Consider the following 142,687-nt stretch of genomic DNA (forward strand, 5'->3'; position numbering starts at 1 on the left):
CAAAGTTAGATATGCAAATGGTCTTATTTTTTGTTAAGTAAAATATTCATTACTGAGATGTTTGAAAATGAGGACACAAATGACTTCTTTCAGCTGTAATTTCCACACGCCCCCCACTCCCCTTTAAAGTTTTGAATCCATCCCTTAGGGGCCACACTTGAAGGTAGAACATTTTTTCCTATGTTATTAATATAGCCAGTATACGGTGGTGACCCATCGAACAGTGAAATAAATCCTAAACTCGTTTTATTTATTATTTTTTTTTCAACATTTATTTATTTTTGGGACAGAGAGAGACAGAGCATGAACGGGGGAGGGGCAGAGAGAGAGGGAGACACAGAATCGGAAACAGGCTCCAGGCTCTGAGCCATCAGCCCAGAGCCCGACGCGGGGCTCGAACTCACGGACCGCGAGATCGTGACCTGGCTGAAGTCGGAAGCCTAACCGACTCGTTTTAAAATAACAGAGAGTTTGGGTTTGAGTCACGCCTTTCCCACTACCCAGTTTTGTGATACTGGGCAAGTAACTTCTCAGAATGTCCCCTTTGCCGCCTTTAAGATTGTGATTTAGAAGCCCACCTCACGGGGTTTTGTGAGGATGATTTTAAATAACGCCTGTGAAAGCATTTGCTCCACTACATCTAGGGTGCGTTTGTTAACTTTGGGCTCTTTTCAGTCTCGCCATTTTGAGATCTGAGGCATCCCGATCCAAAGATCTTAAACATCACCACAAACGCCTGACCTCCTCACAGCCACCCATGTCCCTCACGGTCGGGTGCAGCTTCGCGCTGACTGCATCTGCGCGCGCGCACACACACACACACACACACACACACACACACACACACACACCACATACACACACACTTCTGACGGCCAGGAAGAAGGGACAGAAAACGCCGGTTTCGGCGCAAGGGGAAGCGAGGCGAGGGAGAGGAAGGCAAGAACCTCAAAACCGTTAAAAGCGCTGCCCTCCGCGCAGGCGCCCTGTCCACCTCGCACCTCCCTTTCCACGGGGAGGGGGGCGGACCGCGGCGTGCACACGTCAAGCGCACTGACGCTCGCTGGGCGTGTGCCGTGGGCTGGTGTCTGCAGTTTGCCGGGTTGACTCGCAGACCCCGCCTGGCAGGGAGGAGGCGGGGCTTTTGCCTGGCTAAGGTGGGCGCGCACACCCCGGGCCCAGGCATAACTTTACGTTACCGGTTTTCGCGCTCTGTTTAAGTCATTTGGAAGTGTAGCCAACGGGACCGTTTTCTCGTTCCGTTTAGTAAAACATCTTCACTTTGGTTATACAAGCTTAGGTTTCAGGGCGGTGACTCTGTCATGCCCAACTCTCGGCCCAGGCCCCGCCGGGGTGCCCGGAGTGGCGCCGGGGCAGTCGGGCGCGACCGGCTGGTGTCGCGGTCCTTGCAGAGCGCAGAGCACTGCCTGAGCGCCCAGGACTTTGGCACCGCCTATGCCCACTACCTCCTCGTACTCAGCCTGGCGCCGGAGCTGAAAGACGACGTGAAGGTGAGGATGTCCCTTCTTTCACTTGCTGGCAGATCCTGTGTTTTTCCATTGGGAGGGGTGGCTAAGGTTAATGGCTGGTGGTTGCTGTTAATATTTACTATTCATCCTTGACATGTCTTTTGTTCACACCCACAGCCAGCCCATCAAAAAAATCCTCTCGGCTCCATATTTGAAATGTATCCAAAATCTTAACCATTTCTCACCACCTTCTTCTTTACTACCCCTGTTCAAGCCTCAGTCATCTGTCGGCTGTTGGTGTAGGCTCATAACTAGGCTTCCTCCGGCAACCTGTCTCAACACAGCCTGGGTGAGCATTTCATAACAAGTCAGACGATGCCACTTATCTGTTTCAAAACTTCCACCTTACTCAGAATCTAAAGGCCATATTGCAAATGAGGCCGAGGGTGATCTCCTCCTCCTATATCTAATTCTAGCATGTCCCTGCCTCAGCACCTTTGCACTTGTATGCAGAAGGAATGTCGTGGGTATCTGTAATTGAATAAAGTTGGGAATAAGCTACTATAAAGTAGTCATTTGATGATGCATTATTTAAGCTTCAGTTACTGGATTGTGATCGTTCTATATGTAATAGATAAGTTTTTCCAAGTTATTTTAGAGTCTAAATTTATAAAAATTATTTAACTAAATTTTGTATTCCGTTTTCAGCCTCAAGCTACTTTGCTTTTTTTCACCTAGCGTTTCTCAACCTCAGCGCTGTTGACTTTTTGGATGGAATGCTTCTTTGTTGTGGAGGGCTGTCCTGCGCCATTGTAGAATGTTTACCCGCATTGTTGATATCTATCCACTAGATGTCAGTAACCTCTAGATGGTTGTAGTTAACATAAACTTAGTGTAAATTTCAGGAGCAGCTGGTCCTAAGGAGGAGAAAGTGCTATGTTAAGATACAGTTTGTTCTTATAGGTAGGCAGCAGTAGAATAATGATTGATCAACCCAAGTGCTGTTTCTTTAATTCTTTGTTCCTAAGGTTCCTCCTTTCTAAAATAGTGACAGTATCTTTTTAAATAGATATTCAATGTGTATTAAAAGTATATCTAAAGCCTGTATTTGAATGCCTCGTGTTCAGTAGGGTTCAGAAACTAGTTCTGTTTCCTGTAGAACAAAGTCCATATTCCTTCATGTGGGCGTTTGCGAAAGAGCCATTTCTTTAGTCTTATTTCCTACTACTCACTCTACTCCCTATGCCCACACTTCAGTCACACCAAGTTATAAATTCTCTTATCCATTTCATATCATCCGTACTTTTTTCTCCTGATACTTTAGGTCTTCCTCCATATCCTTTGCTCTTTAGTAAACTCCATCAAGATTCAGTTATAAGTCTCAACTCTTCTGTATAAATCTCTGAAGATGATGTGAACTGTGTTCATGATAAACCTGGAATGACTAAAGCCTTCCCTTTTTTCCACTGTGTTGTAGTATGGAGAATGGCTGGAGAGAAGTGAGATTGGAGCTAGGGTGACAGGGAATGCTGTTACTGTAGTCCAGAAAGTATTATAAGGGCCAGACTGTTGTAACAGTGGGTTGGAGAGGAGGTGACATAGTTAAAGATGTTGAGACAGAATTGACTGGGTTTGAAACTAATTGTATTGGAAGTTAAGGTAGCATTATAAGATGACTTAGTCATTTGAGGTTTGGTAGTACCTTAACCTTATATCCTGTGTGAGAGAAATATAATAGGTTCAGTTTAGAGTATTTTGAATTTTTAAAGAACTGTATGTTAAATTTCTTTCTACAGGGCTTCTGTGAGGATAGGAATAGGATTTATGTTCATTGCTGTATATTAGCCCCAGTTCTTTGCATACTGATTGCTCAGGAAATATTTGAGTTGTGCTGAATTTGAGGTGGCTGAGGGTGCAGTCCCTTGTTGAGATGACTAATAGGAAGTCGTGTCTGTGTGTCTGAGATTCAGAAGAGAGGGTCTTGATTGGAGATGTGGATGTAGAACAGGTGATAGAGATGGATGAACAAAGAGAAGAAGGCAAAAACAACTTCTAAAACATAGAAGCCCACAAAAGAGAGGTAGGTGGAGTATCTGATACGATAGCTAAGAATGGAGAGAGTTTAAAGTGCTCAGATTGTCTAATTCTGCATGTTATTGCCACATAAGTGGTAAAATTCATTCATGCGTGTGTTTATTTAGCAAACTGTCTACTAAAGCTAAACAAAATTTGAAGTGATCAGTCAATAGTAATTATGTTCTGTTCTCTGTGGAATTATCAACCAGTGTTGTATATTCTTCCATCATTTATATTATTGACTAAATTACTGTTTTCTCTTTTACACAGGAAACTTTTCAGTATACACTGTTCAGATGGGCTGAAGAGCTTGATGCTCTCAATCGAACACAAGACTTACTTGGTTGTTATGAGCAGGCTTTGGAACTGTTTCCTGATGATGAAGTGATTTGCAATAGTATGGGGGAACACCTCTTCAGGTTTGTAGTGATTTCAGTGTTATTAAGAATTATTCTGTATCAGTCTTGATCAGAGATAAATCACACAGTAATTTGAAAGGGAAAGTTTAATATAAAGAATTATTAACTGTGACAGGGGATCAGAGTAATGAAGGATTGGCTGGTAAAAAATAAAGAGAACTCAGAAGAATATAAGAATCACAAATATAACATGTAATAACAGAGCATTTTTTTATTACACTAACTTTTGTTTCATATAAGAAAACAATTGTGAATGTACCCATAAGAAATGACACAGATAAGGAAAAGTAATAAACATTATACAGAAAAAAGTCAAGATGCTCAGGAACATATGATTATCGAAAGTGATCCAGATTGAATATTCTGATGTATTCTCAGTCGATGAAAGTGTTTTTATTCCAGCGTATAAAGGCAATTGATCTGCAATCAAAATTTCTCTTATTTTAAATATAATTTATTGTCAAGTTAGCTAACATACAGTGTATACAGTGTGCTCTTGGTTTCGGGATTAGATTCCCATGATTCATCGCTTACATACAACACCCAGTGCTCATCCCAACAGGTGCCCTCCTTCCCCCCACCCCCGCCCCATCAATCCTCAGTTTGTTCTCTGTATTTAAGAGTCTCTTAGGGTTTTTCTCCCTCTTTGTTTGAAACTGTTTTTTCCCCTTTCCTTCCCCCATGGTCTTCTGTTAAATTTCTCAAATTCCACATATGACTGAAAACATGTGATATCTGTCTTTCTCTGTCCGACTTACTAACAGAACAGTTTTAACATTAAATCATATACTACACAGCCACTGCCCCTAGGGCTAGGATATAATATTCAAGGAAGAGTTCCCTCCACCTGGCTAAGATTCAGACCTTGTTGGAGAGGACACAGCCATGGGTTGCAGGGTGGCAGTGAAGTCACTCTGATGCCTTGCCAAGGAACTTGTAATTCTGTTTTCTGGATCTTGCTGAAAACTTGCCATTGGAATTTCTGTCTATTCTTCATAGAAACTGTGTAATTAGGAAAACTGATGAAAACCCAAAATTTTTGTATTGGATTTGTTTTAATAAATCTGGTGTCACTTCTTTGTAGAAAGTAAAAGACTTCTTATTTAGGAAATGCCATGATAATGTCCTACTGTATATAGTAAGATAATTTTACATGTTCCAGCAGTTTCCTCTAGTATTACTGCTTTGTTCATCTTGTCATGTTAAGTTTTAGTCAATGAAAAGTTATACATAAGAAATGCCTGTATCAAAGTGTGTTAGTCTCAGAGAGGTAGCTGCTATATGGTTTAATAGTCTTAATCAACATGGCCTGGGAAGTGAAATGAGTACTCCTTTAAGAGATAAATATTTGATAGTTTCTAATTGTAGAGTATGATAATAACCGGGAAAATAAGGCAGATTGTCAACTGACACTTGTTTGTTCACACTAACAGCTAACCTGATCCTGTTACATAGACTCCCATCTGTATTAATTAGCAACTACTTTTCCTTTAATTTTTTTTTAACGTTTATTCATTTTTGAAGGACAGAGACAAAGCATGAGCAGGGAAGGGGCAGAGAGAGGGAGACACAGAATCTGAAGCAGGTTCCAGGCTCTGAGCGGTCAGCACAGAGCCTGACACAGGGCTCAAACTCATGAACTGTGAGATCATGACCTGAGCCGAAGTCGGACACTCAGTCAGTCACCCAGGTGCCCCAACTACTTTTCCTTTAAATGAAATTTAGTTTAAAAGATTTTTTTAAGTTTATTATTTTTTTAAAATTTATTTTGAGACAGAGAGTCAGGAGGGGGATGGACAGAGACAGAGGGAGAGAGAGAATCCCAAGCAGGCTCTGTGCTGTCAGCACAGGGCTTGAGGTGGGGCTTGAACTCATAAACTGTGAGATCATGACCTGAGCTGAAACCAAGAGTCACTTGCTTAACCGACTGAACCACCCAGGTGCCCCATTAATTTCAAGGTTTTTTTAGTTCTTCAGTCCATGAAAGAGGAGTTACTTTATGGGATTCAATTTATTTCCAGGTAATGCACATGTTATTATCATAACATCCTAGAACTTATCTTTAAGGATAAACTCAATTTAACAGAAAATTGGAGCTCTATACACTTTTGACAGATTTTAACTTGGTGACCTGTTGTTGCAGGATATTAGTCTGAGCAGTTACCAATTCGTGAGACAAAAAAAAAAAAAAACAAAAAAACAAAAAACCAACCATGCTTGTTTGCTTTTGGGAGATATGCCAAATTTCTAATTTAGACATTGAGATTTCATCAGTTGTGATAGTGTGAACGCGGCTTTTGCTATATAGTTTATCTTTGTTCTCTACAACAGTAGCTCTTAGCTTTTGTCCTACTTTCCTCATCAAAGAGTGGATCACTCACTTCCCACTGAAAGAATCACTGCTCCGGGAGAAAAAGATTTCCAGAGTAAATGATAGCTTCCTTTCCTTTATTCCTTTTGTTTATTAAATGAAATTTGTGTCTGGAATGTCTCAACTTTACAACCTTATGTTAGTCCAGTAGCATCAGATTTAAACAAAACATTTAAGTTCCTAATTGGGAAGGTAATTTTTTTTTCTAGTTAAAAGAAAAGAGGTGGTTTCATAGTTTGTTGATACTGACACATTGTTGAGTCTATCAGTATGAGATATATTTTGAGTGTACCATACATTTTTCAGATTATCGTTACAGTTTAAGAAAACAATGATATATTAAGAATCAAACTTCAGGGAAGCATAAACCCCAAGAAATTATTAGGGGCAGGTGTGGCATTGATTCAATAGATTGTCGATATTTAAAAATTTAAAATATCCATTGCTAGTTTTGTCTCTCACCAAGCAGTGATTACATACAATGTATTTTGTATTGTACTATGTGCAATGTCAGTTGCAGATTAAGATAGCTCTGTCTAGCAGATACTAATCTTAAACATTTTTATTTTAACCTAAAACATGAATGCGTATCATTTGACATAGGGCCATTGCCCATGCAGTTTCCTGTTTGAAATTCCAGAATGTCTTTTTTTATGTAAATCATACATAGAATTAATAATCTGATTTGGTTTCTTTAAAATTGACAGAATGCCTAAAGGTTCTTCTGAAGAAGTATGAGTGTAAAAGGGTTTTACTAGCTCAGTTCTTTTCAGCACCACTTGTGCTGGTCCACAAATTATCAGTTAGTGACGGATAAGTATAGAAATTGAGAGGAAGTGTTTAGAAATGTATATAGCAGTTTGACATTGCTGTAATCCCAAGCATGTGATCATGAAACTCACTTGTTGAAAATAATGTGGACCAGTTTGGGTGAAATCTGATGTGTGAGTTGCATACTGATTACATGCAGTGCAACTGTATTGGTCTACAAATGTTAGATATTTAGAAAAGGGGAGATGAGTTCTTCACCACAGAATGTTTAAGAAGCACTTTTCTGGATAGTTTGGAAGTTTTCTCCCTTTTTATTGATGATTTGCTTACATAAACTTCAGTAGCAGTTTTTTGGGTGATTTGCCTCTGACGTTTTACAAAGCATTTATTTAGCTAAGTGTCCTCAGAAACAGTGGCTCTCTTTTTGCAGTCATAATTTATTTAGTTTCTGTAATATTTAATTGAAATATGTAATTATGTAATTATAATAACAAATACAACTGGTATAAACTGGTCTGACAGCAAATACAACCGACTCTTTTATTTTAAATTGTTCTTTAATGTTTATTTGCTTTTGAGAGAGAGAGAGAGAGAGAGAGCGCAAGGGAGCGAGGAGGGATAGAGAGAGAGGGAGACACAGAATCTGAAGCAACCCCCAGGCTCGGAGCCGTCAGCACAGAGCCCAACGTGGGGCTAGAACTGACGGAGTGCAAGATCATGACCTGAGCCGAAGTCAGACACTTAACTTACTGAGCCACCCAGGTACCCCACAAACACAACTGACTCTTGATAATTCATTCAGTTGCTGAGAGAAAAGGTATGCAGGCACACCAGCGAGGAGCCTACTAGCTATAGGCATTGATATGTTTTACACAGGGAATGGTTTTTAGAAAGCAATCGTGTTTTAGTGGGTTGGTTAAATTTGAAGAGGACTATGAGAGCTTCTACTATACTTTAGTTACAATAGTAATTTATAGTCTGTCTCCTAGAATGCATAAATACAATAAGGGTTCAGAGAGGAAAGAAGTGATCAAGGATTGCAGTCCTTACAAAAGGAGATGGTGCTTGGATTGAGTAGGATTTGGGGTACTGGAGAGGGATTCTTAGGCCAGATGAGTGCCATGGATAAAGGCACAGTAATTGCTATCATAATAATTGAATATTTTCTCTGTCATTTTTTACTATAGAATGGGCTTTAGAGATGAAGCAGCTGGGTATTTTCATAAAGCAGTGAAACTAAACCCAGATTTCAATGATGCAAAGGAGAATTTTTATCGTGTTGCAAACTGGTTGGTGGAACGCTGGCACTTTATCATGCTTAATGACACCAAACGGAATACAATTTATAATGCAGCAATCCAGGATGCAGTTTGTTTGGGGTCCAAGAGTGTTTTGGACATTGGAGCAGGAACTGGAATACTAAGGTTTGTCGTAACTGTGCTTTAATTATATACACATATACACCAAGGTAAATTAAAGCTTTTGCCAAATATGGAAAATTTAACAGTGGAATTGAAACAGAGTTTACTTTATTTCTAATAATCTTATGATTATTCATGCAACTACTATTATTGTATTTTTTACTGTAACTTTAATATATCAAGAACTGGACATAACTACTAAGGAGAATTTGAGGTTATGATTGAAATTTTGAATGCCTTTTTAGAGTACTTTTTGCATTAATATTTTGGTTGAATCTAGTTCTCTAAGTTAAAACCTATCGATATTTTTCATGCCAGTTGTATCTTCTTAAAAACATAAATGTCATGATTTATTGTATAGTTTGTTTCTATTTTGTTTTTTTAAAGATTTTATTTTTAAGTAATCTCTCCACCCAAGGTGGAACTCAAACTTACAACCCCGAGATCGAGGGTCACATGCTCCATTGACTGAGCCAGTCAGGTGCCCCTGTATGATTTGTTTCTTAATAAGAATATTGGTTCATTTTGTTTTTTTAATGTTTATTTATTTTTGAGAGACAGAGAGACAGAGTGTAAGCAAGGGAGGGCCAGAGAGAGAGGGAGACACAGAATCCAAAGCAGCTCTAGGCTCTGAGTGTCAACACAGAGCCTGATGTGGGGCTCTAACCCATAGACTGTGAGATCATGACCTGAGTCAAAGTCAGATGTTCAATCAACTGAGCCACCCAGGCACCCCTGGGTCATTTTTTAATGTGGAATGAATAATGGTTGTATTACAGAATAAAAGAAAAACCCCATGTTTAACATTATAATTCCATTAAATTTGAAAAACCATAGTGGATTATTTTTTCTTGATGGGGCACCTTTTTCCTTGCAGCATGTTTGCTAAAAAAGCTGGAGCACACTCAGTATATGCTTGTGAGTTATCCAAGACCATGTATGAACTTGCCTGTGATGTAGTAGCAGCGAACAAGATGGAAGCAGGAATCAAACTCTTACATATGAAGTCACTTGACATAGAGATTCCAAAACACATTCCTGAAAGGTACTATATAATATATATATAATTTTAGTTTTTATAATCCACTATTTTATTTTAAAAAATTAAGATATTCACATTTATAGCTTCTAGCCCAAATAAAAATGCTAAAACCCTTATATTGTAAAGATAGCGATATAAGATCATTTAGCATAAGATAAATTTTCATAATGTCATATTCTTGATAAAAAATATTTAAAGATCTTGAAAAAATTTTGCGCCAAGCGATTTAACAGATAAACTTGACCTTTAGCAAGTTACCTTACTTTTGTTAATTTCAATATTCTGTTTGTGAAAATGGATAATACTTCCTGTATGGTCAATAACTATTTAAAAGTTATAGTTAAAAATAATACATGAGTAGATCAAGCTTGATGGACTTCTCACATTTTGTGTTATCCTTGGCTAAAATGAAAGCTTTGGAAGTGTCAGCTGTCCATGTATTTTGGCCTGGGTTCTTCAGATGCTTTGAATATTGTCTCATAAGTCTTGGCTTTTTAGTATGTCATCTTGCTTTGATCTATATCACAAGGCTGATGGCATTTTAGAGCTAGAATGGATTTATACATCATCTGGTCCAACACTATTTTAGAGACAGAGCTTTCTTTATGTAGCACTTGCTTTACTACCTCTCTTGGGTGGTCTGTCTTCTTGTCTTAAGTTCAGCTTATATTGAAAGATGACTTTTTTATCATCTGTTGTCATTTGGACTATGATTTTTAAAAGTCTTCTTCGATATGTATAATAGTATTTTTGTATACATAATTCACTTTTTAATGGGCTCTACATTTGTTTGCATGAAAGAAGTCTTACTAGATTGTTGTGGCAGAAATCAACAGTCTCCTGAATTATCTTAGTCTGCTTGTTGCCCTAACAAGATACCAGAGACTAGGTGGCTTAAACAACAGACTTTTATTTTCTCACAGTTCTGGAGGCTAGAAGTCCGTGATCAAGGGTGCTGGCAAATTTGATTTCTGGTGAGAGCTCCCTTCCTAGCTTGCAGACAGCTGTATTCCTTTCCTTTCCTTCTGTGCATGTGAAGAGACAGAGAGAGTGCCTGTGTCTCTTCCGCTTTTATAAGAAAACCAGCCCTGTCACATTAGGGCCCCACCCTTATGACCTCATTTAACCTTAATTACCTCCTAAAGACCCTATCCTTAAATGTAGTCACATTGGGGGTTAGGGCTTCAGCTTATGAATTTTGGTGGTCCACAATTCAATCCATGGTATGAATAAGTTACTTTAATTTAATCTTCATTTCTCTCACAGATAGTGTGGTAGAAGGACCTACAGCTTTGAATTAGGAGATATGGATTCTAATACTGACTCTGTTATAATTTATTTTGGCCCTGAGCAAATCTAGAGACATCAAGATGTTGGACTAGATGATTGGGATACCTTCAACATTCTATATGTTTGCAGCCTTTAAATATTGAAAATTTTGTGGACTTGTATAATACTGGCTTTAGGCCCTGTAGAGGATACCAAAGTTATTTCAGTCCTCAAGGTGCCCACAATCAAAAGAGGAAGATAAGGAATATTCATGAAGTTTTTCTTTATCTTCTAGCTATATAAATAAATGATACTGGGAATAAGTGCTAAAGAAGTTCAGAGAAGGGAGAAATTATTTTGGTATGTCTTTGAGTGAAATTTTCTAGGAAGAAAGAACAGTCAAAAGATCAGAGCTCTGTGGCTCTTTTGTGATAACTCGCAGGTAGTAGGTGAAGCAAAAGAAGCAACAAGAGACCTATGAATATATAAGAGGTAAATATGGGTAATGAAGGAAGAGAAGGATTTTGAGAGGGAGGCCTTCTCATATACATTACATATTTGTAGATTAAGGAAAATGAGACCTGAGAAAGAATCATATTGATAAGTAAGGGAATTATTTATGACAATATTTTTATGGAGTGTTGACATCAAGGAGGGGACTGGCTATGAAGCACTCTTTTTTTTTAAATTTTTTTTTTTCGATGTTTATTTATTTTTGGGACAGAGAGAGACAGAGCATGAACGGGGGAGGGGCAGAGAGAGAGGGAGACACAGAATCGGAAACAGGCTCCAGGCTCTGAGCCATCAGCCCAGAGCCCGACGCGGGGCTCTTAAGGATTTAGGGAATGAAAGAAGAGCCTGAGGAGGTAGCAGGGTCAAGAGAAGGTTGTGCGTCTCTCCACCCCCAGAAGGTGTCAGTGGAGAACAGGAGCCTGAGGAACAGTGGAGTCAAGTTCCTTAAGATTTGTGGGTAGAAAATAAAAAATGAAATGTATTAGAAAATTTTATATATGGACTGTTTCTATAATATACTCTTCCTTTCTTCTCTCAGCTTTGAAATCTTTACATAAATAGCATGATATTTTACTTACATATATCTTTAAAAAATCATTCTATAGAGTGTCCCTAGTTGTAACAGAAACTGTCGATGCAGGTTTATTTGGAGAAGGAATTGTGGAGAGTTTAATTCATGCATGGGAGCATTTACTTTTGCAGCCAAAGGTAAGCAGCATGAAAACACTTAAATTTGATTAAGAATTCATTATTTCAATAGGTATTTATCGAACCCCTCGTGTATTTGCAAAGCAGTATGAAATACAGTAAAACCTTGGTTTGTGAGCATAATTCATTCCAGAAACATACTTGCAATCCAAAGCACTTATATATCAAAGTGAATTTCCCCATAAGAAATAGTGGAAACTCAGATGAGTTGTCCCACAACACAAAAATATTCATACAAAAATGATTACGTTACTGTAGCATAATACAAAATAATAAAGAAAATACAAAATATAAAGAAAAATAACCTGCACTTACCTTCAAAAACCTTCATGGCTGGTGTGGGGGAGACGAGAGAGGAGCGTTATTGTGTAGGGTGCCTTTCATTGTCAGTAATGGTATCACTGCTATCTGTTGGCTCAGTGGAATCTTTTTCTGCATGGGAGCCATTGTATACATGGGAGCCATTGTGTACATGGGAGCATTGTATATGCTCATATAGATGTTGACTACAGTATCAATAAACTCTTGTCGTATACTGTATTTAATGTAACTGGCAATAAGGCAACAGAGGAAAGGGTCTATATCTGTAGGCATCTTGACCTAGAATGAAGGAAAGCATTCCTAAGCTTACTCTTGTGTGGAAAAGCAAAGGACTATCCATAGGTGCTTTATAAAGTGACAAAAAATACACTAGTGCCAGTTGTGGACACCTTCCAACGTTCTGAAAAATTACTGATTTCTGCCAAATACTGCAGCCTGAGACGGAGCACCTGAGTATGGGAGACGATCACCCATAATCCCGCAGAGAGAGAGAGAGAGAGAGCAAGAAGAACCTTTGGCTTAGTTGTGATCATGTGATGTTCGGTGTCATGTACTACTTGTATTACAAGACATTGCTCATTTATCAGGTTAAAATTTATTAAAAATGTTTGCTCATCTTGTGGAACATTCACAGAACAACTTATATGCAATCCAAGGTTTTACTATACATCCTGTCAAGGTGTATTCTTTGTAGGTGGAAAGAAATCCATGCAAAAACCACATTTAATCATATAACGTACGCTTGTGTACCCAAATGGGGTATTCAGGCAAAAACACTCCAGGAAGGAATTCATGGTAATTAAGCTTACATTGTGGACTGGCATTGTGGAATTCTTGAGTAGGGTTGAGAAAGGGAAGTGCTTTCAGTCTCACAGCCCTCACTGATTAGAGTTTGGCAAATTATCAAAAGGGATATTGGTAACTGGCTTTGTATATGTTTTACGTACCAATTGATTGGACAGGACCAACTCTTAAAATTGCCAACTTATGTTTTGCATGAAATCCTCTAATGTGGCCCACAAATTGTCGATTTGATTTTTGTAATAGGTAATGTGAATGAAAGGCTTTTAACAAGAATTTACTATTTACAGAAAATGATTTGAATTTAAAATACCTAATTAAAGTTTAAAAAGAAGAAAGGTTGTTTTTCAACTAGGTAATAATGATTTAAAAACAAATTAGTGATTTTGGCTTCTCTGTTAGTCATACCCAGCAGTTTGTTGCTGTATACAGACTTCCTAGCTACCCTCCTTTTCCTATTTGTACTGATGAAAAAAATTTGTGTATACACACACATACATATAGCAATGAAAGTAAAATAAGCTTAAAAAAAATAAAGTTAGTGTTATCATGGGATCCCATTCATTGTTTTTGATTTTTTTAAATACTGTGTTTTTATTCAAATATAATTAACATACATACAGTGTTATATTAGTTTCAGGTGTACAATATAATGATTCAGCAATTCTATACATTATTCAGCACTCATCATAATAAGTGTAGTCTTAATCTCCTTCACCTGTTTCACCCATCCCCCCCCCCCCCATTTATCCTCTGGCAACCACCAGTTTATTTTTTGTATTTAAGAGTGTTTTTTTGTCTCTTTTTTTGTTCTTTTGTTTTTTAAATTCCACATATGAGTGAAATCATACGGTATTTCTCTGACTTATTTCACTTAGCATTATATCCTCTAGACCCATCCATGTTGTTGCTAATGGCAAGATTTCATTCTCTTTTATGGCTAATATTCCAATGTATGTGTACATATATATACACACATACATTATATATAAACACACACTGTATGTGTATATACATACATAAACTTCTTTATTTAGGTGTGATTGACATATAACATTACATTAATTTCAGGTGTAGAATTAATGATTCAAAACTTGTATATATTATGAAATGATCACCATGAGTCTAGTTAACAAAAGAAACTTTTAATTACATTCTTTAAAAAGATTTCATTTTTAAGCAATCTTCTGCACCCAACATGGGGCTTGAACTCACAACTCTTGAGATCAAGATTCACATGCTGTACTGACTGAGCTAGCCAGGTGCCCCACAAAAGAAACTTACTTTTTTTTAGAGAGAGAGTGCATAAGTGGGGGAGAGGGGCAGAGGGAGAGAGAGAGAGTCTTAAGAGAATCCCAGGACCCTGGGATCATGACCTGAGTCGAAATCAGGAGTTGGATGCTCAACCAACTGAATCATCCAGGCACCCCAAAAGAAGCTTTTTAAAGAAAAAGTTCCTTAACTTGTTTATCCTTACCCATTGCTTTTAAGGTTTTTTAAAAATTAATTTTCTTTCTCATAATTATGCACACATATTTTTGCATACATATAACTGAATATAATTTTTATTGTTAATTTTTAGACCAGAGGTGAAAATGGTAATTGTGAAAAGTATGGGAAAGTTATACCAGCAAGTGCTGTTCTATATGGGATGGCAGTAGAATGTGCAGAAATAAGAAGACATCATAGGTAAGTGATTATTTAAGTAGTAAATATTAGAAAACAGTAATTTTAAGGAGTAGACTGTACTTGAAAGGTTATTTAGGGAATATTTATTTGGATGAGAATTTGTAGTTTTGTGACCTTTAAATTCATGATGTTTATTCCAGTCTTAATTCCCTTTTTGCCTTTTTCTTTTATTTATTTAAATTTTTTTTAAAGTATTATTTTTTTAATTTGAGAGAGAGTGTGTGAATGTGGGAAGGGCAGAGGGAGAGAGAGAAAGAGAGAATTCCAAGTAGGCTCCACTCTCAGGATGGAGCACGAGTCGAGTTGGGGTTAACGCAGGGCTTGGTCCCATGACCCTGGGATTATGATCTGAGCTGAAATCAAGAGTCAGGCACTCAACCCACTGAGCCACCAGCTCCCCTTTCTTTCTTTTATTTTTTTTATTTTATTTATTTATTTTTTCAACGTTTATTTATTTTTGGGACAGAGAGAGACAGAGCATGAACGGGGGAGGGGCAGAGAGAGAGGGAGACACAGAATCGGAAACAGGCTCCAGGCTCTGAGCCATCAGCCCAGAGCCTGACACGGGGCTCGAACTCCCGGACCGCGAGATCGTGACCTGGCTGAAGTCGGACGCTTAACCGACTGCGCCACCCAGGCGCCCCCCCTTTCTTTCTTTTAAAGAATTAAAACCAGATTTAGATTTTTTAGTGGAAAATTAATTTTGATACAACTTAGTATCCTTTTTTTTTTAAATTTGTTTATATTTAGAGAGAGGCAGAGAGAGAGAAAGCATGCAAGTGTGTGAACAGGGGAGGGGCGGAGAAAGAGAGGGAGAGAGAGAATCCCAAGCTGAGCCACCCATGCACCCCAAATTTAGTATCTTTTTGATGTGTGATAGATTCATATAGAAAAATGTTAAGTTCAGACTGATTTCAGATGAAAGTGAAATAAAAATTTCCAGTGTGAAAATAATTTATTTTAATTTATTTCTCCTATTTCCCTCTTCTTAATAACTTTATTGATATTATAATGTTTTGTGGTTATGTAGAATGAAATTTTAGGAAGTTTCTGCTCTGGAAATTCTAAGATTTACTTATCAAATATGACACAAGTGAAAATGTGATATTAAATATTTTTAGTCATAGAAGCCTCTTGGTTATTTTTTTCTTAAGCATTAAAAAATATTTTATCTTGCTAAAATACTGATCCTTATTTTATTAGGACTTTTTAAGGAGGCCCCCTTCCTATAACTTAATAGTAGTAAATGTAACATATAATTATTTTAAGAAATAGTGATGAGTAAAAGAAGAAAATAAAAATTATCCTAAACTCCTCACCATTAGATAACTACTGTTCATCTTTATTGTATATTCTTCCTTATTCTCTATGCATGTTACGGGGTGATAAGTAAAAATGTTTAGTGGTTGGTAGGGCATAGAGCATCAGCCAAACAGTGGCGTTAATTAGCAGATTGGCTGAATTAGTGTGCCTGGTTGAATGTCAGCTCTGTAAGTAAATGTGTATGTGTGTATAAATTTAATTTTGTTTCAAAAATATCAATAACTATATATGCTTTTTCTTTGTGAGCCTCTTCATGTTAATAGATATGCTACATGATTTTTTAAAACCAATTTCTTATTGGGATGCTTGGGTGGTTCAATTGGTTAAGCATCCAGCTCTTGATTTCGGCTTGGCTCATGGTCTCACGGTTTGTGAGATCAAGCCCCACATTGGGCTCTGCACTGACAATGCCAAGCCAGCTTGGGATTCTCTCTTCCCTCTCTCTCTGCCCCTCCCCCCTCCCCCCCCCCCCCCCCCCCCAGGAATAAATGAGCGTTAGATCATGACCTGAGCCAAAATCACGAGTTAGATGCTTAACTGATTGAGCCACCCAGGCACCCTGTGGTATGGTTTTTTTTTTTTAAGTTTATTTATTTATTTTGAGAGAGAGAGGAAGAGAAAGAGGGAGCGAGCGAGAGAGAGAGAGAGTGCACACACACACACACCTGAGCAGGGGGGAGCAGAGAGAGAGAGAGAGAGAGAGAGAGGGAGAGAGAATCCAATCCGGCTCTGTGCTGTAAGCTCAGAGCCTGACAGCCTGACGCAGGGCTTGGACCCATCAACCATGTGATCATGAGTTTTTTGTTTTTTTTTTTTTTAATTTTTTTTTTCAACGTTTATTTATTTTTGGGACAGAGAGAGACAGAGCATGAACGGGGGAGGGGCAGAGAGAGAGGGAGACACAGAATCGGAAACAGGCTCCAGGCTCTGAGCCATCAGCCCAGAGCCTGACGCGGGGCTCGAACCCACGGACCGTGAGATCGTGACCTGGCTGAAGTCGGACGCTTAACCGACTGCGCCACCCAGGCGCCCCTGATCATGAGTTTTGATAAATTTATATTCATGTATTTTATAAGAAATTGAAAGGAAGTTGTCATATCCTTTTTGTTTCTGTAGCACTTCTGAGTTATTAAAATCATTAATAGTTTCATTCATCTTTTGAGAGTATAATAAAATATTTTCTAGAAGTACACAATTCAACCTCAACCCTGTAAGGGCAGATAGACCAATAAATGAATACCTCTGAGATGAGAGAAGATTGGAGTTTTGTTTTTGTTTTTTTGAGAGAGAGAAAGAGCAAGAGTGAGCCTGTGCAGGCAGGGGAGGGGTAGAGGGAGAGGAGAAAGGGAGAGAAACTCAAGCAGGCCCCATGCTCAGCTCAGAGCCTGATGCAGGGCTCAATCTCACGACCTTGACCTGAGCTGAAATCAAGAGTTGGATGCTTAACCAAGTGAGCCACTGGGCTCCTCTGGAGTCTTTCTTTTTCATAAAATTGTGCTGCTAAATGCTCATGAAGTGTTCTTTTCAGTGTAAACTTTTATCGACATCAGAACATTGTTATAGCAAGTGCAGAAACCATAAATTTATGGTGTGATGAATTTTCATGAAGTTGATGCACTTGTGTAACTAATGCTCAGATCAAGGTTCAGAACCTTACCACCACCCCACAAAGTCCCTAGGTAGAAACCCGCTATCCTGACTTCTGACACCATAGCTGCTATCCTGACTTCTGACATCATAGATTATTTTGCTTGTTTTGAATTTTGTACAAGTGGGGTCATATAGAATGGTTTTTTTGTGCCTGGCCTTTTTTCAGTATCCATATCCACTGGTGTGTAGCTTGTTCATTCTCATTGATGTATGGCATGCCACTGTACAAATATACCAAGACATTTGCCCATTTTACTGTTGATGGATATTTACATTATATCCAGTTCTTTGATTATTAGAAGTAGTACAATTATAAACATTCTTGGACAGTCTTTTTGTGATTGTATACATGAATTTCTGTTGGCTGTATTCCCAGAAGTAGAAAAGCCACATACCTTCAGGTTCCTATATTAAGAATGAATCTAGAATGGGTATGTTCAGCTTGAGTAGGTACTAAGAAAAGTCTTCCAAAGTGGTCTTACTAATTTTAAACCCCTACCAATAGTGTATTAGACTTCTAGTGTAGATCCTAGTGTGTCTTCACCAACACTTGGTACTGACATTTCCCTTTTCCCCATTCTGGTGGTTGTGTAGTATGTTAACTTCATTTCCCTGGTGACTAGTGAAACTGAGCAACTTTTTGTATGCTTTTTGGCCATTTAGATATGCTCTTTTGTGAACTAAGTCTTTTGCCCGTTTTTGTTTTTCTTTTATTTGTAGAAATTTAAAAATATATTTTGGATACGAGCCCTTTGTTGAATAGGTGTATTATAAATTGCTTCTACTCAGTGTGCCTTTTTACTTTCTTAAAGCTGAGTATTTTTTGATGAACAGAGTTCTTAATTGTAATGTGGATCTATTTTTCATTTGTTTTCCTTTATAGTTAGTGATTGTGTATGTATTGTGTTTAAGAAACCTTTGCCAATAAAGTTTTTATGTCATTTTTGTTTATTTTTTCTCGACTCAATTCTAAAAACAAACAAACAAACAAAAAAAAAAAACAAAAAAACCCACCCCATCTTTCTCCCTTCCACTTCTCATTTTCCCTCTTACCAGGGTATGTACTAAGGATGTTGCTGGGATCTGTTTACCAACAAATGTGAAATTTCAGAGTCCAGCTTGTTCTTCTGTGGATACTGAAGAGACAGTGGAACCATATACAACTGAAAAGATGAGTCGAGTTCCTGGGGGATATTTGGCTTTGACAGAGTGCTTTGAAATTATGACAGTAGATTTCAACAATCTTCAGGTAAAAAAAAAAAGTTACAATTTTGAGCATTAAATTTCATTCATTGTTTAAAGTACTACATAGAACAGTCTTATTTTATGAGTTTGCATGGGATTCTGTTTACTATATGTAAGGAAAATGATTAAATGGTAACCAGTATTTTCTCCTGAAATTATTTACTTTAAATACATAGGAAGAAAATCCCTTATGTTTGTTGGGAATGTATAATGTGCCGGGTGCTTTCACATGTGTTCTTAGATTGCTTTTACAACAGTGTTGAATATAGTTATACTTATCCTTGGGCTGTACAGATGAGAGAACTTTTGTTTACATTCATTTTCCTCAGATTATGCAGGTGTGAATGCAAGAGTTATAACCTAGAGCTTTCTGACTTTTCTCAATGTTGTACTGCCGTTTTAAGTTAACAGTATTCCTTGAAATGAACAGTAATCCAGATCTCTAGATTGTATGTGTATTAGGGCGAGCACCCATATCAGTCTGCCCCAAAATGAGAGATTCCCAAGGCACGGGACTTTCATTTTTAAAACTAGAACAGTCTTGGGGCACCTGGGTGGCTCAGTTGGTTGAGGGTCCAACTTCGGTTCGGGTCATGATCTCGCAGTCCCTGGGTTCGGGCCCCACTTCGGGCTCTGTGCTGACAGCTCAGAGCCTGGAGCCTGCTTCGGATTCTGTGCCTCCTTCTCTGCCCCTCCCCTGCTCGTGCTGTGTCTCACTCTGTCTGTCTCTCAAAAATAAATAAACATTAAGAAAAATTAAAAAAAAAAACTAAAACAGTCTTGAGCAAACCAGGACAAGTTGATGGCCCTAAGTGTCTGTGTGTGTGTATCCGTGGGTGGTGGGAGGCTGTGCTACACAAAGGAAGTGCCTAAGGAAATGAAAAAAGGTCACATCGAGTCCTTCTCTGAAGGTCTTTAAGTCAGATTAGATGAAACCTGCGTGAGCACAGAACACTTTGTGAAGGTCATTTTAGCCTAAGATCTTTATAATTTAATACATTTAATATAATTTAATCCCCTATTAGTTACTAGATTTTTCTTGAGGTGGTTTGGAGCTACATTAACACTTTGACATTGATTACTGAGGCTGAGCTTCAAGATCATTTCTTTTCTGATACAACTGTACAGTAGGGATCAACATGATTATAGTTGCTAAATACCCCAAAGCTGTCCTTATTTTGAGATTTTCTTACGTTAATTTTTCTTTGCCACAGTTAAATTTCAAGTAACATCTGCTTGTTTTAACACTTTCAAGTAATACAGAAGAATAGAAGAAAAAGTATATGTCTTCCTTTTAAATTTATTTTATTATTTTTTAAGCTTTATTTATTTATTTTTGAGAGAGAGTACACACATGCATGCTGCTGGGGGAGGGACAGAGAAAGAGAATCCCAAGCAGCTCAGAGCTCCAGGCTGAGCGTCCAAAATCAGGAGTGTGACACTTAACCAACTGAGCAACCCAGGCACCCCTTCCTTTTTTTAAATCTAGGTCCTACTTTCTCAGATCACCAATTTGAAGTATATCTTTTCAGACTTGCTTTTCTGTTTTTCTACACACACACACACACACACACACTCATGTGCTCATGTTTTCAAAAACAATCCCTATTTCTTTGCCATTCACTTCCTTCGTTCAACAGTATATCCTGGATTTGTCTCTACATCAGTATTATGTATGTGCCTCATTTTATTTTTAATGTTTATTTTTGAGGGAGAGAAAAAGCGCACACACACTTGTGCACAGCGGGGGAGGGACAGAGACAGAAGGGGACAAGGATCCAAAGCGGACTCTGTGCTGGCAGCACAGAGCCCTATGCGGAGCTCTAACTTGCGAACTGTGAGATCATGACCTGAGCTAAAGTCATATGCTCAACTGACTGAGCCACCCACTTACTCTGCCTCATTGTTTTTAACAGTTCCGTGGTATTCCACTGTGGTAGATTGAAGCTTCTCATTTAGTATGCCTGAAATGGCTATCGGTGTGTCAAGATACTGATTCCCCCAGTGATGCTGGGCAGATCTGAGAACTTACAGAAATGGAAAGAGATGTAATAGTAGGGCATGCATATATTGCATATATAAACTGCTTTCATTCCTTTTACGTTTTTGTCAGGAATTAAAAAGTCTTGCAACTAAGAAATCTGGTAAAATTGGTATTCCTGTGATTAAAGAAGGCATACTAGATGCTATTGTGGTTTGGTTTGTACTCCAGCTTGATGATGAACACAGTTTATCCACAAGTCCTAGTGAGGAAACATGTTGGGAACAGGCTGTCTACCCCGTACATGACCTTGCAGGTATATCTTGTCTAATTTTTGTTTGTTTGTTTGTGTTTGTTTAGTCTTGTTGCTTTAATCTTCTAAGCATTTCAATCAGTGTGAGAAAATTTACTTTGAATATGAAGTTTCCAGTTGAGGGAGATTGGTTAAGTTTTTCAGAACTTTCTTTTTTAAAAAGTAGTTTTAAATAGTTAATACATATAGTTAAGAAAGAGAATAAAACATAATTGCATACCATTCAAAAATGTCTACCGTTAAATCATTTCTTCAGCTCTAATTACTCTGGTTATCAGCAGATAATAGAATGCTAGTCCACTTTTTATAGAACATGGTAGAAAAGTACTAGTGCGGGAGTGCTTCCTGCTTGTAGGATCTGATGGCATTTGTGGAGCCACGAGTCATAGAAATGCACACACACACATATAAACAACATTTTACAGTTTTAGAGGGCTCATAAATTCATGGACTTCCTTAGAAAAGTTCTATGTTAAAGATATTTTTCTGTAGAAATTTTTTTGCCAGCAATTTGATGGGTTTTAGTGTAGTTCACGTAAGTTGTATTACATAGAAAAATTATACCTGTTTTAAACTGGGAGGTAATAAGTTTCTATTTCTGTTTAGTCTCCTAGTCAAGGATTTAATTTGGCAAGACCATTAAGTCATGGGATGAGTATAGTGTTGTGGCTAGTATGGTGTTTTTGGAGTCAGTCAGGTAGATTTGGGACTCAAGTCTTAGCACTGCTACTGACTCTCTGGCTAGCCTTAGCCTTGCTGGTTATGTCTCAGAGCTGTTATTATGTGATGTATAAAAATGGGATGCTGCTGCCTACTTGGTAGGATTGTTGTAGGGATTATCAGTGATAATGGATGTAAAATGCCTATCATAGCAACTGGCACTCAGTAAGAGGCATTTTTTCTTTATTTGTTTTATTTTTAAAACTATAATTCCAGTATAATTAACATATCGTGTTACATTAGTTTCAGATCATCAATGTGATAATTCAGCAATTCTCTATTCAAGCTCATCATAAATATACTCTTTTTTTAATGCTTATTTATTTTGAGAGAGATTATGTATGCATGTGCATGCATGTGAGTAGGGGAGGGGAGGAGAGAGAGGGAGAGGGAATCCCAAGCAGGCTCCACGATGTTAGTGCAGAGCCTGATGGAGGGCATGATCTTAGAAACCATGAGTTCATGACCTGAGCCAAGATCAAGAGTCAGATGCTCAATGCACCGAGCCATCCAGGCACCCCATCATAAATATATTCTTAATTCTCACCTCCTATTTCACCCATCCATCCACCTCCCTCCCCTCTGGTAACCATAAGTTTGTTCACTGTAGTTAAGAGTCTGTTTTTTGGTTTGTCTCTTTTTTTTTCTTTGTTTGTTTATTTTGTTTTTTAAATTCCACGTATGAATGAAATCGTGTGGTATTTGTCTGTCTCTGACTGACCTATTTCATTAAGCATTATACTCTGTAGATCCATCCATATTGTTGCAAATGGCAAGATTTCATTCCTTTTTATGGCCAAGTAATATTCTATTGTATATATATATCACATCTTTTTTTTCTAAGTTTTTATTTAAGTTCCAGTTAACATACAATGTAATTATAGTTTCAAATGTATGCTATAATGATTCAACACCTCTATACATCACCTGGTGCTCATCATACCAAGTGTATTCCTTAATCCCCATCACCTATTTAACCCATCCCCCAGCCCACCTCTCTTCTATACCACATTTCTTTATCCATTTATCTATCAGTGTTCTCTTGGGCTGCTTCCATACCTTGACTATTGTAAATAATGCTGCTATAAACATAAGGGTGTGTGTATCCCTTTGAATTAGTGTTTTCGTGTTCTTTGAATAAATACCCAGCAGGGGTAATTACATTTTTAATTTATTGAGGAACCTCCATGCTCTTTTCCACACTATTCCCACCCACAGTGCACATCTTTGCCAACACTTGTTTCTTGTGTTTTTGATTTTAGCCATTCTGACAGGTGTGAGGTTACATCTCACTGTGGTTTTGATTTGCATTTCCCTGATGATTAGTGATGTTGCACATCTTTTCATGTGTTATTTTGTTTATTCTAACTTTCTTATAGTAACTTAGATGGGCTTTAAAAATTTTAATCCTTCTTAGGGAAAGGACATTTTAAATGTGTAAACAAAAGAATAATTTGTATTTTCAACCATCTCTAAATGCTGATAAGAAGAAATTGTGATTATACGTGCACATTTTAAAGTTTTACCAAGTTTGAAAGTTTATGGATAAGACCATAACACTCTTTATTGTAGGACTTAGTCCTTCCTTATATTATCAAATTCCTAAATATGAAAGAATGTTTAAATATAAACAGAAATATTACTGACAAGGTTCTATTGAATGCTGCCTTGTTCTTTTTGGAAATTGCTGTTAGAGAAAAGAATGCCCCTTTAAGCTAAAGTGAGATTTGGTATTGATCCCTGACTTTTATTTATCTTTGTTATTCGCTTCACTACTGAAGAGGATTGGGAGTCTCCTGTACCCCTTTCCCCACTCCATAATATGGGGACATGATACCTAGTGATTGTAGTAAAGGCACTATAAAACTAATAGTTGGGGTCCAATAATGGAGCTCTTGAGTCTATTATGCCATTAGTTAATTGAATCTTCAAACTTAAGTTTTTCACTAAGTAAAGCTGTAGGGATTTTTCCTAGTTTTTTTGTAGGACATGAATAAATTAATTCACTTAATTCTGTTAAATCAATAGATGTAATCTTTCCTGTAGTGATTTCAAAATGAGGGGAGGGTGGAAGTATTTGTATGATTCTTAGACTTATAAATATATTAATTACAATTTTTCTTTCTCTCTTACTGTTTTATGGAGACTACTGGATAAAATCTGGGGACCAGGTGATGATGGAAGTGTCTTGTCAAGATTGTTACTTAAGAATCCAGAATATCGGTGTTTTCAGTTCAGAACATGAAATGGATGTTGGAAAAGATTTTAGCAAGGATAAAGACTTGTTCTCCTTAGGAAGTGAAGCTGAACTCTGTAGTGCCCTGGCTAACCTTCAGACCAGCAAACCAGATGCTATGGAGCAGACATGTATATTGGAATCCACAGAAATTGCTTTGCTTAATAACAACCTCTATCATGAAAGCTTTAAAATGGCAATGAGAAAAGTGTTGTCTTCATTGACTCCAGAGAAACTGTGTCAGGCCATGGATACTCACTGCCAGAATAATGAGATGAGCTGTGGAAGTGGACAGAGTAATTCAGAAGAGAGCATCCCTGAACCATTCTATGTGTTAGATGTTTCCGAAGGCTTCTCCATTCTGCCCATAATTGCTGGCACACTTGGGCAGGTTAAACCTTACAGTTCTGTGGAGAAAGACCAACATCGTATAACTCTGGACCTCATATCTGAAGCCAATCACTTTCCTAAAGAAACACTTGAGTTTTGGCTGAGACACGTGGAAGATGAATCTGCTGTGTTGCAAAGGCCAAAATCAGACAAGTTGTGGAGTATAATTATACTGGATGTCATTGAGCCATCTGGGCTCATTCAGCAGGAAATAATGGAAAAAGCTGCGATATCCAGGTAAAACACAAAATGCAACTTTTGTATTTTGAGCTTAAATTAATATAAATTGGTTTAGTTCTTCAGTGGCATAACTGTACAGATGAGTTATGATCATAGTATGTTCTAAGCATTGCTTTTCAGGACATGTGACTTTATGCCTTTCTCTTTGTGTGCATGTCATTACTCATTGTTTTTGGTCTAAAGGAATCCCTGCTCTGTAGGTGTGAAGAAGAGAGCCTGCTTTGAGATTGGACTGTCTATGTATGATATAGAGAATCAAGTAGAGATCTATAAGAACAGATAAGACATTCAGGGTAAATAAGGAAAAATCAAATCACATCTTAATAAGACGTATCTTTAAGAGATATATAATACACAGTTGATGATATGTTGGGAGAGCAGGGTGCTTCTTTAAAAAAAAATTTTTTTTAATGTTTATTTTGAGAGAGTGTGTGTGTGCATAAGTGGGGGAGAGGCAGAGAAAGAGGGAGAGGGAATCCCGAGCAGGCTTCACACTGTCAACACAGAACCTGACTCGGGATTCAGTCTCACAAACAGTGAGATCATGACCTGAGCAGGTATCAAGAATCAGATGCTCATCCAACTGAGCCACCCAGGTGCCCTGAGCAGAGTGCTTCTTATGAACAATCCCAGTCCTCTTAGGTCTTGAAGTCTTTATTTTATAGTACAGTTATCTCCCTAAGAGATTTTCCCTTCAGTGTTGTTGCTGGAGGCAAACTTGACCCTAATATTTAATACTGAAAGCAAATTTGGCTAAGCTTCAAAGTCCTTTGGTCATGCTGCTCAGATCTGAAAAGATGGCAATATTTAACATTTGGGGATCCAAATTTGAGTAAAATGAATGTTACAGATTTTGAATTTTGTGGTATATATATGGGTTGTTTTGTAGTATAGGAAAAGCGGTGGGAATACAGACCAGATTGCAATAGCAAAGGCAGATTATCTATTGAAGAAAAAAACATTTGACAAAACCAGGAAAAAGTGTTTGATTCTGTGGGTAATTATATTTTAGGTTCTATATACATTTTCTTTTGTTAACCAAACTCTTCTTATGGAGTAACAAATAAAAATCACCACTTTTTTTTTCTTCAAAACAGTTTTGTACGTATCACAAATTATGGGGATACAGAGATTTGACACAAATACATACATACACGCACATAAAATTTTAAGCAGATATACTCGATAGTTTAGAACGTGGTGCTTAACCGACTTTAAAAAATTTTTTTTTTATTTTTTAACATTTATTTATTTTTGAGACAGAGAGAGACAGAGCATGAAGTGGGGGAGGGTCAGAGAGAGGGAGACACAGAATCTGAAACAGGCTCCAGGCTCTGAGCTGTCAGCACAGAGCCCAACGCGGGGCTTGAACTCACTGACCGCAAGATCATGACCTGAGCCAAAGTCGGCCGCTTAACCGACTGAGCCACCGACGCGCCCCAGAACATGATGCTTAAAGGGTTCAGAGCTAGTCTCACATTTGTTAATGAATTCCTGAAGTAGTGAAATTTTTTTTTTAAAATTTTTTTTTTTTTAACGTTTTATTTATTTTTGAGACAGAGAGAGACAGAGCATGAACGGGGCAGGGGCAGAGAGAGAGGGAGACACAGAATCAGAAGCAGGCTCCAGGCTCCGAGCCATCAGCCCAGAGCCCGACGCGGGGCTCGAACTCACGGACCGTGAGATCGTGACCTGAGCTGAAGTCGGACACTTAACCGACTGAGCCACCCAGGCACCCCTAGTAAAATTTTCTATAAATCACAATATAGACTCTCATCCTCAGTTTTCCTCATCTGTAAAATGAGGGATATTGCATTAGCCACCTTGGAAGGAATTTCAGCTCTATGAATTTTTAACACAAATGAAGTTTGACTTATTTAGAAAGACACTTTACCTAATGGTTTATTTTATCTTCAGTTTTAATTCTTTTTCAAATTTTTTTTATTGTGGTAAAATGCACATAACATAAAATTTACCATCTTAACTATCTTTAAATGTACAGTTTGGTGGTATTAAATATTTTCATAATGTGCAACCATCATCACCTTCAATTATCCCCATAACTCTTTTCATCTTGTAAAACTGAAACCTTATGCACATTAAACAATAACTCCCCATTCCATCCTCTCCCCAGCAGCTAACAATCATGATTCTAGTCTCTGCTTCTATGAGTTTGACTACTCTTATGACCTCATATGACTGGAACTATACTATATTTATATTTTTGTTACTCTCTTTATTTCACTTGGAATAATGTCCTCCAAGGTTCATCCATGTTGTAGCATGTGTCAGAACTTCTTTTTTTTTTTAAGGCTGAATCATATTGCATTGTATGTATATATCACATTTTGCTTATTCATTCATTGATGGACACTTGAGTTACTTCCACCTTTTAGCTATTGTGAATAACAATAATAATGAACATGAGAATGCAAATATCTTTCAGACCCTGCTTGAAATTCTTTTGGGTATATATCCAGAAGTGGAATTGCTGGATCATATGGTAATTCTAGTTTTAATTTTTTGAGCAACTGCTATACTGCTTTCCACAGTTGATGTACAGTTTTATATTCCCATCAGCAGTACACAGGGTTTAAATCCTCACCAGCACTTGTTATTTTCTGTTTTTTTTTTGTTTTTTGTTTTTTGTTTTGTAGCTATCCTACTGGGTGGGAGATGATGTCTTAATGTTTTGATTTGCATTTCCCTATTAATTAGTGTTGTTGAGCTTTTTAAAATAAGTGCTTATTGGCTGTCTTTATATCTTCTTTGGAAAAATGTCTTTTCAAGTTCTTTGCCAATTTTTGAGTCAGACTTTTTTTTTTTTTGATTTTTAGGAATTCTCTATGTATTTGGATATTAATTCCTTATCAGATAATTTACAAATATTTTCTCCAATTCTGTGGGTTGGTTGCCTTTTTACTTTATTGAAAGTATCTTTTTGTTTTTTTAATGTTTATTTATTTTTGAGAGGAGCAGGGAGGGGCAGAGAGAGAGAGGGAGACAGAGAATCTGAAGCGACTCCAGGCTCCATGCTGTCAGCACAGAGCCTGAAGTGGGGCCGGAACCCACAAATCACAAGATCATGACCTGAGCTGAAGTCAGATGCTTAACTGAGTGCCCTGAAAGTTTCTTTTGATGTGCAGAAATTTAAATTTTTATACAGTCCACTTTTTTTTTTTTTTAATTTGTTGCCTGTGCTTTTGGTTTGATATCCAGGAAATTATTGTCAGATTCTGTGGCCTAAAACTATTCTCTCATGTTTTCTCTAAGAGTGTTTATAGTTTTAGGTCTTACATTTAGGTCTTTGATCCATTTTAACTTAATTTTTGTATATGGTATATAGTTAGGGCCCAGCTTCACTCTTATGAGTGTGGATATCCAGTTTTCCAAACACTGTTAATAGAAAAGACTGTCTTTTCCACATCGAATGCTCTTGATACCCTTGGCAAAAATCATTTCACCGTATATGTCAAGGTTTATTTCTGAGCTCTTGAATTCTGTTTCATTGATCTACATGTCTCCCTTTATGCCAGTACCATCCTGGTTTGATTACTGTAGCTTCATAATAAGTTTGTTTTTAAGTAACTAATTCTTTTTTTATGTGGGAAACATTCAATTTATCATCTAAACCATTTTTAAGTATACAGCTAAGTAGTACTAAGGTATTTTCACATTGTAACCAATAGGTCTCTAGAACTTTTTCATCTTGCAAAACTGAAACTTTATGACCATAAAACACTAATTCCCCTCACCCCGCAAGCCCTTGGCAACCACCTTTCTAATTTCTATTACTATTTTGTATTATTTTGAGTACTTTAGATACTTCATATATGGAATCATATGGTATTTGTCTTATGTGACTACTGATATATTTCACTTACAGGAAGGTCCTTGAGGTTCACCCACATTGTAACATGTAACAGGATTTCCTTCTTTTTAAACCGTAATATTCCACTATATAAATATGCCATTAGCCATTCATCTATTGATGGACACTTGAGTTATTCTACATTTTAGCTACTGTGAATAATCTCTGAGATTCTGCTTTCAGTTGATTTTTTTTAAGTTTATTTATTTATTTTTTTTGAGAGAGAGACGAAGAGTGCAAGTAGGGGAGGGACAGAGAGAGGGGGAGAGAGAGAGAGAATCCCAAGCAGGGATGCCGGGCTCAAACTCACAAACCATGAGATCATGACCTGAGCCGAAATCCAGAGTCTGATGCTCAACCAGCTGAACCACCCAGGCGCCCCTACTTTCAGTTCTTTTGATATATATCCAGAGGTGCAATTAACTGAGTCATATGGTAATTCTATTTTTAATTTTTTGAGGAATCTCCAGAATCTTTTTTATAATGGCTGTACCATTTTACATTTCTATCAGCAGTGCACAAGGATTCCAGTTTCTCCACATCTTTACCAACATTTGTTTATTTTCTGTTCTTTTGATAGTAGACATCCTAATGGGTGTAGGCTCATGTTTTATGGTTTGATTTGCATTTCTCTTGTGATTAGTGATATTGAGCATTTTTGCATATTGTTGTTGGTCATTTTTATATCTTCTTTCAAGAACTTCCTATTGAAGTCCATTGCCCATTTTTTAATCAGATTTTTGCTGTAGTTGAGTTATAGGAGTTTGTTATATATCCTGGATGTTAACCCCTTATGAGATACATGATTTACTGATATTTTCTCTCATTTCATAGGTTGCCTTTTCACTCTGTTGATTGTGTCCTTTAGGCCTTTGATGTGCAGAATTTTTTAAGTTTGATGTAGTCTCATTTGTCTGTTTTCGAATTTGATCATTATGTCTGGTCAAGTCTCTGTTGAATCCCACTAGTAAAATGTTCAATTCAGTTATTTTTCAGCTCACAATTTGTTTGGTTCTTTTTTATAGTTTCTATGTCTTTGTTGATATTCTCTATTTATTTATGCATAATTTTCTGCATTTCATTTATTTGAGCATCCTAATGATAGTTAATTTTAATTCTTGTATCTGTTTCATTAGGGTCAATTTCTGGATATTTAATGTCCTTTGATTACGCCATGTTTCCGTGTTTGTATGCCACATTAACTTTTGTTAGGACTTGAGCTTTTAGAAGAACGCCTCATCTCTCTCAGTTTTTGTACAGGGAGGCTTTGTACAGGGAGGACCTTTACCATTCAGCCTGACTAGAGATTCTGAAGACCTCGCAAGCCTTTTCTGGGCATGTAGCTTCTTTGGGGCTTTTGTGTGTCAGCTAGTTGAAGTCTTGCTGGTTTCTCCTCAGGAGCTCCCCTAGTATCGGTCTGAAGTACTGCAGCTCCCTTGGTGCTATAGCAAGTCATAATACCAGAGCTCACCCTGATGCCTGTCTGTGGAACTGCAGACTCTCTGGTCTTTAAGCCAAGTGATCGATCGCCTTTGTAATCTACCAGAGGGCCCCAGCCTGGCGCCCATTTTTTGTCACTTAGATTTCGTGTGAGACAGAAACCAGTTCCTTGGGCAGCACTCCCAAAAGTCATAGTGTTGGATGTACGTTCCATTCTTCTGTTTGTCTCCCCAACAAGAAGCTGGGAATTGGGGGTTGTCTCTTGATTGTACTGTGCTGTAGCTGGGGACTGTGGCAAGTAAATGCGATACACTTTCCTGTCATCTTCCATATAGTTCTTTCTGGCCGTGTACTGGCTTGGAGTACAGGAACCGCTTAACTAGTTTCTAGGTATCTCACAGAAACAGTTTAGTCTGTGTGTTTTTTAGGTTTTTTTTTTTTTTTTTCATGTTTATTTCTGAGAGAGACAGAGAGCTCAGGTGGGGGAGGGGCAGAGAGAAAGGGAGACAGAGAATCTCAAGCAGGCTCCACACTGCCAATGTAGAGCCCAAGGTGGGGCTCGAACTCAGAAGTTGTGGGATTGTGACCTGAGCTGAAACCAAGAGTCAGATGCTTAACTGACTGAGCCACCCAAGTGCCCCTAGTCTGTGCAGTTTTGGGTAAGTAAGTGTCTCTGTGGGAAGAGGTGAATCTGAGGCTTCCTTTTCCACCATTTTATTTATATGGTCATTTTCCCTGTACTTTGTAGTAAGTTTTGAAATCAGGAAGTGTAAAACTTCCAACTTTGTTCTTTTTCAAGATTGTTTTGGCTATTCTGGATCCCTTGAAATTCCATATAATTTTAGGATGGGGTTTTCTATTTTGGTAAACAATGCTGTTGGGATTTGAAAGGGACTACATTAAATCTGTATAGCTCACTTTGGGTAGCTCACTTTGGGTAGCAACAGTATTTTCTTCTAGTCCACGAATGTGGGATGTCTTTTGATTTATTTGTGTCTTCTTTAATTTCTTCCAGCAATGTTTATAGTTTTCAGTTTACAAGACTTTTCCACCTGCTTGGCTAAGTTTATTCCTAAGTACTTTATTACTTTGACGCTATAGAAAGTGAAATTGTTTCCTAAATTTCCTTTTTGGGTTGTTCATATTAATTGCAGAAATACCACTAATTTGTGTGTGTTGGTTTTATGTCCTGCAACTTTGCTGAATTAATTAGTTGTAATATTTTTATGTGGAATCTTCAGAGGCTTTTACATGTATGTTAATGTTGTTTATGCACAGAGATAGTTTTACTTCTTCATTTCCAACTTTGATGCCCTTTATTCTTCTTGCCTGATTGCTTCCCCTAGGACTTACAGTGACTACATTGAATGGAAGTAATGAAAGTGGGTGTCCTTTTCTTGTTCCTGATCTTTAGTGGAAAAGCGTTCAGTCAGTCACATTTTATTTAAATGTAACCTTTAAAGGATTTTTAAAAAGCATGTTTGGTTATAAAAGCAATTGAGCAGTGTGTTCTGTCTGAATGATTAGTTATATTAGTGGGAAACATCTTATATAAAGCTACCAACTCCTTTTCCTGGTGTTTCTTAGTTGGGGCAGGTGTCCTATTGGAAGTTTGGGTGGGACAGTTTTGGTTTAATTTTCTTATATAGGATTGTCCTATGGATTGCAGGATGTTTGGCACCTCTGGTCACTAAATGCTGGTAGTGCCCATGATTATTGTTTTAACCAGTGTTCCCTCCCCTCCAAATACCTACCTCCTGAGTAACAGTGAAGAACCAGTGCTTCTTTCCTTCAGCCCAAGCTATTGTTCAATCTCCTTACCTGAATGGGCGGGCTTATCTTGATTCTGGGGACAGAGGTATGCAGATACTTCTCACACAGGCCTCCTGTTATTAATGGTCAGTGTTTAACAGAGGGGAGGTCTCATGACTGGTGAAAGAGGGTGAAGTTATATCTGGGATAAGGGCATCTGTCTCACTAGAACTCCTCTGAGCACCCCCAAACAAGGCAAGGGAAAATGAGCCATTTCACAGACTTAAATATTTAGTTTCTAGCTACCTTTCTTTGTAGTCATTGTTTTAAAATCTTCATTCTTAGACTTTGCTCAGTCATACTAGATTAAAATACAGGAAGAAGTTTAAAAGCTTGGTACTTTTTTTTTTTTTTTAATTTAAAACGCATTTAAAAACATCTTGTGTTGGGTCACAAGGAAACTGAAGAGTTTCTTCAGAATTTTTGCCATTTATGGTTAGACTTTTGAGTTGGAACGTATTTTCTCACTGCTGAAGGCACAGATGGTTCAGAAGTATTATTTGGCTTTGCAGAGGATCCATCGAGGAGTCTGGCAGCTGCAGTGGTATAAGTGACAACAAACCAGTGTCAGTAAAGCTAAGCAGAGTTTCAAGGCAATTAACTCTTTTATCTAAACATAACTAAGGAGCATTCCTGTTAGTGACAGTAATATTGAGTTAAGGATTTGTGTGACATTTTATTTATTTATATTAAAAATGTTTTAATGTTTATTTACTTTTGAGAGAAAGAGAGAGAGAGAGAGAGAGAGGCAGAGAGAGGTAGAGAGAGAGGGAGACACAGAATCTGAAGTAGGTTCCAGGCTCAGAGCTGTCAGCACAGAGCCCGATGCGAGACTCGAACTCACAAACTGTGAGATCATGACCTGAGCCGAAGTTGGACGCTTAACCAACTGAGCCACCCGGGTGCCCCATTGTATAACATTTTAGATTAAAATAGTATGACCATGGTCTATTAAAATAATTATCATATACTGCCTTTGTGTATAGTATTTATCTCTAGCACAGTTGTTAGTACTCTAGTCAGCCTGTTCTGACTTTTTAGGGTTCAGAAGATAAAATTTTGATATTTTGTTTAGTCTAATTTTCTGAAATAATTTGATGTAATGCCCTCCCTTCCTTTTCCCTATAGATTTTTATGGTTAGAAGGTTGACTTATAACCCTATGTGCTTTTTCAGCTTGCAAATTTCATAGAACAGTATCCTCTTGTGGTTACTGGGGATGGAGGGAATTTAGTCAAGAGCATAAAGCTCTGTGGCTGGTCTGTCATTTGAGAAATTGTGATCTTAAGAGTGATTAGATCTGGCTCTATTTAAATGGATCACAATTAGAGATAACTTCATAATTTTTTCAGAAAAATTAGTGCCATGAATTATCAGGAATAAACCTGATCCATTTGAGCAAAATAGGTAGATTTCTCCAGTTTTTTAGGAAGACACATTTTTATCTGGTTTGGTAAAGACATAGACAGGAATTTTGTTAAGAGCTGTGTAGTTTTATTAATTATAGAGATTAATTTCTACTAGACTTTACCTAAAATACTAGAAGTTGATAGGAAAGCAATAACAAAAATGAGCAAAGTACTGTGAAGTCCTTTTTTAGGCTGATCTATATAATATGTAGGACTTACTACAATGTAAATGATGATGTACTTATATTTATTTACTGAAGAGAGATTGTCTTGGTTTAGGATCATGACTTGTCTCAGTCTAATGGCATTATACTTAGGAATCATCTCTAACTTCCCTTGCTGATTCCATGTTCATCAAATGACCCAGTTATGACTTGGCTTCCAATGACCTAATCTTTAGGGAGAGCTGTTACAAGAGCAGTCTGTTTACTTATCATAAAGTTTTCCATCAACTTTTTATTTTGAAATATTTCAAAATTTCAAACTTAAGAAAAATTGCAAGAATAGTAACAATGAACATAAGACTATTGTTTTGTCTTTATAACCTTCACGGTTTAACATTTAGCATGTATCTCCTTAGAACAAAGGCTTTTCCCTACATATCACAATAAAATCACATTCAGGAAACTTAACATTGATAAAAATACTATTATTTAACATATAGTCTATATTAAACATTTCCCTATCCCAGTAATCTCCTATATTCCTTTTTTTCTCCCCAGTCTTCCTCAGTTTTCCTCACAGAAGTTTTGTCACATTAGGAGGCATATAGTATTGCTTTATCCCATGATTGTTGATATTAATTTAGGTCAGTGTGTTTTAAGTTGTATTCACTGGGTTTTTCCATAGTAAGTTGCTGTTTTTCCCTTTGTAACTAGTAAGCCATTTGTGGAGACGATACTTGGAGATGATGTAAATATATTTTTCCAAATAAAACTTTCACCCACTAGTTTTAATATCCATTGATTACTCTTCCTGAATCTAAAGACTTACATCCATCAAGCCAACTGGTTGTTTTTCTCTTTCATGGATCAGCGGCCACTTTGACTTTTTGGGAAATTATTTCCGGTGGTTTATCACTCTGAACAACCAGCCAATAACATACAGTCCATTAGATTAGGTACAATCTGTAGTTTACCAATTCATTATGAATTAGTTATTGGTATTTATAAAATGTAGGGAATCAAGATGATTTTTAAAACATTTCTCCTTCTCTAGGTGTTTGCTGCAATCTGGAGGCAAGATCTTTCCTCAGTATGTGTTGATGTTTGGGTTGCTTGTGGAATCACAGACACTGGTAGAAGAGAGTGCTGTTCAAGGAACAGAACGCACTCTTGGATTGAATATAGCACCTTTTATTAATCAGTTTCAGGTAAGTGTTTAGAAGAGAAGTTCCATCAGGTGGCTGTTACCCACCATCTACCTTATCTTTCTCCATAGTTTAATCCAGTCACTGTGTTTAGCTGAATCAGGATGGTAATCAGTTTCCTAGAGCAAAGGAATTTATGAGTGAAAATCAACATAGGGATTAGAATCGCCAAGGAATTATGTTGTTCCTATTGACAAAAGTCTATAGATATTCTTCTGAACCACTAAGTGAAAATAGGGTACTAGGTTTAGTCTTATGAAAAAGGGTGCTTCTTGTCTAAAGCAGAAGCAGTCAGAAAAAGACCTGTGTTCCAAACTTGAACCCTTTATTACATTGAAACCTCAGGCTGGCAGGTGATAGATGTAAGCAGCTAGTGTCTAGATAGTCAGACTGCTGTGGGTAAGAATATAGGAGCCTAGGAAACTGGAGCGCAAGGCAAAGGGTTTAGTTGCTATTTGGGAAACAAGGAGTCAAGATCTAGTGCTGGCAAAGGTATTAGCAGAATACAGATTTGCAGATTAAAATTGTGTGAGTGGATAGAATGTCTAAGGGAAGAAGTTTGGGTTGAAGACAGGCAGGAAGTACCTGCTGATGCGATATTGATGTGTAAACCAAAGCAGAATTTTTGGGAAGTAGGATTTGGGTACAGAATTCAGGAAGTGATATCTAAAACTTTTATTTGAAGGCTATACATAGTAAACCCTTGAAGATGCAGTTAGATCTCATGTGAACAGTACTTAGCAAATATAAGTTTCTTGAGAAAATGCTTTTTTCAGGGCTGGCTAACAAGTTTTAGAGTTTGTTTAATCTCAGATTTTTTGCGAGTTTAATAAGGAGAATACACTTATCAGAAAACAGAAGTTTAGGGGCACCTGGTTATCTCAGTTGCAGGAGTGTGTGACTCATAATCTTGGGGTTGTGAGTTCAAGCCCCACATTGGGTGCACAGATTACTAAAAAAATAAATAAACTTAAAAAAAAAAGAAGACAGAAGTTTAAATTGTTTGTGTGGTTCAAAAATACCACCATCTCCTTTCTTTCTAGCTTGTTCCCTCTTGATCAGCAAGCAACTCTTTGGTCCCATCAGAATCTATTAAATTTTGACCTTGCCATCTTTTCACTGTACTTCCTGTCTTATATCCTCCCTTCCTTAATAGTTTGTATTCATGGTCTGTATACTTTTCATATCCCTTCTCTTCTGTTTTTTTACTGGCCTAGGAAAATAAGAGTTAAATTCCTGCATTCATGGAGCTAGCACTCAAATTGGCAAACAAGAAATAGATAATAAACAAGTAAAAAGATTAGTATGATAGATGGTTAGAAGTGCTATGGACATAAAGCAGGTTAAGAAATACAGGGAATGGGGGTATGTGATATATACTGTTTCATACAGGTAATGACTAAGGGAAGGACTCATGGGTAAGTGGTAGTTAAGCAGGGAGCTGAAGAAATAAGGAAGCAAATCATAAACAAGTCAAAGGATCAACAAATGCAATGGCCTGAGGCAAGAGCATGATTGGAGTGTTTAGAAACAGCAGGAAGATACCATGAGGTGAGTCAGATGAAAGATGCAGTCAGAAAAATATTAGGAACCAGATCTTATAGACCCTTTTGGTCATAGGAAGACTTTTACTATGAAAAGGGTGGAAAACACGTGGAGGAGTGACATGAGGTATCTTGTTTTGAAAGGGTTACTATGGTTAAGGGGTTAGAAGTAAGCCACTTGTGAGAGCAGGCAAAGGCATTATTGCAGTAATCCAGGTAAGAGGTAGTAGTGACTTAGGAGTGAGTCATAGCAGTGTGGAGACGGTGCAGAGTTCCCATTGTAGACATACTTGAAGGTGCATTGTGTGATAGATTGGATGTGGGTAATGTGAGCACCTGGAAGGATAGTTACCATCTACTGATTTGGGGAAAATAGCAGGAGGATTAGGTTGCATTTATGTGTTTGCAGGATCATTTATAAGAATTCAGAGAAAGATACAGGCTAGAGATAAAATGTGGTAGGTGATATTTAAAGCCCTAAGTCTGAGTGAAATCACCTTGGGCGTATATAGAAAGAACTGAACTCTAGAGAACTCATGAAATAATGAGCTCTAGATGGGAAATGTGAGAAGAATTAACACAGATGACAGGGATGGCCAGTGGGCTAGGTTGAGAAATAGAAGTGAGGACAGGCTATGAAGGAGTAGAGTGCATGTGATGAGAGGTAACAAAGGAATTTAGGGCTTCTTCTGGTGATTGATACAAATGAGGGTAAAGGGCATAATCAGTCTTGGAAATGGCATGGAATTGCTGTTTTTATGGTGAGGGAAACTTGGATGCCTTCAGGATGCCCAGGAAGAGGTTGGTATATCTGTGTCCATTGTTTCACCATGAACAGTTGCTAATATTTTACTCAAAGGAAAGAGGGCACTTTTAAAACAACAGTTTCCTTTCTGTTTCAAATTGAAGAGGCTAAAGTTACTGGTAGGAAGGTTCTATTGCTGCTAAAATTGATGGAACACATTATAGCAGTGGCTCTCAACCTTGACTGAACTTTCAGAACTATCGATACTTGGCTCCCAACTCCAGATTGATCTGAGGTATGGCCTGAGCAGTTGAAGCTTTTTTTTTTTTTTTTTTTTTTTTTATAATTTTTTTTTTTTTTTAATTTTTTTTTTTTCAACATTTATTTATTTTTGGGACAGAGAGAGACAGAGCATGAACGGGGGAGGGGCAGAGAGAGAGGGAGACACAGAATCAGAAACAGGCTCCAGGCTCCGAGCCATCAGCCCAGAGCCTGACGCGGGGCTCGAACTCTCGGACCGCGAGATCGTGACCTGGCTGAAGTCGGACGCTTAACCGACTGCGCCACCCAGGCGCCCCAGTTGAAGCTTTTAAAAAGCTCTTTAGGTGATTGTAACTTGCAGCCGAAGTTGGGAAACATTGCTTTCTAGAATTAAACTTTATTTTACAAATGAAATCCACTATTATTTGGTATTTTCTCAAACAGTACAATAATATTGTACTATTTGCTAATTAGTTCATCTTTCACACATAAGCACATCTGTGTTTAAAATTTTTGGAGCTATTTGGTTTACGTAAAAATTTAATCTGCTTTCATCTAAGAAAAGAATTCGTAGATAATTGAAACCATAACAAATTATGTAACCTGCCTAAGCCTTGGTTTGTTCATCCTTCTTATAAAACTGGAATCATGAAAGTCCTTATGCCTTAAGGTTGATATGGGAATTAAATAATTAGGTGTAAAAAGCATTGTATCATACTGATGTAAGTACAAAGTAAGCACTTCAGGGTCATTGGGCCACAGAAAGAATTGAGTAAAAGTGAAAAATTTGTACTTTTTCTAGGTACCTATACGTGTATTTTTGGATCTGTCCTCATTGCCCTGTATACCTTTAAGCAAGCCAGTGGAACTCTTAAGACTAGATTTAATGACTCCATATTTGAACACCTCTAACAGAGAAGTAAAGGTAATACAAAATGATTATTCTTGTCATAGTCAGAATTTTCTTAAGCTAGGTAATACTTTATATACACAAAATAGTATTAGTCACTTTCTTTGAAGATTTAAATGTTAGGTTTTTTTTCTAAACAATATTCAAAATGAGCTTGGTAAATACTAGTGAATAAAATAGGTTGATATTTGGATTGGGTGATTAAATCTTTATAAAACTTGGAGCTAAAATTGACTAAAAAGACAAGTCTTACTTATTCAACTCTGCTCTATTTACTCTGATGAAATTTTCATAATTTCTTAATTTTCATAGGTACACATTTGTAAATCTGGACAAGTGACTGCCATTCCCTTTTGGTATCATATGTACCTTGATGACGAGATTAGGTTGGATACTTCAAGTGAAGCCTCCCACTGGAAACAAGCTGCAGTTGTATTAGATAATCCCATCCAGGTGGAAATGGGAGAAGAATTAGTACTCAGTGTCCAGCATCACAAAAGCAATGTCAGCATCACAGTAAAACAATGAAGAGTAGTTTTCTAGTGAAAAACTGTTCAGGTAGAGCAGCAAGTATGCAGTTCTGGTCTGAATTAGTAGTGGAATTGTATTCATGAAATGGGGGTATAAAGATTTAATTCCTTGTAATGGTTAAATATTTTTTAAATTGATTAATAAAGTATATTTAAAAGATTTTAAAGAGGAGCGTTATTATAAAAATATTGCTGCAGACTTCTTTTTTCAAAAAGGCTGTCATTTTTCAAGTAAGCTTTGTTTTTATTGCTTGGTTGTACTTACAATGGGTTCAATTTTCCTAAACACTTTAGTCTACATTCTAAATCTATAAATATAAGGGATTTGAGTCCCGTCTTCATTGTCCTGTGTAAGCAAAGCAAAACTTTTAATTTTTTAGGCATCTTGAGTTTTTTAAGTCTAAACTTATAATTGGGATATATCAGAAAGTTGGCTTCAATTGAAGACAGGGTTATGGTTACTTATAAATTCCAAGCTTGCTTCTTTTAAATACTTAGTATGTTTCTGAAACTCCTTGGGTTTTGTGTTTGGAGAATGCAAACCTGAGTAAGAATTTAAGCTATAAGCTAAATCTAATTATGAGAGTTAAAGAGTTAAGGATGAAGTAAAGTTTTAAAGAGGCAGCCTTTTTCCTGGTCTACTTTGGCAAAGAAAATGAAAAAGCTGGTAAGTTCAAGAATGAGGTAAACCTAAATCAGTATTTTTTAAAGTTTTGATCCATATGTGCAGTAAGAAATATATAATAATTGGTCCAATTTTTAAAGACTTGCAACAGGAAGATTAATAAGATGTGCCTTGTAAATACTGTGTGCTCTTTGTAAGTAAGCCACAAAGAAAATAAGACATACCTTCTCTCTACATTGCCTGTTCTCGTTGCTCTAGTATTATACTACCCAGCTTTACTTTCAATAGAAATGTTTATAATAGTGGACAGAATAAAGACTCCAATTACAGTGAACCAGTGTATGTATGTGAATGTGTGTGTGCATAAATATATAAAGCAAAGATTTTGAGAAATAACATTTATTATTGCTATTTGTAACATACTACTCTGGCACTTTCTAGATTTTATTTGCAGTATATAACCCAGTTGGTTGTGATTAGCAATTTGAGAAACTCCATCTTAAGTAAGAAGTGTCTCCCAAATAGCACCTACATGTCTTCTGACTATGGTTTAATGAATAATTAAGACTACTCAGCCTAGATTTATTTGCTGACACCTGTGACAGCATTGAGGAAAAGTAGACTCCATTGCTATCATAAGTTTTTTTTTTTTTAATGTTTTATTTATTTTAGAGAGAGACAGAGTACAAATGGGGGAGGGGCAGAGAGAGAGGGAGACAGAATCCACGAAGCAGGCTCCAGTTTCTGGGCTGTCAGCACAGAGCCCGATGTGGGGCTCAAACCCGTGAACCATGAGATTATGACCTGAGCCGAAGTCGGATGCTTTAACTGACTGAGCCACCCAGATACCAATAAGCTTCTTATTTATCCTCCCAATCTTCTATCCAGTTTATTCTTTTCATCTGAAAATCATGGATAACTTACTAATCTATTAGTAGTGTTGCAAATAAGATTTTTAGATAGTAGTTGTTTTAAGATTTATATTAGGTCCTATTTCTTCTAAAAGGAATAGAAGATATAGGTATCCTTCATTGTAGGTGTGTAATCTTTAACCTTTAATTTTTTTGCACTTATTTCTTTTTTGCTGTGCCTCTAATCAAGAACTTTTTGAAAAAAACATTAAGAGTTTATGTTGAAGTAATGAGAGACAAAAAATTGCAGAAAATAAATGATAAATTCTTATTTATTGAAAGACATCCAGTTGAGAAATAGAGAAATAATTGTTAGGTAGGCATATATGGCACATGATTATGATTAAGTTCCACTAATTCGTATTTCCAAATTATACTTTCTGCTAAATTCCAGAGCGTTCTATTCATGCAGCAGTGGTAGAAGCATTGATTTTTTTTTTTTTTTAATGTCCATCCTCTTGATAAAGCAATGTAACACCAGGAACATTTAGTAGAGTCATTTTCTACCATTTGAGTATGTGATACTCTAATGTTAAGAAATCAAGTCTAAGTCTAGGATATTTAGACTGATTATTTGTGATATACAAAACTCAGTTATATAAATCCAGTAGTTGTACCTGGCTTTCTCACCTTCTTTGTGTTGAAAACTTTCCATCATTTATGGCTTGTCCCAAGCACAAAATCCTGAGCAATGGGATACCAAGTGATGAAATAACATGGTAGAAGGAGCACAGTTTGCTTCTGCACACTTGTTCAGGAGGCCACAGATTTATCTGAAAGTTCATTTTTCTCTCCTGTAGTGTCATTATACATTTCATCAGGTATGTTAGCCATAGTAGGCGTAGTCTGGGGAGTCACAGTGTGTCCAAACCCTTGGTAATGACCCATGGGTGAAGGTGGTACAGAAGAGGCAACAGAAATTGCATCTTGTGATGATGACGATAACAAGCTTGTATGTTCATTTTGATCTTGGTCCTCAGGAAAAAACTTCTTCCTAGGATGTCCCATGACTGTCCTTCCTTTAAAGTAATAGAAAGGTTTTCAAATTAGCCAAAAGTTATTTTTATCACTATAAACTTACCATGCTAAAAATAAGTTCCACCTCCCCACCCCCAATTTTACTGGTACTGCTTTAAACAGTCTTTTCATCTCTTAAAAATAGCTACTAAATTGCCCTAGTATGAGAACTCCAATAACCTGTTTGGATGAATGAAATGGCTGGTACTTACCAACATGCCTTACTTGCTCAGAAATATCATCCCTAATATCTGAAACATCCCACATGGCAAGAAAGGAATCAAAGCATGAGCCCTCTTCTGCTTCTTGGACATAGGGTTTATATGAGAAAGTGTAGTGATGAGCAATAGCAGCAAGGAACATCTCAATACAGATGATAAAGTCCTACAACAACAACAGCAACAAAAACATCAGCCATCTTTGAGCTTAAATCTACTTTTGTAAATAAAAGCACTATCTTTCTTTTCTTTTTTTTTTAATTTTTTTTTTTTCAACGTTTTATTTATTTTTGGGACAGAGAGAGACAGAGCATGAACGGGGGAGGGGCAGAGAGAGAGGGAGACACAGAATCGGAAACAGGCTCCAGGCTCTGAGCCATCAGCCCAGAGCCCGACGCGGGGCTCGAACTCACGGACCGCGAGATCTTGATCTGGCTGAAGTCGGACGCTTAACCGACTGCGCCACCCAGGCGCCCCCTATCTTTCTTTTCAAAAAGTATTTAAGTATTGACATCTGTTTTTCCCCATATTATACTCATTTTCCAAAATAACTGTCTTTGACCTCAAAAAAAAAAGGCAAAATGGCAAAAATCTAAACCTCCTTTATACTCCCCAATCAAGTATATCTTAAAGTACAGTGCATTCTCAATCCACTGCCCAAGGACTAAAGACAAATGCACAGAGAAAGAAGGAAAAACAAATTCTAGGTTCTATTCCTGGCTCTACCACGAGTGATGATGGCTAGTTTCCCTATACTTCCCCGTTTCCTCATTTGTGAAGTGAGAATAGTAGCCCCACAGCCTGCTTGTTGTCAGGTTTCAGAGATAATATGTAAAATGGGTAAATAGTAATACCGTATTAAATTCACAGATAGCACTAACCTGGAGTCCTGTAGCCACAGCTTCTACAGTCTGCCATTCCCATGTATGCTTTTCAGAAATAACGCCAACTTTAACCAACAAAGCAATAACTACTGCTTGCCTATATGTTAGGAAAAGGTAAACGCCAAATCTATATCAAGCATAAAATGAGCAGTTGTTTTACAAATATGCCATTTAAAAAAGTTAACCCTCACAACTTGTGGACCACCACCACCACCACCACCACCCTGTCTTCATAGCATATTATATTACAGCATATATCTATATTAAAAACATTTATTTGCTTTACAAATTTATTCTTCTTTTTTTTTTTAAATTTTTTTTTTTTTCAACGTTTATTTATTTTTGGGACAGAGAGAGACAGAGCACGAACGGGGGAGGGGCAGAGAGAGAGGGAGACACAGAATCAGAAACAGGCTCCAGGCTCTGAGCCATCAGCCCAGAGCCCGACGCGGGGCTCGAACTCACTGACCGCGAGATCGTGACCTGGCTGAAGTCGGACGCTTAACCGACTGCGCCACCCAGGCGCCCCGCAAATTTATTCTTCTAGTATAGTTTCATTGTATGAGTTTTCATTATGTATTTTTAAACACATGTAACTTCAGTATTTGGTTTCTATGTCTTTTTGTTTTGAAAGTGTGTACAAGCAAATGTTTCCTATACATAGACAATGCCTAACACCTTGTATAACAGGCATTTAAAATAAAATACAGGACAGATACTTCAATGTTATTTACACCTGTCTTAATTATCCAGATTACTCTTTGAAACATTAAAACCCGTCTTGTTTGAAGTGCTGGAACTAGAGACAAACTCAGAAGGTGTCAGACTCCCAAGATGGAGTCACACTGAACATTTCAAGCACATCTATGGATATAACCCTAGGTGAAATTTAGACAGCTAATAATAAGATAGTAAGATGAGTTTTCATATTTCTGCATATAAGAATTTTACTTCAATATTGCTTGTAATGGTGAACAAATCAGGAACATCATAAATGTCAATAGAAGATTAGTTAAAAAGTTAGATCCACAGAACAGAATACTTAGCAAAACCAAAAAACAAAACAAACCCAAACAACAAGAAAATTATATCCTCACTTTATAGACTAAGAACTATACACACAATATACTGAATGTATCATTGAATTCTACAAGTTTTTATAGTATGAAACCATTTCTGTGGAATTTTATATGTGACATTATGTGCACCACAATGTTAATCATTCTTTCTGGGTGGTAGGAGTTCAAGGATTATTCTTTTTCCCCTTTTCATATTTGTATGTTAGTGTATTTGTTTCTAGGTCCCCTATCACCCACTCTTTCACTAAATTGGGACCATGAACAGTTTTGTCTTCTGCTTTAAAGAATGTATTTTACTAATGAACATTATATCTCACATTATTAAATATTCTATATTTATCTTCCAAACTGCAGACTATTCTCTTATGTGAAAGGACCATGATATATTTTAATGATTCCTCTAGTGTTGAGACATTTAGATTGTCTCAAATTATTTTCTTGTAAATGTTATGCTAACTATCTGATTATTTCTTTATGAAAAACCAAGAAGGGCTAAAAGGATAAACTTTTTAAAAGGTAAGTAGAGACATTTTAATTCATCTTCTACATTAAGACCATTTTGAAAATCCTCCCTAATCAATAGTATTATTACCCTGTAGAGACTAAGAACATTTAAGAGAAAGCAACACTTACCAAAAGGAAACAAAAACCACCAGCTTTACACAAAGAAATTTGCCAACAGGTTGAATTGGACTCAGTTCTTCCTTCAGTACTTTATAAAATAGCAGCAGACAATACATGGCAAACTAGAAACAAGATTATCAGTTAAACTTCTTCAATAAGAATAATTAAATACGGTAACAGAAATCATACAGTTAGTTATAAACCAGAACCTGGTACACAGTCATGGTTCAGGCAATTTTTTTTAGGTATTCTATTCTGTTATTTTTAGATTAACAACAAGCTTTTATAGTTTACTGGGGATGAAAATAATGATATGAAATTTCTAATAAGAGATGCATAATGTCTTCCCTGAAAGTGGCTTTAAGTGTTCACTTACTGGAACCCATAAAGAAAACAATGAACAAGTGACTGTCATGAAAGGAAGAAAAAGCTGTCCCTCAGCCAAGATAAAAATATATCAATCTGCTTATTAATCGCTTTTATATACAAATTATCATTAATTTTATAAAAGTTAAGTTTGACTAGTTTATCTTACTCTATTATATATATGTTATTTATAAAACACAGTAAGTACTATTTGAATAAAATTTGCCCATGAAAAATGAAAGTAAGGAATCAATTTTTCTTGAGGGCAGTATGTTAATCTGGCTGAATTTAGTTTTTAAAAATAAACGCTCAAGACAGTATTAACTACTTTTTAAAAATCAATTGTAATAACGTAGTATAGTGTACATAGCAATAAACATTTCCCTAAAAGTTTATTTCTTCCCATTACAGTCATAGAAAATGTTCCTTTGAAATATTTTAGAATATAAAAGCAGTAAAGTAAAATATAAAGTTGTCTATAGTCCCATTGTCCAACCATTCCATTCTACATATAGGTGGTTTTTAACAGGTATCACCAACTGAAAATAAAATTTGGTTGCCTGATTTTCCCTCACTTAACGTACCTTACTTTTTCATATATTTCATAAGGATTATTATTATTACTTTTTAAAAGATTTTAAGTACTCTCTACACCCAACACGGGGCTCCAACTCACAACCCTGAGATCAAGAGTTGCAAGTTCCTCCGACTAAGCCAATTAGGTTGGCCCCTCATAAGGATTATTTTTAATTACTGCCTAGTATTTTGACCAGTGGAAGGACCATCATACATTTAACCAATCCTTATCACTGGGCTTTGAATGGTTTCCAGTCTTTTGCTATTACAAATAGTCTGTATATACAAAGATATTCAACAAACCAAAAACACAACTATTTCTTTTTTTTTTTTTTTAATGTTTATTTTGAGAGAGAGCATGTGCATGCATGTATGAGCAGGAGTGGGGGCAGAGAGAGAAACGGTGAGAGAGAATCCCAAGCAGGCTCCACGCTGTCATTGCAGAGCCCCATGAGGGGCTCTATCCCACAAACCATGAGATCATGACCTGAACTGAAACCAAGACAGATACTTAACTGACTGAGCCACCCAGGCACCCCCTTACAACTATTTCTTGAGGATTGCATTCCCAGTAATGGAATTACTGGTTTTAAAGAACATGAACATAAAGGAAAGCTTTAAATACATAGGCATATAATTTTGTTTAAATGTTTATTTTTGACAGAAAGCATGAGGTGGGGAGAAGCAGAGACAGAGGGAGACAGAGGATCCAAAGTGGGTTCCATGCTGAGAGTGGGGAGCTCAGAGTGGGGCTTGAATTCATGCACCATGAGATCATGACCTGACCTGAGCCAAAGTTGGATGCTTAACCGACCAAGCCACCCAGATGTCCCCACAGGCATATAATTTTTATTATAAACATCTAATAACACACATGCATGTCATTCCACCTATTATTTTGTTGAAAACATTAAAGATTTAAATGAAGTGCAAGTTCTTAAGTTGAAAGGATCGGACAATTATTTTTTTAGAGCATTTCAGTTTCTAGAACATTTAAAAAAAAATTTTTTTTTAAACCTCTATTTATTTTTGAGAGAGAGAGACAGAGCATGAGCAGGGGAGGGACAGAGAGAGAGAGAGGGAGACAGAGAATCTGAAGCAGGCTCCAGGCTCCAAGCTGTCAGCACAGAGCCCGAAGTGGGGCTCGAACTCACAGAGAGTGAGATCATGACCTGCGCCAAAGTCAGAGGCTCAACCGACTGAGCCATCCAGGTGCCCCTCTAGAACATTTTTTTTTAAAACTTGGCGTTCACAATTTTCCTTTAATTCCAAATACATAAGAGTATTTTATTCTCCCATTTTTATTCAAACCTTGTACTGTCATAATCCAATCAGATATATTCTCTTATTGAGTATGCCCTGGTTACGTGTATTTTAAGGAGAGCATTGTGCTTTTATTTATGACATATCCACACAACTATGTAGTGACTACCACAACCAAATGAACAAACATGATCAACAGGTCAAGGTAAAAGTCACCAAATAATTAACCCAAAGATATTATATCTTTATATATGTATAAGGACATGTTAAAGTTTCTTCAGGTTCTTTCCTATAAATCACATTTCAAGATTAAAAAATAACAAACTTCATTCTCAAAGAAACTTTTCCTAAGAAAATTTAGAGTCACAGATACTAATTTAATACAGTTAATATTTATTGGGATACCTGGCTGGCTTAGTCAGTAGAACTTGTGACCCTTGATCCTAGGATCTTAAGTTTGGGCCCCATGCTGGATATAGAGTCTACTTAAAATAATTTTAAAAAATAAATAAATAAAAAAAATATTTACTTACCAATTGTGACATGTTGTTTATTATAACCAAGTAAGTCCAAGCATTTGAAAAGCTAAAGTTTCCTTCATCATATATACCAAGCAGCTCACAGATTCTAAAATGGTAAAAATAAGATCTATGATTAAATCAAATATATATTTTAAAACATAGCATTGACAGAAATATTTAAATTTAGAAGTCAGTTTATTTAAAAGACCCTGTAGATAATCACTTGATTTTGGTCATAGAAGTGGTTCAAAATTAAACATTTTTAGTAACATTACCAAATGATTATTTCTGCATCTTAATTCCAAAATAAGATACATGCACTGAACTAGAAAGGATAATTACTAGATTAAAAAAAATTAGGTTGCCTAATTTTCAAAAGTTTGATAGTTATAGGCTTATAATCCAAGTCTATAACTACAAGTATAACTTTTCCTACAACTTGTCTTGGGAGGTAAATTTTATGAATACCCATATTTAAGTATTAGCTTATGTGATTACCCAGTTTCTAAACTGCAGACAAATAAAGCCTGCCATCATAAACAAGTTAATTAGTTTTAATTCTAAGGTAAATACTGCTAAAGAATTGCTAGGTCAAAGGTAGAATAAAGAACTGAATGCTTCTTTCACCTTTCTTCCCTTTCTTTCTCTGAATATGCACAATATTAGTTATGCTTAGCAGATAAAATATGCAATCTACTCACTTTAAATTATCTGATGTTCTTAAATTTTTAGGGAATAGTTTTACCAGATAGCTTAATGATATACCATCTTACCTCATCTCCTAAGCCTTGACAGAATTCTTAAAAAAGAAAATTATGATTTCATCCTTGGAATATAGTAGTCATATTCTAAGTTAACCATATAGAAAACAAAACCATATAATGAACCTAAAGTAGTATACTTTAACTTCATGTAATCGATGTTTCTGTAAAGCTGTGTGAACATTAATATTTGGGAAAAAAAGTACCTTAAAAATGTTTTCCAGAATGAACTAGAGAATGTTATTTAGAAGAATTCCATAGTGATTCTCTGCCTGTAAATGGTCACCTTATTTATTTTTAAAAGTAGGGTTTTGATACACGTTGCTTTTTATAAGAGTATATATATATATATCATAAACAAGTAAATTAATGCTCTTGGTATATCTACTCAATTGTTCTCAAGAGCATGAAAATGAAAAAAAAAAATAATGAGTTCTTTGTACTTACAGAGCAACAATGGTGGTGAATGGTCTGACGACTGTATACTGCAGTACACCCAGTTTGCACCTAAACAGCAATACTCTGCCAAAGAACAAAAACCTTAGCATTTCAACTACTCATTTAAATAGTATCAGATTTTCTCCAAAGCCTCCCATATTAAAATCCCTTTTGACAAACGATGCCATATTTATATTTAATTCTTTTATTAAAAAAGTTTTTTTTAGGTTTATTTATTGTGAGACAGAGACAGTGTGAATTGGGAAGGGACAGAGAGACCGAGAGAGAGAGAGAGGGAGAGAAAAGAGAGAATCCCAAGCAGGCTTCGTGTTGCTAGCACAGAGCCAGACATGTGGCTCGAACTCACATGTAAGTCATGACCTGAGCCGAAACCAAGAGTTGTACGCTTAACTGACTGAGCCACCCAGGTGCCTCTATATTTAATTCTTTTAATTTAGTCATTCTAAATGGCAACTGGGCAAGAATGTGGATGATAGCAAACAAACTGTTTAAATGCTGTTTTTTAAATTATTTGACAACTACATCTTCTGAAAGATCCCCTTCTGTGTTCAGTTTCAAATTCCTGAATAGCGCAGCAGAGAAAGAACAAAAACGTGTCCCTGTATGTTTCTAGAAGAAAGACTGAGTAACGGATGAATTGTGTGCATGTATATGTGAAAGCGTATTCAGAAAGTATTATTTAGGGGTGCCTGGGAGGCTCAGTCAGTTTAAGCATCCAACTTCAGCTCAGGTCATGATTTGCAGTTCGTGAGTTCGAGCCCTGCTTAGGGTGAGCTTGAGCCCTGCTTCAGGCTCCATACTTTCAGTGTGGAGCCTGCATGGGATTCTCCCTCTCTCCCTCTCTCTCATTTGCACCCTCTCTCTCTCAAAACTAAACTAAAAAAAAAAAAAAAAAAGTATTACTTATTTACATTTAGAATTCAGTTTTCTTTCAAGTTTGGAATTTAAATATCATTCCAGAGAGTATCACTAACTAGATTTATGAAAGGACAAAACAAAGATCCTGCATAAATGTAAGATTACTCAGTATAGGGGAAAATTTACAAGGGGAAAACAAAAACAAAACAAAAACGGCTCTACCTGACAGTGTTGTGCAAGCCTTCTTAAAAGACCAAGTTGCTCTGGAGTGCCTGGGTGACTCAGTGGTTAAGCGTCTGACTCTTGATCTTAGCTAAAGGGCTCAGGTCATGATCTTGGTTCACAAGATCAAGCCTTGCACTGGGCTTAGAGCCTGTTTGGGATTCTCAGTCTCCCTCTCTCTCTGCCTTCTCCCTAATTGTGCTCTCTTTCTCCCTCAAAATAAACTTAAAAACAAAACAAAAACAAAAATAAAAAAACCAAGTTGCTCTGAGGGCAAATGCTTTATTTAGCACAACTATCAGGAGAACTTATTATCAACGTAATGTATTATGAATCCCCTAATTTAAGAATTGCATCAAGACTGAGAAGATTTGGCATATAGGTCTTGAGGTGTTGTATCAGGACTAAATAAAGAAACTGTTGGGGTTCTATGTGCTGAGAGACTTCTCTGTGCTAAGGTGGTTCACTCCCACTTACAGCTAAGTGTGCCTCCCTGAGGGGGCCTAGGGAGTGCACTTGGGCTTGTTTCAAGACTTCTTGAGAGAATGCCTTGGCTGTACATGCTGTTCTTCCTGTCCCATACTCTTTACAAATGGATTAGCCAATTAGATAACTTTGAAAGCTGCAGAGAATAAGTGAACTGAAGATGAATTTGAAGAAACTGCCTAGAACGTAGCAAAGGCTGAGACAAAGAGACAAATGTGAAAAAGAGTTACAAAGAACTGAATAGAATCAGAAGGTCTGACATATATTCATAGTTAAGACAGAGTAAAGATAAAATCACAAGAAGTTATTGCTAGGAACTTTTCAGAACTGATGAAAGATATCAATCTGTAGGTTGAGGCACTCTGTAAATTAAGGAGGACTAAAAACAGAAACAACAACCTAGATACTTCATAGTGAATCTGCAAAACATCAAAGACAGGGTCTTAAATGCAGTTGGAGCTAGGTCATCTATAATGGAATAACAATTAGGTTGATAGGAGAGGCTTAATAGTAACAATGGAAGCCAGAATCAGGTAGAATAAAATCTTCAAAAGGCTTGGAGAAAATTCCTGTCAACACAGAATTATACATCCAGCAAAACTGTCTTTTAAGAATGAAGGCAAACCTTTTGGATAAGTACATCTGAGAAAAATTACCACTGATACATTGACACTAAAGGAATTTTTAAAGGTCATACTTCAGAAAGAAGTAATGGATCCTGAATTGCTCTGAGATACAAGGAGTGAGGACCTTCTAACACTTGTAGTTAAATCTATAAAAGACTTAAAAGTAGTCACGTTAAAATTAAAGATGATACACTGTTTTGCCACCATATAACCTGTGAAAAAGCTTTTGGTTTTCAAGGGTTTTAAAAAATATTTTATAATCACAAATAAGGAATGATGGACCTACAATATATTAGTATTTGTTAAATGTGGGTATTATAAAACAGATTTCTGTTTATATTTGTTTGTATTCCTTTAATGTTTGGAAAATCTTAAAATTATTTACTAAAATCTTTATTAAAACGTGGATTCTTGAATTGGATCCTGGAACAGAGAAAGGGTATTAGTGGAAAAACTTGAGAAATCTGAAGAGTCTGCAGTTAATAGTATTATACCAATGTTATTTCTTGGTTTTGACGAATATACCATGATTACATAAGATGTTATGTAACATTAGGGGAAGCTGGGTAAAGGGCGTATTAGAAATCTGTCATGTCTTTTGCAACTTTTCTATAAATTGAAAATTATTTTACAATAAAGGCTTACTCAAAAAAATGCAATCAATGAAAGAAGAAAGTGAGACAAAGAGGAAATAAACAGATGGCAAGATTTTAAATGAATATATCAATAACCACAAAAATGTAAATAGCCTATTATTAGATTAGAATTTAAAAAAATACTGGGGCGCCTGGGTGGCTCAGTTGGTTAAACGTCCGACTTCGGCTCAGGTCATGATCTCACAGTCTGTGAGTTCGACCCCCAGGTCGGGCTCTGTGCTGACAGCTCAGAGCCCGGAGCCTGCTTCGGATTCTGTCTCCCCCTCTCTCTCTGCCCCTCCCCCACTCATGCTCTGTTTCTCTGTCAAAAATAAATAAACATTAAAAAAAAAAGAATTAAAAAAAAATACTAAACTTAAAAAAAATGATACATCTAAAACATAAGGAGATGGAAAGGATGAAAGTAAAAGACAGCAAAAGATAAGCCAGGCAAATACTAAACAAAGGAAAGATGGGATACCTGGTAATATCAGATAAAACAGCTTTAAGATAATAAAAATTAGTTGGAGTAGAAAAAGCATCAAAATATATAAACGAGATGACCAAAGTACAGGAAGAAAGTGACAAATAATCAGTGGCAGAATTTAAACAATCTCTTTCAGTAAATGACAGACAAGTAGTCAAAATCAACAGAAATATAGAAAAGTTGAATAACATATTAGATTAACCCAATGGACATGAATATATAGCAAAGCCACTCATTAATATAGAATACACATTCTCTTCAAGCACACAGGGAACCTTTATAAAAACTGATCATGTACTAAAGGGCATGAAACAAATCTTAACCAATTCCAAAGACTGTCTCAGAGAGTCTATTCTCTCACTGCAATGCAAATAAATAAAATGAAATCCAAAACCCTCCCCAAAAAGTCCTGTTTGGAAATCTAAAAATACTCCAGAATAATTACAGTAAAGAAGAATCCCAATAGGAATTTAAAAACATTAAATGGGATGACAATAAAAATATAAAGTTTGGGATTTGTGTGGTGATGGATATTAACTAGATATATTGTAGTGATCATTTTGAAATATATAGAAATACCAAATAATTAGGTTGTACACTTGAAGCTAACATAATGTATGTCAATTATATGCCAATTAAAAAAAAATAAAAAATAAAACAACAAAAACTGGGATTCAGTGAATGTAAAACTTGGAGGGAAATGTACAGTTTCAAAGCAGTAGTAAAAAAAGAAGAAAGGCTGTGTAAATCAGTGAGCTAAGACTCTAACATATTAGGAAAAGATAGTAAACCAAAACAAATGGGAGGTAGGAAGTAAAAACAGAGCAGAAATTAATCAAAGAGAAAACCAGTATATTACAGAGCCAAAAGTCACTTCTTGAAAAGATTAGTAGATATAGGCAAACTTTTGGCAAGATTGTTCAAAGAAAAAATAAAGATATTAAATTTAACATCAGAAATGGAAAAGGAATCGTAACAGATCCAGAAGAGATTGAGAAGATATAAACTAATGTATGCCTGTACATTTAAAAACTGTTTATTCTGCCTAATTCCTAAAATTATATTAAAAAATTATTTCAGAAACAACAGGAAGCCTAAATAGTTCTGTAACTGTCCTCCCACAAAGTCCAGGTCTAATCTTTCAAGCTATAGTATATAATCTCTTCCTGTGGTACACAAGTAAAAGGCAATACCTATTCAGGCAGTATAACTTGGATATGAAAACCAGACAGGAACAGTGTAAAAAAGAAACTTATAGTCTAAACTTACTCATGAATATAGATGTAAAAATTCTAAACAAAGTATTAGCAAATCAAATCTCATGATGTAGAAAAACAGATAATACATCTTAATCACATCTCAAAATGCAAGGAAATTTTAACATTAAAAAAGTTATCAATCTAATTCACTAAATTAACAGGTTAAGGCAAAAACCAACCATCTCAATAGATACAGCATAAGCATTTGATGAAATTTAATCATTTATTCATGATTAAAAATTCAACAAGCTATGGGTAAAAGCTTATTTTATCTGATAAAGGATGCCTATAAAACACCTTTAAAAACATAAAATTCAATTATATTTTATAAGAATTCCCTTCAAGATCAGGAATAATGCAAGAATATCTTGAGATACCAGCACGGTAAGAAGAGTAATTTATAAGTATAAAGACTGAAAATCAAAGAAATCCTTTAATTGAAGAGGACATCTTCACAGGGAACTTAAAAAGTCTACAGACTAAGAAAATGTAACAAGATTTTTGGATATAAGGTTAATATCCAAACCCAGTGTGCTTTTATACACACTAGAAGCAGTCAAAATGATTTTTAAGAGATTCCACTTACAACAGCAATCAAATACATTTATGAAGTCAACAAAGATGTACAAGACTTCTATGAGAAAAACATACTTTTGAAAGATAAAGAGCTAAATATGCAGAAACCTAGACCATATTCATAGGTAATACTAAAAAAATCATAAAGATGTCAATAAAGATTAATTACAATAAAAAAACCCAAGAGGTTTTTCAAGCAACTTGACAAACTTGTTTCTACATTTTATATGTAAGAGCAAAGAATCAAAAATAGCAAGATAATAGGGTCGGAGCACTTGTCCCTCATTTTAAGGCTTATTAATAACCTGTAGTGCTTAATGTATGGAATTGGTCCAGGGATAGAAAAGTTAACCAATAAAACAGGAAAAAACAGAAACAAAAACAAACCCAAAAAACCAAAATCAAAAAGCCACAAACAGACCCATACACATGGAAACTTCACACATGACAGAGATGGCCAGAGAGGTGAGTGAGGTAGAAGGGAGAGAATGATGCTAGGGAAATTAGTCAATGGAATAAAATGAAACTGCATTCCTACCTCACGCAACATACACACAAAACATTAAGTGTTTCTATGTCTTAACAGGAAAATTTTGAAATGTTTAGAAGAAAAGCACAGGACAATGTTTTTATAATGCTGTAATTGGAGATAATTTTTTGAATGAGACAGAAAAAGTATTGACTATAAGATAAATTCATATATTTATGAATATTATGGATATATTATGGATATATTATATATATATAATATGGATATAAATGGATATATTATATATATATATAATATATTATGAATATATTATGGATATATTAAGATCCAAAACTTCCATTTATCAGAAGATTTAATAAAGGTGACACATATGCCAAAAACTGGAAAAGATATTTTCAATACACACTAAACAAAGAATTAATATCTAAATATATAAAGATCCCTTATGAAGCCACAAGACAGACAACCCATTAAAAAAATGAGAAACAGAAAACAAGTATTCCTCAGAAAAGGAAAACATAAATAGTTAATAAATACATGAAAAGTTGCTCAACTTCATTACTAATCAGGGAAATCCAAATTAAGACCACAGCAATATACCACTTTACACCCTCTTGATATGCAAACATAAAGAAGTCTAGGTAATTCCAAATGTAGGTGAGGATGTGGTTCAATTAGAAGTGTGTTTTTAAAGAGTTTTTTTTAAATGTTTATTTCTGAGAGAGAGAGAGAGCATGTGAGTGGGGAAAGGGCAGAGAGAGGGAGACAGAGAACCCAAAGCGGGCTCTGTGCTGACAGCAGAGAGCCTGACGCAGGGCTCTAACTCACAAATCCCAAGATCATGACCTGAGCCGAAGTCAGACCCTTAACTACTGAGCCACCCAGAGCCCCTAGAAGTGCATTATACTGTCAATGGGAGACTAATATGGTACTGCCACTTCAGAAACCAATTTACCATTGGGGCACCTGGGTGGCTCAGTCGGTTAAGCGTTGGACTCTTGATTTTGGCTCAGGCATGATCTTGTGGTTCATGAGTTCGAGCCCCAAGTCAGGCTCTGAGCACACAGTGTGAGCCTGCTTAGGATTCTCTCTCCCTCTCTGTCTCTCTCCCGCAGTCTCTCTCAAAATAAATACTTTAAAAAAAAAAAAAAAAGGAAATTTACTGCTAACAATGCCGAACAAAATCTAAAGACCTAGCACTCCACTACAAGGTACATACCTTAGAGCAATCTTAAACAAGAGGAAGAGAATATGTAATACGGATTAGTACCATTTCATGAAAACATTTGTTTCATAAGTGTACTAAATCATTAGATGTGGGAGATGCAGGAGAAGCATCAAAGGAAAAGACTTCAAAAGGGAAGGGCTGGAGAAGGTGCAAGGCCTTAGGACGCGTTTACACAGCTGAACACTAGAGCCATTAACATTGTCCAGGGCCAGATCCTCCTTCACACCTGACCCTTCCTAGTGCTATAGAAACCAATTAACTCGAAATTCAACCTTGAAAAGCTTAAACATTAGATTGATTAACACACTTGCTTAGCTGACTTTATGTATGTAGTCTTTAGCAATTATCCTAATAAAAAGAAGCTTCATTTTGGAGTCAGGACCTTCACTTAACTGCATTTTGTTTGCGGGCTCATCTTTTGCGACTCTGGCCATACTCCCTGCAACAATTAGGTAATCTATTTTCCCTCCTCTCATGAATATACACAAAATTTAATGTTCATTAAAAAAAAAACTCATTGTGCTGTTTATGTTACAGCAAACAGAGTATAAAAAGCAGACTTAGTTTTTATCAATTAACAACTGCAAACTTGCCATTGTATTTACATAACAAATGCATTATACTGAATTATCCTAAACAGCAATAGCCTGATTAACGATCAGATTTGTAACACTAGTTATCTACTACAGGGAGACTGGTAACCTACAATGTGGTTATACACAGCAGACGTTTTACTATTACTAAAACCATACCTCCAAACTGTATGACTTGGTAAATACTGAATATCCTCTGAAAGAAAAGAATACCTGAACTATGGATGCACTGCTGACATTATTCAGGAAGCAGTTGTCAGAATTCAAGGGTATCAGAAAAAAAGTGAAACCAACATGAAGAGATTTAACAAGAATAAATGTTAACTGTGTGATTAGGAACATATCAATTACACAAACACAGCACAGGGGAATTTTGGCCAGTAGCATGGTCTGAAAAAGGTTTGGGGTTTTAGTCAACAACTAGCTAATTGTGATGATACAGCTAGAGCCTCATTTTAGGTTCTGTAGTATTAGGAGGAGAGTCCTGATCAAAGCTGAACTATCATCATCATATTTACTGGACCACTGCAATCTCTTCCATCCTTGCCCACTTGCTCTACCAAGAGAAGTAATCTTTGAAAATGAAATTGGCATACCAGGGCCTCTATTTAACATCCTATAATGGCTTCTCATTTGACGACTCTCTCCTTGAATGAACTTTAACAGGACTCCTCTGAGCTCTCTTTTCAACTAGGTATCATTCTCAGGCCTTGGCCTTGATCTAAGTCAGTCTCAGCAAAAAATACTGCTAAGTCATCCTACCCTTGATATCTGATTACCTTTGATATTTAATCAAGCTCCTCATCTCCCATTCTTGATGTGTAAGTGCTTGGCCTGCCTTTAGTAAGAATTCGATTATGTCTATTGAGAGAGAACCCCTACTCTTGATGTCTCCTCTTAGTAATTTTCCATCCAGTGACCACCTCAATCTGCTCATTAGCTATAAATCTCTGTGTTGTATTTGTTGCTAAGCACAGTATCTCTCCCCAGATCCCCAAATTATAATACTTCTCCCTTACTATCCTCTTTCATACACTATTGTTCTTTTCCCTTCAAAGCATTTCTTGATATAAGTAACTCTATTATTTGTGTCTTCATTTAATTCCAAACCTCTGAGCCAAAATGTTGGTTCCACGAGTTCTACATCTGTTATGTGCATTAAGATATATCCATATACTGGCACACACTAGGTGCTCAATACATATCGAGTGTGTTAATGAACACATTAGGAGCTTATTACTTAAAATAGCTAGGTAGCTCCCTGTCATTTTAAATGTGTAAACTAGAGACCTATTTAGTCCCAATGTTGTACAAATGGTTCTGTATCTCATGGGAGGCAATGTAGGTACCCCTAGGTTGTATATCTACATTGATTACTATAACTCCAAATCTTTCCAGTTACCTTGACTTTCAACTTTCACCTTATTCTCCATTATCAGTGATCAACTCCTACCAGTCCTTCAGTTTCAGTCTCTTTCCTTTCTATTCCAATTTCATTCCTCCTTTTCAGCTTATCTCACAAATGGACCACTGTAATAACCTTCTAATTTATTTCCCCATCTCTGGAATCTTCCTCCCTCTAATGTATCCTGAATAGTATTGCAAAATTTATCTTTCTAAAATGGTATTGTCAAATGTTTCCTTGTTGAAAAATATCAAATGGCTCATTCACGTAAAAAATGCAATCTTAGCTTCAACTGAATTTTTCAGGCTTTATTTTCCTTTACTGTCCTCTATGGATATATAATAAGGCCAATTAACCCATTATTTAGTACTAGAATAAATACTATTTGTTGCTCCTATCTCATATACTGTTTCCCCACCTAGACTACCTTCTCCTTGGGTCTTACACCTGATTTTGCCATTAACTATCTATGTAATCTCAAGTAAATTAATCTCTGTAGATCCTGGGTTCCAATTGTAAAAGGATGTTGATTAAATGATTTCTAAGGTTTTTTTCCCCTGCAATGTTTTAAGTTTGCTATTTAGGATGAATAATGTATGAGAGTAATTTGTATGTGTGGATTATAAATATGTGTTTTATTATTCTTTAAACTTGATTATGAACTACTTGAGGGTAGGAACTCTTAACTTTTTGTCCTGCTCATAGTACTTAACACACTTTGCAGAGAACTGACTGATGCTTAAAAATTCTGTTTAAATACATAAAAAGACTAAAACCAAACATACTTACTCTCCCATAGTCCATGGTGGACAACAACACAAAGGAGGGAAATGTTTCTGCTGATCTTTGGCTTCAAGAATTAATACCAGATTTGGATACCGGTTAGTTAGATAATTGGTAAGGAATCCCATAAAGTTGTAAATGACATAAGCTTCATAACATTCTCTGCAGGTATCCACATATATTGCAATGCTGGGATATTTCAAAGCTATCCACTATGAAAAAGCAGAGAGGTTAAAAATAGTTGGAGCTAAGATAAAATGAATTGCCATTCCAATTCATAGTATTCACAATGCTAATTTTTAAACTTGAGATGTCTTGTCACATATTTCCATCTAACTTTCTAAAATTTATGAGGGCTACCAGACAATCTGTGAAATGAATTTTTAAAAGCAATAAACATATTGGATACTGGTAAACAAAAACACTCATGTAAATAGTGAATATGAAGAAAGAAGCCAAATTATTTTCTCATCGGGTTCTTTAATATAACATGCAATTTTTCTTGAGATGATCACTGAAAATGCAATTAGACATTTCCTTTATATTTAATTAAATTAAAGCAGTCATCTGTGACAACTGCATGTTGTTCCCCAGAATCCACTGGGGAAGGGTTTTTTTCTTTGTTTCCCCCCCCAAATAAAAAATTTAGTAAATAAAAAGGATGTAATGTAATTTTAAGTATTACATTCTTTAAAGGACTAAGAACACATAATCGGAAATTTTAAAAGATACAGCAAAGAAAACAGCTATAGATTTTTTTTTTAAAACACCCGTCTTTTCTACTGTCATACTTCATCTTTTTTATTAACATTAAAAACAAGTGAATCTTTTCACTTTTCTTATTAATCTAACCCCTACTGTCAAATAATACACTTTCATTACCTTAAGCATTCTGTAAATATTGTTGTATCATCAAACAAGTTCTTAACTAATGAGATAAAATGAAACATACTTACACTATCTAAACTGTATATGGGTACCATCCAAAGAATCCTATTTGGAAAGCAAAGCATAAATTAAAAACCTTTTACATCATATTTATGAAACAAGCGAACACAACAGTAAAAAAATCACAATATGTTAAGGTTTACCTTATTATTGGTTTCTGTAATTCAGGTTGTGTATAATGCACTAAATGTTGTAATATCACCCAGAGTGATATAGGTATAGTCAAAAGCAAAAAAATTCCAGCAATAAACCAAGCCTTTGTGTGTATTCCAACCTAAAATAAAAGAACATATTTAAAATAAATCCTCTGATATTAAAATGAAAGACCTAAATAAAATATTTTTTATTTCTAAAATTTAGATTTATGTAATTACTAATGAGGCCCAAAATTTTCCAAATAACTAGTTGCTTGTTTTCTTCTTCTTCAAAAAACAGCCTAGGGGCGCCTGGGTGCTCAGCCGGATAAGCACCAGACTCTTGATTTTGGCTCAGGTCATGACATCACAGTTCATGGGTTCAAGCCCCACATCGAGTTCCGTGCTGACAGTGTGGATCCTGCTTGAGATCCTCTCTCTCTCAAAAATGAATAAACCTAAAAAACAAAAAAACCCCAAAAAACCAAAAAAACACCCCAGTCTATCTGTGCTTTTATGGAGGGAGGAGGATGATTTTTCCTTATGGCGTTGAGCATTTTTCCTTGTGAGGCCTTTTGTAACAACGCTGTATACATTAAGAATATTAACATCAGATCATTTTCCCTTAGCTTGTTGTCTTTTATATTTGATTATTGTGCTTGGGGATGTACAGAAGTTTTAAAATTTTTCCACAAGTTCTAAAAATCTTTTTATGGTCTATTCCTTTGCTTTTATGTTTGGAAAGTAAAAATTCTACCTGCATTTTCTGTGAATTTTACTGTTACACAACATGTTACTGAGTATTGCCTAATACTTTGCTAAGTTTTTTTTTTTTTTTTTTTTTTTTGTATACATTATGTCTTTTAACCCTCCCATTTGGTAAGTATTGCCACAACCACTGTCCAAGCAAACAGTGTTAATACATGCTACCCCTCTTACATACAACAATATCAACTCAGGATACTACATTTTAAAAAGCTCTAATTTCTTTTTTTAGGTATCTGATCAATATTTTATCCTATAAAAACTCAATTTCTAAAAATACACTTTCAACTATCTCATCTTAAGGTAGAGTTGAAGTAATTCACTTACTTTCTGCAAAATAAATAAATAAATAAATAAATAAATAAAATAAAATAAAAAATCGAACCTCTGTTCTGTCCGTGGGGCCCTAGAGAATGAATTTTATGTTAACTTGTGAATTCACTCATCAAGGCAGGGGTACATTAATGCTAATGTTTTAAAGGAAAAAAGGTGCGCATTTAATTTTGGTACTTTTGGGATTTGAACAGCTAATTAAAATAGAGCTGAAGTCTACAACTTCTAGTTTTACTGTTTTGAACAAGATTTTTTTTCAACAGGGGTCAAAGATTAAAGAAGTAGAAAACAAAAGTATAGAGAACAAATGTCAAAAACCCATATATAATTTTTGACTTCCCCAAACTTAACCACTAATAGCCTAATGTTGACCTTACTGGTTAACATAAATAGTCCATTAACACATATTTTGTATGTTACATGTACTATATGCTGTATTCTTATAATAAAGTAAGCTAGAGAAAATGCTATTAAAAATCTTAAGAAAAAATACATTTATACTGTATTTATCGGCAAATCTGTGTATATGTGGACCTGCAGTTAATACTCATGCTGTTCAAGGGTCAACTATACAAAAAGTCTTAAACACTGGATATTAATCAAAATAGTAAGTGAAAAGTGAGTACGTGCAGAAGAAGATCCTAAAAGGAATGTCTTTATAATCATTTTCCAGGGATTTTTGCTTGGTTCAGTTTCATTTATTTTTTTAAATGTTTATTTATTTATTTTGAGTGTGCACAAGCAGACATGAGTGGGGGAAGGACACAGAGAGGGGGAGAGAGAGAATCCCAAGCAGGCTCCACACTGTCAGTGCAGAGCTGAACCCAGGACTAGATCCCACGAACCATGGGATTATGACCTGAGCTGAAATCAAGAGCTGGATGCTTAAACGACTTAGCCACCCAGGCACCCCTGTTCAATTTCATTTAAAATTGAGTATAGATGGTCCCAGACTTACACAGTTCAACTTTCAATTTTTTGACTTTACATTGGTACAAAAGTGATATGCGCTAAGTGGAGACTATACTTTGAATTTTGATTTTTTCCTGAGTTTTTCGCTGTGTGATATGATACTATTCTGATGCTGGGCAGGGGCAGGGAGCTATAGCTCCAGGTCAACCACACAATCATGAGGGTAAACAACTGATATAGCTTCAACTTGTGATGGGGTTACATTCTGATAAACCTATCATAGTTGAAAATACCCTAAGTCCGAAACTGCATTTAATGCACTTAACCTGCCAAACATCATAGCTTAGTCTAGCCTACCTTAAACATACTCAGAATATTTATATTGGTCTACAGTTGGGAAAAATCATCTAACATACAGCTTACTTATAATAAAGTGTTGGATATCTCATAGCTCATGTAATTTAATGAATGCTATACTGAAAGTGAAAAACAGAATGGCTGTATGGGTACAGAATGGCTTTAAATGTATCAGATGTTTACCCTCATGGTTGCATGGTTGACTGAAAACTATGGCGTGCTGCCCCTGCCCAGCGTCATGAGAAGAACATTATACTACACAGCACTAACCCAGGAAAAGATCACAATTCAAAATCTTAAGTACAGTCTCTACTGAATGTACACTGCTTTCACACCATTGTAAAGTCAAAAGTTAAAACATCATAGTTGAGGGGTGCCTGGGTGGCTCAGTCGGTTGAGCGTCCGACTTCGGCTCGGGTCATGATCTCACGGTCTGTGAGTTCGAGCCCTGCGTTGGGCTCTGTGCTGATGGCTCAGAGCCTGGAGCCTGTTTCGGATTCTGTGTCTCCCTCTCTCTCTGCCCCTCCCCTGCTCATGCTCGGTCTCTCTCTGTCCCAGAAATAAATAAAACATTAAAAAAAAATTTTTTTTAAACATCATAGTTGAGACCCTTCTGCACCCATATAGCTATTGTTTTTCACTTTTACTACAGTATCCAATTACATGAGATATTCAACACTTTACTATAAAATATGCTGTTAGAGGATTTTGCCTCTATAAGCTAATGTAAATGTTATGAGCAAGTTTAATGTAGGCTAGACTATGTCCCTATGATGCTTGGCAGGTTAAGTGCATTAAATGCATTTTTACTTATGATATTTTTAACATGATGGGTTTATCAGGATGTGATCCCACTGTAAACCAAGGAAGATCTGTATCCATTTTAATGATGACCTAAAATAGTAATAATAGCATATTCTAGATCTTCTCAATTATAAGGTGATAATGAAGAATAGTATTGCCAAGTAATTTTAATGCCCACATTTGTTTTTATAATCGCCTTAGTGCCAACTTGGTGGTAGACCTAAGAGAAAAATGATGTGCTTGTGACTAATAAAGGCCAAGCATCCTCAGTGTGCTGTAAAAAAGAAAGTTCTTTTCAAATGATCATAAAACGAGTGACTAGAGAACTGAGTCATTTCAGTATAGATACCAAATTAAAAAATACCTTGCATCATAGAGTTAGTACCATTTTTACATTGCAAGGGGTAGTTTCTTAAAACCATCATCTGTCCACATTAATGCCATTAATTTGAATCATTGGTTTTATAGCTGTTTTAATTTCTGAGGTACCTAAAAAGCTATATGCATAAGAAATTAAAGCTATTTTGGGTATCCACATATTTAAGTAATAAAATAAGTAAACATTAGGTATTTGTAGAAATCATTATTACCTTTATTTTAATTAACATTTATTTCTAAATAAATTATTCACAATTGAGACACATTGATATGAGGCTATCGTGAGGTTAAGTTTATTATTAAACTTATCAGCCATAAGCAGGGTTGTTTTGGTTCACAAGACAAGGAGGAGATAAGTAGCACAATTTTTCCCCCCTAAGGTAACTTGAAGTAGAAAACCATTAAAGACAAGCATCCAGGAGTGAGTTAACTGAACCTGAACCAATTGAAAACATTTGGTTCAGAGTGCAATAAGAGTATGCTCTGTGGGCCCAATCTTCCTGAGGGGAAGAGAGGAGAACTTACAGAAAGAGTAGCTACTCGGGGCATAAGTGCACATAAGGCAGGGTAAAATGACTGCAGAGTGAGTAGTGTGACATTATGTGTGCATTTCACTTACTTACCTTCCATTACACATGCTCAGCCAAGTAAGAAATATAAATAATTTAAGGAGGGCATATGGTCATCTTGCCATTCCAATAAATGAGAACATGCCCCACCATGGGCATGGGATGGGCTCTTACGAACTTCCTGTTTTCTACAATCTCAGTTCCCAATGACTTCTCAGTGTGAGCATTGATTCTAGTGTTTAAAAGACAAATGTTTTTCATATAAACCTGTCCCTAAACATGTAAACAGTTTACACATCTCATTTTTACAGTTTTGTTTCTTCACTGCCAAGGATACTTAAAAGTCAGTTTTCCATCTCTATTTCTGCTATCCTGATTTGGGCCATAGTCATTGTAACTCAGGCACCCATGACCACGTAACTACCATAAACAGCTTTCTAACTTTCCTTCACTTCCACTTTTCTATAGCTGGTAGTGGTCTTTTCAAGATGCCTGCTGGTTCATTTATTAGATCTTTTTTTAGTTTTTTCCATAGCCTTTTTTTTTTTTTTTTTTGGTTGTATTGATCTCTACCACTAAGTTCCATGAAGGTGAGTGCTAGATTTCTATCTCTCACCATATAGAACACAAGCCTGATTTATCACTGGGATGAAGGAAAGCTTGCAATTTTTAAACAGGGTAGCAAGGTGACATTCAAGTAAAAGACCTGAAGGACATAAAGGAATGAGAATACCATCTAGGGGAAGAGAATGCCATAAAGGGTGAGCATTTAATGTAAAGGTCCTAAGGCAATAACATACTCCCACATGTTAGAGCAAAGTCCCCGTGGTAGAAGCAAGGAATTGAGAAGAGAAAGTCAGAGGGGGATTGGGTGGGGTAGTGTCAGATTATGTTGGGCCGTAATGGCCAGAGTGAGGGATATTAGCTTTTAATCTGGACTCGGAGTGACTGGAAAACTTTGAGAAGAATATGACTTGTTTTAATTCGATACTTTGGCTGGTGAATTGAGAATAGTTCAGGCAAGACATGAAGAGAATTTGGCTCAGGGTGTTTGCAGTCGAGATTGCAGATTAAATTTTTCCTTAAAAGTTGGCACTTAAAAACTATAGTTAACCAACAACTAAGAGAAGTCTTAAAGTAGGTTGATACTACACATATTATTAGCCTTAAAAGTAGTTCCTATACCACACTCCAAAAAAATACTTCAAAGAAATACCTATTTGTAATAAAATGTCTGTACTTGAATTCTGGTTGATAAATCATGAGAATAACCTAAATATCTAACAAAGGGGAAATATTTAACGTAGTGGAATATTATATGAACATTAAAAATAACTACATGGGCTATGCTAATACGGGAAAGTCAACAAAATTTAGTGAACATACAGGGAACAAATGCATATTAAAATGCATTTTTGTTTAATTATGTAAAAATATTTCCATAACAAAAAGACTAAACTAGCTGTTGTCTCACCATTGCTCTTATAAAATAGGTGTTGCTAAATAAAAGTACTTGCTGGTTCTTATTAGAATTTAAAATTCATTATACAATTTTTATAAAGTACCTATCTTAGTTGAGTATTTACCTTGGGGTCTTCCAGTTTGTAGTACTTTACTGATGTCATAATAAGAATATGACATCAAAAAATATACAAGGGACTTTTGCAAAATCTTTATTGGTTAAGAGCTAATTTCTAAGTAAAAACAAACAACAAAGTTAAACCAACTAGAACCCTTTAATTCAGGAAGCTAGTTAAATGCTAACAAAATTCAATACATGGTTTTCAAGGTAGTCCAGTATCTGAACAGATCAGATTTCAGTAATAAAATTATCTTACTTTCAGGGAATTGATGGAATACTTGCAAAAGAGTGCTCTTCTAAGCAGCAATCTTAATATATTCTATTTTCTCGACTTGGCCCTCCTTCCACCTGCAGCACGCTTTGAAAACCAGTGAACAAGAAACCGGACAGGTTTATGAACTAAGACTGGGCTCATTTACATGCCCTGATTTTCAGGATATCAAGTTTGGGGCATCTAGGCTAAAAATGGGCAACCTTAGACGGGCAGGACGGTAGAAGAAAGGGTAGAGGCCAATGGTGAAACACCCTCTTACCTCCAGCTTCTGTAATTCCCACACGCATAGGGGAACCGCAACCACTATGGACACCAGGTAGATGACAACCGCTAAAGGTCGAATCCACTGTCTCCAATTCCTCCAGGTACAAGTGCAAGGCATGTTTCCGCATAAATCAGCTCCCAATGGCAAGGAAAAAGAGCTCGACAGAGATTGTAATGGGGAGCCCTGTTCTTTGGTTGTTTTGTCAACTCGCATGCTACAGAGAAACAGCTGTTGGGCGACTTTACCAGCAGCTCGAGCCGCCTCCTCGGCCCGCGTTGTGCTTTCTGCTGCTACTGCTGCCGCAACTGCGGCCGCTCAGGGTGCTACCAGGGAGCAGTGGGGGCAGCATCCTTTCTTCCCCACACCGTATCTACCCAGTTTTCGGTGGTGGAATACCCGGGCGGAGCCGCTGCCCTCACCTGGGTATCGCCCAGAGCACCGCCTGCACCATGGCCTCGAGGTGAGCGGCGCCGACCAGGACCGGCCCCTAAAGACCCTGTATACAGTTCGGTTCTGCCCCGCCGCTGCCTGCCCACTTGCTCTTTTCTTGGGCGGTCGAGCTTTCTCCCTCCCGCGTCTGCAGGCGTCTCTTCGCCCGATTTCGCTGGCAGATTGGAGGTGAGGACTCAAACCTGCCGGCCCCAGGATTTCCTCACTCACTCCCACGGGACATCCCCACAACGGAACCCAAAGCCAACCCAGGGCTTCCGTTTCCGCCCCCGCCGTCTGAGGTTGCTGATTCGTCGACAGCTCCAAACTGGGCCCGCCCCATCCGCCTCACTTTACACTCTCTGATTGGTCATTTGCGGGGGGAGGGGCTGTAGGGAGCCGTAGCAAGGGTAGGAGGTTAGTAGAAGAGGAGATGGTTAGGAATTGTTGGAGTTGGTACTGGTTGCCCCAAAGGCCCGTGAACAGGATTCTGGAAGCTGTAAGAATTGATGGAGAACACTTGAGGGACACCTGCTATGTTCTTCTGCTGATTGTATTCCAGCATTAAGAAAGCCTGGGTAAGACCTTATAACTGAGCCATTTATTTGCATAGAAATTTCCGGTTCTCTCTGTGAGTGGATAGGGGAGCGGGTGGAATAAGAGAAGAATGGAAAGCGTCCTCCTAGTTTTCTATCAGTTGTTAGAAACTACGGGAGGGCTACTTAATTATTTCTGGATTTTGCAGAAAATTCTAAAGGTAGCTGAATTTTAGAAGCAACTGCAAATACTGAATATCCTTTCCGCATTTAGAACTCGTGTGGAAAACTCATACATTTAAGTTTCAAAAGGTTTTGACGTTCCAACTGACAGCTTTTAGCTAAACCTATACAACAAATGGCAAATAGGATCTTAAAGCCTTTTAAAACCAACAAAGCAAACAAATATCTAACTTCTCAATTAGATATACAAATGTGTCCTCTATTATAATTCTCATGTTCTGAGGGGCAGGCATTGTACTAAATTCTTCACCTACATTATATCAGTTAATGTAAATCCAGAAAAGTAGGCAGTTCTCCATGTTACAGATGAAAAAAAAAAAAAGTTTCAAGTGGTTAAGTAATTTGCCTTTGTTCATTGAGCTAGTTAGTGGTAGAGCTGAAATTCCAACTTCGGTCTCTTGATTCCAAAGGCACTGCTAAGCATTTGACTTGTCAGACACACCTGCCACCTGAAAGTTTCTGACTCATGACTGTGGACAAGAAGGCCTCAGTCTGAGTACACTTAGCCTAGAATTCTAACAGAGGCATTGAGGGAATGTTATCTTCCCCAGTGTCATCTGCCCTGGCCAAAGTCTAGAGCTGCATTTCTGCATCCATACTCCAGTCTTTAACATCTCCATTTTCCAACCTGGACTCTTTTAATACAAACTGCTTTCTCAAAGGGAAATAGACCTTTTGTTTCTTCTTCCTAAGGGTAATCTACAAAATCAAAATAATTGTGTATTTCCTGATCATTAAATTTATGCATATTCCAGTGTTAAATTTCAGAAAATAGAAGAATATAGAAGAGAAAAGTAACCCTTGCTTTACAATCAAGTATAACCACTACTTACTTTTTTGATTCACAATGTATCTTCCTTGGATATACTGCATACGTAGATTGTCTCTATGCTTTCAGTCATAGTCATTGCCACCTTTAATAGTCTTCCTCATTCTTTCCCAGGGGCAAACCTTTTTCAACCTAATTTGTGAAAACTTTCTTGATTTTGTTCCCTGTATCCTTATGGCATTCATGTTGTGTTTTAATTACTTATTTGTCTGTCTTTCCTAGGAGCAAGCTAAAGTTGTAGAACTATCAGAATAAAGTAAGAGATGGAAGAGACCAGAATGTCAGATGGACAAGTAGTTTTGCACACCAGTTTGTGAACTGGGGTTCATCTATGGTGAAGTTGCTACAGATCAGCAGAGAAATAAGAAAAAAAATATAGTGAGTTTTTCATTTAGTTAAACTTACTCTTAAGGATTGTGCATTATATTGAAATTGTTCATTCTATTTCTTTTATCCAATGACAGTTATAGAGTAGTTATTTTCTAAATAATTTTCTTTGAAGAAATATTTGTTGCTAACTTTATTTGCTCCCATTTGGTTTATTTTATTTCTGAAATTTTTCTTGGTCCACGAGATCCTAAAGTCTAGCAATTACTGAGATAGAGAATGGCCACCAATTTCAGCAATCATAATGCTGGTGTGATTCTAGTCTACTTACTTTATCTGCTATATGTATTCTCTGTATTCTTTCTGGATATGACTTAGTCTAAGCCTGAGGGTGGATCTGAGCTTGATGGTGTTTGGAAGGTAAGAAGTGGTTGTAACTGGCAGATGGTACTAGGCCCCAAAGTAAGACATTATTAATTCTTGATGCAGTTTATATAGATGAAATGGAGTTTCTGTTTGTTACCGTATTACATGAAAATAGGTAGATGGAATTTTGCCATCCATGGAGAATATGTTTGTGTTAGTCTGACTTAAAATAATAAGTTAATAAAATTCACTTTGATGGAACGTGGGAGGTGGGCACTGCTGTCAACCTTTTGGTATGTGTCTTCACATCTCCCTATGCAAATATGCCCTTGGTGGTTTTAAAATATGGCTATGACTTCTTTGATGTCCTTCCCATGAAAAGATATACTTTGTGTCTTCTCCTTTTAAATCTGGATGGGCTTATGATTGATTTATACAAGAGAATATAGAGAAAGTGATCATAGTCACCATATGTGACTTCAGAGGCTAGGTCATAAAAGGCCATGCAGTCTGTTGAAACCCTTGCTTTTGCAGCTCTCAGCCATCATGTAAGAAGTCTGACTACCTGAGTCCCATGTGCTGTGAAAAGCCCAGGGCAATAGGGAGACCCCTTGAATGTACTCTGATTGACAGTCGCAGCTGAGCCCAGCCCTCCAGTTAGCCTAGGTGCCAGATATGAGAATGGAGAAGCAGATTCCAGCTCTTAGCCATTTAGTTACCCTTCAGCCTTTCCAGCCTTCCCAGCTGAGGACCTAGACTTGTGGACCAAAGTGAGCCTTTCCTGCTCTGTCTTGTCCTAATTCCTGACCTGAAGAATCCACGATTTTAAGAGAATGGAAAACAAGACACAGACTGGGAGAAATATTTGCAAAAAAAAAAAAAAAAAAAAAAAAAAAATACATCTGATAAAGGACTGTTATCCAAAAATGTTTAAAGAAGGGGCGGCTGGGTGGCGCAGTCGGTTAAGCGTCCGACTTCAGCCAGGTCACGATCTCGCGGTCCGAGAGTTCGAGCCCCGCGTCGGGCTCTGGGCTGATGGCTCAGAGCCTGGAGCCTGTTTCCGATTCTGTGTCTCCCTCTCTCTCTGCCCCTCCCCCGTTCATGCTCTGTCTCTCTCTGTCCCCCCCCCCCCAAAAAAATAAATAAACGTTGAAAAAAAAACAAAAATGTTTAAAGAACTGTTAAAACTCAACAATAAGAAAACAAAAGCTCGTTTAAAAAATGAGCCAATACCTTTACAGACCTCACTAAAGAAGATATACAGATGTAAAATAAGTATATGCCAAGATGCACCACATCATATGCCATCAGGGAAATGCAAAGTGAAAAAAAAAATGACTTACCACTACACATCTCTTAGAATGGCCTAAATCTAGAAATCGACAACACCAAATGCTAGTGAAGATGTGAAGCAAAAGGAATTCTCATACATTTCTAGTGGGAACACAAAATGGTGCAGCCACTTTGGAAGATAGTTTGGAAGTTTCTTATAAAATGAAGTATACTCTTACCATGTGATCCAGCAATTGAACTCTTTACTATTTACCCGAAGGAGGTGAAACCTTATGTCCACACAGAAACCTGCACATTGATGTTTATAGCACCTTTATGCATAATTGCCAAAACTTAGAAGCAACCAAGATGTTTTTCATTAAATAAATGGATTAATACACAATGGTACATTCAGACTACAGAATATTCTTTAGCACTAAAACGAATTGAGTTACCATGCTATGAAAAGATACGGAGGAACCTTAAATGAATACTACTAAGCTGAAAAGGCTATACACTGTGATTCCAAATATGTGACATTCTGGAAAAGACGAACTATGGAGACAGTAAAAAAAAAAAAAGTCAATGGCTCCCAGACGGGGACAAGGGAGAGATGAATAAACAGAGTATAGAGGATTTTTAGAGCAATGAAAATACTCTATAATGTTAATGAATGTATGTCATTATGCTTTTGTCCAAATCCATAGAATGTGTAACACCAAGAACGAACCCTAAGGTAAGCTGTGGATTTTGGGTGATTTTGATGTGTCAGTGTAGATTCATCCTTGATAAAAAATGTACAATGCTGGTGGACAAACTGGTAATGGGGAGGCTCTGCATGTGTGGAGGGGCTAGGGGTTATATAGGAAATATCTGTATCTTTCAATTTTGTTTTAAATCTAAAACTGCTCTGAAAAAACAATAAAGTTAAAGTCTTAAAAAGAATTCATAAGCATAATAAAAATGATTATTCTACTTCTCTGTTTAGGGTTGTTATGCATCTTTTCCAGTGAGTAGATAACTGAAACCATGTCTCTTGTCTCCATATTTATGTGCACTCTATCTATTGGAAAAAGGCTTCTTGCTTAGAGTGATTTTTTTTTTCTTTTTTTTTCTTCTTTTGCCTAGAGCTGACTTTGAGCCTTCATAAGGTGTCTAGGGTTTTCTTTTTTAGGAGTGTGTTGCCTTCAGAATTTGAGATTATGCTAACCAATGAAAGAGTGTTGTAAATTTAGGGAAGGGATATGAGCAGGTCTTTACATTATGCTTGATTTTGTAATGTACCATTTTCTCTTCTCCCCTAAATGGGAGGGAAAATGGTCTACTATGTACCAAATGAATGGGGAAGAAAATATAAGTGGAACTAGCTGTAATATCCAACTTAAAATCTGAACTTTGAGTAATTTTTGCCCATTAAGTTTCAGCTTTACCTACCACGTTGTTCAGGCTACATTTTAAGCTTTGTTAAAGACACCGTGGTTTGTTTGTTTGTTTGTTTGTTTATTTATTTATTTATTTATTTATTTATTTATTTATTTCTATCTCCTCTATACCTCCCTACATCTATAACAGGTAAAGCTGTACATATTACGTGTAATACCTGATTTCTATGTGTATGTCTGTATGTCCTTATATACATTTTGATCTCGTCTTTTTTTTTTTCCAATGCTTATTTATTTATTTAGAGAGAGAGAACAAAAGCAAGCATAAGTGGGGGAGAGGCAGAGAGAGAGGAGGAGAGAGAAAATCCCAAGCAGGCTCCAAGCTGTCAGCCAGAGCCCAACTCTGGGTTCCATCTCACTAACCGTGAGATCATGACCTGAGCTGAAATCAAGAGTTGGACACTTAACTGAGCCACTCAGGTGCCCCAATGTGGCGTCAGTTGACTTCATCTTAAAGAGACTTCTCTCAAACATTTACTGGCTACACTTACAAGTTACTGGGTACACTTATAATTTGTTAAGTGTAACAAATATATTAAATGTGAAAATCTGTTTAACATGTTCATGTTGAAATAAAAATGAATTACAATGACTTCAAAAAAACTTCTAAGTATTTCGTGTCATTTTGCTCATTTTGTTTAGTGGGTCTTATGATTCATAGCAAACTATGGCCTGCAACCCAATTATGGTCTCCAGTCTATTTCCATATGGTTCATGAAGCTAAGAAATGTTTTTACATTTTTTTTTATTGTGGTAAAATAACATAAAATTTACTATTTAACCATTTTAAGTGTACAGTTCAGGGCATTACGTACATTCATCTTATTGTGAAACTGTCACTGCTATCCATATCTAGAATTTTTTCATCATCCCAAACTGAAACTTTGTATCTGTTTAACACATTGCTCATTTCCCTTTTCCCCCAGTTCCTGGTAATCACTATCCTACTTTCTGTCTATATGAATTCATTCCAGGTACTCATGTAAGTGGATTCATACAATATTTGTCCTTTTTACTTCTGGTATATTTCTTTTTTTTTTTTTTTAAATTTTTTTAACGTTTATTTATTATTGAGAGACAGAGAGAGACAGAGCATGAGCGGGGGAGGGGCAGAGAGAGAGGGAGACACAGAATCGGAAACAGGCTCCAGGCTCTGAGCCATCAGCCCAGAGCCCGACGCGGGGCTCGAACTCACGGACCGCGAGATCGTGACCTGGCTGAAGTCGGACGCTTAACCGACTGCGCCACCCAGGCGCCCCACTTCTGGTATATTTCACTTAGCATAATGATTTTTAAAGTCCATTCATGTAGCAGGTATCAGAATTTCTTTCATGTTTAAGGCTGTATAGACTACATTTTGTTTATCCATTCATCTGTCAACGGACATTTGGGTTTCCACCTTTGCCTGTTGGGAATATTGCTGTTGTGAACATTGGTGTGTGTACTTTGACCTTTTGACTTTCTATCCCCTAATGGTGTCCAGTGCTGCGATGCACACGGGTATACAAGGGGAAATGGGGAATTATTATGTTAGTTCAGTGGATGGAGAATTTCAGTTTTGCAAAGTGTAATAGGTCTGGAGATTGGTTGACAACAATGTGAACATACCCACTGCTTTCAGTTAGCTCTTACATTTTTAGAGTTGTAAAAGAAAGAAAAAGAAAAAAGAAAAGAATATTTAAAAATACTGTCTGACTTTTTATGGAAAAAGTTTGCCAACCCCTAATTTAGAGTAAATTTTAAAACTTCTACAATGGACTATTATTGCTGAATGAATCTTAAAGTTCATTCATTTCTTCACTAGAGAAGTATTTAAATTTTAGTAGACTTTCTCATACTAAATATTTGGGGAACTTTAGTTGTTTGGTCCCCAACCAACAATGAAAAATCACGGTTTTGGTTTTGTTACTAAGAGTAAGATTCACTGATTTACAAGCTAGATTCATTGATTTTGAAGGGATGCTGCAGTAAATTCAGAGTAATAGGGTACAAGGTTCCTTTCTTTAAAGCTACAGTAGAGTGAAAGGCCCTACCATGTGTAAGGAGGCATGCAGAGGCTTGAGGTGCTGTCCTTTTTACTTTTGATCTACTTTTCTTTTCTTTTTTTAATGTTTATTTATTTTTGAGAGAGAGACAGAGACGGAGAGCGAACAGCGGAGGGGCAGAGAGAGAGGAAGACACAGAATCTGAAGCAGGCTCCAGGCTCTGAACTATCAGCACAGAGCCAGATGTGGGGCTTGAATTCACAGACCGCGAGAACATGACCTGAGCCTAAGACGGACACTTAATGGACTGAGCCACCCAGGCGCCCCTGATCTACCTTTCCGGTTCTACTCTAGGCAGGCTATGTCTTTTGAACCCTGGTATGTCCTTAAGGCAGAGATTCCCAAACTTTCTTGTTTCATAGCATTGTTGGACTTCTTTCATAGTGTCTTGAGCCTAAGAAATACTGTAGAGTTCCATTTATTAAGTAATTAAGTCCGAACAACCTAATCATAGACATTCATATGATGTCTCACAAACGTCTCTGTGTTTCTCTGAAACATTTAAAATATCTCATGGTGCCTTGTGAGTTCACTCCAGAGTCCTATGCCCCTGAGCACACAGTTTGGGAATTACAGTCCTAGGATCTTCTACCTGGGTTTCTGATATGGATTTGCCTTTGTCCTTGGCCTTGTTTCTTATTTTATCCCAATTACAATTTCCCACATTTCCAGGGCTTGCCTAACAATAATTTCTGATGGCTTTCTTTGGTTACAGATTTAATTTTTACATTCTTGATTCAGGATTCTTCCTTTAGTACATTAACTTTTATGTTGGGTTTTCCTTATAAAGGCTCTGTGTTTAAACTACAGAAATAAATACTTAAGTGAATAGAACATTTGCCCTCATCTTCAAAAGTGTGTTACTAGAATTACTGGATTAATGACTGTAGGGTTCTTTAGTTTTCTCACAAGAAAGGTGATAAAGTATCTTAAGCCACCTGATAATCCTTAGTTGTATATGTTGGCCTTTGTCACTCAAGTGAAGAAGGTGCTGTGAATGGTGCCAACAACTTGCACAGTAAATAATAAATTACCTTTTCTATAAATTATTACTCACTAGATTAACTTTCCAGTAGCTCTGTCTGGTAGGAAAGTTGTTTTTCTCTTACCTCCATGGATGTTTTCTTTTCAGGCTGATTTAAGTGACACTTCTGAAATATCAAGTTACAGTCTGAAAGAAATGTGAAAAACCTTAATGTTAAGTAACAGACTCAAGACTAGATAATTCAAAAGATTTGGGAGAGAAGGTATTTCTGGTTAGGAAGAATATTCTGTGCATTATAAAAATATGGGAAAAGAAAATGTTTTTATATTGAGAAATTCTTTTAGGATTTAAACAAGAATCAATATGTCATTCATTTGTACATTAAGATGCTAGACTATGGTGATCCCTATAGAAAGAAGGCTTTGACAAATTACATGAGGTAAAGAGAATACATGGGAGGATTTTAATCTACTGTGGAGGAATAGTTTTCTTCTTCAAATGTAAGGAGAGCTCTCTATGGAGTAAGGTAAAACTCTTACTTTTCTCATATATTTCAGGCTGTGAATTGCGCTTGTGTGAACTCATGTAAAGCACATGTCTATGTGCTTTTACATAGGTAGGATATGGGGGTGGGGTGAGAATTATACCTCTCCTGCACTGTTGAGCCAATCAATATTCTGTGTACGCATAGTTCTAAATGGAGTCCCACCAGGCTTGGGCCAGTGTCCTTATTTATGTATCATCTTTACTATTTAGAGGTAGAACTAGAATTTTTTGCTGCTATTGTGCAAATCCTATGATGTATGCTTTCCAGTTTTCTCGTTTTGATTTTTCCCTTCCTGCTTGATACTCTCCCTAGAACCTTTTCTCAGTCAGGATATAAGAGTCAGGCAGTTGTCCCGGAACTAACATTTTTCAACTCCCCCTAATCTCAGGGACTCTGGTTTTATAATAAGTGTCCCCAGGAAGGAAGACTTGTGTGGCAAAAGTACCTTGTTTGATTTATTATTGTTTTTATTAAAAAAATTTTTTTGTGATGTTTATTTTTGAGAGACAGAGCATGAGTGGGGGAGGGGCACAGAGAGAGGGAGACACAGAATCTGAAGCAGACTCCAGGCTCTAAGCTGACAGGACAGAGTTCATGACCTGAACTGAAGTCAGATGCTTAACTGACAGAGCCACCCAGGCACCCCATACCTTGTTTGATTTATTTTCTGTTGTTGCCATAACAAACAGCCACAAATTTAGTTGATGAAATAATGTATATTATCTTAACAGTTCTGGGGGCATGGACCTCAAAGAGCTAAAACCCAGGAGTTGGCAGGGTAACATTCCTTTCTGGAGGCTCTAGGGAAAATACCTTACCTTGCTCATTCAAGTCATTGGCTGAATTCAGTTCCTTGAAGTTGTAGGACTGGAGCTCCTTTCCTTGCTGGCCATCAACCGAGGGCTGTCCATAGCTTCTAGAGGATGTCCACATCCTTGGTTCATGGTCTTCTTCCTCTGCCTTCAAAGCCAGCAACAGTGGGTTGAGTTCCTTTCAAGAGTCCTCACTTTTTTCTTCATCTTACACTTTTAAGGACCATGTGACTAGATTGATACTACCCAGATAATTTAAAATAATCTCAAGGTCCTTAATTACATCTGCAAAATCCCTTTTGCCGTGCAAAGTAACATATTCAGAGTTTCTAGAATTAGGACATGGACATCATTGGGGCCCATTATTTTCCTATCACACCTGATGTTTTTAGTAAATGACCTGACACTGGAATCATCTTCAACTTTTAGTCACTTCACAGCTGTCAGTTTCATACATTGCAGATTGATATCTCGAGCTTCCTTTCCTATGCTGAATTCAGACTTTCTTACATCCACTGATAACTAAGTATTTGAGGACAATTCTTTCATAATACAGAACTATGTAGAATAAGGAGGTGGAAATACAGGGGGACATAGAGATGAGGGAAGGGTTTTGTTTTGTTTTTTAATCCAAAAATGAAATAAAACAACAGCGACTTGAGCATGTTTAAATGCTAATGGGAGGAAACCAGTAGAGGAGAGTGAAGCATGACAGCCTGGAGGTAATCCTCCCACATCTGCCTGGTCTTCCCTTCTGCCATAGGAGAAGACTTGTGATCAGGGACATAGCCACCCAGCTAGACAATACATTTCTCAAACCCTTTGGAGCTAAAGTTCTGTAGTGATTAGGTTCCTCCAATAATGCATTCTCTGTTACTCAGAAGGCAGAATGAGGTGTTCAGCATAGCTGTGGTCTTCTAGCAGCATTCTGGGGTTCTGTGAAGAAGCTGGAGGCAGTGGCAGCCTCTTGATTTGATTCTCCAAACCCACTATGCCCTCTGGGAAAGCCCAGAGGCCACTTCCTTCACCAAGCATTGGGTAAGGGAACAAGAGAGCATCTCTGTGGGACTCTGTCCTGAAACCCATAGAAGACAGTGGGAAGTGCTACAAAAATTGCATTTCCTGATTACAGTGGGAAAATGGAATTTCAGAGGGGTAGAGGCTAGGCGGTAGATCCCAGCAAAGATCTGTTTAGTGTGGTCAGTCCAATGAATCAACAGAAAATAGTAATAGGTGTGTTTTGAAACAACTGGGCAGCCTACCCAGGTTCTGCTTTACGTAGAAGGAATACTCTGAGCTCAGCTGGGGAGAAACTAACCAGACATCACTGTTTGGATTCATGTCTTCTTACCAGGTGCCCAGAACTAAGCCAGTGTGTAGATCTGAAGCCCCTCAACAGAGGTGGAGGCAAGAGAGCCTCTGAAAAAGAACACTGCAGTACAGCCATAGGTGTATACAGAGTGGAGAGCTTTCCACAGAGTGACCCGTAGCTATTTACCCAGGCGACTGTGCACTGAGGAAAGAGAAATATCCAGAACTTCTGGGAACTACTGCATACTGATGCTAATTTTACACTGATCCCCAGAGACCCAAAACGCTACAAAAGTCCACCAAAGTAGATGCTAATGGATGTCAGCCTTTAGATAAAGTCTTGGTTCAAATTCAGCTAACAGTGGGTCTAGTTGGAACTATAGAGCACTAGTGTTTTATTACAATTATAGAATATATGGTGTTTATTATTACAGTTGTAGAACATATGGTAAGAATACACACACACATATACTTGATAACTAACGAAATGCCATTCTCTGGTTCCCTTTCCTTTGGAATGAGGGCTCTGGAACTCTTCCCACACAGTACACCAGTTGGTAAGCAATACTTCTGAAGGGATTGTAGAAATTACCACTGCCATAAAAACCTTGAGAGAAGCTGGGATAGTGATTCCTATTACATCTGCATAAAATGTTTCTATGTGACCAGAGCAAAAGGCTAAAGGGCCTTGAAAAATAATAGATTATTGCAGACCTAATCAGATTATGATGTTAATTGCAGCTGTAGTTTTAGATGTATACTGACTGGAACAATAAACTGTGATAGTTAAGGGCCTTGGCCCCCCAACTTTTTAAAGTTTATTTATTTATTTTGAGAGAGCGAGTGAGAGCAGGGGAGGGGCAGAGAGACAGAGAGAGAGAGAGAGGGACAGAATCCCAAGCAGGCTCTGCACTGTCAGCACGAGTGGGGCTGAAACTCATGGACCAAGCGCCAAAATCAAGTGTTGGATGCTCAACCGTCCCAGCTACCAGGTGCTCCTAAGGGCCTTGCCACTTTGATGAAGTTTCAAGGGGTCCAGTGATTCGGAGCATATTATGCAATACCTTCTACAGAGAGATAAGTGGCAGTACCTTGCCCCAACCACCACAAAGAAAGAGGCACAGTGTATGATGCTTTCCGGATTGTGGTGACCACTTATACCGCATTTGGGCATGCTGCAGCATGCAGCAGATAACCCATAAGCTGCCAGTTTTCAGTGGGTCCTAGAACAAGAACTAGCTCCGTAACAGGTCCAGGCCGCTAAGCAAGCTCACATGCCTGTTGGGCCTTACAGCCTAGCAGATCTAATGGCAGTGAAGTGTGCCTGGCAGCAGAGATGCGGTCTGGAGACCATGGCAGGCCCCAGATTAGACAAGGTTTTGGAGGAAGTTCATGCTATAACTGTTCTTCATTTTGAAAAGCAGTTCATAACTCGTTATTGAGTCCTGTTGGAAACTGAGCATCTGACTTTGGGACTCTTAAGTGACTGGACAACCTAAATCACCCATCACAAATCAGCTATTATGTGATCACTGAACCATAACGCTGGGCATGCCCAGTAGCATTCCGTTATAAAACATAAGTAGCAACTATACAACCTGGCTCTACTAGGTCCAGAAGACACCAATGAACTGTACTAGCAAAAGGCTCCTGGGAGGGAGCAAAGAAATAACTAACATAAAACAAAGCTGCTGCAATCCTCCAAGTCGAGGATTTCGGGAACTGTGGTTCTGGTAGTGGTTCAGGAGAAATGAGAGAGGATGCATAGCCAAGTGGGCTGTCCGTCAGGGTGCATAAATAGTTTGTGATAGTGTAGCTCTTCATCACTTGTGGCAGCCCTGACTCACCTGGTATGGTGCTGACACATACCCAGTTTTCTTCTCTCTCTCCAGCACCCTGAAAGATTACACTTAGCTGTCCCCCTTACAGGAGGAGGCATGTGGTTCTGGCCAACAGCTTATAAGCAAAAGTCGTGTGTGTCATTTTCAGGGTGTGATATTTCATTGCTGGTATAAGACCCTCTGGCACTCTGTTCCCTTCAACAAATATTGCTAATTGGAGCAGCTAGAATAATTCTAGAGAACCAAAGCCTGGACTCAATGGGGCCACACTAGATGCAGTCAAGGTGCAAAAATTCCCTTGGCATAATGTAGAGGGAGGAATCTAGAGACCCTGGGACTAGGGGTGCTAAAGTGAATTTTTCATGTGCAGTCCATTCAGTCCCCTACCCTCTAACTTTGTCTCCCTCAGAAGGGGTGCAGGAAAAATACATTGGTAAAATAAATACCACCCTCTTTGGAAAATGCTTTCATGGCTATCATCTGTAATTGTAGCTGCTACTGAGGAATAGCACACTTAACATAGGTTTCCTAATTTCCCTGAGGGTAGGGGGGATCCAGACATGATATAAGCCAAGTAGCAGTACTTAATGATCAGAGGAAAAGTGATTACAGTTAGTATAAAAGGCAGCAGGGCTGATACAGAAATACGTGGCTTCAGGATGGTTGCTTACTGAGACGGTGTCACCAGCTAGACCCCAAGTCCTGCCTTTTACTGCTCACCTGCTTGTACCCACGACCTTTGTCCTGCATTTTTCCTTAAGCTCTTCTTTCCAGCTTATTTCTTAATTCAGGCAAAGACCTGAGGCACATAGCATCTTGTGATGGAACCGGAAACTACCCTCAAGCAATAACAACTGCCCACACAAAGTTCTACCCAAGTGGGCCCAGACCATCTAGACCAGTTTTTTTTTTTTTTTTTTTTTTTAATGTTTATTCATTTTTGAGAGAGAGAGACAGACAGACAGACAGAGGATCTGGAGCAGTTCCATGCTGACAGCAGGGGCTCAGACTCACAAACTGTGAGATCATGACCTGAGCTGAAGTTGGATACCTAACCAACTGAACCACACAGGAGCCCCCCATCTAGACCAGTTTTAACTTAACCTTGACTCACGCCTGCACAGATGGAGCATGGAGTGACCAATGGTTACCTTTACCTCATTATGAAACCAAAATCTCCATCGAAGGAGGAGCACAAACCTCCTTTACATAACATACAATATGAATGTATAGGCATGTTTCCTTAAGGAACATGTGCCACCCTATGCCCACCTTATGATGACATAGGCTCTTCTATGTAAATATTCATCCTAACCCTAAATAAAAGGAACCCATTCACCCTTGCTCAAGGAATCATGGCTTTGAAAGTTATTCCACATGATTTGCTGCAGATAAAGTTTACTTTGTGTGACAACTCCACCTGGTGTAGTTTCTGTGACTCATCAAGGAGTGAATTAAAGTTAGTTCGGTTACAGTGGGAGTCCTTGGACTGTTAAGAGCTGTGAAGGGTATAATGTTTTTACCCTGTTTGCAGACTAACAGATTAGCCTGCCATAGTTTTGTAGATGCCAGTAGAAGATATGAGGTATCTTGGTCAGAGACAAAGGAGACAGAGACAACTTTTCTACTCACAGCACAGTAGGCAGTGTGAGTTGCATATCTGCATTGGTTCCCTTGCCTTCCAAGTCCTACAAGTGAGGTGGAAAGGTGTGAGTGTATGCTGTGAACGAAGTGGGTTTGCATCACAGATGGGGAACTCCAAACTTAGAATCCCCCAATCTCTTATAAGGGCCTGCATGCAAACCTGCCTACCTTCGCCCTGGAGGGAGACCTTGTCTTTATTATCCTGGTCAGGAAACAAGTGTGCTCTTTTCCTGAAAGGAGATATTATCTCTACATTCCAAGGCTGTTTGACTTAGAAAGCCTTGCAAAGGTAGTTGAGAACAAAAGCTGATAGAAAGCAAGCAGAAATGTTATGAATGAATTGTCTCCTAGTAAAGATTAAACTAGATAGCCAGACATTTTTGATTTGTATCACCAAAAAATTGTACATTTGATGAATAGAGGCCTGGCTTAAGTCAACCTGACAGAATTACTTGCTTTCCATCCCCAAGACAGCTGTTAGACCTGGAGCCACATACCCTTGAGGCGAGGCCAACATGCCCTTGAGGAAGGTCTGAGATAATACTGAAGGTGTGTTCCATGAGTCTTGTCTCAGGTTTATCAAGGAAAGTATGCAAACGGTAGAGGGAAACTGCCATACCTGTTGTTATCATCAGACAATTATTTTGAATAATTGTCAAGGAGTGTGGAAACCAGTCGGGGTGGTTCAGTAGCAGGGCAAAAAGGAGGAAGTAGTTGCTGGAACCTGAAGACAGAGAGGCTGTGTGGAACAGGCCATCTAAAAAGAGTTATGACCTTCTGTGGAGGGATGACTTCATTAAGGGGAGCTGAAACAATGCTCAACCTCACTTTCCTCCCTTTCTTTGATCTTCCATTCATGCCCTCTATTGGCCAAACTGGAACCAGATGACAAGGAAGCCTGTTGATGTAGTCCAAACTAGCCTCCCAGGGCACAGACACAGTAGAGAAGGGCAGAGGATGGATATGGAATGACAAATGGAAGAAATCCAACCTAGCATAATGAAACAACATTAAAAATAATACTTCAGCTTAAAATATTCTACCTCCCCAATGCTTCCATAACTGGCTAACTTTTTTTTTTATGAGAGAATGAGCTGGAAATTAGATGTTTGGGACATAAATCTGCCTAAATTTATATGATAAACAGTGTTGTTTATTTTAATTCCATACCTATATAAATATTAATAATTTACATCATTTTAGTTGCTAGTGTCCTTCGGAAATTGGCTGATACTTCACCATCATCACTCCTATTTTACCCACAGAAAGTATGATCCGTTATGATTTGTGCATATGCCCTCATTTTTATGTGACCACTCAACTGGCCTGCTGTAGATTTGACCCAATTATTTCAGCCATTTTCATGATTGATTCTCATCACTATGGGGTGCATGCACTGTGTGGCCATCTACACTGATTATGAAGGGGCTTACAGTGATGGGATTCCAGGTGCCATAGCCTGGTCATTCTGCATAGGAACATTCTTTTCAAGAATCATTTTAAAAAATCAGCAGAAGGGAAGATGCTGAGACTTTCAAATTCTTTTCCACTTGACTTTTCAGCTACACTGTCACCAGAATTTTAATAAGCTAATACAGTAGGACAGGCGTCCTGAAGTAAGTGCCCTGCATCTTTCCAAAGAGCAAATGGGGGACAATATCCAGATCTGAAGTTTACAGCAACACTGAACTGACCATACGAGTTAACCTCAGGGAGCCCCAAATTGTGCAACATATATTTTCTGAAAGAGGTGAAGCAAGGCAGTGAGAGCAAATTTTGAAACTTGAAGACTAGTAAAATTTTATGCAAAATATACCAAAGTGAATCTTGGTGGTCCAGTTTTCTTTCTACTTATAGATAATCCTTAAAATTTCTAATAATGAAATTTCTAATAATATATCTCATTAGCTATACTTTTGTCATCTTCATTCATGGTCTTAAAAAATTTTAGCTTTAAGAGGGGACTGTGGTTTCTTAATTGGATTATTTTAAATTTGGGAGAGTGTGTGTGTGTGCAGTTACAAATTCTTACATCTAGCAGCGTTTTGTTTTTGTTTATTTTTCCCCTAAGATGGTTTAGAATGTTTATTTATTTTTGAGACAGAGAGAAACAGAGCATGAATAGGGGAGCGTCAAGAGTGAGAGGGAGACACAGAATCTGAAGCAGGCTCCGGGCTCTGAGCTATCAGCACAGAGCCTGACGCGGGGCTCAAACTCACAGATTGTGAGATCATGACCTGAGCCGAAGTCGGACGCTTAACCGACTGAGCCACACAGGCGCCCCATCCCCTAAGATGGTTTATAAAGGTAGACATTTTCTTATTGTGGAAGCCTGTTGATATAAACTAGTATTTCTATTTATAACATTTATTATATATAATACAATAACATTTATTTTATATGTATTTATATTTAAGTTAGTTGTATTATATGTAAAATTATATAATAATACATATTATAATGGTATATATTATATACATACATATAATAATAATTACTGTGGAGGCTACATAATCCAGTTTACCTCTGATTTAAAGAAAAAGTCTTAACTAACAACTCTTTCTTCCAGAAAAGGTTAGGAATCTTACAACTGACCTCTTTGCTGATATTTTCATCACATTTTTCTTTTACTTTTGCTTAACAGGAACCCATTACTCATGCTTCTCCAGCTTTTCCGTACAGTACCCCTAATAGTGTAGAAGAGTTAACATATGTTTCCCAGGGGTCTAAGATAGTACCTGAAGTTACCACAAGGAAGAAGTTTCTCTCATTTTATATTTTTAAGTTTTTATTTAAATTCCAGTTAGTTAATGCAGTGTAGTATTAGTTTCAGGTGTACAATAGAGTGATTCAACACTTGCATACAACACCTGGTGCTCATCACAACAAGTGCCCTCCTTAATCCCCATCACCTATTTCACCCATGTCCTTCCATCCACCTCCCCTCTGGTAACCATCAGTCTGTTCTCTTTAGATAAGTCTGTTTCTTGGTTTCTTCTCTCTCCCTTTCCCTTTGCTTGTTTGTTTTGTTTCTTAAGTTCAACATATGAGTGAAATAATATGGTATTTATCTTTCTCTGGATGACTTATTTTGTTTCGCATAATACTCTCTAGCTCCATCCATGTTGTTGAAATTGCAAGATTTCATTCTTTTTTTTATCTCATGTTTTGTTTGAAGAATTTATTGAAACTTTGCTATCTAGTTATATATGTGTATGTGTATATGTGTATATATGTATATATATATATATATGTACACACACACACACATACGCTCCTGTATAATGTAGAAAATTGAAACAAATATATCTACATGTGTGTTTTAATTTAAATTAATGTACCAGTAAATCTGGTAAAGTTGTTGCTATTTTTTTCTTGTGTCTTTGAATATATCCCAAGACTTTGCCACTTATTTTATGGACTAAGTTTGGGATGTGTTAGGCTTGCAGATTTCCTAAATATCTTTCAGTCAGCCAACAAATATTTACCTATTATTAATTGCCACTAAATTAAGCACTTGAATTACTATGGGGAACATGGCATCCTGCCTTCTGCCTCTGCACCTTCACCTGTGCTAGCCCCTTGTTTAGAATGCCATGCCCAATGCCCTTTCTTACCTATTCAAGTCCTATCTGTGGATCTATCTTCCCATCCCACCTTACTCTGATTTCCTACAGTGCTGAGAAGGTGGACTATTTCTCACCTGGATAAGGACGTTAACCCTGCCTAGCAATAAGTTGGCTGAGCAAGGAGGGATATAAATTTCAAGGTCTCTTTTGAAACTGGTGCTGATATGCAAATTAACATTCCAGGAAACGGTGTTTCTTGTACTAGCTAGACTGAATTTCCCAAATCAGTTGAATAATTCCTGCCCCTGTCATCGCTTCCATAAATACGCAAGGTGGCAGAGGATCCATGTATTTTTCCTGGAGCACAACCATGGGGTGACTGGCTGTGCCCCTCCCAAGTAGCTGAATGGTAAGAACTTGAGGTACCAGGTGCATACTGTTTTCCTTGTGCCATTTCTTTGAGCCTACTCTGTGCTACAGTCCTAGTTGTCCTCAACAAGGCCTATTTGGGCACTTATTCTTACAAAGGATTATCTTATTATTTAAATGTTTTCTGTATCTTTGTAGACAGTGATGGCCTATCTTTTACTTCATTTAAAGAGGGATCTAGCACAGCACTCAGAAGGCAAGGCATACTCAACAAGTGCCTGGTGGGTGAGAGAGTGAAGAGTACACATTTCAATTGTACTATTGATAGTGGAATAATGTCTCTTCTGATTCTCTCATACCTCTTTCCAGCCTATATACCATTGCCCATTTACTCTTACATGTATTAAGCATGATGCTCAACTCAATAAATATTGAATGAATGAATGAATGAATGAATGAATTGTAGGAATAAGTGTTAAAGTCCAAGCTTTCAACTCCTATCTCTCCTGAGGTACCTTTTCTGACTGTTCCAGGCTTTAGTGTTACTCCCTATTCCGTATCACTCATTAGTGGTTAGAAGGCTACCATAAATAGTTGATTATATTCCATGTTTGTGTTCTATCCACTCAACCAAATTTAAAAGGCTAGGACTTTTAGATCTTTAATCCATTTTGAATGTATTTTTGTGTATGCTGTAAGAATGTCGTTCAGTTTCATTCTCTTGCATGCTATTGTTCAGTTTTCCCAACACCATATGTTGAAGAGACTGTCTTTTTCCCGTTGGATATTCTTTCCTGCTTTCTTGAAGATTAATTGACCATATAATTGTGGGTTCATTTCTGGGTTTTCTATTCTGTTCCATTAATCTGTGTGTCAGTACCATACTGTTTTGATCACTATAGCTTTATAATACAACTTGAAGTCTGGAATTGTGATGCCTCCAGCTTCGATTTTCTTTTTCAAGGTTCCTTTGGCTATTCAGGGTATTCTGTGGTTCCATACAAATTTTAGGATTTGTTCTAGTTCTGTGAAAACTGCTCTTGGTATTTTGATAGAGAATGAAACCACAAAAATGCTAGAGGAGAACACTGGCAGTAACCGCTTTGACATTGACTGTAGCATCTTCTTTCTAGATATGTCTCCTGAGGTAAGGGAAACAAAAACAAAAATAAACTTTTGGGACTTCGTCAAAATAAAGAGCTTCTGCACAGTGAAGAAAAACAATCAACAAAGCTAAAAGGCAACCTACAGAATGGGAGAAGACATTTGCAAATGACATATCTAATAAAGGGTTAGTACCCAAAATATATAAAGAATTTATAAAACTCAACACCCTAAAAATGAATAATCAAAAAACAATGGGCGCAAGACATGAATAGATATTTTTCCAAAGGAAATGTACAGATGGCCAACAGACACATGAAAAGATGCTCAAATCACTCATCATCAGGTAAATATGAATCCAAACCACAATGAGGTATCACTTCACACCAGTCAGAATGGCTAAAATCAACAACACCAAGGAAACAACAGGTGTTGGCGAGGATGTGGAAAAAGGAGGACCCTCTTGCTCTGTTGGCAGAAATGCAAACTGGTGCAGCCATTCTGGAAGACAGTGTGGCGGTTCCTCAAAAAGTTAAAAATAGAATTACCCTATGATTCAGCAATTAACATTACCAGGTATTTACCCAAAGAATACAAAAGTACTAATTCAAGGGATACATGCACCCCGATGTTTGTAGTAGCATTATCTACAGTAGCCAAATTATGGAAATGAAAATTATGGAAATGGAAATAGCCCAAGTATCTATTAATTGATGAATGGATAAAGAAGATGTGATCTATCTATCTGTGTATCTATCTATCTATCTACACACACATACACAATAGAATATTACTCAGCCATTTGAATGAAGTCTTGCCATTTGCAACAATATGGATGGAGCTAAAGAGTATTATGCTAAGTGAAATAAGTCAATCAGAGAAGGACAAATACCATATGTGGAATTTAAGAAACAAAACAAACGGGCAAAAGGTAAAAAAGAGGGGGAGAGAGGCAAACCAAGAAACAGACTCTTCACTATAGAGAACAAATTAACAGTTACCAGAGGGGAGGTAGGTGGAGGGATGGGATTAAAGAGTGCACTTGTTGTGATGAGCATCAGCTATTGTATAGAAGTGATGAATCACTATATTGTACACCTGAAATTAATATTACACTGTGTTAACTAACTGGAATTTAAATAAAAAAAGGGCTAGGGCTGTGTTTTACACACTCAATTTTTTCTATTATGCCTGGTAAGTACTTTATAATAGCATGCTCAATATTTATTAGTTATTGTTGATAATGAAATTCTGGAAGGAAAACAAACAATGAACTTTCAAGCTATTGTTCCATTTTGCTTTGATATTTATCTGCATTAGAAGGTTCTTGAGTCTGAAGTAGTGTCAGTAGCAATTTATGTGATTATATCAAGTGTGGGTTTTATTTTGATTATGCTAAACTAAATGAACTTGAGAGTGAACACAACTTTTCTCTTGCTACAAGAAATTAAAAGTAGCTTTTATTGTATTTACTGCAGTGGATGATCAAGAGTGCAGAAGCTATGTGGAATAGGAAAAAGAACTCTGTACCAAGAGTCAGAACTTTTCTTTAGATGTGTGTTGTAGGTCCTCATTTTGTGTCTCTGCTACTTGTGAAATGGGAAAGGAAGGTAGTACAATATGGCATAGTGGTTTTTAAGAACGTTAAACAAATGGTAAGTTTTGTTGAAATGCAGTCTTGGGGGAAAGCCCATCACATAATGATATTCAAATAAAGCTACTGGGGCTCCTTGACACATTGGAAGCCACTGGTGTGGTATTTGGAGTGCAGACCAATCTTACAACTTACGAGTTCTAGGACTTTTCATAAGATATAATCTCTCTGAGCCTCAATTTCCTTATCTGTAAAATGGAAACAAGAAGGAAAACCTCAGAGGGTTGATGTAAGCATTAAATGAGATAACACGTGCAAAGCTCTTAGCATAGAGCCTGTTATATTATAAGTACTTGCCCATGCAGTGGATACCTGTGAGCTGTTTTGCTCAAAATACTCTACTTTCCTCTGGAAACTTCTTCCTTCTCCATCCACATGGTAAAGCAGGAGCAGCGATATTATAACATTACCCAGTCCACTGGCCAATGAGTCCTTTCCCAGCATGTCTTGGATGAGGCACCAAGAGATAGAGCTAGGAGAGTCTCTCCAGTTAATACCTTTGAAGAAACAGTAAGAAATAAAACTCAGGAGTTGTCAGCAGTTGGCACGGGTTTCCTGCAGGACAAGTCAGTCTGTGGAGAAGCAGATAAAGAAGCAGGGAAGGAGGTGCCACAAGGGAGACAAGACACTGAGAGAAGTGATGGTGTTTGAGTTCCTGTTTTCGAGTATTCCTGAGACCTAATCCCATTCCTGTCTTCAGTTCTTTGAGGAACCCTAGGTTCAATAAATGCCTCTTTTTTCCTAGCTAGTGTGCTGGATGATGCTGTGCCTTCTTGTTAAGCTAGGAATTACATTTCCCAGAGTCCTCATCTGTGTCCAGTTTTCAGTGAGAGTTGGTCAAAGAGGAACTTCCAAGAGATTTGGAAATTTGAAGAGAAGCAAAGACCATTATTTTCAGTAGGCCATCCTGGTGAGACAGACAGACACAGAGGTGCCCTGGGTCCCACCTGATTCTTGTTCTCCTCCATACTGTCTGGTTTCCAACTGCTGGACCTGCTCACCCAAAGCAGGCTGTTAGCTCTACAGAGGGAACATCTTCCCCCTTCACGATCCCTGAAGCAGCTGGGTGCAGTTGCCTCTCAGATTTCCCTGCAAGCTCCAACTTACCCACTCATGCCAGTGCTTTTCGAGAACTAGTTAGTGACTCTTTCTCAGGTCCTTTGACCTTCACTTTCTCAGCTGCTCCCACATTAGTGTGTGGTCTATTTCCTCTAATAAATCTCTTATTCCCATAATATGCTAGTGGCTCTGTTTCTCTTATTGAAGCCTGATTGCTACAGCCAGTTTATTTTTCTTTCTCTTGCATATAAACCAAAAGGATATCTTTTTTTTTTTTTTAGATTTTTCACATTCCTTAAACAAAAAACCCCCCACAGAATAAAGAGAAATATCAAAGTAACACTTTTGAAAAAATTATAGTTTTTGAAGCAAAAATCTTATAAGTTTTCTCACATCATTCTTTTTTATATATAAACAATGGGTTGATGATAAGTCATGGTGATTTTATTAAGATAGCCTGATATGTCCTGAACCTCTTGAGCCAAATTGAGGAATATAGGTAAGATTTTGCCTCTTCCAGAGATGTAGGTAATAACACTTTGAGGAAGGTAAACTAGGAGGACACTAGGACCTGGGGCAAAGAGAATATACCTTGAACATGGAATTAGTGACAATGACCTCTCCTTCATCACTATGGATTCAACCAGAGAAGCAGAAACACCAGGACACACACACACACACACACACACACACACACACACACACACACGCATGTAACAAAGATTTGACCTTATTCAATTGTGGGAGCTGGTTAAACAGTTTTTGTAAGGCTATTGTCTTTGTGTCTGAGGCTGCAGCTCAAAGTTCCAACCTCCTTCAGCCTCTAGACACCTCCTCTGCAGTATGCCAGGAAAGTTCTTCAAGCAGAGGGAAACTATAACCTCTTTAAGCAGAGTTGGAAGAACTGCTTCTCTTGGCAAAGAAGGCTCAACAGAATATATAGGTGTTCCTGGGGCACCTGGGTGACTCAATTGGTTAAGTGTCCAACTTCAGCTCAGGTCATGATCTCATGATTCCTGGGTTCAAGCCCCACATCGGGCTCTGTGCTGACAGCTCAGAGCCTGGAGCCTGTTTTGGATTCTGTGTCTCCCTTTCTCTCTCTACCTCTCCCCTGCTTATGCTCTCTGTCTCTCTCAAAAATAAATAAATACATAAACAAACAAACAAACAAACAAACAAACTTAAAACAAAAAAAGAATATAGGTGTTCCAGCTACCTAGCTTCATCGGAATCTGCCCATATGTCTCCATTTCAGTTTTCTAAGGTCCTAGTCATTTAGGACATTTTAAGTTACCTCTTCCAAGGTGAAGGAAAAGCTGTTGTGCCTGGCATATGTCAGTTTTCTATTGCAGGGTAACAAATTACCAGAAAGTTAGTGGTTTACCCTAACCCAGGTTGATTATCTCACACTTTTGATAGTTCAGATGGCTGGATTCTCTGCTCAGGTATTTGCTGGGCTGAAATCAAGGTGTTGGCTAGGGCTACAGTTGTTACCTGGGCTGAGCCATTGCTGCTTTCCTCTTTTTGGAAACTTTTCTGGAGATCCTCCTTTCTTAGTGGTCACATGTGGGAGGGTGTGCTGCTAGAACTTTTAAATGTTCTTCAAAGTAAATACAAATAACTAGGTGTGGGAGGCAGAGTTGAGAGGAAGAATAACACACCTAGGGTGGCCAATGAAGAAACTTCAATAAAATGATCTCTAAGATGATGTGGGCTGTTGGCACAGGCAGGACACATTTTAGTAAAAAGCTAGTAAGTAAAATTAACTAAAAACTTTTTTTTTATTAAAAAAATTTTTTTAACGTTTATTCATCTTTGAGAGACAGAGAGAGACAGAGCATGAATGGGGAAGGGGCAGAGAGAGGGAGACACAGAATCTGAAACACGCTCCAGGCTCTGAGCTGTCAGCACAGAGCCTGACGTAGGGCTCGAACTCACAAACCGGGAGATCATGACCTGAGCCGCAGTCGGAGGCTCAACTGACTGAGCCACCCAGGCACCCCAAACTTTTTTTTGGTAGTAAGTAATTGAAATCGAATTTCTTTTTCTTACAGCAAAAAAAGAGAATTTGTTGATGTAGTTGGAAAGTTCAGAAGTTCAGCTAACTTCGGATATGGCTGGACCCAGGGGTCCAAACAGTTTTGCTGAGACTCTGCTTCTCTTATCTCTTTCCTAGACCTTCTCTCATCCTTTGATCTTTAACCCTTAATTTTTAACCCTGAACTCCTACTATGGACCTTAATTGTAGCAGAAAGAAGTATTTTCTTTTCTTTTCTTTTCTTTTCTTTTCTCTTTCTTTCTCTTTCTTTCTTTCTTTCTTTCTTTCTTTCTTTCTTTCAGCAAGAGAGAGCAAAAGGGCACAGGGGAGGACAGAGAGAGAGAGAGAGAGGCAGACAGACAGACAGACAGAGAAAGAATCACAAGCAGTCTCTATGCCTTGCTCAATCTCACAACCCTGAGATCATGACCTGAACTGAAATTAAGAGTCGACCACTTAACAGAGCCACCCAGGTGCCCTAATTCCTTATTATTTCTTAATAACAATTATAATTAATGATTGGCTTGGCTCCAGCCACATGCCTGTTCCTGAACCTATGCTGTGGAGCGGGTACAGGGTGGTCTAATTGGCCAGGTCTGGGCTATGTGCTTGTTTTTGTAGCTGGGCTAGGGGTGGGTGGGGTTGGGTGAGATGGAGTGAGGTAGGGGTGGGGGTGGGGGGCGGCATTCAGGCCCTCCTGTACAGCATGGAATGAGTCTTTTAGTGGGAAGACAAATGCCATTACCAGATGAATGGGGAGGGGGGTGGAGTGATATTGGGCAAACAGAAACAACAGATGTCCTCTACAGTTAACAACTGACTGATTGTGGTCTTAGGTGCTAGGCAAGGTCATGGGTGGAATAGGGAGGATAGAGAAGAGATAAGTGCCTCACCCATAGGTTTGAGTTACTTTTATGTAGCTGGGGACATAGTCAAAATTCCAGATCATTCAGAAAATCTTAGAGTATAATTTTTAGAGAAATGATCATACCCTGAGTGAGCTGGTTTGCTTATTCTCTTATACCCAACTTCCCAGTTTCTTGTTCAGAAAGAACATTTCCCCTATACCCTGGTGCAGTAAAGGAATTTTCGTTATTCTTTTTCTCCCTGACCCTTCCATGACTCAGATTTGATAATTCCTTCCTTGTAGCGCTGTCTGTACCTTCCTGTTTATTATTCTTATTTAGGTCTTTATTATCATAGGCATGAACTGTCAGGGGTCTACTAGATAGTCTTTCTGTTTCAAGCTAGCCTGCCTGCTACTCCCAGATGACATGATAAAATCTTCTTTTGATCATGTCAATTTTCTTCTTTTAACGACCTTCATTTGCTCCATGTCGGCCTTTAGAAGAACTCCATATTTCTTACCTGGCATTCCCAGGCCTCTACAATAAGGCCTTGTCCCCTATATCCTATATCCTCAGGCCATCCGTGTGTTTACAGTCACAGCACACCTGCCCAGTGCTGCTTCTGCACTGAGCCCATCCACCCCAGAATGCTCTCCCTGCCCTTCCTCTCACAGCTGAAGCTAACCTATGTGCTAAGACGCAGCCCAGGTTCCATCTCCTGTGTGAAGATTTCCCTGCTGTTCACCCTCATCCGTCTTTGGACTCCGGTAGGACTTCCTCTCTGAGCTACCTGTCATAAACTTCCACCCACTGTCTTGTGTTTGCAGTTAGCTATTCAAATGTAGATCGTATGTATTCGCAACTCACTTAAGCAAAGGAAAAGACAGTCGCCATGGCCATGCGACTTCAGAAAATCTCTCTGAGCATCCACTTCCCCATTTGCAATTTGACAATAGGTAGCTACCATGCAGAGTAGTTGAAAGGATTAACTAAGCTACTGTAAAGGGACTCTACCAGGGCCTGGTACAGGACAGGACTTTAATGATTGGTACTTGAGGCAGTGCTAAATAAAGGAAAGAAGGCCCAGCATTATCCGTCCCCATGCTCGTCAACATCTGCTATCCTCCCCAAAGTTCTCATCTGAAAATGAGGATTTAGTTCAATAAGCATTTTGGTTGAGTTCTCTCAGAAGCAGATGCTGAGACAAAGATGTAAATATGAAGATTTCTTTGGGAGATGACTCCAGGAAGTGAAGAAGGGGAGTGGGAAGGTTTGAGAAGTGAGCCCACTGACCCAGTCAAAGGAGAGGCTCAGAGACTCAGAGCGCAGTGAAGCGCGAGAGCAGGTGTCTGATGGACAGGCACACTGGAGGCAGTTAGTCAGTTTATCTCCTCGTGTGAAAGTCCCTCCTCTGATTCCTCATTGGCTATAACTACAGAGGTTACAGCCTTTCCGGGATATCGTCGATGCCCATGTAAGGTAAAAAGTAGTCTGAGTGGAACAAATGTACATTTCTTGAGGTGACAGATTTTCAGTCTCTTTTTGTTCTTTGGCACATGCTCATTGCAAAGCCCAGGAAAATAAGCCTGGGAAAGTGATGGGGGAAAAACCAGGAAGTGAAGTGTCTAAGGGTTTGGGACTCCATTTTGTTTGTGTGTGTGTGTGTGTGTGTGTGTGTGTGTGTGTGTGTGTGTGTTGGGTGGGGGGGTGAGGGTTTGTACACATTTCCAATACGTTGTAAACCACTAGACAGCACAGCTTTTATTTGGTATTTCTGAAAATGAATCATCTCCCTTACTTCTCAGAGAAGGAGAGTTAGAGAAGGGAAGGAAGCCAGTGCAGTGTGTTAATGGGCAGCTGGGACGCTAACCTACTGAGAATCTCTGGGAGACTTTGTAGCTCAGAATTATCTCTGAGAAAGAGGGAGAGAGAGAGAGAGAGAGAGCGCGCGCGGAAGCTGGTGATTCCTGGCGGCTCACACTATGCTTAACTTCCCTACACTTCTGGCCTGTTTCTCCCCATGGTTGAGTTTCGGCAGTGGAGAGAGCTCTGAGGCAGAGAAATCCAGAGAATTACAAGGTAGGTTTGCCAGATTTAGCAAATAAAAATACAGGATGCCCAGTCAAATTTCAATTTCAGATAAATAATTGAGAATGTTTTAGTCTGTGTTATCGGCTAACTTATGTCCCCCCAAAATTTGTATGTTGGAGTCCTAACCCTTAGTAACTCAGATTGCAACAGTGTTTGGAGATAGAGCCTTTAAACAGGCAATTAAGAGAAAATGAGGTTACTAGGATGGGCCCCCTAATCTAATATGCTTGGTGTCTTATAAGAAGAGGAGATTAGGATACAGGCAGGTATAGAGGGAGACCCTGTGAGGACACCATCAGAAAACAGGCATCTGCAAGCCAAGGAGAGGATTCAGAAGAGACCCACTTTACTGACACTTTGATCTTGGACTTCTAGTCTCCAGAACTCTGAGAAAATAAATTTTTGTTGTTTAAGTCACCCAGTCTGTAGTACTTTGTTATGGTTGCCCCACTAAATGAATACAGTGTATGTGACAATATTGCATGGGACAAATTTATATTAAATAGCTTGTTGTTTATCTGAAATTCAAATTTAATTGAGTGTTCTAATTCAGGGGCTTAAGGAATAAGAACAGAGCACACAGTGTCTGCATTTATTGAGTATCCACCATATGTTTGGAGTAGCATTTATTGTGGAAATAAAGAATTAATGAATAAGTCTCCATACTTTGCTTACCTCTCTCTCAGTGTTGTAATTAAGCTTGAATGAAGGATGTATATAGACCTGCTTCGAAGATTATAAAGTGCTACACACATGATACAAAATTATTCATTTTTTTTTTTACTAATTTCCTAACACTTCCAGAAGAGTATGTGGTACATAGTAGCTGTTCAACAAATATTTGCTAAATCAAATGCAATTATTATTATCGTCAGTCAATAACTATTTACTGATTAATGTCATAAGATTAAGGCAAGGGTGTTTTAATACCTTCCCAGAACTCAGGCATGCTTATTTTTGGAGACTCGCCTCAGACCATTCATAGTAAAGTACATATCTCACATAGTAATCAAGAGAATATATATAAATGTAAATAAGTATATGTACTGAATTTTTCAAATTTAAGAATTGTTTTATAATTTAGTTTTTGAAAAGACTTGTCTACAGGTAATTCTTTTTTTAAATTTTTAAGTGTTTTTTTTTTTTTAATTTATTTTTGAGAGGGAGAGAGACGCACACAGAGTGAGTGGGGGAGGAGCAGGCAGAGGGGGAGACCCACAATCCAAAGCAGGCTCCAGGGACTTGAACCCATGAACCGGGGAATCATGACCTGAGCCACCCAGGCGAGGCACCCCTACAGGTAACTCTTAAGATTGGACTGATTTCAGGCACCCGGGTGGCTCTGTCGGTCTGACTCCTGATTTTGGCTCGGGTCATGATTCAGTCCTGGGTTTGTGAGTTTGCATCCTGTGTAGGACTCCCTGCTGTCAGTGTGGAGCCTGCTTGGGATTCTCTCTCTCTCTCTCTCTCTCTCTCTCTCTCCCCCTCTGTCTCTCCCCCTCTCTCTCTCTGCTCCTCCCCGACTCGTGCACACACACATGTTCTCTCTCAAAAATAAATAAGCTTTTTAAAATAATTTAAAAAGAGTCTCTCATGGTTTCTTTCCCTCCCCCCCAACATGTTCATCTATTTTTCTTTAAGTTTACCTATTTTTGAGAGAGACAGACAGTGTGAGCAGGGGAGGGGCAGAGAGAGAGAGAGGGAGAGAGAGAATACCAATGAGGTTCCACACTGTCAGCACAGAGCCCAATGCTGGGCTGGAACCCACAAAATTGTGAGATCATGACCTAAGCTGAAACCAAGAGTCAGAGGCTTAACCAACAGAGCCACCCAGTTGCCCTGTTTTGTTTCTTAAATTCCACATATTAGTGAAATCATATGGCATTTGTCTTTCTCTGACTATTTCACTTAGCATAATACACTCTAGCTCCATCCATGTCTTTGCAAATGTCAAGACTTCATTCTTTTTGTTTGCTGAGTAATACTCCATTGTATATATATATACTACAACTTCTTTATCCATTCATCAGTCAATGGACATTAGGGCTCTCTCCATAGCTTGGCTATAGTTGATAATGCTGTTATAAACATTGGGGTTCATGTAGTCCTTCGAATCTGTGTTTTTGTATCCTTTGGGTAAATACCTCATAGTACAACTGCTGGATCCTATGGTAGTTCTATTTTTAACTTTTTGAGGAACCTCCATACTCTTCTCCAGAGTGGCTGCACCAGTTTTCATTCCCACCAACAGTTCAAGAGGGTTCCTCTTTCTCCACATCCTCCCCAACACCTGTTGTTAAATTTAGCCATTCTGACATATGTGAGGTGGTATCTCATCATGGTTTTGATTCATATTTCCTGATGATGAGTGATGTTGAGCATCTTTTCATATGCCTGTTAGCCACCTGGATGCCTTCTTTGGAAAAGTATCTATTCATGTCTTCTGCCCATGTGTTAACTGGACTATTTGTTTTTTGGGTGTTGAGTTTGCAAGGTTCTCTATAGATTTTGGATACTAGCCCTTTATCAGATATCTTATTAATATAACAATATCTCTCTTACCAATAGAAGTCACAGATAATTAATTTATTACAGTAGTTACAGATATCTCAAAATACCATTTATATCAATAAGGTAGTTATTAAATCTGCCACTAGTGCTATTTTCATTACTGAATGGATTCATGAGTACATATATTACAAATTAGTTTTTAAAAAAATATTTGAAAACATTTTATTTTAATTTTTAAACTATTTATTTATTTTTGGGAGAGTGCAAGCGGGGGAGTGGCAGAGAGAGGGGGACAGAGTATCTGATCTCTGCACTGACAGGCTGTCAGAACAGAGCCTAATGTGGAGCTTGAACTCACGAACCATGAGATCATGACCTGAGCCGAAGTCAGATGCTCAACCGACTGAGCCACCCCTGTGCCCCTGAAAATATTATTTTAAACAGTTGATTTCTCTTTTAATATATTTATTAAGATTATTTTGGGACGGGTCCCAGGAGCCTCACTGGACTTCCAAAGGGATCTATGGCACAAAAATTATAAAGATGCTGTTAGTACTTCATGAATAAAACAGCTTAGATGTGAGACTCAGGTGACTCTGGCCTGGTATTGCTTCTTTGTGTTTTTCTGGAAAATAGAAGGCACTTTGCAGGCTCAGAAGAGTATAATTACATGTAGATGCAAGAGAAAAGTCGAAGTATGTCTAAACTTTACTGGAAAAATTACTGGATGGAGAGTCAAAAGACTGGATTTAGTCCAGGCTAACTTTTCCTATCCTGCAACAGGTACATATATTCACTGAGTCAATCAACATTTATTGAGGGCCTTCTATGTGCCAAAGCCTGAATATGGGCTTTGAAGAGTTCAGTCCCTTCTGTCACTCATTAGCTGAGTGACCTTGAATAAGTTATTTTATCTCCCTAAGCCTTAGTGTTAATACTCTGTAAGAGGGTGAGACTGATCTTAATTCGATAGAGTTGTTGAAAGGATTAGATAAGAGATTGGATGTAAAGTCCTAAGAACACATAATAAACTATTATAGTTACTGTGAATCACCATTTTGTCTACAAGGTTTTACATCAATGGTGTTGTTGGCTGTTAAAGAAAGGCATATAAAATTGTCTTTGCTTTTAGGGGAAAAATATAAAAAACACATTTCTTTTTTAAGAATGGAAATGAGCCTAATTAACTTGTTAGCTAAAATTTGACAGCTCGGGAAAAATCTTATGACAAGTGCATCTTTCTATTTTGGTCTTTTGATGGTGCTTATTGTACTTGTGGCACAAAGCAGAAAAGAATCCTCCCAGGGCTGGTAAAATATTAGTTTACTTTGCCACTTATTAAAGATATTTTTCCCCTTAAATGCATTTGAAACAGTGTTCAGAAAATTGGAAAAGTCATAAAAAGGGAGATTATTGTGAAAAATATGAATGTTAAAAATTGTGTCGGGGCGCCTGGGTGGCTCAGTCGGTTGAGTGACCGACTTTGGCTCAGGTCATGATCTCACAGTTTGTGAGTTCGAGCCCCGCGTCAGGCTCTGTGCTGACAGCTCGGAGTCTGGAGCCTGCTTCCGATTCTGGGTCTCCCTCTCTCTCTGCCCCTCCCCCTCTCATGCTCTGTCTCTCTCTGTCTCAGAAATAAATAAACATAAAAAAAAATTAAAACAAAATTGTGTCAATTTATGTCAATGACTCATCAGTAACCATTATTACGGTATATTATTTTAGAAACTATAAGGACATCTATCCACAATTATGATTTAAGAGAGCCATTCCACATTCTTTTCCCCAATACTTTATTTTCTAAAAGCTAAACACTAGGCATTCTCTATTTTGGTTTGTAATTTTGGCCATTTACAGACATACACCACCAGGTTGCGCTGTAGTTCCACAATGGAAACAAACAGGCCTAGGGTCTGTGAAGAATTCTCAGAGGTCTTAGTTAACTATAGTATTTCCGTTTTTTGAAGCACAGAGAGGTGGAGACAAATATTTAAAAGGAAAAAAAAAAGATCTTGCTGAAAATAAAGAATTTTAAATTCACTATGATTTAAAAATTCGTATTCAGCAGAAAAGATGTTCTCTGAGAACATTGTTATAGTTACTTTTAGAAAAATTGCATCGACCCAGTCCTGATAAACTATTTTCCTGATGGAAAAATAAATTTTAAAACGCTGTTAAAAATTTTGTTTCCTATGTTCTTTAGTTGTTGATGGATGAAACTATATTTTAAGATGTTAAGATGAGGTATTTTTAAAAATTATCTCAATATCTTTGATATTAATCAAGCTTTAGAAAATATATGAACATTTCAACTTGAAAACAACTTTTTTTGGGGGGGGAGGTAGAGCTCTTTTTTCTCTTCTGCGCTTGTTTTTCCCAAACGTCAATATTTATGAGTCAGGGTTGTGGGAAATGTTACCTAGGGCTACTGGGGCCAGAGTTTGCCCTCTTCCATCCCGGGGGAGTTGAGTGTGAGTGCCAGAGGGCAATGTTTGGCTGGAAGGACCCAACCCTTCTTTCTCTGTACCCTGTGGTATGTCCTTTGAAGTGAAAGAAAATTCTGTACTCAGCTCAGCTTCGTAAGATGTCAATTTAAGATGAGCAATGCACACAAGTTTCTGAATATCCTTTTAAGCATGAAGCCAGACAGAGGCTTATAGAAAACAAACCAAAAACACCAGCATTGGGCAAGTAATTTTGAGATTTTGAGAACTCAGATAAAATATTCACCAGTGTAAATTTCTGAATAAGACAATTTTTTTCTCTTTCTTTCTTTCTTTCTTTCTTTCTTTCTTTCTCTCTCTCTCTTCCTTCCTTCCTTCCTTCCTTCCTTCCTTCCTTCCTTCCTTCCTTCCTTCCTTCCTTTAACATATCACTGTCAAAACATCAGCCACTTCAGGTTTAACGCCTTCTAGGAGCTTGGTAGTTAGTGTTAGTTTGGGTGATGAATGGTAAAGACAGATGACAATGAGCATGAAACCCTGCAGAAATAAGGTAAGACCCTCACAAAATATTAGTAAATTATGGAGCTTACATTTATTTTGGAAATGGATTGTTATCCATCAGGGTAATTACAAAAATTTATTACTCAAACCAGGTGCTTTATTTTAGTTTCTTTCCTTTCAAATTGTCAGTCAATAGGGGTTGAACAAGAAAATAAAAGGCAAAAATGAACAAACTATGTGAGGCAAAATAAACTGGGAGATAAGCTAGAAAATCGAGGCCATTGACAATAACAACAACAAATCAGAAACACTCTTAAAAGAGTCACCAGTAAAATATGTCTCTAAGGTCAAATGAAACGTCCTGATGTTGATTCTCAATTTCCTTTTACATTTTATTTGAAGGATCTGCTCTTTATCCTTTTCATAAGTTAAATGTTTAACCTATTACCCCTATAGATGATTAAGGCTGCTAGTGTTTTTGAACTAAGGATCATGATTTTTTTTCCTTTGCTTTATTTGCTTCATTTGCTTCAACAATTCTTTATTTAGCTTGCTTTGTTTTTATATGTCCCACCCAAACACTTAACTGGTTCAAGCACTTAACTGGTTTCCAAAGGCTCCTTGTATAAATAACATGATAAAAATTCATAGAACATTTTATTTTCCCAGATTAGGAGGTAATTGCGCTATTTCAGTTTGCAGAAAAGTATGACAAAAGAATTATTGAGATTAGTGAAAAAAAGATGATGGGGAATGATAACATCAGTTTTTTTGGGGTGGGGGGAAATGGCTGTGACCTTTGACTTCTTTCTCTGACCATGGTCAGCTAATTCTGAGTGTGTTTTTCCCACTTGCCAGTGATGTGCCAGTGTTCTGCTGTTTAAATTCCCTAAGACTTGGTTTCTTTATCTATAAATCTGGATAAAAGTATTTAGCTCAGAGATGTGGAGAGGATTAAATTCGTAACATGTTCAATCCTTGTGTATAATAGGTGCCCGGTGTGCAGTAATTTCCCTCTTCCTTTCATCATCAATAAGAATACAAAAATAAAACACAGGTTTATTTATATTAAATATCTCTATGTGGGTGAAATACAAAACTTGTTTAAATCGATTTGTACAGTGCCTGACATTCTGGTATATGCTGTTCTTGCAACCCAGTCACAAACAAACATGCTTAATGAAATTAGCTTTGGAAACAAGGCTTTGAAACCAAAAGTATAAATTCTAGAGGGTAGAACTAACTTTTAATATTTTGTTAATATTCATATGTACATTCAATATATGTTTATTGGTTGCACAGAGTGTATCTATTGACTTCCAGATTGTATATCCATATGAACATTTTGGTTTGGAAGATATCACTAAAGCATGGTTCAATGAAGGTATTTCAGGTTTTGTACTTTGTTCACTCCAAAGATTGAATTGTTAAATTATATCCTGTAGTAAGCTGAAAAACAGACAACTCTCTTATCTAGTCACCAATAATATGGGGTTTCTGTGAAAATGAAACAAGGCTAGCCTATTTTTCTTAAAAATAAAAGCCTCCAGGGTGCCTGGGTGGCTTAGTCAGCTAAGCATCCGGCTTTGGCTTATGATCGTGATCTTGCTGTTTGTGAGTTCGAACTCCTCATTGGGCTGTCTGCTGTCAGTGTAGAGCCTGGTTCAGATCTTCTGTCTCTCTCTCTGTCTGCCCCTCCCGGTTTGCAATCTCTCTCTCTTAAAATAAATAAACATTAAAAGAATAATAATAAAACCCTCCAAATATTCAATTGAAAGTCCTCCTTTTCAGTGGAGTTGCTTTGGAGGTCTAGACACTTCTTTCACCATACTGCTATCATTCTATTGTTTGATGAACCCTTTTTCAAATTACTGTTGAAAATAATGTAAGGAATCATATTAAAGAAAAAGCTAGTCTTCTATTTTAGTCACTTTTTATTTAGGCTAAAGCAGTTTATTCGGTCAATTGCCATCTGCCTTACTGAGTGACTTGTTTTTTTCTGGAAATGAAACTTATACTGATGAGAAAAAGATTTTTTTTTTTTAACCATTGGGGACATTCAAAGTAATCCCCTCAGTGAGTGAAGGAAAGCAGTTCCTAACTGGAGTTCTAAAATCATTTTAAACAATAACAATATCCTTGGAATGTTGCTACCTATTTGAAGGGCACATATTTATTTTTCTGGATAAATTCAGATATATTTGTGAAAATCCAGTGACCTGGCCTTGTCACCATGTCTTTTGAATTGAAAAAATTTTTTAAGTATATTTATTTATTTTAAGAGTGGGGGAGGGGGGTGAAGGGCAGAGAGAGAGAGAGAGAGAGAGAGAGAGAGAGGAGAGAGAGAGAGAGGAGAGAGAGAGAGAGAGAGACAGACAGACAGACAGAGAGAGAGAATCCCAAGTAGGCTCCACACTATCAGCTCAGAGCCTGATACAGGACTCGAACTCACAACATCATGACCTGAACTGAAATCAAGAGTCAGACACTTAAGCAATTGAGCCACCCAGGTGCCCAGGTAGTCATATCTTTTTATTTATTTATTTTTTTAACTTTTTAAAAAATGTTTATTCATTTTTGAGAGAAAGAGAGAAAGACAGAGAGACAGATCATTATTGGAGGAGGGACAGAGAGAGAGGGAGACACTGAACTCTAACCAGGCTCTAGCTCCATGCTATCAGCACAAAGCCTGACACAGGGGCTTGAACGCATGAACTGCGAGATCACGACTTTAGCCGAAGTCAGATGCTTAACCGACTAAATATCTATGTTGTAACACAGGGATCATTTTGGGCGGACGGACCCCATAAAAAAAGAAATGATGTTATTTAAAAAGGAATTGTGAACTTTTAACCAGGGTTCAATCTGTTCAGTTACAAACCTCAGAAACTACTGAAAAGAAGGAGAAAAATATAAAAGCTTTCATGCTCAGACTAGGCCTACATCTTCCTTTATCCTCACATTGTTTAGTGAGCTACTGAAGCTTGTGTATATGATTAAATCTAAGCTAGACATCATGAAATAAGATTATAAAGACTATGTGGTCCATATTTTGAAATAGAAGCAGGAAAACAAGATGAACTGATTTGAAGATGAATCTAGACTTTGATCTTGGCAAAAATATAAGTAGTAACAGGGTAGAAATCAGCACTAAAAATATTGGTAGCCTCTTTGTGTCTGGTTATTAATAAAAATAGGAGATGAGTAAAAGGAAGAGCTGAGAAAGTAAAGATGCTGCTTAGGTACGTTGGTTAGGCCAAATAAAGCTGTGACAGCTCGCAGCACATAAAATCTGTGACACAGGCTGAAACCCGCAAGTGGGGCCTCCAGGGCTTAGGGTTTTAGAACAACTCCTGCGGCCCAGGCCCTTCTGGCATGCCATTCTCAGACCCTTTAGACTGGGGGGTTGCCAAACGGCTCGTTTCCCATCAAACTTAGCAGACTCGTAGTCTGGGCTGGCCATCTGCACAGCACATTCCCAGTAAAGCTGTGTATCCTTTCAAATCACCCACATTGTAGAAATCAGTATCTCAGCAAACCTGGGATCCTTTGATAGTTCAGTAGCTGTGCTGTGTGAACTGTGAATGCAGTCTCTTTCACTCACATTTGATTAAAAATGTTCTTTTTTTGGAAATGATTTTTGGAATTCAAGTGATGTCCATTTTTTTTCTATAAATGCTTTCTTTTTAAATAAAGCCCGTGAATAATTTACTTTGCAGCCAGAGATGTGATTGCTTTTATTTTCATCAAGACCTCAAGTGTCAGTGGGCAAACATCCTTTTATCCCCCAGGGCTGTATGACCTTCTGACTCCCATGGTTTTGCCAGGTCACTTGCAGAGAAGGAAGGCCTCTCTGATGGGGGTGAAATGAGCCCTCTGAGGTGTCCTCACATTCTGCACACTGGCCTGATGCTAGCTTGTGTTTGGCTGCTTCAAACCTCCATGGAAAGAAAGAATAACATAATGTCTGGGGCAATGTCTGGGGGAGATGGGTCATAGATGACTTCCCTAAACCTTGGTAAAATAATTAAATAGACAGTTGATGTGTTTTTAAAGATACCTCAAAATGTTTATATCACAAAATATATTCTATTTTCCAATTTCACCTTCTAACATTCTTCCTTAGCTAAGTGAAGGAAAGCCCGCAGAAAGCCACATGGTGTATAATTCCATGTATATGAAATACCCAAAAATAGGCAAGTGCGTAGAGACAGAGAGCAGATTAGTGGTTGCCTAGGGCTGGGGGGCTGGGGAGTAGGGAGTGACTATTTACTTATTGGGTATGGGGTTTACTTTTGGGGTGTTGCAAAAGTTCTGGAAATAGTGGTGATGGCTGTGAAACATTGGGAAAGTACTTAATCTCACTAAATTGTACATTTTAAGATGGTTAAAATGGTGGGGCGCCTGGGTGACTCAGTTAAGCATCTGACTTAGACTCAGGTCATGATCTCACGGTTTGTCAATTGGAGCCCGAGTCAGGCTCTGTACTGACAGCTTAGAGCCTGGAGCCTGCTTCAGATTCTGTGTCTCCCTCTCTCTCTGCCCCTCCTCGGCTCATGCTGTCTTTCTTCCTCTCAAAAATAAATAAACATGAAAAAAAATATTAAGATGGTTAAAATGGTAAATTTTATGCTATATGCATTTTACCACAATACAATAAGAATTTTTTTCTTCCTTAAGGAGAAGTTGAATGCAATAGACAGTATAATTGTTAAATCATTTGCACTCATCAATAGCTTAGTAGTAATTTTTAGGGCAATCAAGCAGTATCTTAGAAAGGCTCTGATTATTGGACAAAACCAGAATATTGTGATAAACAGGTAAAGCTAGAGTTAAACGTGTGAAGAAAAGACGAGAAAGCAGGTCAAGGTGGATTGACTTGGTGTGATGCTTAACTTTATGTGCCCACTTGACTGGGCCCCAAGAAGCCCAGATATTTGGTTTAACATTATACCCAGGCATGTCTGTGAGGATGTTTATGAATGAGGTTAACATTTGAATCAGTAGACTGAGTAAACAGATTGTCCTCCATTTTTTGAGTGAGCCTCATCCAATCTGTCAAAGGCCAGAATAGCATAAAAAGGCTGAGTAAGAAAGAATTCTCTTTCTCTGCTTCTCTTTTAGGTGGGACATCAGTCTTCTCTAGCCTTTGGACTTGGACTCAGAATGGAACTTATACGTTTGGTTCTCTTGGGTCTCCAACTTGCCAACAGTAGATCTTGGAACTTCTCAGCCTCCAAATAGCTAAAAACTTGGAAGATACTTTGACACTGGGTAGTGGGAAGAGGCTGGAAAAGTTTTGAGGTGCATGCTAGAAATATGGACATTAGGGGTGATTCTGGGAAGTCTCAGACTAAAATGAGGAACATGTTATTAGAATATGGAGGGAAGGTGATCTTTGTCATCAAGTGGCAAAGGATTTGGCTGACCTGTGTTCTAGTGTTTGTGGAAGGTAGAACTTGTTGAGTGATGAAATTAGATATTTAACTGAGGAGATTTCTAAGTGAAGTGTTGAAGGAGTGGCTTGATTCCCACGACTGAAGAATGAGAGAACAGAGAGAGGAAAGGAAAGTAAAATGAGAGAAGAGATGGATGAATTGCAGAAGGAATTGTTACATAGAAAGGAACTAGACTCGGGAATTTGGATAATTCTCACTTGTCCATATTGCAAAAAATGATAAAGCATGTTCTAAAGAGAACACCAAGCTCATAAATGCACTATCACTCAATAAAGTTATGGGATTGTAGAAGAAACACTGCCAGTTTGAACTGAAGGGTCAGAGATGGGACAAAATGAAGAAAGTCAGCCAGACTTCTTGGATTCTAGAAGACAAGACCATAGGCCTGTTTGGCTGTGAATGTGTGTTTTTGTTCAAGGAAAGAAAGGAATGACCCAGAAGGAGATCCGGAGATTGTGAGGACTACCATGTTCACCAGTGGTCCTGAGACAGGCTGTCTCTTCCTCAGTTTCAAAGGGTAAGGCTGCCTGTCTTGTGGACCAGGAAGATCCCACCCATGTCTCAGGAGTACAGCTGCCCTGTGGAACCTTAGGAGCCCCACAAAACCCCAAACATTGGGGGTACATTAGGGGTGCAACTCCTATCTAGCAAAGCCTTGGAAGTGTGGCTGCTGCCCCAGTTCTGAAGGCAGAGCATCAAAACAAAGAGGATTTCTCAAGTCTTAAGATCTGATGGAATTTGCCTTGTTAGGCTTTGGAGTTGCTTAGGACCCACCACCTTTCCTTCTTTCTTCTTTCTTCTTCTTGGAATAGGAGTGTCTATTTTATGCCTGTCCCACCATTGTACTTAGGAAGCATATCACTTGTCTGGTTTCACGGGTTCACAGCTAGAAAGGAATTTTGTCTCAAGATGAATCATCTCTCAAGTTTTACCCATATCTGATTGAGATGATTTTTTTTTTTTTGAGAGAGAGAGTACAAGTGAGGGAAGGGCAGAGGGAGAGGAAGGGACAGAATCCCAAGCAGGCTCCATTCTCAGCACTGAGCCCATTGCAGGGCTTGATCTCACAACCATGAGATCATGACCTGAGCTGAAATCAAGAGTTAGACGCTTAACTGATTGAGCCACCTAGGAGCCCCCAACTGAGATGATATTTATTTATGTATGTATGTGTATATGTATGTATGTATGTATGTATGTTTATTTATTTTAGAGAGACAGAGTGCAAGCAGGGGAGGGACAGAGAGAGAGGAAGACACAGAATCTGAAGCTGGCTCCAGGCTCTGAGCTGTCAGCATAGAGCCTGATGCCGGGCTCAAACTCACGAACCATGATATCATGATCTGAGCTGAAGTCAGATGCTCACCTGACTGAGCCTCGTAGGTGCCCTGATATAATATTTAAATGAGACTTTGGACCTTAGACTTTGGAGCTGATGCTAGAATGAGTTAAGACTTATGGGGCCATTGAGATGGAATGAATGTGTTTTGCATGCGAAAAGGACATGACTTTTGAGGGACTAGGGGTGGAATGTAATGCACTACATATTTGTGTGTCCCCTGATTCATATGTTGAAGCCTTAACCTCCAGTGTGATGGTATTTGGAGTTGTGGCCATTGAGAGGCATGTAGGTTAGATGAAGTCATAAGGGTGGGGAATTTATGATAAGATTAGTGCCTTTATAAAAAGGAGAAGATCTCTTTCTCTTTCTCTCTCTGATGAGCACAGTGGAAAGGCCATGTGAAGATGTAGCTCATGGCAGCTGTCTGCAGCTCAAGGAGAGAGGGCTCTCACCATGCATTTATCCCGCTGGCACCTTGATTGTGGTTGCCAGCCTCCAGACTGTGACATTAAGTTCCTGTTAAGCCATCTAGTCTATGTATTTTGTTATGGCAGCTTGAGCTGACTGAGATACCTGGTTGCCTCAGTGGGGAAGGAACAGAATGAGAACGAAGGTAGGTATGAGATGGGAGCATGTTGAAGGCAAAACTACTATCTTGAGTCTCTTCAGAGCTAGTTGTGTCTTGGAGTACGGAGATTTTAGAATCAGGAAACCGTGTGAGTTTATCAAGATGGCAGTCCCTCTTTCCAGGTCTCCTCATCATAAGTTGACCAGGCATGGGAGGCATGCCCTTGCAGAGAGTCTGGTGCTAGTCATTAAACATGGCAACTGAAGCATTACCTGTTCATGTTATCTCCCAGGAGACCAAAAATCAATCAAGTGCATATGTATTTGAAATTCCTTGACAGAAACCAATCATGTTCTTAGATCCAAATTCTTGGGTTGTTAGTGTACCATAAAGTATTTGGAGTTACTGCAACTATGCATGTTTACTTCTACTGACGATTGCTCCATTTGTTCTTGATGCTGGAGGGTGAGGTGTGGGGAGAGAAAGATGATCACACGTTTGCATAGAGAAAAACAAAAATTCCAACTACACATCTATTTTCCATAGACATACTTTCCAGCAAATGTTTAGGGTCGAATGTTGTATTTGTCTCTGGGAAATGCTATTGATTTGAATGAGTACCTCAAAGGGGAAGTTTCAGACATCACGTCACCCTGTTTTGTTGAATTATAAACTAACAAGGTAGCAGATCTGACAGAGATTTCCTTTTGTGAGCTCCCTGACAGTACAGGTGGCAGTTTGGCCCTTGTATTCTAGCTCTCCCTTATCTTTGCAGGCTTGCCCTCTCCTAATGCTCTCTGCCTCCCCCTCCTGACCCTCCACAGCCCCCTTACTGCAGCCACATCGAACGACTTACTCCCCATGCTTAGAACACTGGGGTCCTTTGAAGGGCCCATGCTTTGCACATGGATTTCCTTGGCCTAGAAGTTCTTCCTGCCTTTTTGTTTGGCACAATTCCTTCAACCTGCAAAAACCCGGTGACATTTTATGAGCCATAAGAAAGCTTAGAAATAACATCACACTGGCCAGAAGTTGCTGTTAGAAACAAATCTTTGGAGAATCTAATTTGGCTTTCTTCCTGGATCTTTTCTTTAGATAGAAAAGATACCATTTCAGTTTTTAAGTGAACTTGGCAGAAAAACACACATGAAAGCATTTTGTAAGAGCAGATTCCCTGAGGATGACTGACCTCAAGGACTCTTGGTCTGTTGTGTGAAGCACAGGCAAAGAGTCAGGAACTTCTGAGTTCTGCTGCGCAGACCTGAGCAGTTGTCTATGTAAGCTACAGTGTGATCCTCAGGATGTGCATTTCCTGCCCCAGCTGGGGAAGCCCGAGTGTGATGCTGGCAAGGGAAACAGAGAAGAGAAAAGAACGCCCATCACTTGTGCTATTATTATCTACCCCTGGGTGAAACTGAGTAGTGAGATCAAAGTGCTTTGTTTGTTCAACTAGTTTATTTTTTAGTGAAGTGCTTGTTTGTTTTGTTTTGAGGTAGTTCTTTTGGAGGGATTAATGGCAAAGCAGAGTGGAAATTCCTTGTTTCTTCCATGTAATCCTATAATAACTACAAGTTTGTTATTGTCTTTTGGTTCCCATAAAGAGGTTTGTATTCGTGTGTCTGTGTGTGTGTGTGTGTGTGTGTGTGTGTGTGTGTGTGTGTGTGTTTATCAGGATGTGGGGAGACAGGAAGCTGAATATCGAGGAATCGAACCTTGGGAAATTAAGAGAAGAAAAATAGGCCCTGCTGTGGCAGAGAGTGAAATAAAGGGAACCAAATACAGCAGGTCCTGGGGAAAAGGACAAAAAAACTCACAAAAGATAGTGGGGAGAACACCTAAGGGCATGTAACACAGTCAATCATAAGAAGTCAGAGCTGAGTTGGATCTTGAAGAATATTGAATTCATCCTCTTTATCTCAAAGATGAAGGACCTGAAGTCCAGGGAAGCTGTGTGAATTAACTCACTGGTTAAGGTGAGAGCTAAGACCAGCATCTGGGTCTCCAGTCTCATGAAGTGCATGCCTGTGTGTGGTTGGTGAAGGTCAGAGAGAGAGTGCTCCAAGCCAAAGACAGGACAGTGATGTGATTTTCCTATTCATTATTGTTAAAGAATATTTCCAAGTGGCAAAATCCTGCCTCTGATACAAATATAAAATGAACATGCATCATGGATTTTATTTAACTTATTGGTTTATTTTTTTATTTTTAAAATGTTTATTTATTTTTGAGAGAGAGATAGAGACAGAGTGCCTAGAGGGGGAGGGGCAGAGAGAGAGAAGGAGAAACAGAATCCTAAGCAGGCTCCAGGCTCTGGGCTGTCAGCACAGAGCCCGATGTGGGGCTTGAACTCACCAACAGCTAGATCATGACCTGAGCTGAAGCTGGATGCTTAACTGACTGAACCACTCAGGCCCCCGTAACTTAATAATTGTTAAGGGCACCAGTAAGATGTTACTGGGTGAAGAACTCTAAGGTACCATACACATATCGGCAGATAAAAAATAATGAAATGAACTGACAAATAAATATGATATGGCATAGATTTTCACTCATTAAGTACTGGGGGAACTTGATGAGAAGTTATAACTGGTTGAAAGGTGAATTCAAAGTACCACACAATTATATAAGAAAGTGGGAATACATTCTTTCTGACACAACTGATTTGTATTTGTATGAAGAAGAATCTTTGGTATTATTTCCAGCTTTCTACAAATTACTGAGTTGTAAAATAGCTCAAAAATGATAAAAGGCAGAGATAGCTGGGAAGAGTACATTAAAGAGGACACTCAAGGGGCACCTGGGTGGTTCGGTCAATTAAGTGTCAGACCCTTGATTTTGGCTCAGGTCATGATCTCACAATTCGTGAGCTCTGTGGTGATGGTGCAGAACCTGCTTGGGATTCTCTTCTCCCTCTCTCTCTCTCTCTCTCTCAAGATAAACAAACAAAGAAACAAACATTTTAAAGAGGACACTCAATCATCTTTTTTTTTTTCCATTCCAAAGTCTTGCAACAGTTTTTTTCCAACAAGAATACATCATTGGAGCTAAGGGAGATGTTCCCTCACCTCTTTTGTCTTGCAGCATCATTAGCAGCGATAAAACCAGGCTGAGAAAAGGGGAGGAATCAAGCAATACAACCAAGGTCCTGCTGTAGGCACCTCTGGTCAGAGTGCTACTCCTGCCACTGCCTCTGCTGGACACTGCCGCTTGTCTAGCATTGCTAGACACCCCATCTGGCTGTGTAACTCTGCCTTTTTGGACTACAGCCTCAAGGTTCAAAGTCTAGGTGTAGGCATCAAGTTGACCCAGGCCCCATGCTCTCCCTCCAGCTGCTGTGGGCTAGGGAGAAGGAACTGTCTGGACATTTGGTTTCATTATGGCAAGCCAAGATTCACACATTGGGGATTTCCCTCCGAGTAGGAAGGATATGTGATATGTTGGGTAGTAAAAAAAAAAAAGGCAAATATTTACTGAAAATACTATGCTAGGGATACACAAAACAATTGGAGAATATTGAAGCTTTTTCTGGAGAAACAATGCAATAAAGTGGAAAGAGTCAAAGCTTTTCACCCAGGTGGATATACCTAGGTCTATGACAGCCTCCATCATCTACTAGCTAAGTTGTGGGAAAGTTACAAACCACTCTGAGCCCCAGTTATCTCACTTAGACACTATTACTATCATGTCACTATTACTATCATTATTTTTACGACCTTCTCTTCTACTGTGTTTGCCTTGCTAAAAACTCAACCCCAGCCCCACTGATTTTCTTGCTGTTCTTTGAACACGCAAGCATCCATCTGCTTTAGGCCATTTGCATTTACTGATTCCAATGCCTGAAAAAATGTCCCCCATATGACTTGTTCCCTCACTTCCTTCATTCAGCTCTATCATCAAACGTTACCTTGGTTTTGGTAATGTCTTCTCTGACAACCCTACCAAAAATTATGGTCCCTTCCAGTTGTACTGCCTCTGTCTCCTCCCTGCTTTATTTTTCTCCATAACATTTGTTACTTGTCTATCTTCCTTATCTAAACTGTAAGATCCATAAGAGCAGGAAATCAAGTCTATTTTTACAAAGCTGTATCCCTAGCACCCTGAATAATATCTGACACATAAAAAGTTCTCGATAATATCTGTTGGATGAATAATTGATTGCCAAGTGTCTGGAGTACAGTAGGCACCAAATAAATGCTAGTTATTGCTATTTTTTTTTATCAGACTCTTCTTTCTCTTCCCATTTTCTGGCCAATCACTTCCAGCCTAACTTATTTTCCCAGAGAACTTCTGATCTAGTAATAAAATTTTACCACTCCAGGAACTTAATCTCCATATTTCTCAGATGATCAACATAAGACAACTGGAATAGTACAGTATTCATTTTAGCAATGACTTTTGGGAGTTCATGTTTATTCTACTCCTTTGTTCTTTAATGTATATGAACTATGGTGATGGCACCAAATGATTTATGTTGACATCTGGGCAAAAGCTCATAAAATTTCCTTGAATGTGCATTTTGAGATACCTGAGAAACACAACATCTGAACATTAGGAAAGGTCACTGTATTAGGATTCTTCAGGGGATTAGAACCAATAAGGTATTCATTTATTCATTGATTAATTTATTTATTATTGGAAATTGACTCACATGATCATAAAGACTGGAAAGTCCTAAGATTTGCAGGATAAACTGACAAGCTAGAGACTCAGGAAAGCCAATAGTTTAGTTCTAGTGTGAGTCTATATGCCAGAGAACCAGCAGATTCATTGGTATGGTTCTAATCTGAAAGCTAGCATATTGGAGACACAGGAAAGCTGATATTTCAGTTTGAGTTCAAAGGCAGGAAAAAAAATTGATATCTCAGTTTGAACTGTCAGGAAGGAATTCTTCTCTTACTTGGGTGAAGGTTAGTATTTCGTTTTTTTGAGATCTTCAACTAATTGGATGGGGCCCACCCACACTAGGGAGGATAATCTGCTTCTTTCAAGTATGTCAATTTAAATGTTAATCACACCTAAAACTCTCTCACGGAAATACCCAGAATAATGTTTAACCAAATAGCTGGGCACCCTGTGGCCCAGTCAAGCTGACATATAAAATTAACCATAGTTACTCTATCTTTTGTATATGTCATTAATTCTTTAATGTCATTGTATAGTGTTATAAAGAAACAGTGGGCAACAACAATATCTTGAGTAAAAACAGGTGTAGGTCAGCAACCTTGTATAGGTCAATCCCATTTAGTGTTTGTGTGAGCCTCTTAATGTTGAACTTGGCATAGAGAGACCATGAGCAAAATACAAGTAAGATTGCAGTAAGTTCCATGGGGGCCTGCATTCTAATCATTAACTAGGGAACCAATCTTTAGCAATTTATTTAACTTTTTGGAATTTGCTTTCCTCTTCTGAAAATGAGGGGGTTGGACTAGATGATTTTTAAAAAATCACGTTCAGCTCCAGGATCTTGGGTTTTAATGAAAGAATGTAAGGGAGGCCCTGTGTGTTAGCTACCAGCATTGTGCATACGGGCACATCTTTGGAGTTATGTACACAGTGTCATCTATGTTTGCAACTTAACGACAAAAATAATTTGGCCTGGCTTTTATTTGTTCTCTGTTGGCTAAAAATAAACAAAGTTTATTCTGGAAAACATCGTATCTTCATGAATTTCCTCATTTCAAGTCTCTTCTTGCCCAGGGTACCCTGCCCTCATACATATTCGAAAATGGCTTCCCATCTTACCTGATTACACTTTTATTAAAACATATTTATGCTGCAATATTACCTCAGCCACACTTTCGGAAATGAACCTCATTATTTCTATTTCCAAAGTGAAAGGCAGCCCTGGTTAAAAGAATTGGCAAACTGGTGAGAAAATGAGGCTCTGCAGGCCCCAGAAATTACATTTTATTTAACTCACTGGATCATGAAGACTTGAATACCAATTTTGCTTTGCAGAGTGAGAAGAAGGAAGGTCAGAAGGACTGGGGCATAGCTTTGCCTTTTCTTATCCCTACCCCACAGTGAGGATGGGGGTGAGGAGCTCCCTCACACGATTACAAGTGGAAGAGCCATCTGGAGGTCAGGAAATAGGACATGTGTCTGGGGCATGTGACCCTCTCCCTTCCTCTCTTACCCAACTCTGTCCTCTGCTGCCTCTCCCCAAGGTCCTCACATATGTTTTGACACAATTGTACTCCTTTTGAGTTTCAGATGGTAACTTTTCTAAGTGTCTTTTTTTAAAAGAGTGTCTTTTTAGAGATCCATGGTTCTATATATACATTTTAAAAGTTTATTTATTTATTCATTCTGAGAGAGAGAGAGAAGGGCAGAGAGAGAGAGGAGAGAGAGAATCCCAAGCAGGCTCCACGCTGTGCTGTTTGTGCAGAGCCCAATGCAGGGCCCTAACCCATGAGTAGTGAGATCATGACCTGAGCCAAAATCAAGAGCTGGACCTTAACTGACTGAACCACCCAGGTGCCCCAGATCTTCTATATTTTTTGAACTGTTGCTGTATGGTTGGATCGTTGGAACATATTCCTTTTATCAGGGAAGTTAGTTTTGCCCCTTATATAGAAAGTCACTATTGCTAAATCCCCTAAAGGGGAGTCTGCTTGCTAAAAGGAGTCAGAGTTCAAAAGAAAAGTATTGAATTTATTGGAATGTTTAAAAATCAGCTGAAAAGTTTATACAGCAAGTTGACATTGCTTATCTCTGGTATTTTAATTTTCATCTGCACTTCTCTTTATCCCCTCTATAATAAGCAGAGGTTATTTTTGTAAACAGGAGAAAATAATATTAAAAACTTATAAAACAAGCCATTTTATTTTAAGGGAATACACATCACAATGAAAACTTTGTGGAAAAAAATCAAGAACGAGTTTGCACTTGAGAAGATATTGCACATCCATTTTCACAGAGCTGCTGCCCCAGAATTGAGAAATTTTGACCCCTTGAATAAAGCTTATCTTACCTCAGTGTTGAATAAGAGATTTTCTTATCATAGATTATGAACTTTATTACTTTTTTCTTGCTTTACATAAGTTCTTAGAAATTGAATATTTTATTAAGTAAGTGGGATGTAGTTTGCAAATTATTTTCCTTACTAGGAAAGACCCAATTTCCTTAAATAATAAAGTAATTACCAGGAAAAATCAGAATAGCTCTGTGACAGAATATACTGTGACATAATTTTCCTTACTTTGGCTCATTTTTAAGGGAGTTGTCTAGGTGCCCAGGATTTTCAGTGATTTCAGAAGTTATTGTATACCAAATTTCTGATGATAGTAAGAACAACAGTGACATATGATTACAACAGCAGTAACATGTGCTAAGTGTTTTATAGTTTACAGGACACTTGTATGCATATTCTCAAATGATCCACAATATCATTATATCCAGATAAGGAATCTGATTTTGAATGGTCAAGAGGTCAACCCAGTGTCAGCAATACATGACGTACTAAAAAAAGATTGTGCACTTTAGAATTAGACAGACTTGGATTCAAAACCAAGGACAGTCATTTGCTAACTGGCAACAGCCCATTTATCCACTCCAACCCATTTTCTTTCTGTTTCCTAAGGGCATCTTAAGATAATGAATATAAAGTGCCTACGAGAGTACCAGGCACATAGTAGGTTCTCGGTAAATGTTCACTCTCTTCTCTCCCTCTTTTTACTGCATCCTGGGTTCAGGGCATCGTCTGGGAAATGGTAACTACAACCTTACTCCCCACACCCCAGGAATGGTAGCCTCTGATGCGCAGCGCCCTAGCCAAAGTGGTGGAGGTGAGATAATGAATAATCCTCATTCAGAGAGCTGCCAGCGGGAACTGTAAAAGGAGGGGTTTCTGAAGGTGTGTTCCTTCATCCATCCAGGCCCTGTGAGGACTGAGGAAAGGAGAACTTTTGAAATCAAAGAGAGGAATTTTCAATCTAGGGGCTGCGTATGCGGATGGGAAAAAAATTGCATTTTTATTTTGCACTTCCAACTGATAATTAGCATTTCCTTCAATTATGAATAAAGGCAACACCTCATAGTAGTGTTAGCTGTACCTATGGCCTTATCACCAATAGAAAATCCCAGATATTTTCACATCTTATTACAGTTATTGAAAGATCTCCCAAGATATCATCTATACTTATCACCCTTTTGGCATTATGACAGTTGTTTGACCTGCCACTAGATTTTATTATTTAATGTGTTAGTACAAAAAACATATATTGCCCTATCACAAAATAAAAAAAAAAAAATACTCTGATAACTGTATTTTTGGGGGGGGGGGAATGGAGTGACAACTGTATTTTAATGTAATGGGTATTCTTATAATTCTATGTATTTTATTTTATTATTTATTTTTTGTTTTTTGTTTTTTTTTTGAATGCAGAGTTGATACCTAAACTGTAATTCTATCTCCAGTACTGTTTACTGTCATATGTATGATGGGTATATGTGGGTGCATACATACACACAGGCATGTGTATTGTAGCTTTTCTATTTTTCCCAGGGGAAAAAAATACATATATACATATATATATGTGTATATATATATGTATATATATATTTTTTTTCTTTAGAGAGAGAGAGAGAGAGAGAGAGAGAGAGAGAGAGATGGGGTGAGGGGCAGAGAGAGAGGGAGAGAGAGAATCCTAAGCAGGTTCCACATGGAGCCTGACGGGGCCTCAATCGGGGCTCCATCTCTGAGATCATGACCTAAGCCAAGACCAAGAGTCAGATCCATACCCAACTGAGCCACCCAGACACCTCATTTCTGGGGAACATATTCTATGCATTTGAAAGAATTCATTAAGAGTATTATTCACTAGACTTCCAGAGAGGTCCATGACTCAAAAAGATGAAAAGCCCCTGCTATGGTTTGAATGTTTGTGTGACCCCAAATTTATATGTTGAAGCCCTAACCCCCGTGTGATAGTATTTGGAGGTGAAGCCTGTGGGAGGTATTTAGGTTTAGATGAGGTCTTGAGGGTGGAGCCACTATGATGAAATGAGTGTCTTTATAAGAAGAGCAAAACAGCCTCCTCTCTCTCTCTCTGCCAGGTGAGGATACAGCAAAAGGTGACCATGTGCAAGCTGGGAAGCAACTCTCACCCAGACACTGAGTCTGTGAGCACCTTGATCTCAGACCTCCCAGCCTCTAGAGCTGTGAGAAATAGCTGTCTGTTGTTTTAGTCACCCAGCCTGTGGTATTTTGTCGTAGTAGTAGCCCAAGCTGATCAAGCCCCTCTACAAGAAGAGTGTTGCACTGAGAAGTATTCAAAGAGGTGGAATTGGTGGCACAGTGCTCATTGAACAAAATATCATTTATTCAGGTCTCTTTGCAAAAGTGTAATACTGCTTAGCAACCTTTTGATATCAGAACTGTCCCCAACTACCACTTTCCCCCATATCAGAGTCAGTTCGTTTTAAGACATGAGAATTAATAGGTTAAACCACTACACTATTTAAGAAGACACAACAAAGGGCTTTCTTGGGAGCATGACTTTAGCAAAAGCTAACTGATCCATTGACTCACATGCCTTGGCTTATTGACAGATAACTCCCCGCTTTGGTGAAGACTCTAAAGACATATAAAATGGCTTAGTGTCTCACTTCAAAAAAAACAAAAAACAAAAACGTTCCATGTGTTTGTGAGGAAGGACGGCTCTTTCTTTAAATGTCAATTTATTTATTTTTTCTCCACATATAAACAGTTCTCTTTGGAGAGATCAAAAGATATAAATTATTATTGATTTATTTATATTGAATGCTTTTATTTGGCTTTGTATGTATGCTCAGTGCTCACAGAAGGTATTAGATTAATGAGTCTGGAGACTAAAGTCTTCTGTTTATCCACTTATTTGGGAAACAGAAGATCTCAAAGTCATTCAGTATAAACTTGCCTGCACTTTGTAGCTCATTGCCTCAAACTTGACCCAGGAAACTCTAGAGCTTTATCCATTAGTCCATCATAGGGCCATAAAAAACTACCTACCACTCTAAATCATTATAGAAGGACGTCCTTTCTTCTTCTTCTCTTTACCCTTTCCCCCCTCCTCTGGTATTACCAAGAGGCCATAGATTGTTATTTTTGTGTTTTTCCTCTCCTTTTTGCAACCAAATACATCAGGTGGCCATAACTATCTCTTCTCCAGCCCTTTTTAAATTTACCTTGTTCTTCTCCCTCTCTCTCTCTTTTTAAATGTTTATTTATTTTTGAGAGAGAGAGAGAGAGAGAGCAGGGGAGGGGCAGAGAGAGGGGGAGACTCAGAATCTGAAGCAGGCTCCAGGCTCTGAGCTGTCAGCACCAGAGCCCAATGTGGGGGTCAAACCCACGAACCAAGAGATCATGACCTGAACCAAAGTTGGACGCTTAACCAACAGAGTCAGCCATGTGCCCCTACCTTGTTCTTCTCTTTACCTCTTCTCTTAGCCCCTATGTACTTATTTTACTGTTAACAGTACTTATCACTTGCTTCCTGAACTAAACAGAGAAATGTAAAAGTGGATTTCCAATAGTATTCTGTGAAGCTCCTTTCCTCATGATCTGATCCAGGAGCAGGAGACCCTGGTCCTGGAAGCTCCACTTCTTTCAGAACAGCTTTAATCCGTTATATTTATCTGAACACACTTAGTTAACACCTGTTTCATTTGAACAAAGGGTTATTTGGATAAAGGAGTTTAGAAGCCACTGAACTAGAGAATGTTCTTGGCATGGTTACCACTGTACTTTAGCTCTGGCACATGCAAGGAGAAGACTTTGATGGTCCAGTTGTCCAATGATGCAAAACATGATAAATGTGTAATAATTTCTACTCTCTTGGCCCCTGAAGCCACATATCCATGTGGCCAAAAGAACAGAGCTATTTGGTTAGTTATTTGTCTTTGGAGACTGCCCTGTCTTGAAGAGTATTCCTCCCTGCCCCCCCCCCCCCCAAATCCATGTCCACCAGGAACCTCAGAGTATTACCTTATTTGGAAATAATGTTTTTGCAGTTGTAATCAAGTAAAAATGAAACCATGCTGGATTAGATTGGGCCTTAATCCAATAGCTGTTGTTCTTATAAGCAGAGGGAAATTTGGACTCAGATACATAGACACACAAAGGGAAGACAACATATGAAGACAGAGGCAGAGAATGAAGTGATATATCTACAAACCAATGAATGCCAGGTATTGTCGGCAACCACCAGAAGCTAGGAGAAAGACATGGGACGATTTTTCCTTTAGAGACTTCAGAAGGAAACAACCTTACCAACATCTTGATTTTGGACTTGTGGAATCTAGATAAATGTTTGTAGTTTTAAGCCACCCAGTTTGTGGTGTTTTGTTACAGCAGCCATAGGAAAGAAATACAGAGCCTTTAACAATTTCTTCTTAGTTCCTTGTTCCTCTCCATGATACCCCACCATTCCCTCCTGCAGTCCCTCCCCAGCCCTCTATTATGATCTCTTCTAGGTTGTTCAAGCTTTGGATGGGCTCTGTCAGTTTCCTCCCCAAGGGATCTTGCATTTGAGGTCTCATTTCCATTGAGTGAAGGTCATTTCCAGCATCCCCAAGCTGTTGGAGGTCCATTGTTTAGTCACAAAGGCCTTTTCTGGTACCTTTCTGGAAGTGCCTGCTAGAAGTGAACACTTACCTCTACCCCTTTATTAGACTTGTTCTGGTAGTGAAAAGCCCTGAATAAGAGGCCAGGGGATTGAGTATGAAGAAATGTGTGCTTTTAAGACATTTCTTAAGTTCTATAGAAGTATTAAGAGCAAGAAGAATTAACATCCTTGAGAACAACCCTCAACTAATAAAGGAGTGGGAGCTGGCATATAAATATGCCAGTTTCCTGTTCTTTGGGAGAATAATCCTGAAGTGCATTTACATGATTCCTGTAAGAATCCACAAAGAGATTGAACCCTAATTGCCCACCACTTAAAAATTTACCCTTAATTAACTTTCCCTCCTTTGCTTTCTCTCTCCTATTCCTTTACTCTGCTTCCTGAGATCATTTCCGAAGTAGACTTGCACTCAAGTCTGTATCTAAGATAGGGAGTACAAAGGTGGTTCTAGAAAGTAGACATTCAGGCTGGAATTGTTTATTAGGAACGAATCACTTAACAACCAGATGACAACAAAGCCTTATTGTTGGTGATAGTAACATTGCAATAATTAAGAGTCTCTGAGAAAGTCTTTGCTAGGCCAATGAGGAGCCCAGGGCAAAGATTACCCATCAGAGGAGTCCCATGATGGACAGGAAAGGATAAGCTTCTAGAATGCTACTATAGTAGGCGTGCCTGGGTGGCTCAGTCAGTTAAGTGTCCGACTTCGGCTGAGGTCATGATCTCATGGTTTGTAGTTGGACCCCCACATTGGTCTCTGTGCTGACAGCTCAGAGCCTGGAGCCTACCTCAGATTCTGTCTCCCTCTCTCTCTGCCCCTCCCCTGCTCATGCTCTGTCTCTCTTCCTCTCTCTTTCTCCTTCAGAAATATACATTAAAAAAAATTTTTTTTTTAGAATGCTACTATAGCAGAAATTGAATGCCTGACAATGGAGGTATCAAATAACTATGTGATTGAAACTGCCTATCAGGAACTTTGTCATGAGTTGGAGCCCCCAAATCATAATGTTGGAAAGAAAGCTGCAGTATTATATGATAATATAGTACATCTGGGAACTAATCAGAGGGCATAAAGTTACAATGCTAACTAGCCCTGCCTCCCATGTTACCTACTTCTCTTGCACCCATACCTTTCCCTCAGCTCACCCTATAGCTTCTTGAGGAATTCTCTATGACCAACCAAAAACAGGAGAAAACCATTCAGCCTGGTTCATGGATGGGTTGGCTCAATATGTTGGTGATATCTGAAAATGGGCTTCTGGGACTATTGTCCCTCCTTGGAGTATACCCTATAGGGCAGTAATGAGATGAAATTCTCCCAGTGGGTAGATCTTTCAGCAGTACACTTCTGTTATTTTTGTATGACAGAAATGGTCTGAGTATTGGCAAATGTCTTGGCTTGTTGGTCAGGGGCCTGAACAGAACAAGTTTGGAAGACTGAAGTAAAAGATCTGGGAAAAGAGTGAGGCAGATAGAACTATGAGTGTGGGCACAAAAAATCTTTGTGCTCTCCAGTATCTGCTAGGAAGCATCCATGGCAGAGGAATCACTTGACAATAGAATGGACAAATGCATCTGGGGGATGTTAGCCAACCTCTGTCAATGCTTGTGCAATAGGCCCAAGAACGGAGTAGCCATATGTTTCAATGATCTACTGCAATGTAACAGACCATAACAAAAATTTAAGGGTTTAAAACAACAATGCTTCTTTTGTGTTGTTTTGTTTTAAAATTTTTCATGATTCTGTGGATTGCATAGGTAGTTCTTCTGCATTACTTGATTCTTTTTATTCTCTTGCTCGCTTGCCTGCTTGCTTTTTTGCATTACTTGATTCTAACTGAGCTAGGACTGTTGGCTAGGGAGTTTGGAGTTCCTCCATAATGCCCCTCTACTTATTAGCTTGGGCTTCTTCATAGCATAATGGTCTCAGAGTAGTCAGACTCTTTACATGGTAGCTGGCTTCTAAGAGGTAGCATTCCAAGAGCACGAAAACAGAAGCTACTGGCTTCTTGCAACGGGTAAGTCATCCCAAAACTTAGTGGCTCAAAACAAAAATGGTTTATTATTTCTTACCATCCTCCGGGTCAGGAATTTGGGTCAGGCTGGGATTAGATGTTTTGCTCCACATGGGGTTAGTCACTCATTTAGCTGTGCTCAGCAATGGGCTGGTCTGGTTTTGTAGGTCCAAGAAGCCTTTCTTTACTCATATGCTTGGCACCTCAGTGCTTCAGCGCTTCTCTATGTGGCCTTTATTTTAGTTCAGGCTCAGTCTCATCATTCATTTTGTTTAGCCCACGCTTTTTTGTTTTGTTTTGTTTTGTTTTACAGCAGAATATGGGTTTATTTTCCCTTCCCACAGTGCTTCTGCCCTTATGAGTGTCTCATGACCTACTATACTTGACTTACTGACATAGATCTTCTGTAACCTTACCTTGGACCAAGTGACCTGTTTTGGGGGCAAAGAATGTATGACCATGGATGGGCTCTTGACCACAAGATCCATGAGTACTACAGTATACCATATCACTTGGAAAGTGATATAGTATAGAAAGTGATATAGTATAGAAAGTGAATAGCTTGATAAAATGTTGGAATGTCCTATTAAAGGCTCAGATACAATTCGAGCAAGAGACAACACCCTGTGGGCTTAGGGCTGTGTCCTCCAACTTTGAGATGCACAAAATCAGGTTCTTCAGAGGGTCCCCAGCAGTACCACACCCCAGTTACCTATAGCTCAAAATAGACCATCTGTTGCTTTTTTCCCCTTCTCTCTCTTAATCTTCTATCTCCTTTACTGTTTCCTAGAGTCACCTTTCAAATAAGCTACCTGCCTGAATCTGTGTCCCAGGCTCTGTTTTAGACGGATGTCATACTCAGACATTTCTTAGGATATACTACTTTTTCCTATTATTGAAAAAAAAAAAAACCCTGGAAATTCACATCTTTAGCATATAACTTGTTTCTCAGATTATTTTTTGGGTAGATTTCCAGAATTGGATTTGTTGGATCAAAATGTGTGGGTTGCCTTTAAGGCTCTTGTTCTGTCCATTGAAAATAGTGTATCGACTTGTATTATTTCTAGAAAAAATACGATATTATTATGTCTCACTTTCCTGGTCAATTTTCATTTCTGTAAGTTGCAAGAAAACAAGCAAATTTGTTTCACAAGTCATGAACTGGTGGACATGAGTGACTTTTAGTAAAGTGGACTTCTCCTTAACTGATAGAATATATAGCAGAAATATTTAGACACACAAAAGAAAATACGCAGAAAAAACTATGTTCGGGGCGCCTGGGTGGCTCAGTCGGTTGAGCGTCCGACTTCAGCTCAGGTCACGATCTCGCGGTCCGTGAGTTCGAGCCCCGCATCAGGCTCTGGGCTGATGGCTCAGAGCCTGGAGCCTGCTTCTGATTCTGTGTCTCCCTCTCTCTCTGCTCCTCCCCCATTCATGCTCTATCTCTCTCTGTCTCAAAAATAAATAAATGTTAAAAAAAAAAAAAAACTATGTTCATGTTAAAGGAAGTCTTAGGATGAACACTTTCTGATAAGTCATTTCAATAATATTGCAGTAGGTTTTAGAGGCAAGTGAAAATCTCTTCTTACTCAAGGGCTTTACCAGGTAATGAAGTATCAGTTAAACCTTCCATCTTTTGATGGGGGTGGAGTTTGTAAAGATGCGCATATAGTAAGTAAAAAATAATAAGCTAAAATCAGAAAATTCCTCTCCACCCATCAGATTTATAGCATCATTCATCTCTCTGTATATAAGCCATATCTTTTGGCTGAAAAAAACTGGACTTTAAATAGTTGACTTTTTTGGTAAAGTGACGTTCCTTTGTATAATGGGAAACTCCCATCAACTTTGAAAAACTGACAACTAAATTGATATCAAAGGTTATTTTTTAAATGAATTCATATAGGAAATAATGTGAATTTTTTTATTTTTTAAGCTTTTTAAAAAATGTTTATTTATTTGAGAGAGAGAGAGAGAGAGAGAGCAGGCAGGGGAGGGGCAGAGAGAGAGGGAGACACAGAATCTGAAGCAGGTTCCAGGCTCTGAGCTATTAGCACAGAGCCCACGGGGCTCGAACCCCCAAATCGTGAGATCATGACTTGAGCCAAAGTATGACTTGAGCCGAAGATCATGACTTGAGCCAAGCTTAACTGACTGAGGCACCCAGGTGCCCCAATAATGTGAAATTTTTAAAGGATAAGTACAAAAGTGCCCCCATAAATGTATTATTTTAGTATTTCTAAACTTGAATTCCGGGTCTACTGGTTAATACTTAAGCTCTGGCACTATTAAAGTTAACAAATTATAGAGAACTGGATGGTTTTAAAATCAGTTTACCACCCGTATATTTATGTTTATTTGTCACTAAAAGAAACCAGGTTTTGGTTTTTGTATTTATTTATTTGTGTATTTATTTTCTAAATTAATTAATTATTTTTAATTTACATCCATTATTTTAGCATATAATGCAATAATGTTTTCAGGAGTAGATTTCAGTGATTCATCCCCTATGTATAACACCCAGTGCTCATCCCAACAAGTGTCTTGTAGTTATTTTTTGTAATGTTTATTTATTTTTAAGGGAGAGGGTGCAAGCAGGGGACGGATGGAGAGAGAGGGGGACAGAGGATCTGGACTCTGCACTGAGAACAGAAAGCCCGATGTGAGGCCTGGACTCATGAACTGTAAGATCATGATCTGAGCTGAAGTTGGACGCTCAACTGACTGAGCTACCCAGGCGCTTTAACCAGGTTTTGTTTTAAATGGACATCTACTTCCTCTTCTTCTCAAAGTTCCAAAAAATAAAAAATAAAAAATCTGCTTTATAAGAGAATAAAACTAAAAAATCACTGGAAAGAAAGGAAAAGTATCATCAGCAAACCAGAAGATTTGGGGAATTCCTGACCAATAGAAAGCAAAAGGTGTTGAATTGATGGAAAAAGCTGAACAGTAGAAAAACAAAACAATGGTAATGGCAAGGAGTTTAAGGGTATTTATTGGTAGAACTTAGAGAAATGCCCAATGGCAAGTCAGAGCCATCTTCATAGGCATGTAACCTGTATAGTGGCATAATGCCCCCATGCTTAGAAGTGACCTCCATTTGGTTTAATGGTCTGTCATTGTCGGGAAATTCTTAGTAATTTTTAAACAAGGGACCCTGCATTTTCATTTTGCACCAAGGCCTACAAATCATATACTGGGTCCTACTTGCTAGTACTATTTTTCCATGCCCTAAATTGGGCTGTGGGAGCAGTTGCTTTACCCTTAGGCCCAAGTTAATAACTGCTTTCATCCAACAAGAGGCTTGCATGAAGCTCCAGGAGAGAGATTACTGAGAAAAAAGTAGCATAGAATTTAAGATAACTCTAGACATCTAAAACAAAACAAAATGAAGAAGAAGAGGAAGGGAAAGTGAGGAGAGGTAGAGGAGAAAGTTTTCAGGGGTAAAATACACTAAACAGTCATAATTTGATATTTGGAAGAGTTCTTGGCTAATCACCCATGTTGGTTGCCTGGAAACACGACTCTGTCCACCTTTCTACTGTCAGTTTTCAAAGGAGAGACCACAGGAGAAGTGGGCCTACACAAATAGAGAGAAAATCTGTTTCAGTTCCTGGTGTTAACCTGTATCATCCGTTATTGATAAATGTGAATAGGTAACAGTTCATCAGACATAAGAGGAAAGCAAAAAAATGTGAAATGGAAGATCAAAGTTGAAATAATAATTGATTATGGAGTAAACATAATCCAGAGAACAAAAGAGAATTTTAAAAATTCTAAATACTATCCACAGAGATATTTAAGAAAATATTGTACCCATCAGACAAAACAAGGCTGCCATAAAAGGAGACAGCAGAGTTCAAGAAAGAATACACAGAAATTTTAAAAAGAATGGTGAAATTAAAAAAAAAAAAAAGTATAGGGGCGCTTGGGTGGCGCAGTCGGTTAAGCGTCCGACTTCAGCCAGGTCACGATCTCGCGGTCCGTGAGTTCGAGCCCCGCGTCGGGCTCTGGGCTGATGGCTCAGAGCCTGGAGCCTGTTTCCGATTCTGTGTCTCCCTCTCTCTCTGCCCCTCCCCCGTTCGTGCTGTCTCTCTCTGTCCCAAAAATAAATAAACGTTGAAAAAAAAATTAAAAAAAAAAAAAAAGTATAGACTAGCTGAGTTACCAAATTGATGGGGAAAAAGATCAAGTTGATAGCCTAAAAGATAAAATGAGATCATTAGAATTGAGAGCTGAAAAGAAAAAGAGAAGAAGAGAATGGAAAATAGGAGATAACTTTTCCTTTAACTCTTCTATCTTAAATAAAGTTAAAACAATAATAATTAACCCATTTCTATAAATTTTAAGACTCTAGTTTTTGGATGGACTCAGCAGGGCTCACAGAGGCCCTAGCTATGAAAACAAACAAAACAAAAACAAATGAGAAAACAACATTTTAATCTGTTTTGTTCATAGTTTTATCACTTGCACTCTTGTATCACTTGTTTCAGTAAAAATTTGTTCAATGAATGAACAGATTAAAATATTTCATGCAGCCTCAAAATTCTAAGGAAAAGGAGAAACATCTCAAATGTGACCAGAGAGAATTAAAAAAGAACAGGTTACCTCAAATGAATAAGCATTTAATTGTTAGTAGATGTCTCTTCCACAATGATGGGTACTGAATACAAGCAATACTGTCAACATTTTGAAGGAAAAGAATTTGTACCTAACATTTATTACGAGTCAAATTATTCCGGTATGAAGGAAAAATAAAGACATTTCCAGTGCTTGTAAAAGAAAGACATTTTCTTCCATCTGAAACAATTATCCAAGGATATTCACCAGTTAAAAAAACAAAAACAAAACAAAACAAAAATTTAAGAGGAAGATACAGAATCCAGGAATGGTAGAGACCAGAAGTCCAATGTAAAGCAATTACAGGAGGGCAGTTGCATAGAGGCTTAGAAAGCAGTAGTTCATAATGGAGAGGAACTGCCTGACAGAGTAGGGAGGCATCAGAAGAAAGAGGCTACAGGGTATAATGCCAAAAGCAGAGTTGGGGAGGGATGGTGACAAGATGTCAGCTGGAAGGTGAAATAAGTCAGGAAATAGTATAGTTTGGAGATATTTATAGTTTTGTGTATGGTTTTTGTTTATTAATTCTCCCTATGAGCACCTGCCACAACAGAGGATATGGGCAATTAATGTTGTCCAAAGAAGAGCCACCAATATGGTCTAGACAAGAATTCCTTTGTGCCTTTCTCTAATACCTCCTATTCCTTCCCCTGCTCCTGGATGATCGAGCAGCAGGAAGGGAAGAGAAGGAGTGAGACCATTCTGCCTCTCTCCACTGCTGCCCTGAGCTGGACCAGGCCTGACCTGGAGGAAGGGGAAAACTTTTAAAATGGACGAGAGGTGAAAATTTTGGTTCAAACTGGAGTAACATTTCAAAATCCAAAAACAAGGCTTTTCTAATAAAAGTGGCAGGATACCTATGAGATCTGTTTGGGATATTGGTTAAAGTATGAAGAGGACAAATCTGATGCAGCATTATTTTAGAATGTAGGTTTTATTATTATTCAAATATGGTAAGGCAAACAGAGCAGGAGATGATTGACATTGAAAAGACAGTTTGTTGTACTTACAACCCCCAAGAAGAGGGACCCTGCCACACCATGCAGGGCACACAGAGAAGCACAGTGTCCATCAGCAGGCTGAGGGAAGGGGTAAAATGTGGCCTGAGATTCATTGTGGTTTCTGTGGGAAGGGAAGGGTGAGGAATGATAGGTTTAGAATTGGCTACCTTTAATAATTTTTAAATTTTTCAGCTTTTTAAGAAGTTTTTCAATGTTTATGTATTTGTTTTCAATATATGAAATACATTGTCATATTGATTTCCATACAACACCCAGTGCTCATCCCACAAGGTGCCCTCCTCAATACCCATCACCCACCCCCCTCTCCCTCCCACCCCACATCAACCCTCAGTTTGTTCTCAGTTTTTAAGAGTCTCTTGTGCTTTGGCTCTCTCTCACTCAAACCTCTTTTCAATGTTTATGTATTTATTTTTGAGAGAGACGGAGAGAGAGAGAGTGTATATGCAAGAGAGAAGCAGAGCAGGAGAGTGAGAGAGAGAGAGCGAGCAGGGGAGGTACAGAGAGAGAGAGAGAGAGAGGAAGAGAATCCCAAGCAGGCTCTGTGCTGTCAGAGCAAAGCCCAATGCAGGGCTCGAACCCACAAACTGCAAGATCGTGACCTGAGCTGAAAACAAGAGTTGTATGCTTAACTCACTGAGCCACCCAGGTGCCCCTATTTTTCAGCTTTATTAAGATATGTTTGACATAACATTGTGTGAGTTTAAGGTGTAATGTGATGATTTGATACACTTACATATTTTGAAATGATTACCACAATAGGGTAATTTAAAACTTCAAAAACCTCACATAATTACATTTTTTATTTATGGTAGGAACATCTACTCTCTTAGCAAATTGCAAGTATAAAATACAATATTGTTAACTACAGTTACCATGCTAAACACTAGATCCCCAGAATTTATTCATCTTATAACTGGAAGTTTGTATGCTTTGACTGACATCATCCCCTTCCCCCAACCCTCAGCACCTAGTAGCCACCATTCTGCTCTCTATTTCTGTAATTTTGATGTTTTTAGATTGTACATGTGAGTTATATCATATAATATTTATCTTTCTCTGTTTTGAGTTACTTCACTTAGCACGATGTCCTCAAGGTTCATCATTGTCATGAATGACAGAATTTCCTTCTTCCTCATGGCTAGATATTAATCCATTGTGTACATATACCACATCTTAATCCATTGATCTGTTTATAGACACTTAGGTTGTTTCCATATTTTGGCTACTGTGAATAATGCTTCAATGAACATGGAAGTGCAGATATCTCCTCAAGGTCCTGATTTCATTTCCCTTGGGTATATACCCAGAAATGGGATTGCTGGATCATGTGGTATTTCTATTTTTACTATTTTGAGGAACCTCCATACTGGTTTCCATAGTGGCTGTACCAGTTTACATTCCCACCAACAATGCACAAGGGTTCCCTTTTCTCCACATCCTTAATCTCTTGCTTTTTTTTTTTTTTTTTTTATACTAGCCATTCTAACAGGTATGAGTGTGAGGCAGTATCTCATTGTGGATATCTTATATCTCTGATGATTAGTGATGTTAAGCATCTTTTCATGCATATGTTGGCCATTTGTGTGTCTTCTTTGGAAAAGTGTCTATTCAGGTCCTCTGCCCATTTTTATAGGAGTGTTTGCTTTTTGGCTATTGAGTTGTATGAGTTCCTTATATACTTTGGATAATAACCCCTTAACAGATATATGGCTTACAAATATTTTTTTTTACCATTCCATAGGTTGCCTTTTCATTTTGTTGATCATTTCTTTTGCTGTGATAAGCTTTTTAGTTTGATGTAGTCCCACTTCTCTATTTTTGCTTTTGTTGCTTGTACTTTTGCAGTCATATCCAAAAAGTCTTTGCCAAGACCAGTGTCAAGGAAATTTTTCCCAATTTCTTTTCTAGGAGCTTTATGGTTTCAGGTGTTATGTTTAAGTCTTTAACCCATTTCAAGTTAATTTTGGTGACTGATGTAAGATAGAGGTTCAATTTCATTCTTTTGCATGTGATTAACCAGTTTTCCCAACATCATTTATTAAAGAGAATATCCTTTTGCCATTGAGTATTCTTGGCTTTCTTGCCAAATAATAGTTGACCGTATATGTGAGGATCTATTCCATTTAACTGGTTTATATGTTAATTTTTATACTAGTACCATACTGTTTTAATTATTATAGCTTTGTGATATACTTTGAAATGAGAAAAGAGGATGCTTCCAGCTTTGTTCCTCTTTCTTAGGATTGTTTTAGTTATTTGGGGTCTTTTGTGGTGCTACACAAATTTTAAAATACTTTGTTCTATTTCTATCAAAAATATCATTGAAATTTTGATAGGGATTGTATTGAATCTAAAGATGGCTTTGGGGAATATGGACATTTTAATAATATTAGTTCTTCTGATCCATGAATATAATATATTTTTCCATTTATTTGTGTCTTCATTAATTTCTTCATCAGTCTTATAGTTTTCAGTGTACAGATCTTTCACCTGCTTGGTTAAGTTTATTCCTAAGTATTTTATTGTTTTTGATGCTATTATGAATGGGATTGTTTTCTTTATTTCTTTTTCAGATATTTAATTGTAAGTGTATAGAAACACAACTAATTTCTATATGTTGATTTTGTATCCTACAACTTTACTGAATTTGTTTATTAGCTCTAACATTTTTTGGTGGAGTCTTCAGGATTTTCTATATATAAGATCATATAATCTTCAAACAGATATAATTTTACCTCTTCCTTTATGGTTTGGATGCCTTTTATTTCTTTTTCTTGCCTAAATGCTCTGGCTAGGACTTCCAGTACCATATTGATTAGGAGTCATGAGAGTGGACACACTTGTCTTGTTCTTGATCTTAGGGGAAAAGCTTTCAACCTTTCACTGCTGTGTATGACAGTAGTTGAGGGCTTGTCATATATGGCCTTTATTATATTGAGGTAATTTTTCTCTATACCCAATTTGTCAAGAGTTTTCATCATAAATGGATGTTGAATTTTGGAAAATGCTTTTTCCACATCCATTGAGATGATCATGAGTTTTCTCTCTCATTCTATTCATGTGGTGTACCAACATTTACTGATTTGCATATTTTGAACCATCCTTGCATCCCAGGAATACATCCCACTTGATTATGCTGTATGATCCTTTAAATATGATGTTGAATTTGGTTTGCTAATATTTTCTTGAGAATTTTTGCATCTATATTCATCAGGAATATTGGTTTGTAGTTTTCTTTTCTTGTACTGTCCCTATCTGACTTTGGTATTCTTGGCTTCATAAAATGAGTTTGGGAATGTTTCCTGCCCTTGAATTTTTTTTGGAAGAGTTTGAGAAGGACTGGTGTAAATTCTTTAAATGTTTGGTAGAATATCACCAGTGAAACCATCTGGTCTTAAGTTTTTCTTTGCTGGGGAGTTTTTGATTATTGGTACAATCTCCTTACCTGGTATTGGTCTGTTCATATTTTCTAGTTCTTTATGATTCAGTCTTGGTAGGTTGTATGTTTCTAGGAAGTTATCCATTTTTTTTTGTAGATTATCCAACATGTTGGTATATAATTGTTTATAGTAGTCTGTTAAGATTCCCCCTATTTCTGTGGTATCAATTGTAATGTCTCCTCTTTCATTTCTAATTTTATCTGAGTCTGCCCAAACTTACTCTCATTACTATTGTGAGCACACATGGGGAGCTGACCACAGGTGGTGTGTGTGTGTGTGTGTGTGTGTGTGCACATGTGTGTGTAAGGTACATGGAGCGCTGGGGATGCCATTTGGGAAGATCTGAGGGCAAGGGGTCCCTGGGGTTTGTGGGTGAGCTTCTTGATATAATCTGTGACATGGGTAGTAGGATCTGCTTCTCTTTAATGCCTTCAAGAGTCCCATCTACTTCTTTCCTAGTCACTCCCTACCCCTGAGTCATGTAGCTCATAATTTAACTTGGGTTAGTGAGAAAGAGAAATGGGCCTCATTGGCAGCATCCTGCATAGCTGGGAAAGCCAGCTGTTTACCCACACATTCTCATTTTACTATCCCACCCCATGCAGAAAAATCATTCTCTTGGCCCAACCTGTGCTGCCTTGAGGGAGCGCTAGTGCTGATTAAGTCAAACTATTCCTCCTATGTTCTCCGGTGCATCCAAACTTTGATATTTTTTTTCTCCAGTGCTCCAAACTGGAACATCTCTGCTGTAAACCTGGGCTCCACGAAGATCTCTCAACTGTGAGTGATTGTCTAAGACAGTGTTCTCCAGAGCCTCCCAGACCACCACCAAGAGAGGCTGGAGCTGGTTCATGGTCCACTTCAGGGTCCACAGCTGGAACCAAGGTCTGTATGCCTGTTACTCATAGCATAAGGGTGGGTGTGGGATGCAGCAAGACTCCTCCCTGGTCCCTTGGCACATGGTGTTGAATCCCACAAAGACACTTTTGGGAGCCAAAGATACTGTGTATAGATGCCAAATTGTTGAGGTGAGGGAGATATTAATGGGCATGTCTTATTTGGTCATATTGCTGCTATCACTCCTAGTCTGAATAATTTTGAAGAGCTCTGGGGTAGGGGTTGTCCCTAGTTGTTTGGCACCTGGCTCTGCGATGAGTAGGGCAGGGGGCTAATGGCCTTAAGTTGGATAAAGGAGGTGGTTGGGGTATGTGCTATGGATTGATTGGTTTGCATATGAAAGGTGTGCTTGTAGGCCGGTTGTTGGCTATTTTAGTAATTTGCTAACACCGAGAGGGGCAGACCAAACATGTTTGAAGGCAATAGAAGAAGAAAAAAGCTATTCTCTTATTTTGCCCAATTAAGTTTATCCTATTTAGTAAACTGATAAGTTCATATGGTGTCATTTGGGTAGTAGGCCTAGGTTGGGGAGAGAAGATAGATTTTTTTTTTAAGAGAGGAGAGAACATGAGTGGGGGAGGGGGCAGAAGGAGAGAGAGAATGTTAAACAGGTTCTGCCTTGAGCATAGGGCTCGATCCCACTACCTGGGGATCATGACCTGAGCCAAAATCAAGAGTTGGACGCTCAACCAACTGAGTCACCCAGGCATCCTGGGAAGATAGAATTTAATTTTTCCTTTTATACTTTTATAATTATTATCATGTTCATGTATGCCTTTTATAAATCAACAAGTATCATATCAAGAGGAAAGAAAATCCTCAAAAAGAAGTATAAGAAAGAAAAATAAAGGTTGTAGAATGCTTGTTTTTGGGTTTCCCAAAGCAAAAAAAAACCCAAAAAACAAAACAAAACAAAAAAAAACCAATAAAAATTGCTCCTGCATGTATTTGATGAAAATTTTGCACTTACTCTTTCTCCACTATTTAATTTAGCGTTGATCAGACTTTCTGCACGGTGGGAAATAGATTTTGTTTTTCTTCTTCCTTTCCTTCTATTGTCTGCTATTGCTCACTTAGATTTTCAATGATCTGAGTACCACTGGAAGTAGGTCTATCAGAACTACGGTAATAAGTAAGGTTATAATCTTAACCAGGACATTTGAATGTGAAAGTGAGCACTACTAATAATTACACTGAAACGAGCATAAACTGCAACAGTCTTGGTCAAAGTGGGACGTATGTTGACCCCAAGCAAGGCTCTCCTTTATTAGATCCCCCTTACTTGAGGGATAAACTTGAATGTCTTCAGAAAGGCACACAGCCCTATATGATCTGGACCCAGGCCATCTCTCATGGAACTCCATGCTCCATTGTATACTTGGGCAGGATGTAACTGCGTGTACAGCCACCTGACCCCCTGCACCATCCCACCTGCAAGCTACACTCAACCTTATGCTTGCTTCTAGGACTTTGTCCATGCTCCTTTCCACGTGGAATGAGCTCTCTCTCCCACAGACATCCCTATCCCTACCTTACAATTTAAAAATTTTCCTTCATAAAGGCTTGCATGTCCTCCTGTGTAGCCCTGTGTTACCACGTGCTTATTTTTATTACCTTCTGTCACAGTGTTTATACTTATCTATGTGGTTCTCTGTCCCTGCGCTGGAGTATGTGCTCTTCCAGGGACCAATAGCTGCCTTTGTCTGCTTCTGACACACTACCAGACACTTAGATGTTGTGTCTGAATGAATTAGTAAATGAGTGAGGAATGCACTCCAGATCCACCTTCTTAAAAACACAGAGAGTTTTTAGATGGTAGAATAACTTATTTTTGGCTAGCAATTCAGTATATCTACCTGGAACATCCTTTTTACTTTTTCTTTTGATCTTAATGTTATCATTAATATATTTTGAGATATTGGGTTTTGGAAGCATTGTGGTTTGAGGCTTGGTTTTTTTTTTTTTTTTTAATTTTTTTTTCAACGTTTATTTATTTTTGGGACAGAGAGAGACAGAGCATGAACGGGGGAGGGGCAGAGAGAGAGGGAGACACAGAATCGGAAACAGGCTCCAGGCTCTGAGCCATCAGCCCAGAGCCCAACGCGGGGCTCGAACTCACGGACCGCGAGATCGTGACCTGGCTGAAGTCGGACGCTTAACCGACTGCGCCACCCAGGCGCCCCGAGGCTTGGTTTTGAAGAGCAGTTCTTTCTCTTATATATCAGTGTTCTTTACTGGTTTCATTTTTTTGACACCCCTTCAGACAGGGTGACTTAAGGCTGGAGTTTTGAGTTTTAGTTATATGTTTTTTGTTTTTTTTTTTTCCCTGACATCTAGCAGTTTGCATTGCAATCTGCTACCCAGAAGCTGAGTTAGCTATGTATAGATATGTGGACACTTCCTGGATTTAGAAGTAGGCTTAGAATTGCTTATGGAAGATGTGAAGACAGGAAAGGAATTATCATAAGAATGATAGAAATAAGTTCTTTCAGTTTATACTAGAGGGATATTGCCATATTGCCCAGTTTTTTATCACTCAAAGGGAATTTAGAATTTTTCTGAGTTAATAGAGTACATAGTCTCCAGAAAGGAAAAAACATAAATATCCATCAGTAAGGTGCTAGTCAAGTAAATGGGAGCAAATTCATACAGAGGGCTCTAATGTAGTCATTAAAATTAATAAGCTAGACCTATAAGTGCTGACATGGATATAGGTATAAAATATATTAAACAGAAAAATGTAGGATAATATATAAAGTATGCCACTATTTTTTGTTAAACATATATAAATATGACAAGATACAGACATTCAGCTGTTCAAATTATTTTTTTAAGTTTTCATTTTTAGATAATTGTGGAGTCTCACACAGTTGTAAGAAATAATATAGAGAGACCCCTCCCTTATGCCCTTCACCCAGTTTTGCCCGAGGGTAACATTTTGTATAACTATAGTACAATTTTGCAATCATGAAATTGACCTCAATATAATCTATTGACCTTACTCAGATCAAACTATTTTAATTTACTTTTTATTTTTATGAAAATTATACATATACATGCTAAAAAATTAGTACTAAAGACTTACTACTCTTGAGGACTAAAATACTTAGTTTCCAATTATCTATTGCTGTATAACAAACTACTTCAATATATAATGGATCAAACCAATAATAATTTTATTATATCTCAAGATTTTGTAGATATGGAATTCAAGCAGGGCTTGGCTGGCTAATTTTTCTGTGCCATGTAGCATTAACTGGGTGTGTTTGGCTCGTGTCTGGTCTGATCTGGTGGTTCCAAGACAGCTTCATTCACATATCTGCTGTTTTGGTGGGGTGGCTAAAAGGTTGGGATCAGCTGGTTACTTCTCTCTTAATTCAGTCTAAAGGCCTCTCCATGTGGTCTTTCAAGGGAGGTAGTTGGTCTTCTTACATGTTGATTCAAGGATTCATGAGACCACAGTGGAAGCTTCTAATCCTCTAAAAAACTAGGACTGGAAATGACAGAGTGTCAAGTCCACTGGTATATTATTGGTAAGCAGTTATAGGCCAATCCAAATTCATTCATGGAAAGGGGAAATAGACCCTTCCACGGGAGTGCTGTCAAAGAATTTGTGACCATCTTTAATCCTCTATAGTTAATAATGAAAAAAGAAAGCCCCTTGCTTTTGCCTCTCTTGATACCTGTCCCCCAGAGGCTACTGCTTTCAAATTTTAGATTGTTTTTACTGGTATTTAACTTCACCTCTTTGAATAATGTGCTCACACCGTCATTTCCGTGGATTTAACAATTTTACATATTATATTTTGGCTTCTTTTCAGGGTAAATGAGGTCTTCTCTCAATCTCTCCTTCTCTTTCTCTTGCTCTTTTACACACACACGCACACACGCACAGTTTCCCTTTTCTATGATTCTAGTGATTCCCACTAGAACAATGTTACAATTTGGACACTATTAGACACTCTACTAGTTCTATCTCATTATTCCCCTGCAGATAAGCTGTTTTCTCAAGCTTTCTCTCCTCCTTCTTTGATTTGGACTGCTTGCTCTAGGCCTGCTGCTGATCTCTATTATTCTGGGAAGTTTTTTGCCTCTCTCCTGTGTTGGAACCTCTGTTTTACTGGATCCTATATTTTCTGTGGTTTTTTTGGTTAACTACCTTTTTTTTTTTTTTCATTTGAGTTGATCTCTTCTGTCCTCAAAACTCATGTTGGGTTTGTCTTTTCTTTTGGCATTTTTAGAAGTCATTTGACTTAGTGGGAACAAGAGGAAAGTAGTAGTGAATGTTTGGGCAACGTTTTCCTGCATGGAAAATAAAGCTCTCTCTTCCCTTCCATGAGTGGGAGATCTGAAGAAAGGTCTTTCTGCTCCTGAGGAGAAGGAACCGATACTATGGGGTCCAAATTTAGTGGATAATCTTGGTTCTACCTATTAGCTCTTAACAACTACTGTGCTGGAAAAAAAGAGAAAAAAGAATTTTTTTTTGTAGTGACAACAGGAGAGGAGAGACATAGGTTTAATTGGGAGAGGCTGAGGATGTGAGAAGTAGTGTGTCTGGAAGTGTAGAGAGGTCAACACAAATGCTGGGAGAGAAGGGTCACTTCCAGAGAAGTTCAAAGTCACACTATTGATGTCCTAGTCTTTACTGGGAATTTCATATTACTGGCCTCAAATGTCCTGACAGTAAGTCATACAGCCACTGTGGGTATGAAAACAATACCCAGCTAAGTCTCCTTTCCTTGACTCTATAGCAAATAGAGGAAGCTGCACTCTTACTTGTACCCTACGTTTGCCGCCAGGGCAACTATAAGACCAAAGGAATCCTTGGATACCTAGTGTGGAGGTTTGTGAGTTGAATAGAACATGCTCGAGCATCTCAAACTGTAACATTAGAAGTGGACACTTAAGCTATATATAACACAGTAGGGTCAAAATTGAAACAATCTAAAGTATGTATTTCTATAATTGATCTTATGTTACTTTGGAGCTACTTAAATTCCTGGTGATTGTAGAAATTAATCATTTAAAGCTTATTATTAGAAGGTAATTTCACCTATTCTAGATTATAATTTGGTTTTTATGGGTTTATATATACCCATATTCAAGCAATTTAAAATTCATAAGCATCACCAGAGTTGTTTCTCTTCTGCAGAGTCTCCCTTCCTTCTCCATATGCCCAAGATGGTGTCTGGGTGCAAGAAGGAGCTTATTTATCCTTTATGGACAAAGGTTCCTTGCCCTGGTGATATCATTCTGTTTTTCTGTTGATCACCAGTTGAGATACATATTTACCTCTGCAGTGAGTGACTTCTGTCTTCACTGCATCCACTGCTGAAATGTCCAGTTTTGTCCTCTATTGTCTCTCTGGCCTACCCTGTCTAGCCTATGGCCTTTAGTGTCATCTCACCTTTCTATATAGTAACCCAAAGGTAGGCTCTCTGGCTCTTGACTCTTGGCTGGTTTCCATGGCTTTCTCTGGGAGCAAGTAGGAATGTCTATATCTTTTCCACATTGCATGGAAAAGTATGGGAGACTTGAGGATAGCTAATAAAATTCTCCATGTCTAATAGTTCATGCTTATTTCTCAGTAGCTGAAGACATGTTGGTTTAAGTCAACAGGTGCTCCGTGAGACAGTCTGTTCATGTTTTCCAAATAGAAACAGTAGTGTACAAGCCTTTTTCTAAAAAGGGCACAATTTACCAGTTTTAGGCTTGTCTCTCTTCTCTGCCTGATTTCTGTCTCCGCAATCAACCCTTCAACTGGCTAAATCTTAGGGATATGGGGTGGGAGCACTGAAATCCAAGAAAACCCAGGTGGGATGTTCATAGTGTTCCTTCTTAAGCTTTCCTTCTGCTCAGTAGAGGAGCATATATTTTTCCTAATCTGGTAGAATCTTCTCTCATCATGTTTTCACTGGGGACTTTTATTTTAGGTGGTATCTGCCATCCCTTCCCTTTGGGTGATTAAGCCTTAATTGTGTAAGGAGCTTTAGGGGAAAAAATTCTGGATTATGGAAAAGAAAAATGTTCTGAGAAGCATTGAAAATTAATTTTCTCATTATCTCTTTTAAACCCACTCTGGAGATATGCAATAGCAAATAGGGTCCCATACAGTCCCACCAGTCCCATTCCTGTTCTGTTGTTGGGCCAATCCCATATTTTTTTGGGTTGCTCTTCAATAGTTATAAAACTCTTTTTTTCACAATAACAGTCTCATATCAACAATAAAACGTTCAGGCCATTGTAATAATAAAAACCTCATACTCTTATCTGATTGTCATATAGGTTTCACCTCCCAAAAAGACTTTCTTTGACCATCCTATATTAAAAGTAGCCTCAAGGTAGCTTCCTAGCCATTTTTTTCTATTGTATCACCTTGATTTAATTAATTTACTATATACATATTGAGGGCTAACTATGTGCCATACAGAATTATTTCAGGCATTGTAGATATTACAAAAAATAAGACAGACCAGGTCCTTTATCTAGTGAGAGGTGGCATACAATAGACAAACTTAAAACAAACTGAAGACTCACTTAAGTTTGATATGTGTTATGCAGAGAATTAAAACTGAATAATATATGATATGGTAGAGTGACTGAGTAATTTACATTTTGTGGTCAGGAAAGGTCTGAGGAGGTGACATTTAGGCAGAAATTAGAATGACAACCTTTTATTTGTTGCATACTGCGTAATCTACCAAGGCAAGAGCTTGTAAAATTGTACATTATGCAGCATAATTCCTAGATGAGAGTACTTGAGTGTAACCACAGTGGTCCCTGGAGTACTGGGACAACCTGGTGGAATGCTGTGTGATCTCACGCATGGTCAGAAGTTATACCGTTATTTTTCCCAAACCAATTCATGGTTCAGTAGAAAATTAAGTTCCCATGACCCTTCTCCATTTTCATTGAAAGAGATTCTGGATGCCAGGCTGATGACAAAAGTGGATGACTGTATCTACTAGCCAAGCCCAAGAGGTTGTGCAATTGGTTTAGCAATACAATTGCTGAATATCTGTAGATGACGTAGAATCTGAGAAAGAGGGTCAGTGTGGAGGAAGTAATGAACTCAGGCTCCCTTCTGCCTGATGAATTTTGGGCCCAGGGTAGTTTGGAAATGGAGCACTCGGTGAAGGGGGAGGAGTTAGAAAACAGTCTACCATTTTATAGATTCTCTATGGACACACAGGGGAAGGCAAGGTAAGCATGTTAGACTGCTTCAGAGCTTAATCTCCACCAGCTACCCTGACTGATAGATTTGGAATGGTGAGAAAGACTCTTTAATGTGGACAAGCTGTGTGATTGGGAGATGTTTATAAAATGAAGGCTTTAAGGCACAGTTATGTACATAGTATACATCTCCAGCTTATTGAAAATTTATTTTCTCTGATCGTTTCTATAAGAAAACATAAACATGTAATGAAATGATTTTGGTTTTTTCTTGTGCATTTATTGTATAACTGATGACTGATTTTATGTGTCGATTTTATTTTCACTTTTCAATTTTATTTTCACTTTTCTGGCCTAAGGGGTGCTTAGATAGCTGATAAAATGTATTTCTGGGTATGTCTATGAGAGTGTCTCTGGAAGACATTAGCATTTGATTGAGTAAAGAAGATTGCTCTCACCAATGCAGGTGAGCATCACCCAATCCATCGAGGGCTTAGAAAGAACAAAAAAGTGGAGGAAGGGTGAATTTGTCCTCTCTGCTTGAGCTAAGACCTTTGTCTTCTGCTCTTGACCATTGGAGCTTCTGGTTCTCAGGTCTTTAGACTCAGACCAGGACTTATGCAATTGGCCCCCTGATTCTAGGGTCTTTGGACTTGAACTGGATGATAGGATGATGCCATTATTAGTTTTCTTGGCTCTCCAGTTTGCAGACAGCAGATTGTGTGACTTTTTGGCTTCTATAATCACATGAGGCAATTCTTGTAATAAATCTCTTATATATTACTATATATGTATATTCTATTTGTTCTGTTTCTCTGGGAGAACCCATTGGCTGTTAAACTGAAGAAAGTTTAACACTATTATCAAAATCAAAGATAATTTTTCTCTATTTATTTACATACTCTGATTACAGAGCAAGGATCACATGTTCATTATAGAAAAGATTGTACAGGTATGGTTTTCACTGGCACCTATAGATAGCCTGGAGTGTGGGTGAGGCCATTATGAGTCTAGCTATAGGTCAGTCTTCTCTGAGTCCCTCTAGCTAGGAGCTGACTAAGGTGTAGCATTCATTCATACAGGTGCACTTGGTATCTTTCCAGGATGTTCCCGTAAGGTATGATTTAAAAATGATACTCTTCTACCTATAAGAAACAGGCTCTGTTCTTGTCTGTAAGCCTAAAACATATACAAAGGACATTCATGAGTAGGAAGATATACAGTGTAATCTTGTTTGTGGTAACAAAGGACTGGATAAATTAAATAAGATATAGGAAATCACATGCCTGAAGAAATAGATGCTATTGATTAGTCAGTGAGGAAGAATCAACCTCCCTTCCATCTTTCCTTTCCTTTCCTTTCCTTTCCTTTCCTTTCCTTTCCTTTCCTTTCCTTTCCTTTTCTCTCTCCCTCCCTCTCTTCCTTTTTCTTTCACTTGCATGTAGTTGACATCCAAAGTTTTTAGTTTCAAATCTTTCCTTTTAAAGCCTGCCATATCTGACTCCTCAGATCATCTCTGGGAGCTTGATCCATCAATTATCTTCTTTTTTTTTCCTCACACATCCATGATCTCTTCCTTTCACTGGCCTCAATTCTTCCATCTTAATGCTGAGGTTGCTTTTCTCTTAAAGAAACAGAAGCCTTTCCTTTGACCCTGCTGTTTTCTCAAGCTGCCATCCTAGTTCTCTGGTACTCTCATTGTCAAGCCCAGAAAAAGTGGTCTCTGCTTGCTCCCTGCACTTCCCAGTCTCCAGCTGACTAATCTTGTTACCTCTCTTATTGATTTCCAGCTTCATAAATGACTGACACCTTCATCTGTCAGACACTTGGGAGAGGCATATTCTCCTAAGGGCAAGTGTAGTAGTATCCCGTTAGATACACAGAAAAACTTAGAGCTTGAAATGGAGCTCCTAGAGTGTTGGGTGTTAGCACCCAACAGAAAAGCCATGCTCTTTCATAGCCAATGGGACCGAAGTAGAGAGTGGGGAAGTTTGGATGGCCAATTAGTAGAGGCCCATACATCCTAAGAGGCCCTGGAGAGAGAAATTAAGAGTAGCTTCAAATAGGAGCCCTGATGCAGTATGCTGAAGAATCTAATATTTTTTTTTTCAACGTTTATTTTTTTATTTTTTTATTTTTGGGACAGAGAGAGACAGAGCATGAACGGGGGAGGGGCAGAGAGAGAGGGAGACACAGAATCGGAAACAGGCTCCAGGCTCTGAGCCATCAGCCCAGAGCCCGACGCGGGGCTCGAACTCACAGACCGCGAGATCGTGACGTGGCTGAAGTCGGACGCTTAACCGACTGCGCCACCCAGGCGCCCCAAGAATCTAATATTTTTAATGTCAAAATTTGCCAATTACATTCAGCAGTGAAATAAAACATGTGCTAGCTTTGAGCAGACTCTTCCAGAAATAGTCCTTGAGGCAAGGATTTGGGTGTAAGTGGTTTCTTAAGGCACAGCCCCAGAAGCAGAAACCAGTAAGAGAGTAGAAGCAGCAAGTTGGGAAAAGGGAAGACCCTAAGAAAGGTGAGCTTTCAGCTGAAGTCGCAGCCCTGTCTCCTGGGGTGCTTGGTGTTTGTCCTACCTGAGACACAAGAGCTGCACTTTTGTGCTCCCACACCAGGAGGCCGTTGGCCCACAGGTGGGAGTTGTAGGTGAACCTAAAATTCCCACGCACTTCCACTTCTCCTTATAAACTAGGAGGCTCCTCTGTCCAAGGGAAAGCCACTTTTAAAGTTGTAGGTACAAATAGTAGCAAAAACACTGATGCTAGGGATGGGTGAACAGAGCTGGTGCAAGAGATCCAGGAAGATCTAGTGAGGTCTCCGACAGCATCTGTATATCTGCCGAAAGGTATGTGGTCCTCCGGTGTGACAGTGCCAGTGTAGAGTGGAGCAGTTGCAAGCCACTCAGAGCCCCGAGTAATAATAATGGCTCCACTCAGACCTGGTGGGGACAATCTGCAGTATGTAAGGGTATTAACTTGCAAAACCCCTGTGATGGAGCAGCAATCCTACTCACCTGTAATTGTCTCAGAGAAATCACACAAGTCTCCATGAAGACTAGTACAGAGATGTACAATGTAGCCTTGTTTGTAGTAGCAAAAGACTGGATAAATTAAATGTAAGATATACATACAGATGGCTATCTGTCTGTATCTAATATTTATAGCTGTAGCTATCTATCTATACCTATATATCTTACATTATATTTAAAATCCCATGTATAGAAACTTTCTCCCCTTGAATACATGGATCATTAATTAATTATTGTTTTGTTCTGAAGGGGCTTTAAATATCTTATAGATCTATTTTGTATATTGTTTTTATAATTTGAAGAACAAAAATTCTTTTTTTTTAAAGTTTATTTATTTTGAGAGAGAGAGAGAGAGAGAGAGAGAGAGAATGGGGAGGGGCAGAGAGAGAAAGATAGAGAAAATCCCAAACAGGCTCTGTGCTGTCAGCATAGAGCCTGATGTGGGGCTTGAACTCGAGAACCATGAAATCATGACCTAAGCTGAAACCAAGAGTGAGACACTTAACTGAGTGAGTCACCCAGGCCCCCTGCATATAAATTCTTTTTAAAGAAAGTAATAGAAATGAAAGAATTAACTAAGCTACAGATGTGAAAAGCAGCAGAAATAAGGAGTAGCAGGATGTATGGACAATATCCTCAAACAGGAAAAAAGGAAGCGGTGCAGCTGTTTCCCTTCCTCTTTCTAAGGCCGTATGGGTTTTCCTTTGGGAAGTCACCGTCCCCCACCTGCTCACTCTGAATCAGCCCTGCTTGGCTTAAACTCATCAGAGAAATCCTTCCCTCCCAACAAGGTCTTGACTGCAAATGAAGAACTGTGCTCCAGGCCTAACCCCATTAGATTTCATAAAATAGAGAAAAGACTAGACTAAGAAATCAGTTTTATTTCATTATGCACAGATGTATGCCTGAAAAGTCTAAAAGCACACCTGATTGTGTTCCCTTCACCCGATCACTTTTAGTTCCCTACACCTGATCACTTTTAGTTGATTTTCTCATTTGAAGATATTTTTAGAAACAAGAATTTAACTGCAGTTAATCCCAGTTGTCACACTTTAAGATAAATAATGAGATATCGTTCATAGAGAAATGGTTTTTTATTCTGTAAAAACTTGTGTAAATGGAGTGAGTCAGGGCTGTGCCCTATAGGTGCCCAGGGCCTGTGATTTGGCTGATCATATGATACTACACAGTCTGGGCAGCGTGCATTACTGCCCGCCATCTGGGACAAATCTGTCACACAGCACCAAATATACAATTGTATCTATCATCATAGAATCAAATTCAAATGAAAGATGGTCAGTTCTATGTAGATAAATTAGGAAAGAGGACTGTGGTTTAGGGCCAAAAAGGAAAAATTTGTGGAATATTCTATTCCCTTAGGAGATTCCATGACTTGTCTTACTATATCTAGGCTTGGCATTGCTGTTCCTAATTTATTACCTCCCAGGAAGAAACAAAGACATCTACTGAATAATATCGATGTGAGAAGCTTGGGAAACCATGAGATATTAGGACTTCTGGCTTCATCAAATCAAAAGTGAACTATGCTAGTTTGCTTCATGGGGAAAGCCTGGCTTTGCAGTTACAGTGTTAATTTTGGTTCTTGATTATTCCCTGGTTCTAAGAACTGTGGCCTCTCTCAAAACAAAAAAGCCAGAGTATCAGTGCTGACCAAATATAGACAGTGGTTTGTCTTTGTAAATACTTAGAGGAAAAGTGTCACAGAAACTTCTCCAAATGTAAGATCGTTAAAAAAAAAAAAAAAATCCATGGGGGGGTTTAGTATGAAGACCGCACTGGAATTTCAGAAACTACTGCATATGGTGGACTTGGGCCCTGATTTAACTTTGCCTGTTTGAAGTATGGAGAAAGGTCAATAAATACACTGCTGTGCAAATAAAGGAACCATGGTATTAGAATTTCAGGCCTGGAGAGGCTGGGGAATACTGGTAGTGCACTTTCCTCACTCCATACCTATATAGAGTTTAATGCTATATTATGGACTAGTAATACTATTAAAAATAATGATAAGGATAAGAGATTAGGAAAAGGTTAATATTTGTCTTGGCAATTTCCTGGACTTAATCTCCCATTTGTTTCATTACCCTAATAATTTTAAAGGCACAGATATTTGGTTTATTTTTGAGTGGAAAGTGACATGTATTTACAGCTTAAAAAAGCTCATAATGTAAAGACAATAGTCTATTGCTTTTTATTATGTCATTCTCCTAGCAGTGACATATTTTTGCATTAAAGTAAGAATTGTAGAAGGGAAAACCTTTTCGCTGTGTTCTCTAATGTCACCAGTTGAAGTTTAAAGAATCTTGACTATTTTGTGCCTTTACCGGCTCCTGTGCTGGCATCTATGAGTCACCACTAAGAACGTCAGTGCATTTATTTATTTGTTTATATATCTGGTTTTGTATTCCCAGCAACTCACACAGTGTAATAATGGAGGGTGTTTACCATATCTGCATTGGGTGAAAAGATAAATCAAGAAGGAGAAGGAAGGAGGGAAGAAAAGGTAGAGCATAGGGTATTTTTAGGGCAGTGAAACTATTCTAAATGATACTATAATGGTGGATAACTGTCACTATACATTTATTAAAACCCATAGAATGTACAAAACAGTGAAACCCAATGTAAACTCTGCACTTTAGTTAATACTCTTGTATCAATATTGGATCATCAAGTATACCACACTGACACAAGAGGGAAATAATAGAGTTGCATGCAGGCAAGGAGGGAAAGAGGACATGTGGGAATTCTCTGTACTTTCCAATCAATTTTTCTATAAACCTTAAACTCTAAAAAACATAAAGCCTCTTAATTTAAACAAGAAAAGAGAAATAAATCAAGATAACTTAGAGGAGATGTTCTTAGAATGTATGGATTGTAAGCAACAAAAACCCAATTTATTAGCACAGGCACAAGAGTAAATATATTAGTTTGCTTACTCAAGCCATGGGAAAGCATCAGGGACAACTGGAACCAGGAGCTTATATGCTCTTTTTCATCTTTGTAACACTCTACGTTGACTTTCCTCATAGTGCTCAAACCATGGTGGCACAGCTCCCATGGTCATGTCCTACCAGGTGTGCCACAGTAGGAAAGGGCTCTTTCCTACTTCAGTTGTTACTAGAAAACTCCCCAGGGGATACTGGTCAGCTTAGCTTGGAAATGTGAATACCTTTAGACCATTTATAGGGGTCGAGAGACAGGCTCCAATTAGAGTATAGTGTTTAAAAGGCTGGAAATGATAGAAGCATTGATAGCAGGCGTGATAAAAACATGATAGAATTCTATTGTAATTATCCTGGCAAATGGCATTGGTGGCTCAGAAAAGGGAAGTAGAAGCAGAGAAAGAGAAGTAGTCAAATTCTGAATATATATTGAAGATAGGGCTGTCAGGATGTATTGAGGCATTTAGTATAAGACAGGAGAGAAAGAATGGGCAATGACTTCAAGGTTTTTATCCTGACAGCTCAAAGAATGAAGCTGTCTTTAAATGAGCTGTGATGGTTAACATTATGTGTCGACTAGGCTAAGAGACATCC

General features: G+C 38.1%; 2 protein-coding genes and 1 long non-coding RNA gene across 5 annotated transcripts; 2 read left to right on the forward strand and 1 right to left on the reverse strand.

Moving 5' to 3' along the window:
- Window positions 1-1,084: 1,084 nt before the first annotated feature.
- PRMT9 (protein arginine methyltransferase 9) lies at window positions 1,085-39,817 on the forward strand. 3 transcript variants are annotated; one of them, XM_045466195.1, is made up of 12 exons: window positions 1,085-1,511; window positions 3,816-3,964; window positions 8,294-8,530; window positions 9,405-9,572; window positions 11,957-12,059; window positions 14,764-14,870; window positions 18,900-19,092; window positions 21,202-21,385; window positions 24,248-24,965; window positions 34,718-34,871; window positions 38,221-38,343; window positions 38,641-39,817. In XM_045466195.1, exons 1-12 carry the CDS (start codon window positions 1,323-1,325, stop codon window positions 38,854-38,856), a joined length of 2,541 nt encoding a protein of 846 aa, XP_045322151.1. In that variant the 5' UTR covers window positions 1,085-1,322; the 3' UTR covers window positions 38,857-39,817. The 3 variants fall into 3 exon arrangements, with proteins under 3 accessions (XP_045322151.1, XP_045322161.1, XP_045322169.1); XM_045466205.1 differs by lacking the exon at window positions 1,085-1,511 and adding an exon at window positions 2,311-2,432; XM_045466213.1 differs by lacking the exons at window positions 1,085-1,511; window positions 3,816-3,964; window positions 9,405-9,572; window positions 11,957-12,059 and having other exon boundaries at window positions 8,422-8,530.
- Window positions 39,818-40,648: 831 nt separating this feature from the next.
- TMEM184C (transmembrane protein 184C) lies at window positions 40,649-65,850 on the reverse strand. Its single transcript, XM_045466225.1, has 10 exons — window positions 65,126-65,850; window positions 58,902-59,032; window positions 58,767-58,803; window positions 57,817-58,022; window positions 48,151-48,225; window positions 46,955-47,048; window positions 44,226-44,338; window positions 42,511-42,610; window positions 41,624-41,795; window positions 40,649-41,413 (listed from the first exon to the last, which is right to left on the reverse strand). Exons 1-10 carry the CDS (start codon window positions 65,342-65,344, stop codon window positions 41,148-41,150), a joined length of 1,413 nt encoding a protein of 470 aa, XP_045322181.1. The 5' UTR covers window positions 65,345-65,850; the 3' UTR covers window positions 40,649-41,147.
- Window positions 65,851-65,946: 96 nt separating this feature from the next.
- Window positions 65,947-69,241, forward strand: LOC123591675. The gene is made up of 2 exons (XR_006709446.1): window positions 65,947-66,138; window positions 67,391-69,241. It is a non-coding gene; the product is annotated as an uncharacterized LOC123591675 (long non-coding RNA).
- The last annotated feature ends 73,446 nt before the right edge of the window (window positions 69,242-142,687 follow it).

This window comes from Leopardus geoffroyi, chromosome B1, assembly GCF_018350155.1.
Source record: "Leopardus geoffroyi isolate Oge1 chromosome B1, O.geoffroyi_Oge1_pat1.0, whole genome shotgun sequence".
NCBI classification, from domain to species: domain Eukaryota; kingdom Metazoa; phylum Chordata; class Mammalia; order Carnivora; family Felidae; genus Leopardus; species Leopardus geoffroyi.

Bases quoted from the DNA above. Each gene is read 5' to 3' on its own strand.
- TMEM184C (XM_045466225.1), bottom strand. From the start codon at position 65,344: ATGCGAGTTGACAAAACAACCAAAGAACAGGGCTCCCCATTACAATCT. The intron at 47,049-48,150 runs GTAAGTACAAAG...TTACCATTTTAG, and splicing joins TTCACCACCATTGTTGCTCT to AATCTGTGAGCTGCTTGGTA. The intron at 42,611-44,225 runs GTAAGTGTTGCT...CCTAACATATAG, and splicing joins GTGGTTTTTGTTTCCTTTTG to GCAAGCAGTAGTTATTGCTT.
- PRMT9 (XM_045466195.1), top strand. From the start codon at position 1,323: ATGCCCAACTCTCGGCCCAGGCCCCGCCGGGGTGCCCGGAGTGGCGCC. The intron at 19,093-21,201 runs GTAAAAAAAAAA...CGTTTTTGTCAG, and splicing joins TAGATTTCAACAATCTTCAG to GAATTAAAAAGTCTTGCAAC. The intron at 38,344-38,640 runs GTAATACAAAAT...TAATTTTCATAG, and splicing joins CCTCTAACAGAGAAGTAAAG to GTACACATTTGTAAATCTGG.